The 144,179-nt window shown below is 47.8% G+C and overlaps 1 protein-coding gene, 1 long non-coding RNA gene and 2 pseudogenes across 2 annotated transcripts; 2 read left to right on the forward strand and 2 right to left on the reverse strand.

Annotated features, from left to right (window-relative positions):
* Positions 1-22,986: 22,986 nt before the first annotated feature.
* Positions 22,987-29,247, forward strand: LOC144173409 (uncharacterized). Its single transcript, XR_013323256.1, has 2 exons — positions 22,987-23,678; positions 29,052-29,247. It is a non-coding gene; the product is annotated as an uncharacterized LOC144173409 (long non-coding RNA).
* Positions 29,248-46,069: 16,822 nt separating this feature from the next.
* LOC144175408 (Na(+)/citrate cotransporter-like) lies at positions 46,070-114,273 on the reverse strand. Its single transcript, XM_077704489.1, has 13 exons — positions 114,078-114,273; positions 101,418-101,833; positions 98,298-98,447; positions 90,606-90,721; positions 87,694-87,836; positions 77,548-77,710; positions 75,323-75,445; positions 71,923-72,045; positions 58,447-58,545; positions 56,119-56,299; positions 52,152-52,313; positions 49,075-49,212; positions 46,070-46,219 (listed from the first exon to the last, which is right to left on the reverse strand). Exons 1-13 carry the CDS (start codon positions 114,271-114,273, stop codon positions 46,070-46,072), a joined length of 2,160 nt encoding a protein of 719 aa, XP_077560615.1.
* A 23,829-nt stretch (positions 114,274-138,102) lies between these two features.
* Positions 138,103-138,248, forward strand: LOC144176081 (U1 spliceosomal RNA; annotated as a pseudogene).
* Positions 138,249-142,684: 4,436 nt separating this feature from the next.
* Positions 142,685-144,179, reverse strand: part of LOC144175409 (uncharacterized) — a 4,203-nt pseudogene continuing 2,708 nt past the window's right edge.

A 144,179-nucleotide genomic window follows, 5' to 3' on the forward strand; every position in this document is an offset into this window, starting at 1 on the left:
TGAGGGAATTTATTGTAAATAATTTCAAGTACGTCGGTCAGGTGATCTACAAAGTCTGTATTACTGTCAGGAGGACGACAACACACCGCAATAATGCACGTGCTGCCTTCGAACTGGGTTCTAATGCACAGTAATTCATGGGGGGAATCAATTATTACAAGTGAAGGTTAATAAACAGCTCTTATTGCTATCAAAACACCACCCCCTCGGGAAGTTCTATCTTTACGGAAAACTGCAAAGTAATCTGGGAGGAATAATTCACTATTGTGTATATCATCTCTGAGCCAAGTTTCGGTTTCTAGAATAATATCAGCGGAACACGTGTGAGCAATTGACAGCAAAGTATCAACTTTATTTATAATGCTGCAAAAAGTTTGCGATAAGAACAGATAAGGTATGCACAGTGCTTTTAGCGGGCTCAATTCGGTCTTTTTGTCATTGTGGAGTACGTACTTTTGGCTGGTCTGCTTGGACAACACGCGCGGAAGCAACTTAGTAAATGTGCCTTTTAAGTCTGAGTTTGTTATAGGGTATGGAGTAGCGGTCATCGTTTCCTTTGTTTTGCGTAGCGAAGTCGCGCAGAATTTTGCGTGCAAACTGTATTTTGGGAGAGAAATCTTCCTCGAGCCATACTTTCGGTCCAACATCTTTAAGCTTATGCGCATTTCGAAGGATTGCGTCTTCCGTCTGAAAATTTAGGAACTTAATGATTATCGGGCGTGTGAAATCAGGACGGGGCTGCCCGATTCGGTGCGCCCGTTCAATGTCTCCAGGCTGCAAGGTTATGTTTAGGTGATGGAACAGAAATATTTAACTAAGTTTTCACTGGCCTCATAGTCGTCCTTCTCGACTTCCGCTAAGCCTTTGATTAGTAGGTTATTTTGGTGTGAACGGTTGTTCAAGTCATCCACCACGTATTCCAGGTATCCATTCGTGCGTGATAGTCATTTTACTTCTTCCAGGGAAGCATTAACAGCCTTAACACCAGTGCCGATTTCTGGTACGATTGGTAGGTTTTTTTCAACAGCGCAGACTCGGAACCTAATATCGGCAACATCTTGCTTGATTTCTTTCAGAATGCTTGCAGTGGCCTCAAATTCCCTTTTCCTGGTTTCCATGAATTCCCTGAGAAGCGCACATACTTCATCTATCTTGGGGCCAGGGTTGGCCTCGATGTCACCAGAACAGAGTAAAAGCAGCGCGAAGCAAATTGACAGTGCCAGGGAGGGTTTTGGGCAGTGAACGCAAAGTAAGGCGGCCCCTGCAGAAGAGCGCTCAGCTAGAGCAGTCTTGATCCTGCGACTTCTACTGAAGGAACCAACACGGGTCCTATACATAAGTACGTCGATCCCCATGGCTCAATAAACCATACAAATGTCAAGCGGATAATAACAAAAATGGGGATCAGCAGCCACGGCAGAGATTCAGAAAACAAACAATGGTTCAAATGCTATGACATACCTATAACAAAGCATAAAGGCGTTTAGCTCGTGTTGTGCGTGACCGCAAATCCCAGAGGGTCGAAGCCGATCAAGTCCTTTTATGCAGGGCGGTGGCGCTGAACTCGTAAATCGCGTCACATGACCGCCATGGCCGACCTCAATCCAGGGTTCTCGGCACTGTGTTGTGTATTACGTGTTTCTTCTTAGTCTATGTTTTAGCGCCGAATGATTCTTTTAGCATAATGTACCAACTCGCCCACATCAAGCTTTTGTTACTCAGCCACCGTGGCGTGTGTAAGTTAGTGTAAATGACATCTGCTACAACGCCCTCTGTGTCTTTGAGGTGTATTTTAAAAATAGCTACAGCGCGAATATAAACAGGACACAGAAAGACGACGGGACGAGCCCTGACGGGACGAGTCAGCGCTCGTCCCGCCGTCTTTCTGTGTCACTGTTTATATTCACGCGGTAGCTATTTTTAAAACGAATTACCAACTGGCCCAACAAAACACCTTGATTTTTGAGGTCAAGTTGGCTCATGCCCGGCAGGATATTATGAACGAGGAACAACTTTCAGTTTTGTCGAGGGAAGAGATCAAACGTCCAATTTCAGCACAGGAAATAATGCCGTTACCGGAAACCGCATGGTTATCCTGTTTGACGGATCGCGATTATTAGGTCATATATGTGTACGTGATGACGTGGTTGACCGGCAGAAAACGCAAGGTGCGAAATTTCTTTGCTCGACATGGGCCCACATGCGCAGAAGTCCGAAAGTGGTTAGCGCACTGTGATTTACGCAGACTTATACGCACGTCGCCACCCTCTCCTACAACGAAGCATTTACGGTGAAATTGGTAAACTCGGAAATTTCGCGAGCATGAATCTTTTTTCCGGGAAGCCACGTCTCGGTTGAGGACGCCAATAAAGGCTGAGCTATACTGCTGATAGTGCCGATAGTCCAAGGCAGAGGGTCCCGCTAATTGCGGACAGTGCGGATATTGGAAGGCATAAGGTGAAAATAGTTTAGACTAGAGGCCGCCGAATTGTTTTGAAGGCCGCCGAATATGGTTTGAAGGGGCCCATGATGGACTTGATGTTGACGTTAGAGCTTTACCATAGCCTGCTGGAGAAAATTGGTTGTTTAAGGGCATTCGATACGTAGTGACACTGTGCTCACATCATGTTGATTGCACTTCCGGCTTGGGCGGGCGTGAACCTACATTCTAAACGAACCTACATTCTAAACCAGGTAGTTTTGCTCCACGTGTAAGAACAATTTGGCATCCTGATTTATTATTTGTGTCCCATGTCCTTTACCTCCCCTCTAGCCCGCGTGTGTTGTCCGCAGAGAATATTTGTGATGCCCTAGGCAATCTTCATTACGATTCGGGTACAGTCAAACCTCCTTATAAAGAAACATTGATATAGTGAATTATTGGCTATATATATAGTGAATTATCGGTTATAGCGAAGTAAATACCAGCTTTGGTTGGTCACGCTTTATTTCAATGACGCTTATTCTTTTTATAACGAAATGAAAACCGCCAGAGCCGTGCGCGATATTGGCTATAACTAAGAAATATTTTGTTCACGCGAGGCTTTAAATTTAATAGCCAGTTTAAAAAAGGCAAAATATAAAATATAGAAGATAACAGTTTGTAAAACTACAAAAGGAGAAAAGGCCCTTTCATGCATGGACACTGTGGAAAACGTCATCCGGCAGTGCTGTGAATTGCCGCCAGGCGAAGATGACATCCGTCTTCAAATAAAGTAGAACGCTGGCCTGTTTTGTCAAACGCACTTCGTTCTGTTGTAATTTTACGTTGGCACGCTCCGGTCCATTTTGTTTGAAATACCAAAAGGCGACAGCTAAGGATTACCTCGTGTATAGCGGGATGGAAGCCTACGATTATGCGTTTATTATTCAGGAGTTTTGCCAGAGCCCGATTGTCGGTTTGCTAGAGCCGATTTTTACCTCTACTGTTGCAACGAATATCGGATATGCCGAACTCATTTACTGCCCCGATTCTGCTTCGTTATAACGAGGTTCGGCTGTAGACGGGTAGAAGGGTACGAGTAGAGCAGTACATTGTTGTCCCAATAAAAAAAAATAGATGCTTGAATATGCAAACTGATTCTAGAGTGTACAAAAACTATAGCTTTTACTCAAGCCAGGTAAAAATGTTCAAAAACCATTCCAAAAAACCCTTTAAACCCTTCAGGCAAAAATCCTGACATCTACTCTTGCGTGCAGTGAGAGGCGCTAGAACACTTCATTATGTTTTAAATGAACGTTTATCGGCAGTAACGCGTTCGTGCAAGCTGGAACAAAAAAAGAAATAACGTCCGGTCCGCGCTACGGCGGGAAGCTTCACCCGTAGTAAAACAAGCCAACATAATCCGGTAAACAGGTCTGCGCAGTTACGGAACCAAAGTCAGCTTGGAAGGAATTGGCATGTCACCGCAACGTGTCACCGTTAATGAACAATGTTAACCCCATTGTGCCATGCCCGTCATAGTAACGGTTCAACAATTTGCGTGTTACAACAGGAAACTCAGGGCGAGAGCCACAAGAGTCCCTTCCGAACCAGGCGTGGGGAAATAGCGTCGATGTCTCGCTTGGCTGCACTTGTTTCCGCTCGCGTGCACTGGACGTCGCAATCAAACGCTCTGCCGCCGGTTACGGTGCCCTGCTAAGCGATGACAAGCCATAAATATGAGTCATCTTCCCGTGAATTTTCGAGCGTATAGACAAGTCGAACAGAAATATACGTCTGCGGCTGAAAGATGAAAAAGGAAAAAAAAAAACCCCATCAGCTAGATTACGGTTGCGCCAAGATATTTTGTAGGGACCCTGCAACACTTTTTTCAACTCCTATTTGAAATCTGAGGTGTTGCAGAACGTAGTCACCCAGCACACCCAGCACTTAGATTAGGGGGTCGCAAAGTACCTCAGTCAAAAATTACTGCTGTATGCTAATCAGATAACTCGGAAATTAGCTCAAAAGATTTCTGTCTCTTTCCCGGTCTTGACGTTCTTCGACGGCTCGAATTACGTCACTAAGGCCGTGTTGCGGCTGCTGGCCGGTTTTCCTTCAGTTGCAGTAATGAACGCTATTGGGTGGCAACTTTAAAAATAAAGCCACAAAAACAAAGCAGAAACGGAAAGCGTATCTGGTGCGACAAGAAAATCACGCAGTACCGCTCCGTAATGGCAATAACTGTAGCCTTCCTAGCAGTGCTTCCAGACACGAAGGAAAGAGTGAAAGCGTTTATCGAAATTGTTGCAGGGTCCCTTTAAACTCAGTTTCCTTGTTAATCTTATTCTGTTCATTTTCTTTGTTATTTTCATACGCTCCCTATTTTTTTATCGAGAAAAAAAAAACATCCCGGGCCATCCCCACTAATATGAAACCTGGGGAGGGGCGAAGCATGCATTGTATAAGTGTATTCTTGGTGCCTTGGCGTTTTTTCAAACGGAGCTGAAACCACGGAAGGAAGATGTAGACAGCTTTGCTGCAAAACTCTTGTGTCTTTGTAGCACGAAGCGTTCTAGCGCGAGGCATAAACGAGTGTCCCGGTGTTTTAGTGCAGTGGCTACATGAGACTTGGTGACATGAGACAGCCTACTTTGTTAACGGCAAAAATTGTACCACAACATTAGAAGAGGGGAACAGAAAATAAAAATCTAAGAAATCCAAATTACATTTCAAAACAATCGATCTGAGAAAGCAGGTAAAGAGTTCGGGAGTTATGAGGGTTGGTATGATCTCGTAGTTGAACCAAATTGAGTAAAAAAGGCGAAATGCACTGGAGACTGGTAATAATTCCTATTTCTGTGAAATTCAAAGCTCTTGATTTTAGAAGTTACGCAACAAGCCGAACGAGAGAAGCCCCAGCAGTAAAGGAAAACCATAAGTTCTACATTTACACGAGAGGCCGAGAACAAACAGCGGAGGTGTGGTCTTGACGCACATGCGATGAAAAACAAACGATGCCGGAATATATGGACGCGAAGGTTTCCTCAGCATATGAAGAACCACACAGCCGCGAACTTTCTTAGCCCCTTGCCGGTTGCAAGAACGCCAATTAGAGCGGATGAAGTAGAGCACATTCAGGCTCTCATTCGATTTAAACAGCGCAACGAACACAAGTATTCCGTCATGCCTAGCGCACTGACCCCACGAGCCTCTGGCAAAGGTAGCGCCTGGCTCACTTGTACACACGTCACCCTCCTCCCCGGTGCCCCTGTTGTAGATTTCCGCCACTTGGTCTGGACATGTCCAACCTCCGATCGCCACAGCACTTACACCGTCCCGCACCCCCAACACGACCCAACCCAACCAGACACGTCCTTACTGGCGGAAAGAGCGACGCACTCGCTTAAGAGTGGCATAGCACAACTGGTATGATAGCGCCATCAGTGATTCTCGTGCTGTGGTTACTTAGAAATGGGCGCATTTAAGACCACGGCCTATGACTGCCTCTACAAATGGACGTCATCACCCGCCGCGGTGGCTCAGTGGCTAAAGCGTTGCGCTGCTGAGCACGAGGTCGCGGGTTCGATTCCCAGCCGCGGCGGCCGCTTTTCTGGTGGAGGCGAAAAGCAAAAACGCCCGTGTGCACGAGATTTCGGCGCACGTTAAAAATCCCCAGGTGGTCAAAATTAATCCGGAGCCCTCCACTACGGCGTGCCTCATCGCCTGCGGTGCGTCGGCGCGTGAAACCCTACAATCAATTGAAATCAATGAACATCACAGAGACCTCAATGTGAACAGATGCTGCAGTGTCGCTTTCATTTCCCTCCTTTATTCCCTTAACCAAGCTCGGACCTCTGGTCTTCCTCCCTTAATAAATGTTTTTCACTCAATAAATGATGGACGCAGCCATGGTGATACAAATACATACATTATCATCCGCACCGCATTCTTTCTCACGGATTCATTTATTAAGGCTGAAGCCTTGAGTGCTCCGTTCTACAAGAAAAGTGCCGTTGTAGTAGTCGTAGTCGTAGTAATTGTTGTTGTAGTTGTCCGGTCAAAGCAAATGGTCACCGCTGTCAAGAGAAAATAAATAAAAAAAACGATATGTGACAGTGCTGGATTTAAACACGGGCCTGCGCTGTAGAACCCGAGTGCCGTACCAAGGAATCAACAGTTTTTTTCTTAACCGAAGTAATGAACTCTTTTTAGTCAGCAACTATATTCATCCTTTAAACCGTTGCTCTTTAGTCGGTGCCCCGAGGAATTTTCGGATGTCACGGCCCTGTTGCCCTATAAAAAGGATACGAAGAAAAACAATTATTAATTGTGATTCTGACTGTCAAAAAGTTGAAAAGAGGAACTATACCGACTCCCAAGACATTTCCATCCCCGTATGCTTCGCCCCCGCTTCGTGTCCTCATCTTCCTCGCACCACTAGCCGTAAGCAAACGATAAGGTCAGAGGCGAATATGGCGGCGGGAATGAAGAGCACATGTTTGCAATTAAGTTGCTCAAATTTTAGGAATGTGGCCATGGCCGGCATTTTATGCATTTCTTTTGCTACAGGTAAGCGTTGAGGGCGTACCGGTTGCAGTAAGTTTTTTTTTTGGCTGGGGTGAATACACCGGCCGCAGCAGGCCATAATGTATGTTGTGTCCCATAAACAGGACGCCTGAACTCCAGGGTGTGGGGGTGGGTATCAGAATTTTATCCGATTGACGTGGCATGCGCAACCAAAACATTTTTGTCCATGACACTCGTTTTGTCTCTTATTGCGGAGACGAGTATTCTGCCGGGACTGTTGAACACAAAGTTCAACAGCGCATGAACAAAGGCTCCTGGCGGTGGCAAGCGAGCGGAATGAGCTTCGCAGGGTGCTGTCCAGGGGGCTGCTCAAGTAGTCACGGGCGCAGCCGCAAAGTTCAGCGGCGCAGGGTCCAACTCGTCTTTCGCCTTCACATCCTTAGGAAGTTCTAAGCAACCCCCGTAATTTTTTTCAGCTGCTTGTGGTTTGATGTAATTGGACTGGGTATTCTGAATCCTTCCACAATTGTCATCAAAATAATTTCATGGGGGGCGGGCTGTATCCCACCTTTGAATGCAAATGCAAACCTCGCGTAGTCTGCCATTTGTTAAGCATACATGAGCTGTAAACGAGTTATGATAGTCATAGTAGGACACAGTTAGAATGCAACCGGAAAATGTTGCGCCACAAAGATTACACCGGGCAGACGAAGTGTTATCTACAGGCTCCATGCCGACATAAAGGTGTCGGACCTCTCCATTGCCCGAGCGGGACATCCGCCTTCAGGAACATGCAGAAGGGCAACAAAAAGCGCAAGGTCTCTAAAAAGCAGACCGGTTCACGTGGGAACTCATTTTCTTAAGTAAGCTGCATAAAAGCCTGAAAACAGACATCTGGGCGAACGAACTGAACGACCTACATTCCCACCGAAACAAAGCTCTCCGACATCTAAAAGGCCGCCACCAGCTCCAGAAGACGTTGCAAGCAGAGGTCAATTTGAATTCGCTCGCCACGCTCGTCACCTCTGATGTGAAGCAATGAGGATATATTCTTTCGCAATTTGACTTAGTATAGCGAAAAACGAAAAATGCCTCCCGCATTCACTGCTCTTTTGTCGGGTAAGAGTGGCGACAGATCACATCACATGATATTGCGGTCGTCTGTTCCATCCCAGCCTCCTCCAGTCACGATCTACCGTTGTCACAAGCCAAAAAGAAAAGCCGCGAGCCAGCGTGAACTGTCAACGTCAGATGAAACGGACAGGGCTGAACGCGCAATGACTGAAGTCGGTCTAATCAGAAGGACCTCGTTTCGCTGCTGCCAGTCGGACAGGGTATCAATCGAGGGACGCCACTGGGGCGCCCCCGCGAAAAACTAGAGATACTGGTCGGCCAGTGAAAGGCATGCCCCCGTGCGCGCGTGCTGGCCCGCTGACCGAGTCCCCCACTTCCGGGCTTCGGGAGCAAGGACGCCGTGCCCCCCGAGAAAGGGCTCAACGAGCCCCTGTCGCTGCATCGCCAACAATCTTATCTCGGCCGGCATCACCTAACTCGCACGTGCAGCCTGCGCGGGCAAAATAAAGCGAACCCTATCACACCGAATGCCGCGCGGCTGGATGGGATGTAACTTCTGACGCAAGATGAGGGGGGCCGCAGGGAACGGTGGAAATTTTTTTTTTCCGTGGGCGATACGCGCAAGATAAGTTTCATATTGCTTGATTTTTTGAAGGGTTTTTCTCGTACTAACGTCCACGTAGAAACTTTCAGCGGGCTCGTTCTCCCAGATACGCGTTTGTGCGGAGGCTTGAACTACTTTCAACTTACACAACTGATTTATCTCGATCATAACGGCCGCTGCTGTTTCGGCACGTTATGATAACTGCTTGTGAATCAGGGGTCTTAGTTCAAGCTCTTCCGTTTTTGGATGCGCCGGTATGACAGATATGCTCGCTATGCATTGCTTTAAAACTCACACCTACTAGTTTAACCTGACTAAACCTAACGAAATCTCATTGGTTCCGTATACGTACGTAGCACAACTACCTTCATTCTGCGCAGTTCTAGGGTTAAAATTTATCATCTTCTATTCTAGGGGCGGCCAGCCCGGGACCAGGCATACTTAGTACGGAGTGTTGTAGTTGACCTGCTGAGTGTTGTAGTTGCCGCTGCTGAGGCCTGAATGCCGTGAGCTTTGCCGTTGTTGTATAGCATAAAGGAAAAAAAAGAAAAAAAAACGCGGCGGATTTTTGCGTCTCTCAATGACGTCCTTCATTTTATGAGACAGTTTGCTCGATTCATTCTGAGAACCTTCTCTCTAACAGCTATTTTTAATTCTGAGGTAACTGTTTTGGCTGCCGTTTAGTACGCCTACACTAGCGCCATCGCTGAATTGGTTCCGAAGTGTTAGTCAAAATTCCTGCCTCTTGGCTTTTTCTGATGGTTAGTTTGCCTGGTAGTTGTTTCTTCCCCTCTCTTTTTAAAGTCCGCCTGATTCAACTCACGACAATTTTGCACTGACCGCTTTTACCTTTCCTAGTAGAACAACGTCCATCATAACACGGATGTTGGCACTCAAGGTGCAGTCGATTTATTTTTCTGGTCACCTGTGGCTTCTTCGTTTGCGATTGAAATGTTTGTACATGAAGACATTCTTTTATATTTTTAGGTTGAATTTTTCTCTAACTCAATGACTGCGCCCACTCGGCTACTCCGGCTGCCTACTTCCGTAAAGGAGATGTACCGTCTGCTGAAACTGAATATTGGAGCAGCATGGACGTTGAAGGGGCCATGAAAAAAAAATTAAGGCCGTTCCACTCAATGTGAAAGCTGTCGGAAGTGCAGAGCAGTGATTGGTCATAATGGGTTGCAGTGCCATTATCCGCTCAGTGCTACCACCCAATGCAATTCAAATTTCCCGCCTTCGCAGTGCTCGCTCGCCCCCTGCCTGAAACTGCACCACGGGAGTTCTGTTCTTTTTGTGCTTGCTTTTCCTCCCGCACTTGCCGGCGTTGCACTGCCACTTTTTTTCGCTCACTGTCGTAAAAGCCAACCCAACGAGCGTTCCTAACTAAATGAGCGCAGGCGATGCCGGGTAATTACATATATATTGCCTCAAATGATACCTACAGTTTCTTTTTTTGCGCTAAACAACCCGGCGATGTACGACAAGCGCCAGCGGTTCACGAGTTCTGAATGCTTAAGACTATACTAGCGGTAGTGCCCGGTGGGGCCCGGGTGGGCCATTAAATTAAGGACAGCAATGGGTATAACACAAGTTCGTTTATTTGTTAGTCGCCATATTAGGCTACGTCATTGGGAAGTGGTACACACTCGGGAGCGCCTACAGTGTTTAGATACGTGAGTAAGTTGCCTATCTCAACAAAAACCAGTTCCATATCTGAAATGGCGGGTGGTAAAAAATTAATACCTGAAAAACAATTTTACTGCTTTTCACTCTCTCCATGATGGAATTTTTAAAATGTTCAGAAATATTGACCTCCAACACCAATATATCAATTTATACCAAATCTAAAACAAATAAGACAGATATTAGGAAACCAGTTCAAGCAGGGGTGAGTCACCGGCCACTTTCTCGTCCGCCCGGCCGCTGGCCAGATCCAGAGCCACAGCCACGACACATAACTACGCGATTATAGTGGTGCCTCTTGTTCCGTTTGATGGTATCACTTGAGCGCTAACGCGCGATCAACACAGTAATAACTATATTTCAGAGGTCTGCTCTACCAAATCAGCTGCTGACGTCATTTAGCGCGCAATTCGAAACCATTTCAATATTAGGGGCGAATAATAGCAGCTCGGGCTGTCGCCGTCTCATGTCGTCGTCGTCTAATATGTCGTCGTAGTATCATGTAATCACTGCACCAAAAAACCGGGCCACTCGTTTTACAACGCTTCCAGCTAGAACGTAACGCGTACTAAAAGAACACAGCGGGCCACTCGTAGTCCAACGCCTCGCGCTAGAACATTTCATCTACGTGGGAAGAACGCGTACTAAAGTAACACACCACCACACATGTTTTACAACGTTTAGTTCTTGAAGGTTTCGAGCTTCAAAGACAAGAGTTCTACAGGAAATCTGTATATCTCTACCCTACAATGATTTGACCTCCGTAGGCAAAAACGCCAAGGCGCCGAGAATACACTTATGCACTGCATGCTTCGCCCCTCCCCAGGTTTCACGTTGGTGGACATGACTCGGGATTTTTATATTTGCGTTTCTCAATTGAAAAAAAAAAAAAAAAAAACGTCCTTTGGGGCGGCAACGCAGTTGAGTGAGTTACGAAAGGCATAGTTCCTTCAAAGTACACTAGGTGGTATTGTGTTTTCATAGCTTCTTTAACAGCGTGGCTTCTGTGATTAGTTGAGCCATCTTAGATCATCATTTATGTTGTTTTTGTGTAATGCGTGAGCCCCAACTGCAAATTCCTAAGTAGGTGAGTACCCAGGAAAAATGAGAAGGTTTATATATTTATTTCACACCCTTTTCAGGCAAGGGTACTGCGAACACACCCATGGCAGCTGCAGCTACGAAAGTGGCGTGAAGAATTTACTGGGTGGGGCTTGGTTTAATATGAGCAGAATCCTTATCTATGACCCCGCCCTTCTGCGTTCTGTCATGGAAGGATGTGTCCTGCCGAATCCTCTGATATACTGGCACTTGTAGGAGCATCTGTAAATTGTTGCTGTCATTGTTGTTTTACTGTGAGCCAGCAGTTGCGAATGGACGCCTGCTATCTAAATCCTGTTGTCTTTGTTTATCTAATAATGGGGTGGGCACTTGTCTTTTTTTTCTAGTTCTTGTTGGACCGGTGAACGTGCGCAGGAAAACCTCGCCGACGGTTGAGGTCATCGTGCACTCCGGCACCGCAGCTGTACCGTAGCTTTGCTTCGCAGCGCTCAAGCGGGACTCGTGTCGCCACCTGTCGGAGGCGTGATACAACTGGTACAAGCACGGCTTTGGGAACGCGTCGCGAGGTGGCTCGCTCTATCGCTTCTCGCGACGGGTGGGGGAGTTTAGACGGTGCAAAGACAATAAAAACTAATGCAAAGAATGAAAGAAGCCGAAACCCCGAGAAGTGATTACGTTAACCAACTTCTTAATTAGCGTCCCACACGCCCGACCACACTAGACGTACGGTGGTCACCGAACGAGTTCAAAAATTTTGAGCGAACGCTCGTCCCTCCACGCTCTCCGCTACTCTTGGAGCTTCCCCGCAGAATCGGTAGGTGCGCGCTCATTGTACATATTTTAATGACCGAGTGTTCATTGCTCTTTGAGAAGCTAACCACGACACCTTGTCAGGAAACTTGACCGAGTCTCGAAGCATAACCACGCAAACAACTTCGCCGAGTCTCCAATCCTAACCACGCATACATTTAGCCGAACCAAGAATAAGCTAGGTGTGGCCGCCAGGTTCGCTGTTTTCCTAGTCTTCGTGTCACTAGTGCGAAGCTGCCCCGTTTTCCCCCTCCTTCTTCTGCCAAATTCGTTGATTTTGGTCCCTGCAAGCAATGTTTTGCAGCTTCCTAAGTCAGCTACTAACACGGCTTCGCAGTCCCGTCTGCAGGAAAACCAGGCTTCTGGACCTACAAAACGTCATTGGCCCCGATTGCCGTAAACCGGCTCGATTTGATCTCTCATAGCCGAGTGGGCATGACGTCACAGCTTCCTTCGCCCCTCCCGCTGCTTCCGTTCTTAGAACACACAACACTACCACTGGCGGACCAGTTCGCTTCCGGCCTGAGCTGTCCAGATGCTTTTTCGGGAGCGACAATGGGCGTTTCGTTATGACGCTAAGGACACAAACAAAATATGTAAAAGGACGCTCGACGGCAAAGACGACAAACGATTCCGGTCCGAATCGGGACGGTTCTAACGGAGCGGATGAAACCGAAAACGACAAAAGACGCTCGCACGTGAAACGAGGTGTTTATTTTTAGCCTTCGTGGCCAGGCGCGTATGTAGGGACGGCACCCTATTGAGATTCGCGCAGGTCACTCGCAGAGCGCTACTTCGGTGCTGGTGGCGAAGGACGAGATCTGCGGTGCAGCTAGAGCAAGGAACTTGGGTGAAGTTGTGGGAACCAACGTTGACCGACCAGTTGAGCTGCGTTGTATACACACGAGAAGTTTCCACGAGAAGCAACTGACCGCATAGAAGGGGCGTGAACAAAAGACGTCGTCTTGGGCGTGACGCGTACGAGGAAACATTCGCCCGCTGTAACACCTGTATACACATCTCGTAATGCCGACCACGGTGGGCCACGCAAAATCTCCACTTTCCCTTCGGTACAAAAGAGGAAAAAATGCATACGCTTGGGGGCTTGAAGAACGATATAACTAAAACAAGTGGCCGTTCGCCGTCGTACATATTCCGCACGTGTCCCAAAGAACACTGGCAGTTCTTTCCTTTCTCTTCATCGTCCTTTTATGTAACACACTCCAAGTATACCTAACGAAGGGGAAGTGTATTTTCCGCTTAAGACGGAAGATGTCACAGCTGTTTGAATGAAAGGGACAGCGAAACGGTATACGGGTAGCAGGCCAGGCAGCAAAGTAGGGTGGATAAATAAACATAAACCGTAGAGAGAGAGAGAGAGAGAGAGAGAGAGAGAGAGAGAGAGAGAGAGAAGCTGAGCAATGCACTGATGTTTGAAAATGATAACAGTTTTAAAATCTTAGAAAGGAAGGAGAACTACAAAATGGCGATTTTCTGGGCGCCTCGTGTGCATCGCGAAGAAAGGAAGGAGGAAACAAATGATTTTCCGACATCAGGCCATTACTCTGAAGGATACGAATGACAAAAAAAGGCAATGACAGAAACGGTTATCTAGTGGAACCACACTCAGAGTACACCTGTCGCCTTCCGATTTTTTCGCCGGACATTCAGTGTGCTTGGGCTAAGAGTGACGTCGCATATTAAACAGCCAGCGCCACTTCACGAAGTACTGCTTCCCTTAGGCTCTATCTCAGTATTTGGGTCGATGAAGCGATAAGCAATAAGGAAGAGGGGTAACATCTGCATTCGCCAGAGACACGAAGATACAATCTCTGTGAGCGTGATTACATTGCATGGTTTCGGGTTGAAAGCAGAGGCGTGCCCTTATCTGCACGCTTCCTCCACCACGCGTCTCCCGCTCTTTTGTGGACTTGACGTCGGTTCAAGCGATGCTTTCACTTATTCTTCAAAGCGGCAGCGCCTTGCCGTAAGAAGATTTCGTCATTACAATGGCGTCGCTTGTTTAGCCCAAGCGGAACAGAAGATAAATGTTAACTCCAGTGCCTATATATCTTTTCCTTTTCGCGGCGTTATTTCATGTATTTACTTTCTTTTATTTACTTCCCTTAAAATAAATACATAAAAGATAAATGTATATATATATATATATTTATATATATATTTATGTATATATATATATATATATATATATATATATATATATATATATATATATATATATATATATATATATATATATATATATATATATATATATATATATATATATATATATATATATATATATATATATATATATATATATATATATATATATATAAGAAATAAACCTGATCCAGCGGGCCACCGGAGGAAACGCGAAAGCACGCGGCTGCCTGGACTGAGGCGGCGACCCTCCTGCTGTAAATTTATAAAATAACATTTATTCCTCCCCCTCGAGTATAAATAGAGAGTTTTAAAGTAGAGTACGCTGCCGTACGCAAAGAGTTGGCGAACGCTATTTCTTTGCGTGGTTCGCACCGCACATTTGCCGTACGCTAAGCTGGTTTAGCGTTCACCGGACAGAAGACCAGGGGGTGCTACTTCTGCAAAATAGCGTGCGTACGCGAGGCGGCTTGCGTATCACCTTGTTTCGGACATGGCGGCAAGTAGCGCGACATCCTTCCACGGTTCCGCTCTACTGTGGACAGTAATTTGCATCTGATGAACCAAGTTCTTGGCTCTTGTGTTTTTTAAATACGTCGCGTGGTTTGCACGTCGCCTTTGCGCAGCTCCATAGCGTTGCGATATCGCTGACTGTCTTAGCGAAGCTTTACAGCAAGGCCGGCGACCAAAGCTGTGTGTGTGTTTACGGACGCGTTCACTTCACGATGAAATGCGACGTTGTGCTTCTGCGGGAGGAATGTGCTTACCACGCTGGGTTGAGCAGCGACGTAGTACTCACCCTCGCATCGGGTATGTACAGTGTGCCTGGCTAAAAGCATTCTCGGCTTGCGCGCCACAATTAAGTGACTTGCTGTTTGTGCCCGCAAACCACTAGAGGTGAGGGCCGAATTTATGGCGAGCAGGAGGCAACCGATCCCCTGTTAATCGCTGTCCAGATTCGCACCGCCTGTTGTGGCGTGTTCGTTTAAAAGGCATCTCTGGGTTGTTTTGAAGTTAAATAAAATGTATGCGTCAAACCGGACATTTAGTTTAGGCGCTGTGTGCGATTGCGCAAAAGAAGAGCCACGAGGTTTCAACGCTTTCTTTACGGAGCGTACTCAGGCAAGAAAATATTCCTATTATGTTCTGGACGCTTTCCATTCAATAATAAAGGGGACGCGTTTGTTTGCACTTGTTTGGATAGTCGTAAAATGTGTAGGAACTCCGGCACACCGCAGGCAGATCAGGCAGGGGAGTCGTTTCGCTATCCATTCAAGGGATGGCGCCGTAAGCGTTAGCGCGTCGCTACGCGAAACCGATTATACGCTCTACTAAAACTCCCCCCGCGGTGTTAACGTAGTGTGACGCAAAAATTTAGCGTTTCACTTGCGCGAAGCCGACAAACGCTGTACTAAACCTCACCAATAATGGGTGTATTACACAATCCAGAATTCGTTTGCGCCGCAATGCGGGATATACAATGTACCTACTAAGGGCACGGATATTGCATTCTCTACTGGTGAGTGCATTCAAGTGTGGGCACCTGTCTTCTGCACACGTATATTTCGCTTTCGATGTGGCCTCACTTGCGCCATCAGGATAAGTGCCGTCCCCGTTTCATAGTCTTTCGAAATTTGACACACAAAAGCCAAAACTGATGGCTTCCGGGAATCGCACAACTAGGTGGGTAATTCATCACCCCCACCTTCCGATAGCCTTTCACCAGTTCAACTGGACTCTACGGGAAATTCTGAGCTTGTAAGAGAATGGGAGGATGCGCTTGACGGGGAAGGTGATGTAAGCTGAGCCATTGCACCTGGCTTGAAACGCGTTATGCAAAGAAAAAAAATACTGCAGTAGCACGCATGTAAAAAATAAGTAAAATAAAATAAAGGGGAGATGACAGGGAAGATTTGATAGCCACACACTACACGTAACCTGTGATTGCTCCCAAAGGCCACACTTCTTACGTTCAGCTGTCGCGTCTATTTTGTGGAAATATAGTCGTACGCAAAATGTAAGCACATCCGTTTGCAACATTACATTGTATACGTGTCGCATTTCGGGCGAGGATTCAATCTTCCTTCCGTCGATGATCATGCTTGCACCTATACCCCCCTTATCGAATGATGTGATACTGCTTATACAATGTGATAACCTATTGCATTTTATGTGATTCATGTGCTTTGATATGATGAATTCATTACAACCTGAGTGACCTGAAATGATTGTGGTATTAGCGACGCTATAGTAAATATGCAATTGCTGTGTATTGCTAGTAAAAATTCAACGCGCTCTTGTTTATTTCATTGGCTTATAGAGCTTTATTAATTCAATCAATCTGTCCTCTCACGATTGTTAAGAGTGCCTTATAACGTTTTTTTACGTTTACTGTCAACCATGTGTACTAACATGTATTGTCTGCAATTCTTACATTTTTTTATCGGACCCCTTACTAGCCGCTGGCTACGGGTCCAAATAGTTTTTTGCGTATGTTTTGTAGTGCCACAAATAACAATAAATTGAATTGAATTGAATTGAATTCAAAAGACGGGAAAAGGAGAAAAAAAATGCGTTAGGACCTCTTGCAGATACATACTATGTGCGCGTCAGCCTCATTTTGGTTCATTAGCGTCGTTAAGCGGGTTCAAATGGATCTTTCTTGGTGTCTTCACCGTATGTGCACCAGACTCAGGATTATTCACTGTTAATAAAGCGTTGTTCAAAACACCTCTGCGGGTATGTAACAATGGGCCAACCTAGTTTCCTGGATATAGATCGTACCCGCTTGGTGTATACTAAGCCTTGGGGCTATTAAATAAACGAACAAACAACAACAACAGAGCATGCGCAAAGAATTTTTGATGTCGTCCCTCCTTGTGCTTGAGCACTAATTGATCGATTGAAGTGGTTGACTGATCGAAATGATCAAGTTGATTAGTCGTTTTATAAAGCTCTGGCGAGTACACCTTTACAGGTTCGTGCTAACGAGGGGGTATGTAACTCTGTGCTGGCGTTCAAAGTAGACGCACGGGCTTCAGTGCGCCCGCACCGAATTATGGTTGATTCACTACTCGTCGCATCGAACCTATCTGCGAAAACTTCCCCCCAAGTCAGTCAACATGAGAAGCGATAATCGCAATCACAAACATAAGTCGGGACTCATAACATGAATTACATTTACTCCATAATACCTTAATGACAGTATATCAGTCATAAGTATAAATAACAATCATAATATTCATAACCCAAGAATCACAACGCGAATGCCATATCTACTCCCCATCAGTTCGTCATATCAGTCATAAGTATAAATAATGATCATAACTCAGGATTTGTAACATTAACGTCATATCTGCTCCACGATATCCCAGACCTTTCACATCAGTCATAACTAACTGAACACAGCCATATTAAAATGTTATAGTCACAGCCATAGAAAATTACAGAGAGGATAGTCATAACTCACATCCCAGGAATAATCTTAACTCAGCGCTCCCAACATACATGCCATATATCATAAGTCATAGTCACACGTATAGTCGTAAGTCCATGCACATTCGTAACCGTAACTCAGTGCTCAAAATATAAATGTCATATGCACCTCATACGACCCAATTAGTACCTATATTGTGGAGCAAATTGGGTCACGATTTGGAGATAAATTTACAGATATCAGGGAAAGGGGCCTAGAAATGCTTTTGTATTAGAAAGCTTGTAAACCGTCTGCCAAAGAATCAAGCACGGCGGCGAGGCCTATGCCCATTGTGTTGAGCTTATGCACCGAGTTTACGGCAAAATTTTGCGCAGGCCTGAAAGCAATGTTGAAATATTGGCAAACTATAAACAAAATCCTTGTAGATCATGAAATTAACTAGGAGATATGCCAATTTTTGTCCTGTATATCGTTTTCGTCTTTTTTTCCCCCCTGCACCTAAAGTTACCTGTACAAAATCTGGTCGTCCGATCAACTAGCCGATTTTTCAGTGCACTGAACACTTGCGCTAGTATTTTACCGCACTACTAAGTTGTTATTGCAATGACGTACCTACGCTAAAATACCCAGTACTTGGTGACTCCTGTGGCGCACAATTCCGGGTGTTAGTGCTTCGCCACTGCACGTTTGTTTTCAGTTATATACGCCCTCTGGTAGAGCTTGCGTAGCGACGTCTAGTTGTCGACCATACGCATGGCTCTTCGACTAGGGTTTATTTACTGACCACATGATCACCATTTACATCGTCATCACCACCACGTTCCTCTCACGTAGCGAGCTAGGCACCTTAGCTAGTCGTAGATCGCCGAAAACCAAACACGACTCGTATGCGTGAATGCGGATATTGCCGCTCGGGAAATCGACGGAAACGTTCCCCACCCCTGTTCTGTGCTTCTGCCGCTAGCATTACGAGAATTCGTGCCAACGGCAAATAGGAGGCGGACTCCAGCTAAGATAACATCGATCGCGCAATCTTTCCGCCTAAACGCCCACAGTGCCATTTAGAAGCGGGTATAACTCAGTATCTATGATCAAAATCTTGAACTGCACCACGACCGGCTTTACAGATAGCGACCTGCTCGTGCGCGCCGGTTGCGCGTGCTGAATTTCTTATTGCTTGTTTGGTTTTTTTTAGTTCTTTCCGACGCCACTGCACCAGCTGGTGCTGCTGCGGTAAGGCATGACATCCCGGTCTATAGGGACGCCAATCATAGGGGACGATCACCTTAAGAACAGCACAGGAGATCATACCACGTACCATTTGTGGCAAATAAACGTTTATACTACTACTACTACTACTACTACTACTACTACTACTACTACTACTACTACTACTACTCTCCACTTTACACGAGTTTGCTCGGCCTTGTGTCGTTGTTATTTCATGTTTTTCTGGGTCCGTTGTGCTCAGTGTTTGCCGGGGGAAGTGCACACTGGGGAAGTGCTCAACGGTGGGCTAAAATAACAGTTTTTAACGCGAAATTGTTACATGTCTAGGCTGATGAAAGCGTGCACGCGGCCGGCGGGAACCGAACGCGCACCCACCCGGAGATCTTCCGCAAAAAACTGTCCACACATGCTAACTATTTGGTAACGTATTTCATGGTGTTCCACGCGTTTGATAGCGCACGTACATTCCCGCCCGCCGCAAAAAAAAAAAAAAAAATATTCAGCGCGTTTTGTTCTATAGCATGGAACAGAAAACAAATGAACAGGAAGAAGGACTTCGCGCGCAGTTTTATACAGTCCTTCAAAAGAAAAAGGAAAAGGAGAAAACACACAGCGCTCGGTCAATTCTCCTTGGCTTACGACGCATAGCACGGGTAAAACAACAACAACAGCAACAACAACAAAAGAACAGCGTGCGCCAGAAATTTCTCGCGCAGTCTTGGTTGGCCCTCAGCGTATGTGGAGGCAGTATTTGCAGCAGCATGAATAGTGACTATTGAAAAAGTAGCTGCAGTGAGTCTGTTACCGCGCTTGTAAGTTATAAGAGACTTAGGCAGCAGGCTCGGCAACAAACCGAGCCAAAAGAAACGCGTTGGAGAAAGAATATGCGGAAAGATCTTGCAGTATTTTTCACCGCACTTTGAGTGAACATATCCTAGGCGATTGTACTGGTTGCGTACAGCTGAGCAAGCCAGGAGGAAAGCGCGCGGTAAAGGCATTTTCTTTTCTCCAGGCACGGCCACATGGGGGGGGGGGGGGGTGAATTGAGCGGCCATACCCCGGTATGCCATACGAAGCTCCTACAAACGTGACGCCCGAAGTATGGTAAAAACGCCGCAGTCGCTGAAAAGGTTACCGTTGATTATTGCTCCCCTCGCTGTAACAATATTATGCTTTCCCGCAAGATTGACAGCGCTTCCACGCACACAATGGCTCTGTTGGGGTAAAACTTCGAGCCTTCCCTGTGAATTCAAAAATAAAGCTCCTCGACGCAGAGCGAAAGTTGACAGTTGCCGCATGTTTAAACAAACCAAAAGACTAAAAAAAAACAGTCGAGCAGGCTCTTAGTAGCAGTGTGGTTTACTTGTGCACGTTGATGTTTGCATAGCTAAGAAGTGGTTCTAGAATTAACCGTGAATTCTCTTTTCCTCCGGAATTATAGGTAGCGATTGGTGCAATCGGCAGTAAGAGGTACGACCGCTACTCTTTATGCGAGAAGTCGCTGGGCCCACTGTGAACGAAGCGGAGCTGGCGAGTTTGGGATTAAACATGGCTCCATCTGACGGAGCGCGCCGTCCCTAGACGGCAATGTTTTGGCACGCTGCCTACCATTGTCGCTGGCTGCGATGGGCAGGTCACTGTCTATAAAGCCGGTCGCGAACTGCAGTAGCTGGTGCCCAAACGGATAGGGTTATTCTGCAACCTTCGTTTTCAAATGGGAGCGTTACAGTCTCCTTCCGTCTTTCTTATGTAGTAGATGAACGTTAATCATTCACTGATTGTGGATTTCGCATAATTTGTGCAAATTACTGTATTGGAAAGGCCATGCATTGTATAAAATTTTATATCGCACTCGTGATGAGGTGTTTTGTTTGTGTGGATAAATTAGGTATTTTCGGTAAAAAGACCGTGTACACGGCCCAAACTAAACGGCTTCAATTCAAAACAGCGTTTTTATTGGGATTTACTTCTAGCCTTTGTGCTAACGCACCGCCCTTTATTTGTTGTTTCTCCGTGTACATACATACATGCATACATGCAAACATGCATACATACATACATACATACATACATACATACATACATACATACATACATACATACATACATACATACATACATACATGCATACATACATACAGCGAATCAGAATTAGAAATGAGGGGCTCGTTGAAAATAAGACAGAAATAAGAGTTGGCAGCAAGAAAACCTCGGAAAGCAAAGGGGAGGATGTGGTAGGTCAATGAAATAGATAAAGAATTTGGAAAGAAAGAAATAAAGTGGAGAAAAAATGCCCGCAAGGTGGGATCCGAACCCACCACCTCCAGAATACCGGTCTAGTAGCGTAGTGGTTATCGCACCAGACCGGTATTCTGGAGGTCGTGGGTTCGGATCCCACCTTGCGGGCATTTTTTCTCCACTTTCTTTCTTTCTTTCCAAATTCTTTATCTGTTTCATTGACCTACCACATCCTCCCCTGTGCATTCCGAGGTTTTCTTGACTGCCAACTCTTATTTCTGTCTTACATACATACATACATACATACATACATACATACATACATACATACATACATACATACATACATACATACATACATACATACATACATACATACATACATACATACATACATACATGCGTATGTACGTACGTACGTGCGTACATACATATATGTTCAAGAGTCTCTGTCTTCCCGGATGGTTTGCGCGTGTGGGCCTGTGCGTGATAGAGGTAGTATTAAAGACATATCAACTGAACTGTATACTGACTCCTAAAGAAGAAAGTAGTCCCATCACTCTTCTGTTAGTACCAAAAAAATGTGCCGTTTCCAGATCCAGCATGTGTAAGTGAGCATTGTTTTTTTCGTAAAACATGTGCGCCTTTTCCTCTTGGATTGAAGTGATAAAGCTAAAAAATAAATTAAGACAACAGGGTCCGAAATATACTGAATCAGGTAATAGGTAACGTTTATGTGTGAAATTGAAATTTCATTTGTAGAGCGCTCTTGCGTTTTTAACATGGTATTAGCTAGTCGTTCTCACCGCTCAACTGACATTTTGTTAGCAGAGATAACAAATGCAATCCTTGCAAACTTCTCATTTTCATATGTCCGACAGGAGAGTAGAGAAGTTTCCGTGAAGCCGTTTAGCAGCATACTTCTACAGCAACATTGCGTTACAGTAGTTCTCCCTTTAGCGAAAGCACAGGCTTCTATGGCGGGGAAGTATTCTGAAGCGTTGGGGATAAAAGGTATAAACGGGCTCTGGGCAGGGTCATGTTCGGCATTGCACTTCCCCCCAAATCTATTTGTAATTGTCATGAGGCGAATTTGAACCCTCTTGCTTCGTTGTCTACGAAATTTATGCACTGTGGCCACACAGACCTCTTGGAGTGGATGAGGAGACTAGTTAGGGAGACAAAACAGTCTCGCTCTCCCTTGCTTCTAATCTCTGGGAAACCCGGCCCTGGCTCTTGCTCGTATTTAGAAATTCAGACAAGCGTAACCAAAAGCCAGCTTAGTGAAGGAGAGTCTGTGCGAGAGAGAATCGCTACAGATTACGTCGCTCCTTCAAATCCGTTTACTTGCAGGTCACGTGGCTGCTTTATAACGGTACTCAAAGGGCAAACACAGCCGCCACCCTTGCATTGCATAAGCGGAAACTTCGGAGAGAACTATCCCCGAAGCCCTTCCGCCACACCGACACCTGCGTGGTGGTAGCCCGCAGCTTAGGAAAGCGACAGGAAAGATTTACGTTTCCATTTGCGGCGCGCCAAGTGGCCGCACCAACAAAACTGGACCCTCGCGTAGTATGCGCACGCAATACATGCGTGCCGGACTGCTTGACCGGAGCGCTGTTCTTTCCGGAAGGAAGTGGCGGAGAGAGGTGGGGAGTGGCGGCGAGGGCGCAGCGTGAGTGCGGCGAGGGTTGCGCGGTAGTTTCGTCGGCGGAATCGAGAACAGGGAACGATTGCGGAGGGCCTGCTCGAACTGCCAGGGTGCAGCTACCGAGCCGCAATAACGGCGAACGCCGGGACAAACAGCCGCAATGGGCCAACTCTCACCCGTGCGCCCCTCTTTCTTGTTCTTTTCTCCGATCTCCTTCATTCGCGAGTTTGCGATCTCGTTCTGGGCACGTCCCCAATGCCGCCGCCGCCGTCAAACCGGAAGGGGCTGACGATAGCGTCTGCCCCTCTCCACGACGCACCTTAGCTGCGAGGACGAGATGATGGCGCAACAAGCGAGGGCGAGGGAAGGCATAAAAGGGGTTAGTCTAATCCTCAGCCCGTCACTGTTCTGTGCCCGCAATCAGGCAAGCAAGGGCCCTCCGAAGAGCCCCCGAGGACCGTCAGCCACCCTTCGTGAAGACATCTCCCGGACTGAGCGCCGGAATTCCTGGACCGGAGTAGGGCAGCCGTCACGGCCCAGTGCGCGGATCGGATACAAACAGGGGGCGAACGCGCCTTCCCTGAGGACGGACGTTAGTACAAAAGTGAAGCGTTGCTTTCTCCGGGGCAGCAGCCATGACCTTGAACAGATACTTTGTCCTCTTCCTCATCGTGGTGCTCTTGCTGATGATGGTGCACTTTGCGGAGCCGCACTACCACCACCACTGGCTCAAGCACAAGCTCAAAAAGCTCATCATCCTCAAGCAGTGAGTACGCGCGCAGGGCGGCCATCTCTCATGGCCCGTGAAATAGATATCTATTCGTGAAGGCTATTGGGCTAGTATGCTCGCAAGGTATGCACTTTCACATATGCTTTAGCACGCGTATATTAAGAGCAGCTGTGACGTTCTTGCAGCGTGTGTGCGCTCGCTCTACAGGCGCTGGTTTCTTCTTTTACACTAACGCCAAAAATTAACCTACTGTAACGTGTAACAGATTTTTAGACCGCATTTTACAGTGGCACTGCAGTGAGCGTCAAAACGTTTAGAAGTTCGGCTTTGCTTGCCCTACACACATATGACGGATTGCACGAAGATGTTTGGCTAGCTGCACTTTGTGCTGATAAAATGGGCAATTAAATACTATCTCATTCCAATAATTGTAATTGCTGTGACCGTATGAGGGGCAAATCTTCATCTGCAGAAAATTTCCAGAGGGACAAAAACGGGTAAGCTTGAGAACATTGAATTTCTTTCGCAAAGGCCACATTTTTTCAACAGATAGTTGTGCGAAAATACTTCAAGCCTCAGAAACCTTGGTAGCGCATTAAAGATTTGATTCTTGCTGATTCGCACGGCCCAAAAGCCTTATTTGCTCCAGATTTGTCCAAAGACAAGAGGGTTGTTGTTGTACCTAATATTAAATAGGAAGGTTAGAGTCCTGCACATATCGGTTTCCCTCTGTGAGTATGGAGCTTGCGGTTCCGAAAACAAAAAAAAAAAAAAACGCCATAAATATTCTTCCAGGTGTCCACGTACGCTTATTATTTAACTAAAATTTTGTCGTCACATTTAGCTATACGTATTAGTCCTTCGTGTCAGTCAAGGACATTACATCGCCTTCACACGCAGTTTTTTTATTGGCTGTTCTAAGACGAATTGCCGAGCCAGTCATTTCCTTACCTTAGCGGCACTCATGAACTGAAACCATACGCCCCGCTAACGCTCGACATACAATATGAAAGGAGGCAAGGGATCACGTGACATTTAATTGAACTTGCTGTCTGACCGAAATGATCGAGTTGATTAGCCAACTTATCAAGCGTTGTCCAATACACCAATGTGGGCACGTGCTACGCTATGATAGGCTTCAGAGTGCACGCACAGACTTCACAGTCCGCACACAGATTTCTTGTGGCTTCACCTTGCTGCATCCTTCGCCTCACCACCTGCACTGCCCCAGTGCTCTCTGCCAACAGATACGCAGGAGGAGAGACTAAAGAATGCGACGTTTAGGCAAGAGAGCCTTCAGTTTCGCTCTCCCTCCCCAGTGTAGCTCTGGATAACTCTTACCTAACCTGAATTACAAAATAGCTTTACAAACAAAATCTCAGAGAAAACTTGGTGATATGGCGTTCCTTTGCTGTTCAAATACTCTGTAGCAAAGTAGCAAAAGCAAGAATTAATCTGCTGTTTTGATTTGAGAAAGATAAATAGATCTTAGACAATTACTTCACCATACTGTAAATGCGCAAAAAGGTCGCGAACAACGGTCAGTTTCCATATTGTAAAATCAACAAAGAATTTGGAAAAGCTGGGGGGACACCTCGAAAACCTGAAATGAATCAATATTCATGGTGGCGCTTGGAAGAACCACCTGCCGCAGGGGAAGTTTTCGTCTAGTGAAAGCATCTTATTGAAAAATATTGAAACATGTTTGAATATTACGCGTTTATTGGACACTGACGTCACGCGTCAGCGAACAAGTGAAAGGCAAGGAAGAAGAAGACGAGTGGCACTAGAGGTAAAAAGAGGAGGTAGACGACGTTCCAGCTCTGAGTCTACGAGCAGCGCATCCTTTCTGGGCACAAGTTTGCCTTGTAAATAAACCTTCTCCAGTCCTCATCCGTAACCATCGTTACAATATGTAACTAAGCTATTTTTTATGAAGGTCAAATAATGTTACGGATCTAAGTATGCTGTTGTTGATTGTATATACCGTGGATCACATTGGTAGCACAAAATACACTAGCACAAAGAGCTCATAAAAGACGCAAGGAGCGCTGGACCTCCCTGGATTTCACTTCCCCTTGTTATTTTGAGCTGCCAGTATGATCCAGTCAGAAAATAGGCCGTGTACCTGTTTGCATCGCTGCTCACGTGGAAAGATCTCCTGCTACCCCAACTGTGAAACGCCCTTTCCGTGCTGCCCGTCCCACTGCTCCCGCCCCTCTCACTGCCCCTATGACGAATGAAATGAAGGTCTGCTCAACTGCATTTTTTGCTTTATTCGGGTCGCATCTCTTCGGACTTTATTTGTGTTGTGGTCGTAGCAGCTCGGACCGACACCTAGCCTCTTAGCGGTTGCTATATTATTTCATCCAGCTTTTAACACGTTTTGTGTAATCTTTTACAGCGAAGCTGTTAGCCTATCGTTGGTCGGAAAATTTCGTGTCGTAAACAAGAAACCCAGGCAGAACCTAGCAGTTCTTGTCCAAGACGCGAGCGCATGCGTCAGGCTAAACAGGCGTACAGCATAGATAGCTCAGTATTCGTGCAAAGAAAAAACTCCAAAACGAGCATCGAAACCGCATGATGAATGATGAGGCGCCGGTGAACAATGGGACCCCCCTCCACGATGCGTTCCGGTAAAGATTGGGTTTGCAGGTGCTCTCGAAATGGGAGGGGGGTTAACGCCATTCGAGGGCAAGCGCATGCTTCCGGCTAGGCAGCACCCAGCATTTGCTGCCAGAGACGCCGAGCGCAAGCGAAAAGCCCGCCGACACCACGAGGAACATTTCATGCCCTCCTCCATCAGCATCTGTAGTGGTTTACAACAGCTGCTCTGGGTATCCAGTTTTTTATCTATTATTTCATCCAGTTTTTAACACGTTTTTTTATTATTTGCTACCATAAAGACCAATCAGACGTGTACTAAAGAACATTGGTACTGTCTGTTCTGCTTATATTTTACCTCGGTTAGCGTTAATGACCGTTGGTCATTAAGGGCAACTGAGTGGATCCCTAGGCAAGGGAAGCTTGGCAGGGGGCGGTAGAAGGTTAGATGGGCAGATAAGATGAAGAAGTTTGCGAACAAATTCATCGAAGTTAGCACAGGCGCGGGATAATTGGAGATCTATGGGAGAGGCCTTTGCCCTGAAGTGGGCGCAGACTGGCTGATGATGATGATGATTATGATGCTTGAAGCTTCCTGTGCGTGGAACGATGACATGTGTAATGCTTGCCAGCACCTTTAGTAGTTTGATAAGGTCTATATTTGAAGTTCGAGCGTTGTCACTCGTTTTTCGGCCAGACTGTTGAATCGAGTTCCCTACAGACAGACAGACAGACAGACAGACAGACAGACAGACAGACAGACAGACAGACAGACAGACAGACAGACAGACAGACAGACAGACAGACAGACACAGAGAGAGAAAGTTTCGCGTTTGGGTAGCCGAAGAAAGTCTGTCGCCCTTAACAAAATGTTTTTTTGTGGCCTCAGCACTCTCCACATCCGAGGCTCATTGACGCCGGGCAAATAAGAGGACCAGTGGGAGCCGTGGCACTGACACATGCATGACCACTCGTTCCAGCTGGGACGCGCAGAACTGCAGTCCTTGGCCGCATGGGTTTGCTCTTCGTTTTCCTGGGGCACTACTACCAGTATCACTCCGTCTACATTACATTTGCGAGTGGTATAATTGGTTTCTTCGAACATGCTTAGAGACATCGTACTCCCCTAATGCCAGCTCTGACAGTTGCGTGGGCGCAGTCCTACAGCTATCATGGCCGCTTTGCAGGGGCTCCTACGGTGATATTGTACACAAGCCGGAAGTTTTTCGGTTGTGGTTCAAGTACGATCCGCAATAGAAAGGTTGCAAAAAAGAGGCGATTTTTCCATGGTCACGCTCAATAGAATTCAAGAGCGTATGCGACCACCGTCACAGAAAATGCTATGACCATGGAAAAAATGCTCTGCTGACGAATTGGGCAACACACTCTTGGTACAATACTGGTTGTATACTATGCGACATCGACTGCGGGAATAAATTGGTCGCAGTTGGCACAGGGCCGGAATTATTGGGGATCTATAGGAGAGGCCTTTGCCATGCAGTTTCGTAGAAGGGCTGATGATGATGATAATGATCTGGTAGTAAACATGCTTTCTAGTTACACGTACAGCTTAGGAGAAATACCAGCTGGCCAGAGAAGGGGAGAAATCCTGAGAGCGAAGTATTCCATGCACTTTCATGATATAAATGCCGAATGCAAAACATTACCGTCATCTCACCAGAGGAAATTCGTAGCACCTTGCAGTATGCAGCTGTGTGCTGGGGCATCTTACAAATCACGTAACTAAACTAACCTACTATTTTTCCTGGGTACCTGTATGGATAGGTTCGTAGTGTTTGCCAAACTGCGAGCCCAGTGCTTGTCACATCACCAAGGTCCCACAAGGATGCTCTTGTATATACCTTTGTATTTAAGCAGCAATGAAACGAAGATAATTCACATTGAAATTAATTTATTAGACGTTTCCTCACCCATAGTGAAAACAGAAACAGCTATTTGAGTCGAGAGGTGACATCGAAGAAGGTTTAAAGCTCAATCCAGACGTTACCTCTGCACAATTAAGACAAGCAGGGTTGAATTGCGCAGCATTATAACGTCACCCGAATATCTATTGCCACAGCGGCTAGTATAAATATTCGCGTTAAGCTTCAAATTTCATAACGCTTGGCGAGGTTACCTGCCCAATTTTTCCGAGAAACTGCTGTCAGGCGATCTTTGAGGGCATGGTATGTTAATCTATTTTTTCTGAGAAACTAGTGCAGTCATTTTGAAACCCATCGCGTATGTCAAGCCTGTCACCAGTAGCATATTCAGAGGAGCCATCGACCTCCCAGCACCACGAGAAGTAGCGCCATTAAGCCTACAATGCGTGCCCCCTCCGCCCTATTTCCTCATTATACTTCCGGATCGGTGAAAAACAGATCGAACTTGGACGAATACAAGCCGACAAGAAATAGGTGAAAGCGGCATGTCCTGCATTTCTTTTCAGCCGGTATTCGTGTAATCGCAAGCTGTTTTCTTCCAGTTGACCACGAAGTGACACAAATCAAACCACTGTTCCGTTATATCCATCTGCCCCTACCGTAGGGGCACTCTGGATCAACGTCTGGCCATCACTTTACTTCGAATACTGTGAAAATTCGATAAGAAGATATCGTAATGTATTATAAGGTACAATGGTGACACTTAGTCTGGGTGACCAGTGCTAAGGTGCTTTTTATACAAGAGGCAATGGGCACAGCAAAATGATTTAAAAACAAATAAATAAAGTGAAAACACAATTAAGTGTGGTACAGAGCGGCCTGCTATGCACCCAACATTGTTTTCTCTTTCTTCCTGTTTCAGCCTGAAGAAGCTGCACATTCTGCACCACCACCATGGATAGCCACCGCCAACGGTGTTTATGAACGCTCGCTAAAGCCTCGCCATGACCTTCGCCATGACCTTCACCTCACTGCCTACCGATCATCACCTCCTAAATCAAATCGTCAGGACACATATAGGCATTCATCATTAAAGATATTATAATATCTGAATAAAATAGAACTCATTTCAAACGAAATGTTGTCGCCTGATTTTTTTTGAAGGCGCAATGGTTATCAGTAATGAAATTTTGCCGTGTGGCGACTTCGTTGGCGTCACTATAATCCGAAACTGTGTGCTCGCGTGGCACCGACAGTGGCATCGCCAGCCACTAAAAACTGAGAGCTACCACCTCGCTCGCGTGGCCCGCAACGCAAGCCTCGCTCATGAGACGGAGAGGAGGGCAGAGAGAGAAACGGTTTTATGAATTTTGTCGTTCTCAGGGACCTTTACACCCAGATATTAACAGTTTTAGTGCACTTTACATTCACCCCATAACAAATTTTTTTACCCAGACACTGACAGACCAAACAGAAGGACACGGCGCTCTTTGGCCACAGACGCCCTTGCGTCACTAAACATGAATCCTGTCCTTCTCACAGTCCTTGTCATCACGTCTCCGTCCCTGCCGTTTTTGCGCTGCAGTAGCAGTCTTTGAACTGCGTCCCATGGACTGCTGAGATTGTTGGTGAGGTTTCAGAGAAGTTGCGATATATAACGCTGTGCAGTGGGAATTGGTTGGAGCATGGGACTGAGCCAGGTGTGAAGGTATGTCTGTCCATGTATGTAGCGCGTGTTCATTGCTTGCGTAATGACTGCAGCAGAGAATTTTGGTGTACCTTCAGCCAGCCTCTGCGATTTGGATGTGATGCGTTAGTAGTGTGTCTGTTTGTGCACGTAGAATGAGAACACGGCGTCAGGACAGGCGAATTTTACATGGTAGGGCAGGGTGAATCGTGTATTTCTGATGTTTTGTAAGTTCTGGCTGCAAGTGTGATGCGTAGCTTGGCGGTGCATTTAGTGTCGTAGTAGTGCGGTCATGGGGTGAGATTGTCCGGATTATGAAGAACACCTTGAGCAAAAACACGGCACCTCATTCCCTTTATACCTGCGCATCCAACATCCAGAAACCCAAAGGATTGTAGCGTGAAGGTTGGGATGATTGCGCATGATTTTGGTGAATGTGTGGCGCATGCAGGGATAAATGTGGTTCTCTCAGAGGTGGCCATTTGCAGGTTCGCTGTCATTATGTCTGGTATGTCTTCATTTTAGTGAGCGTCTATTGCTCTTTTGGGAATAGTTTGAGGCTCTAAGGATGTCGGCACCGGCACCCGAGGCACATTGCTGTTGTAGAGAAGGCATCGCGGTCAAAGCTGTGGTGCCTATCTCGTGACTGTGTTAATGTCACGTCCATGAGTAACTTCCCGTTGTTCCAGTTAGTACGTATACACATTTTGTGTAGGGGCTTGAAGCTTGTATTGGCAGTACAGGACGATGTTCGAGACTGTGGTGGAGTGTGGTGAATGTGTTATGTAAAGGCATTTGGGTGTGTGCCCGTCCCCGTCTTTCTAGCGCTCTTTGTTTCTTCATAATGAACCCGTACCAACTCGCCCAACTTGCCACCTTGGTGCTTCTCTAACCACTTTATTAAGTAATTTTTCTCTCTTTCTGTCTCACTCAACTTCTAGGCCACAGATTTTTAAAGCTAAAAGCTTCAAGTGCCCTATTGTGCGAAAATCCCGCGTTGCTGTTGTTGCTGCTGCCCTGGAAAACCCATTTATGTTCGTATAGGAATAGAACCTGGGAACGGCCCTGACCTGGGTCTCCAGATAGAACAGAGTGCGCGACCAGCGCCAACCTCAGCAAGTTTCCAGCAGTGGAAGAACAGCTAACTCAGAAGAAATAGGTGCAATAACGGAAAAGAGTGCGGAAATCAATCTGAATTTTAATGAGTGCCAGGAGAAGGGAGCATAAATATCTCCGGCGGAACGCCCACGAGGTGCTTCCGTCACGTTTGGAGCTTCTAATGGATGTTTATGAACGCCTATTTCCAGTTTTTGAAGTGTTAAGCAATATTCGTCAGATTACACGTGGGAATTTGTATCTACCGTATCAACACAGAACCAGGAGCCGTCATCTTTTCCATTCCAAATGGAATGGAGGAACGTATGCTCTGTGAACTGAAATACCTGCCAAAATCTATTTGAAGATTATGCTGTCAACAAGCGAGAATTGACAGTTGCCATTGGTGGGGCCAAATAAGCATCAACACGGCAAAGTCTACTGCCATGGTCATGGCGCCATTTGATGGTGATTACGAAAATCTTCGCTCTGTTCGCCGGACAGCCGAGTGCCGTTTCAGAAAATCCCTACTGCCAGACGACGTCCGAGCTTCCAGGTGCGCGTAGAAGCGCGTTCAGAAGCACGTGACCAAGCTTGCCAGAAACCGCTGGGCTCAGTTTTGTTAAAGCGTGGATACACGCAAGCCACTGACACGCACATGGCAGGTGTTTCGCAGCCTTAGAGCCCCACCCAGACACATCCACCCATTTTCTTCTGTTGCCCTTGTTGTGACTTGCGTGGTATGATCCCACCGTTGCCACCAGTTAGAGAGTTTTAGCTGACCGTTTTTGACGCTCCGCTATGCCCCGACGTCCCGCTCAGCACAACCGGAGCGTCAGCAGACGAAAGGCTTTTAGCTAAGCGATAACCGTATGTCCCTCGACGGTGAATGATTCGCGTGACTGGTCGTTTCGCGTGCGCGTGTAAACCAAAACTTCACCCCAAAGGAAACATAAGAATTTGTATTTGGTCACCCAAACGAAGCAAAATACCGTGTTTCTTGGCCTCATTTAACTTTTTTTTGTATAATGTACTCGCTGACATGGTATAATTTTAATAAATAACAATAAAGAAGCCGATAAAACTTGGAAGAGCCAAGCGAAGGCTGCCTTTCTCGGCGCTGCATAGAAGCAACCCCGCGCTTCGGTAGACGTTTTTCGCTTCCGTTCTAACGATCTTCAAGGTGTGTAGCACCATTGCCTATTCGGAAGCGCTTTCGTGGCTTCATCGCTCGTGTTTCAACTGAAGAAACGAAGTTCGCCGTAGCGCGCTCGCATCGCGGGGGCAGCTATGTTAAAATTCCGTACGGTAGCGTGAGCTGCCGCGACGGTCCGCTAAGAGGCCCCGGTTAGGGGAGCGGGGCCACTCTCCGGTAACTCCGGTAGCGCGCTAGCGCGCCACGCATGCGCAATGGCGCTCCTGCTTGCTATCGGAGCGGAGCGGACCGTCAGAAACGGTCAGCTAAAACTCTCTGTTGTGATTCCGGGTTCCGAAAATTCATCTTCGTAGCGTGACTGGTGACCGAAGACGTTGATCAAGAGACCGATGCTTGCTGATGAAGGAGAAAAACTTTATACACGTATTTACATGATGAGTACAAGTTTGGATGCTGTGCTTCGAACGAATTGCCCAGCCAGCAACATTAACAGCAACAGCAGGAGCAACAGCAACAGCACCACTCGGCGGCCCGCAGCACGGACTGGTTTTTCAAGCCAAAGTCCCAAGAGTTCTTCTAGCGAATTCAACTCCCAAATGTCTGGTCCAATTACAGACCCACAGTCTCACGCACTAGGCTCCGCCATCTCGTGAAACCATTTGGGTTGCTTGCCCCCATGACCACGAGGGAGAGGATGCGATGGCGCCGCTGGTACGGGAAGACCTTTCCTAGTACGAGGCGCGCTTGGGTGCTTGACTCATGCTACTTGCCGATTACCGATTTCATGGCCCGCGCCTCCGAAGTAGTAATCTTTTTTGTCTCTGGTGTCTCTATTCATCAAAATCGCCCGTGCGGGAATGGCTCCTCGTTTCAGCTGAAGTTACTCAGAGTTGACGGGTGCGGCTGCCGCAGGGTTAATGAACCGCTGTATTCAATGCGGATTGACACGTGGCACGAGCCGATACGGACGAACGCGCTAATTAGCGCTGAGGTCGGCGCTGGGGTTGGCCGGGTCCGCAACCCAGTCAATGCCCTCAAGTGCATGGAGTCAGTGAAGTAGACGTTGGGGAATAATTTTGTGCAAAAGTCCGCGCTATATACAGCGCCCTTCACTGATTCCCGTGAAGTTTACAGAGTGGTTTCTTACACCTAATTATGTGATGATGGATGAGATCTTTACCACCAACAGGCTACGTGCAGCGTTGAATTTGTCCTCCTCTCGTGGGCCTCATGGAGTTAGCTACTCGGCTTTAAGACATTTCAAGGATTTCAAGGATTTATTAAACATGTTTCGGTACATACACATTGCACGTAGTTAATAGTACAGAAGGAGGTCCCAAAGTAAAACTGTCGGGGGGACCTCCTGTTATTAAATGCGAAAATGTTGTTAAAAAATATGAAGGCAGACGAGGTACGGGTCAGTTTAGCACGCTTATTGAATATGCAAACACTATATCAAGTAATTCTGCAATATTATCTCAGAAAAAAAAAGGTTTGAGTACTATAAATAGGGGGAAGCACAAAAAGTATTATTCAGAAAAAAAAAAAAAAAACGTTAGCAAGCATGGTCTGAAATTACTGTACAATGAAGAAGCAATATTTTGTACAAGTACTAAAATTTCGCAGTTAGGTACGGATCAGTGTAACACGCCAATAAAATATGGAAGCACTAGAACAAGAAATTATACAATATTGTTAAGCAAAAACTACCTTAAACTACTGCTGAATGAACGCATAGAATAAGACAATTTAATTGTTATTGGTAATGAATTCCATAGTTGAATGGCTGCGAAAATGGCTGTTTGTTTGCCGTAGTTAGTGTAGACCTTAGGCAGCAGTAGGTTAAGGCCTTGTGCAAATCTTGTGGGGTTGGTGTTTGTTAGGTGGGAATCTAAGAAGCTACTAATAATTATGCCGTGCGTGCGAGCCCGAAAGATGATAGCACCCAGTTTTAGTTGAAAAGCAAGTTTTAGCGGTGGAATCTTCAGAGTGGTGTAGATGGGAAGCGCCGATGCGTTGCAAGGGCTGAATGTAATTAGGCGAACTGCTTGGTTTTGTAAATGATGGAGACATGACAAATGAGTAGAATATGTGTTTCCCCATGACGATACGCAGTAATTAAGATGACTGTGAACAAATGCATAGTATAGAGATATCAGGATATGTTTCTGAAAATAGCTTCGAGATCTAATTAGTACGCGTATACCAAAACCAATTTTTTTTGTAAGTGATTTCACGTGGAGATTAAATTTCAGATGAGTGTCGAGTAGAACTCCGAGGAATGTTACTGTGCGTGACACAGGAATGGCGGTGCGTTCAATGGCGGTTGTCACGTGTCCAGGCGTTGAAGATCTTCCGCTACGTCAGACGTTGTTCGCCACACGTGTGGAGACGGCAGGCAGGCATCTCGGCAGGAAGGCGCTTCAGCAGTTGCTCAGTCTACATAGGACACATCGTGGCGGAAAGGCCGTGCTGAAGCTAGCTGCGAAATTTTCTCCCCGGTACCGGTTGTCAAGCCAGGAAAATTCCCCATAGATATAAACTCTTACCGACCAATTGCATAGGAAAGCTAATGCAGAAAATGCTACTACGGCGGTTTGTCTTAGACATTGAAAACGGTATGCCCAGCCGCTGTAAATGTCACGGTTCAGGCAATGAAGGAGCAGCATTGACAATTTGATTGCCCTGGCAACCGATATCAATGCACAAAAGGCTGCGAATGTCTAAATCGCCTTGACCCAGGTTAAAGGCGCAAAGATTCCGTGTTCCAATTAAAAGGAGCCGATTGCTCAAGCTTACGCCAGCTTTGTTTGAGGCGCAGTCAGAGCAGCACTGCTCGTATAGCGGTTTTGCCGCCGCGGAGGATTTTATCTTGATTTCACCGCAGCTGCGCCGTACCCTTGGCAGTGCATCACGTGACTCGTCAACTGAGCTCCACCCGCCGCCGCATTCTCTAACAGCCCGGCTACAGTGAACTAGAATAGCCCGGCGCCTGTGCCACTGCCGGCTTGGCGCATGCGCTCTCCGAAGCTGGGCCACGTGACTCGTCACGTGCATGCGAGCTTCGCCATGAATGAGAGTAGCCCCGGGCCGCCTTCTCTTCTCTAAGCGTTCGCGGAAGCTGGAGGCTTTCCCTCGGATATCGCCCTGCGAGCCGTTTCACTGGAGGAATGCAAAGCGCGCGAAGCTAGCATCAAAGACAGAGGAAGAGCGAGCCGCTCGGCTTGGAAAATGCTGGAAGCGGGACCACAACCATAGGCAAAGGCAGGCTTTGGACAAATAGTTTACTAATTACAGCTAAACCAAAAGTTAACCAAATGAAACCAACACCTAACCAGGCTAAGCCAAGCTTTTGCTTTCCATATCCTAATTTAGCGGAGCTAAGCCGCAGCCATTTTTTAACAGCAGACCTCTTTGGGCTTTTAGTTCCGCCTACAGTGAACTAGAATGTCTTGATCTAGTGGCGCGAACGGAAACGCTCTGCAGCGTTCGGCTGAAGAAAAACGCGTCTACCGCCGCCAAGGGCGCCACTGCGCCTTCTCCGAAAACGGTGGTGTGGTTGAACGGGCCTCTGCTTGAGGCGCTCGACAGGTATTGCCGCTGCCGTTTTAAGTAATGCACTTTATAAGCGACCCCAAACCATCCACCGCCGGCGTTGGCGGCGGCGTCGGCGTCCGCAGTGCTCCTCTATAAAGAAACAGCATCCGGCGCCAGGTTTCGATCCGCGGACTTCGCGGCCGCAGCGCGACGCTCTACCGACCAAGCCACAGACGCGACGTGACATCAGCGTTAGTGACGCGCCTTATATCTTTAACGCATTCAAACTACGTCGTCAGCGGCGTGCGTTGGCGACTCAGCGGCGTTATAGCGGCTTGATAACTGCGTGGTGTACACGTGATACTACAAACCCGATGGAAGAGATGGAAGAGAAGGCGGCGAGGCGGTGGGCTGCGGGGGCCGAGCGCAAGCGCCGCAAGCGGGCCGACAACCGTGCATTCGCACTTTCACATTCTCCCCCTCGGGGAAATGCGGGGGAATTTTTTTAGTGTGGTACAGTAATTAAACTTTATGGAAGAAAGATGCTCACTTTTGTTGCCCCTGTACCTTTCTAGGAACGTTTTGTTGGTTACCAGATCCGTTTGAGCCATCGAGCAACGGCTAGAAACAAAGTAGCGCTGTGTCGTCTGCTAGCGGCGCAGACGATACGAGCGGATGTGCGATGCGTTGGCGGCGCGCGGTCAGACAGACTGCCCGTCTGTTTATGTTCGAGGCCGGCCTTGCATTTTTTGCGTGCTTTACGTTTCCGTGATGTTCCCCTACAGCAGCAAGAGGAATGCAATCGTCAGGTAAATAGTTATCGCGATTGCTGTCGAATAGAGGATATAGACAGGCCGGATAGCTGCGATGCCAAAACGAAGGACGGACACCTATTGCTTTGCTCCGGGTTGTCGCAGTGGTTACCCAGGTTCTCCCAAGGCATCTTTGTTCACTGCTCCCCTGGACGATGAACTGCGCAAAAAGTGGGAACAAAATTTGGGAAGACTGGATAAACCCTTGACCATATCTTCCGCCGTCTGTGAGCGCCACTTTGAGCCCGAGTGCATATTACGGGAGTACATCCACGTCATAAACGGCTGTGAAGTGCGACTTGCACGCGGGAAGCCGTCACTGGCACCAGGTGCAGTACCTACTATTCTGCCTGACTGTGCCTCGAATTCTGTACGGAGCACGCGGAAGCCGCCATGAAAAAGGCGGGCAACAACAAGAGTTTCACTTTTGTCAGCCAGCAAGAAGCCACGACAAAGCTCAAGAGCCGAAATAGATGAGGTGCGCCAGCCACACCTCGAGGCTTCTCTCTCTCCGCAGGGTTCACCAAATGAAGTCGCAAGTTCTGTGGAATCGGATGCTTTCCCAATGAGCCTTCTTCAAGAAGTCAAGCTTCCTTCAAAGTTCCGGTGGCGGCTAAATTGCGCCGAGGATGGAAACGTTCTTTTCGCTACCACATCGATACGAAGAGAAGAAAAGCTAGAAATTTTTCAAGAGAAACCCGTGCTCTTCTGCCCACATGACGACAAAGTGTCGGCGCAAACATTTTTCTGCGGTGTGTTATGCGGGAGCGGTGAAATAGATTCCCTAGCTGTTGCGAACAGTGTGCTGGAAGAAGCTGACGGAATTCCGGCCTGCAAAGGGGTCATGACGGCTACGGAGTTTAGTGATGTACTGCACGTGCTAACACCGAAGCTGCGATCTCAAACGACCACGTTTGGAGACGCTGCCTTCAGCACTAAGTGCCTGGGGAAAGTTTCCTCTGAAGGTAATTTGTTCACTGCAAACTTTGCTGCTGAGAAAATCAGCTGTATCAGCATCTTGCGAGTTATTCTCTCGTGCCAACCGCGTTTTTTTTTGTTTTGTTTTTTTAGGTGCCGTTTCCGCAGAATGCAAGGCCACACGGAAACGTCTGCAAAGTAGGAAGTCCCGCACCTCACGACCAAGAGTTCACGTGGCGAGAGGAAACGTCGCAGCTAAACGATTGAAGTTTGAAAAACAAAAGGCTGCACGACTCCGAAACCGTACTAGAGCCCTACAAAAAAAAAAAAAAAAACTTGCAGCAACAGTGGCCAAGAACACGAACATGTCTGAAGACGCCCTCACTACGAAGATGGCGGGGCTTCCTCCCAAGCAGCGTGAGGCGGTGTGTCACATTTTCAAGTCTTCCTCGCGGAGAAGCACTAAAGGCATGAGATATTCAAATGAATGGGTGTTGGAGTGCTTGATGATGAAAGTGAAGAGTCCTGCGCTGTATGAGCACCTGAGAAAGGAGAAAATACTTGCAGTACCCAGCAAAACAACCCTGAGGAAGTATCTGAAGTCGTACAAAGCAGGGTTTGGCTTCAACATGAAAGTTTTTGACGTGCTGAGGGAGAAAACGAGCTCGATGGATGAGTTCAAGCTGCATGGAGGCCTCCTGGTTTACGAAATGAAATTGCCTGAGCATTTGTCAGTCAACAACGGTGGTTACATTGAAGGCTTCGTGGATCTTGGCCCCTTCACGTCAGAAGAAGATAAGCACACCGTCTGTGACTATGGGATGGCAATACTTTTCGTCCCATTTGTTGGTAAATGGACTCAGGTGCTTGCAGCATTTGCCACGAAAAACAACATAGAAGGTACCTTGTTGGCAAAAATAATGCTGGAAACCGTAATTTTGGCGGAGAAATCAGAGCTCACAGTCGACTTCATAACAAGCGCCGGAGCAACTTGGAACAGGAAGATGTGGTCCTTGATGGGAATTCGTGCATCTTCAACAAACACGAAGTGTAGCGCACCGCATCCTGTTCATCCAGAGCGTCGGCTCCACTTCCTATCGGACTTTCCCCATTTGATTAAGTGCCTCCGCAATGGCCTGCTGACTTCCGACTACGAACTTCCAGAGGGGGATGTAAGTGATGTTTAGACAGGTTGAACCGGCTTCATCATGATAATATTTATTTCATCTATGGAGGTGTATAAACTACAACCTTTTTTTATATTTTAGGTGTCTCTTCAGGCTCTACGCGAAGCGGTGGCTTTGTATGGAAAAAATATTGCTCTGCAAGCCCTGCATGGAATCTAGTCACACAGATCCCACCGATTTCGAGGTCCAGAGGGTGTCACTAGCTTTCCAGCTCTTCAGCGACAAAGTGATCAAGGGACTGAAGTTGTACAGGGAGGGGGTCGAGGAAACGTGCGGGGACATTTCAGCTACGCTTCATTTTTTTGAGTGAGTATACGAAGCCAATTCCTTAGCAGGTAACAATTGTTAGATGTAACCATGCGACACCAGGCTTGTACGTCCTGATGTGCGCTTTAAAACGTATGCTTTTGTTTCAGGACCATCCGTGACCTCATCCAAGTGATGACATCTCGCTTTACTGCTGAAGCTTTACGACCAAATTCTCCGTCGGTGGACAAGCTACATTACTTTTTGACCTTCCTCAGTGCGTGGGAGAAGCACACCAACGGAAAGGATGGCTTCTTAAGCCAGTCGACAGCTACAGGACTGCGCGTGACACTGTCCAGTGTGCTGTCACTGTTGGAGTACCTCGCACAACATGTAGGTTTCAAGTACGTGATGACTAGCTGTCTCAGCCAGGATCCTGCAGAGCATCTCTTCGGAATCGTGAGACAGTCGCCCGGCTGCAATTCGCACCTGACGCCTCAGCAGTTCGTGGTTACTGTGAACTGTCTCGCATTCAAAAACCCTGCCCATTCTGTTTCCAAGGGGAACTGTGAGCCTGGCGTCCTTAGTTCACTGTTAGATGCAGATGCTTGCCAAAAAAGGGCTCCCAGCGGCAAGCAGGAACTCGTGGACAAACTCCTTGATCAAGGCAACATCGATGCAGCAGACACAGCGCTCCTGCGAAAGCTTCCAGATCATTCCCAAGAAGCATTGAGTGACAGCCGGCTAATTTTCTACATAGCTGGCTATGTAGCGAGGAAGAGTATATGGCAGACTGGCTGTGAAAGCTGCCTAAATTTGCTTTTGATGACCAAAGAAGAAGCGGGAAACTTAAGCCTAGCTGAGTTCACGCGTATGAAAGTCAACGGAAGCCTTCTATACCCCTCTGCGCTTCTCTACCAGTTTGTGGCTGATTTGGAAAATGCCTTCACTACGTGTTTTAGCCTTCGCGAGTTACACTCGGACAGCATTTTTGATATTGTGGAGGTGGTAAAGGCAAAAAGGGAGCTCCAGCTTGGCTGCCCTGACCACTGCAGAAATGTGGTAGAAGAGCTCACTGCTTTTTATCTAACAACACGCCTTCATTTTTTCACTAAGAACATTAAAAGCAGCAACACTCGAACGCGCCAGGCTCCGAAGTACTTGAAACTGAGTCGCACAACCTAAACTCGCAGGCGTCTTGCTTTGTTTTGAACACCTTTATACGACATAACTTCGCTTGTCTAGGCCATTGTCCTGACTCCCGCCTAGGGAAAATGCGTTTTCATTTTTACCTTCCAAACTTTCTTGCACTTCCAATAAAACAAAGCTCGCCTTTCTTGTATTACTTATCGGCCTGTCAATGTCATGCACACGCTGCAAGTAAGACTCGAAAACATTTGGGGTGTAAAATATAGGGAACAGAATAGGACACCTAAAGTAATTTTTTTTTCACTCTCTGACTAGCTGCCTGCCAGAGACGCAGGTTAACCTCGTGTCTCGGGTAAGAGCAGCTGCCACGACTCGAGATATCCGGACTAGGAAGGCCACCCACAACAGCACTTTCCGCTCCAATAAACGTTTCTGTACTCCTGCTCCTCCTCACTCACGGGTGCTACTGGACGCGTGAATACTGGTTATAATTTGCTTCCGTAGAGGAAAATTCACAAGTAGGTTCATGCCGGCACTTTATTACAGTAAATACAAAAAAGTAAATTCATTCGTAAAGAATTAAACATGGCAGTTGTCCACCGGCAGCACATCGAACGCGTACGCTCGTATCGATCGTCTGCGCAGGTAGCAGACGACACCAAACAACTCGATTTGTAGCCGTTTCCCTACAGCTCAAACGGACAGATTTGCACCAAAACGTTCTTAACAAGGTACGCAAGGTACGGGGGTGCCAGACGCGAGCAGCCGTTTTTTTTAAATGCGGAGCATTTCTTAGGCTCGCGATGTCACTCGTCGATGTTGTCGGCGCCGTCCACACGCTCACTGCGCATGCGCGTCGCGTCGAGACGCAGGTGCGCGTCTCTCCCCCGTACCTTCCTCGCTCTCAACAACAGGTGCGGCGGTGCGGGAGGAGTGCGTGTACCCCGTGCGCTCCGTCGCTCTCAACAACAGCTGCGGCGGTGCGGGGGGAGCGCGTCTGTGCGCGCATGCGTCGTAGCTACCCGTGCGCTGCGTCGCGCTCAACAGTAACGGCGGCAGGGCGTGTACACGTGATAACGGCGTGATGGGTGCGTGGAAAGTTCGCGCGCTTGTGTACGGAAGTGTACGCATGCGCGTCTCTCCCCCGTACTCCTCTCCCTCGAACGCGGGCGGTGTGTATATAAGCGGCGTAGCGCGCGTTCGGAATTCAGTCAAGGGCGTCTTTGCTTGGCTTTCGCTTGACTTGACGCTTTGCTTGACTCGAGTAGATGCGATGGAAGCAACGTCTTCACCAGTTACGCAATCGCACGACCGCTTCTCAAAGACCCCTTGACAGTGCACTTTAGCGACCACAAAGCAGTCATCCTCTCCGTCCAATACAACGACGGCACCATGCAATAAAGACAGACTTTAACGTTACACTCCTTGCTTTCGCTTCTCCTTCATTCAATAAATAAGAATAATAAAGACGAAATAACAATTAGGCATTCCCAAACCATACCCAATTACGCAACATTCACGCGATACCCCCACCACTCTGCGACGCATTTACTCGAGTTCCCCCGTGGGTAGATGCGGGCGGTTTTTTTTTGTGAAGGTTAATTACTTCCCAACATCGGATCATTGACAGCCATAACCACTGCCGATCGCCTGAAGTACAGCGACTGCCACGGCGACGCCTCCCGAAGCGGGCGCAGTAGCGCCACCTGGCGTTTTCTACATAGAAGAGAACGCCCCTTCCTCGCCATTCGCGCCACTAGATCATTCTAGTTCACTATAGTTCCGCCATTAAGAGTTACCAGAAAAAAAATACCAAGAAATATATGGAGCGCACGTGAGCGCGCACCTTGTGAGGAGCGTCCGGCGTCGTCCATGCTTTCGCGTGGGCTTGCGCCACATGAGAGACTCACAGGAAATTCCAAGACAAAATATCGAGCGCACGTTAGCGTGCGCCTCGTGAGGAGCCCCCGGGCGTCAGCCAGCCCGACCTTCGAGAGCACTGTGCCCGGCGTTCATGGCGTGATCTCTCGCGGGCTGTTCTCGCCAGTTCACGCGCGTTCGCGCTACAGACGCCGAGTTCGCGTAGCCGGTTTCCGCTGGTTTTAGCGCGTGATAACGCAGTCCAGAAAATGCAGTGGTGGTGTAGATGTAGAGAATCCCCCTCGCGTGCAGAAGGACCGTGGTTCGAATCCTGGTGTCGGACAATTCCCACCGGATTAAAAAAAATCGCGTATTGATGGAATTTAAGAATGGGGCTTGGGGTGCGGCCTGATCCCGGCGACCATTGCCGGTAACGCGCGCCCTCACCAGAGCAGGATTGACCACCCTGGTGTAGTAACGACCACAACCTCCCATAAATACGCCAATTAACCCACGACCCTCAGTCTCCAGTGGCTGCAAAGCAACTGACCACGGCGGCGGTCAGACCTGTGATGCAGCAGAGGGTGTTAAGAATCCCTGGAGCCGGAAAGGCCGCCATTGGAATGTGAACCAACGCTTAAATGGGAACCTTATCTAGTGAAGCGAGTCTAGAGGTGTTGTTCGAGGAATTACAGGGCATTAAATGAGATGTCATAGGGCTTAGTGAGGTTAGGAGGACAGGTGAAGCCTTTACGGTGCTGAAAAATGGACACGTCCTATGTTACCGTGATCTAGTGGACAGAAGAGAACTGGGAGTGGGATTTCTAGTCAATAAAAGCATAGCTGGCAACATATAACACCGTAGCATTAACGAAAGGGTACCAGGTCTTGTAACTAGGCTCAATAAGAGGTACAAACTACAAGAGGTACAAAATAAGAGGCACAAAAAGGTACAAAATAAGAGGTACAAAAGAGGTTGTACAGGGCTACGCGCCCACATCCAGCCACGACGAACAACCAGTTGAACGCTTCTACGAAAATGTGGAATAGGCAATGGCTCAAGTGAAAACACAGTATACCCTAGTTATGTGAGACCAATGCTAATGTAGGCAAAAACATTCTGGGGACATGGCAGTTACCATGGCAGGCTACCATTGTCCCTGAAGAAAAAAGAGTATGACAGCTGCATCTTGCCGGTACTCACCTACGGGGCAGAAACCTAGAGGCTCACTAAGAGGGTTCAACTTAAACTGAGGACGACTCAGCCAGCAGTGGAACGGAAGATGATAGGTGTAACATTAAGGGACAAGAAGAGAGCGGAGTGGATCAGGGAAAAAACGTTTGTTAAGGACAATATTACTAGAAATTAAGGAGGAGAAATGGACGTGGGCGGCGCATGTAATGCGAAGGCAAGATAACCGTTGGTCATTAAGGAGGGTAATAGAGTGGGTCCCTAGAGAAGGCAAGCGTGGCCGGGGGCGGCCGAAAGTTAGATGGGCAGATGTGATCAAGATGTTTACGGGGATAAATTGGTCGCAGTTAGCACAGGACCGGGAGAAATGGAGATTAATGGGAGAGGTCTTTTCCCTGCAGTGGGCGTAGATCGGCTGGTGATGATGAACGCGGTCCATTTTGGAGAGATGTGAAAGGCTGCGGACAAAATGATCCGGGCCTGCCAGTCATGGAGAACTTCCAGCGGCAAGTTCGGAAATCCATGTCAGGTGCAACAGCCGGGTCTCCGACGAAGGGAGGGGGCCACCAGCTGTGTGGTTTCCCCTGTCTTGCACCAGTAGTGCAAGCTTCGCCAACTTTCTTGCGTTGCAGTCCTTGAACGGTGTCCCGGGAATTGCTTAGCCTGTTGCTAAGGCTATAGAGACGTCCCTATAAGCACTTTTTGTTTCGGATATGAGTCAGTAAGGAGTAGAATATTCAAATTATTTAAGGCGTCTTGGCCACGCCTCCTAGCACGTTAAAAAAACGCGCCCTGACAGTCAGAACTGTGGATAGCCGCATTTGGACACAAAAAGTTTTGGCTGCGGTTCACAGTCAATGGGAATATATTCACCGTGCTTCGAAGAGCAAATGGAAATTCTCTGGCCGCGTTTCTGGCACTATGGATGTTTGGCTTCGGTGGGAAGACGGTCACATATGAGAAAAAAACGCTTCAAACGAAATCATGAGAGAGAGAGAGAGAGAGAGAGAGAGAGAGAGAGAGAGAGAGAGAGAGAGAGAGAGAGAGAGAGAGAGAGAGAGAGAGAAAGCAAATGTTTATAAAGGAGAAGAGGTCGGAATGGACTCATTTTGAGACAAACACACGGTTTTAAGCAACTCGCGTGTGCACGTCCATGGAAAGGAAAGAAATAGCCATTACACTTTGTGAAGGGGTTGACCGTAAACGTTTTTTAGCACACTACATAAATGTGAGGCAGAAATGAGGTGAAGGTATGAGCGAATTTAATTTCTCTGGAGCGTTGCTGCCGTACATTTGTAAGAATACACTAATACACGCGCACACTGCCTATCCAAGTGATAAGGCATAAAAGCCCTAAGTCAAATCATATTTTGGTTATGGGAATGGTGTCGAATATTAACTAATCTGCTTGCTATGCACATCCAAGAGATCAGACGTAGAAGATTGACTTCCAAATTGTTTTGTAGGGTGTGCGACCTTGGTGGCGACCGCATGCTAATATCACACACCCGGACGTTGGTATTCCAGAACCTCGCCCTAGGCAACACTTCGCGCTCAATGATACGTGGCATCATGAGAGTTCTTGTTCTCTGGCATCAAAAATACACACCGTAGCATGACAATCATCGCCTAAATGGAGTTGGCTTGGCTGCAACAGTCACAAAATATTGCATGTGGAATTTAGAAATATTGAAATAAAGAAATGCCGTGACAAAACAGTATTGTTTTTTGTTTTGATGTAAGGGGTTCTCTAATGCATCTGTGTGTGTATGTGAATCTGAGTTGTTTTTACAAATATGAGCGGAGGTTTCACAATACGCACACAGTTTTTGTGTGGTCTATTCTACTAATGTTTGCACACTGACCCCCTTGGCTCACCCAAATGATTGAATTGATTAGCGAATTTATAAAGCACTTTTGGCGACTATAACAAGCCTCTGCGTATATTTTGCACGTGCGCAACGCGACCATTGTTTCGCCGACGGTGAGGCGGCGCGGCGTGGGCATCACGTCACGGAGAACATCGGCCGCATGGTAAAGCATTGGATTTGATACGGTTAGGTACGGGCCCCGGCGTAGTTTTATTTTGACTAGCTGAGAACGTGCTTCATACACATGTAATTGTAAAGACATAGGTGGAATGCAGGTTGATGCAGTGTGTTTGCACTAAAATAAGGTTAAGCTTTCTACTGCTTCGGATGAAGTACCAATGGTTTACGCACATAAAAGCAAACTATTAAAAAACTCTAAGCGGGATGCGAAAACCAGAACTCCGGCTTTAATGTGCTAAATCATCTTAAGTAAGGAAGCACAATGGGTTTTAAATGAGGATGCACTTATTTTCAGCAGTAATCCGTTAAAGTTCATTGAAATGCGTGAGTTCACGTGGCTAATAGTCAAACAGGGCTCAACATGGATTACTTGTCATCATATTTACATGATTTGGCACTGATGACTTCTCATAGACCTCTGAAAATGGTTTATTTTTTGTGTAACCCACTGCGAAGAAACGTCCAAGCATCAAACTTTCTTCGACTGAGGACAGAGCTCCCAAGATCCGCTGTGACAGAATGGTTGCTTTAAATAGAAGTCTGAAAAAGGCTGCATAATAAATTACGAGTTCAGTGTAATGCACAAGGCAAGCTTCAAACTACGAATGCGATAAAAACAAAATCATATAGTTATCCGTTTGAATCGGTAGACAGTAGTACCAGAAGGTACGACTGCACAGTACATGTTGGCCACAGAGGCGACCGTCCACCGCAACACATTTTTCAAAGTTCAGTCATACGCTTGTACTCAGAACAACTGTATGCTCGGTTACGAAGCGGTACAATGCAAAAAGCCACGTACCGCTACGACGAAACCAAAAATCTCTTTCGCGATCGCTATGTAATTGTGCCTTGCAAAATATACGTAAAAAACGCGCAAAAAAAGTGAAAGGAAATCCACATTGGTAAAGAAGGTTACGGTCAGACCCATTTCAGATATACTGATGATGGATAGGGGTAGTAAAATTGCCAGTGACCGTGAACATATAGAAAGAAGTGGACTCGGGGGGTGGGGCTATCGCAGCGGGAGGAAGACGGCTTTGAAGAGGACTATGGCGAGTCAGTGGTGTTGTCGTTGAGCGCTAAATTGGTCGCCCATCTTGGGAAGTTGCCCAGGTCGAACATGGTGTAGCCGACGGTCAGCAGAGACAGCAGCTCGAGCAGGATGGTGACAATCTTGACGGGAAAGCCGATCGTAATCTGCAGATGGAAACGGTTTGCTCGTACAAGGGTGCTGCGAAACGCCATAATTGTAGTCATCTAGAAAACCAATAATAAGTGCCTGGCACATGAACAATGCGACATTCTGTGTCCAAGTGAATGCAGTCCGGGCACTGACGATACGACGCAGAACTTAATTAAAAGTGGTGGTAGCTAGGCTCTAGGGGCGGATCAAGGTTTTTCTGAAGGGGGAGGGGGTTCTACCGGTGATGATGATGATGGTGATGATACGGGGGAGGGTAGTAACTTTTTTATTCACCGCAGTTTTGTAAAACCAAAATTACTCAGAATACAAAAAAAAAAGAATCAACTAGACTTTTCTACAACCTGAGCGATCATCTTCTTAAGGGCATAAATTCAAGAAATAATGGGGACAAGACATCCCGATCCCCCTCTGGATACGCCAATAATAGGATACTCTCCGCATTTAAACGGATCTTCAGGATACTGAAATACCCTTACTTAAAAATGCAGTGAAGTGACCTAATGCTTCTGAAACGTTCCGTACTACGGAATTATGGGAAAACAAAATTTGTACCTGCTGACACAGCCATGGAATGAAAAAGAGGAAGATGCGGCCGCAACACATGATAATAGAGTACGGTATTACGTTACAAGAAATTGACACCGGTTTTTTCTTCGTACGACCGCCAGAAATACTAAATCATGCTCCGCATGAATTTCGTATACGGAGTACACGGAAAACATACGGAAAACACAAGGTGCCGTATTTCGCGCTTTAGTCTTCGACTTTGGGACCCTTGTCTGAAAAATCTTGTACTTTTGTATTTCTTGTCTATTGCATTTCAATAAACGTTTCTTCTTCTTCTTCTTCTTCAATTAAAGAGAAACATGAAAATTTTGTAAATGTTTCTTTTCTGACAAATCATTTGATCCTTTTGTTTTTGGAAAGATTCTCTGCCTTAGTTACTCCTGTGTGCACGATACTCTGTACGGCTTCTGTATTCCCATAATTTCGATAATACGGAATGTTTCATTACGGAATAGAGCATTGCTTTAATTTTATTAAAATTGGCGCAGCTGGCACTACTGGTGCAAGGCTAGTGAACCAGCATAGCTGGGGGTCGACATAGCTTTTCTCCACACTGACAGCGGATCCCAGAAGAGACGGAGCAGATAGAGCAGATCTACGCACGTTCCTCATACGGCGAACGGCGATCCAAGGCTGTCACCCTCGACATTAACGGCCGCCCAGACACCGTCGCATCCAACCGAGTCAAGCCCGCTTACGTCGCCTGCCTCCGACCCTGCTTCAACGACCCCACCACACATTTCCCACCTCCAGCCGATCAAAAACGTCACGTGGGCAGCACAACGGCCTCCGGATCCACGGGGGAGCCCTGTAGCGACGGGTGCGCCTTGGCTCCGCCGCGCCGAAGAAGACGACGACGAAGGCGGGAGCTCCTCGCGTGCCGCAAGCCCAGGTGCAAACCTTGACGACACCGGGTGGTCCTCACAAGGCGCATGGTTGGTATTATTTTTGCGAAAGCCAGTGCGCCAAGGTGGTGCCGGGAACCTCCCGCAGAGGGAGTTTATTTTCTTGGTATTTTTTCTAAAACCAGCGGACCAAGCTCAAACTCAAACAGCACTGCTCTTAAAATCCCTGAAATAAAAACTCACCTCATGGCGCTGGAACTCAGTACGCAAGAGCTAAAAGCTGTGGCCCTACCCACTCGGCCATAGAAAGCGCAGAAGTTCGTTTGAGCAGTTTATCAAGAAAATTGCGGCACTGTCAAAAGCTAACCCCACTACGGCGCTAGATGTGACAGGAAGTGCCCGGCATCAACTGACTTGGTAACGGAATGTCGCTTCTGGACGCTCATTCTAATGAGTGCAGCTTTCGCAGACAATGTTTTGAACCTTAGTGCCCAAAAAGCAAAATTTTAATTGATTGGATTCGTGCACTAACGGTGAACGTCACAGAGTGCAGCGTCATTACGACTGTGGAGTAACCATCATCCCCGCGTGCTTAAACCGCATAAAAATGAGGAAATGCGGGCTTCGGGCTGGCCGAAACGTATAACTTCAGTACCTGAAAACGCGTGCACTTAGTGGAACGCAGCAAGGAATTTGTTGGGCAAACCAAATGTTGTTTTAACACTATAATAAGAAATATGTACAGAGAATATGAAATTGAGGGGCGCCTTTAATGTGCAAATAAATCAGGGAAGCACTCCCGAGCTATAGGCTAGAATACATTAAGAAGTAGAGCACAGTAAAGACTACGCTTTATTTCTGGCATGGCAAAATAAAACAGCGGAAACGATACGGGCGAAAGGAAGGGGACAGTATACGGCAACACAACACAATGTCGTGGTGTTGCCCCTGCTTTCCGTCCGTGCGTTTTGCGCTGTTTTATATTCTCTATCATGATTTGCCAACTAGACCAAGCTTAGACTTCTTGGCGCTTGGGCTGGGCAAAATGACAACAGGTAGACCACAAAAGCAACCGAGTGGATACCGAGAGGGCCCTAAACGAAGGGGAAGGCCAATAACTCGATGTAGAGACCAAATAAGGAAATACGGAGGCAAATCATGGAGTCGCACAGCGTAAGACAGGAGGGGTTGGAGGTCCATGGGAGAGGCCCTCATCCTGCAGTGGGCGTAGTAGGCGGTTGTTTATGATGATGATGATGCTGACGTTGGCAGATGTTCCTACTTCAGCTAACAAGCAGGCCAAGAAGTTCGAAAGGCTACAAGGCTTCTAGGCACGACCACACGAAGGACACAATATTTACAATCTACAAATTACAGAGTGCACAGAGATTGCTTCAGGTTAGTGCGAGCAAAGGCGCTACGGGAGAATGCCTCACCATCTCCCAGCAGGACATGCGCGCGTAGTCGAAGAGCAGCGCGTTCCCGTAGCTCGACACGGGAAGCAGGAACACCAGCGAGGCCACCTTGGTGATGGGCAGCAGCAGGACCAGCGGGTTCCACTGGCTCTCCTCGGCCTGCGAACGTGGCATACGGCACGCGCGTACGGAGCTGTCTTTTCGCGAGTATTGATGTCCAGCCACGATAAAAAGTTTACGGACCCGGAAAATGGCAATTTTAGGTTATTTCTCTTCCGGTAGCAGCCCGGCAAACTGCCGTGTGCATGTGAGGTGTCGTGGCACATAGTACCCCGGGTGGCCGCGCGGCAGAGAACCCAAAGTTGCCGCTTTCGGGGTCCGTAATCTTTTCCACTTGGGTGTACGTGCTATAGCTATATGACTTCTCCTGTATGCCGGCCTCATGCGGTATAATCTCACAAATGTGTCGTTAACTAGTGGGAGTCCGTTGCCCTCGAAATTAGGAGCAAGTTAACCTGCATAAGGCTTCCAACGCCTCTACTTTCTCAGTTTATCATTCTGCTCATACGTTACAGGCCTCGTTATGTGTGAGCCATTGAGTTTTCATGGCGAAATTCGCCCTCGATTTAAGGCTGGAATGCGGAAATTTCTAGAATCTGGCATCCACGGGCTGGTTCGGCTACAAGTTATCCGTCTGCATTGATTGTTGCTCGAGTAGCGAAGACCATACAAAACTCTATGGTTCTTCAATGACACAAAGAAACTGTACGAACGCAGCAATCAAACAACCCGAGAAGTGGTGGAAGCTTTCCACATTAAGGGATTTGGAGAGGACAGAATAATCCACCCACCCTAATCCCTGTCAGGTAGGGAAGTTGATTTGCTGCTGTCAGGATTGTGAGTGGGAAAGGGCGAATGAAAAATCTTGCAGCTGTTTTTATCGATGGACGCAGTCATTGCACATGACCCGATGTACAGGTGCCCCAAAAAGTAAATGGAGCGCTGATTCGTAAAATTAGCCTAATTTCTATTTTATGCGGCTGCCAGCATAAATAGAATATGTGCGGCCCGAGTTCATTTTACAGTGACTTTCTTGAAAAGTTACTTTGAAGTTGCTGGTTGGGCACATTGCGGAGAAATCGCCTCAGAGTCTCCAACTCGTGCTCCGTTTAATATTTGAGGCACCTGTACGTGTATATAAACGTTATTTTCTTCTTCATAAATTTTAGTTGATATTCAGCGCTGTGTTTGCCCTTCTTTCTTGTTCCCCGTCGTCTTAGCGCTGTTAGAAGAATGCAACCATGCCAACTAGCTCCACTTTCATTACCTCTGCAAGACCGCGTGCTAAGTTTTCTCCACGGCTCACAAGAAGAAAATATTTTCTAGCGTCACACGTGAGGTCGTGCTAAGGTTCCACGTAATAACACGTTAGATGCAGCAGGAAGTATTCTCGCCTTATAACCGTTTTAACAAAGCTTTATTTCATATTATATTGTATTGCACATGATCCAGGTGTATGAAGTTAGGATTTAGATTGCCGTAATAAGGGTTGTACAGCAAACCCTCGTTATAATGAAATCGCTTCATTTAAATTATCGCTTTATTCAAAATTCGTAGAGGGCAGGTAGTGGAATTCATCCTGTTTTTAACAGACTACCGCTTATACCGAAGTCAGTTTTCTGTCCCGAGGGCATCGTTATAATGACGGTTTGCTGGATAGACGTTTTCAAGGTCTTTGCTCTGAAAGCAGCCATTTTATAATTACACTTCGCTAGCGCCTATTTAAATAGTACAATCGACAGTATGATCAACTGCGCACGCGCATCCTAGTCCTGAACAAGCCGTGGCGTTATGAAATACGCTACAGCCGAAGCAACATTTCAGCTAAAGGAAGCTGAACAACGCCCAGGTATTATCGGGCCATTCCATGGGTTACTGGAACCTGTTTGTCTGCCGCCATACCTTTTCAGAATAAAATCTATAAAAATTGCCCTGCTATCAATCAATCTATCAGCAACAACCCACATCCCTCTCAAGGGAAATTTGTTTGAAACAGTTGAGAATGGCAAACATCGTAGGCTTGCCACGGTTCTTTATACCATCATATCATAATAAAACCTTGGGCGTAGTCCGCCTATGTGCTTCTGAGCATCCAGCATCCAATATCTGAGGATATTAGATGGAGCTATACCGCGACAACAACATAGTGGCATCAGGCAAGCTGATGCTACCATCGAGACGAGTTTTTTCGCTGTGTGCCAAGAACGTCGTTAAGGGTCCCACTGCAGCCACCCTGCCACATTTAAAGAAGGATACTCGTACTCCCTCTAGATACTGGCAGTAACCAGATCAACCACAAGTTTCCCATCGAAATTGTGCTCAATTTTTCCATTTGCTCACGACAATTTTTCGAAATGACCCGCCGCGGTGGCTCAGTGGCTAAGGCGTTGCGCTGCTGAGCACGAGGTCGCGGGTTCGATTCCCGGCCACGGCGGCCGCTTTTCTGATGGAGGCGAAAAGCAAAAACGCCCGTGTGTTCGAGATTTCGGCGCACGTTAAAGATCCCCAGGTGGTCAAAATTAATCCGGAGCCCTCCACTACGGCGCGCCTCATCGCCTGCGTTGCGTCGGCGCGTTAAACCCTACAATCAATCAATCAATCAATTTTTCGAAATTATTTTTGAAGACTTATTAGAATAAAAGAAATTAAATATCGTTTTTTATGCTGCCAAAAGATCGTGTATTTTTGTTCAGTTTCCACCAACTACCGCAAGGAGGGCTGTAGGGAAGAGAGTGGGACGTAGGGAGAGTAATATACCGAATTAAAAGTTAGAACAGAAGGGGGGAGGTAAGCAGGTGGGCAAGGGCAGGAAGCGGGAGGGGGGCGAGGAGAGTTTTAAACGGGGGGAGGGGGGATAACCCATTAGGTTAGTTAAGAGCAGGACAAATAAGTAGAATATACAAAGGCAAGTCTGTTGGTGACAACTGACGCCCCGATACAAAGGGAGGGCCTCTAATCATCGCCATTATCATCATCATGATCACCACCACCACCAATATTCAAGGAAGTAATCAGTACGGGCAGTTCTTACGACGTACGAGGGTCGTTATGGCAGCCATGAGGTGGACGACGCTGTCGTGGTTGCTCTCGACCTCGTACAGGAAGCCCTGAAGTGTGACCATGAGCGCGATGCCCAAGCTGGGGTGCACGTCCACCGCCATGCTCACTAGCCGCAACCGCAGGAAGTTCACCTCGCCCACCTGCGTGAAATATTGTTACGGAACAGGTGGACAATGTCCGATGTCCCACCATCGACGACGACGAGGGAGTGGCTGGCGTGCAGCCTGTGCGATCTCTGTGATAGCCGCAATGTAAATAATGTAAAATACACCGTCCGAATCTCATGGTTCCTGTCCTGCGTCACGTAATAATATGTGTTATGCTAACTCATGTGCCATTGCACACGCTCCCGTATAGCGTTCCGCTTACTAGCTATCTTCGCGGATGTCGCAGCAGTCAGGAACGAACAGCAAAATATTTCCCGTCTCTATCACCCGCTACACAGAGCAGAGAACTTGCTGCTAATTCCTTGCGTGCGTTGTTCGACCAACAGAAGTATTACATGCTTAGAGCAGTGGTTCTCAGCCATGACTGCCCCGAGGACACCTTTTGGGCTTGTGAAAGTGATGGGGGACCCCTCGATGAAATATATGTGGGTCGGTTTCATAACGTCAAACAATTTGCGCTTGCAGCTTACGTCTTCCATACACTCATTCAATACCCGCCTTTTAGCTTGACTTTTACGACGATGCGCGTGACAATGCCAAACAATTTGCTCTTCGATCTAAAAGTCTTCTGAGCACCTGTATGCTGCGTTCTCTAGGTCAGTTTTTTTCTCATAGTTGACAGGTTGTGCAAAAAGCAGGTTTCAAAATATGTGCTACGCGGAGGATCTAAACGTGCGTGTCATGCAGCGAATCCACATTTTTGCATTTCCAGCCCGCTCTGGCAAAATGGCGGCGGTCGCTTTTCTGATGGAGGCGAAAAGCAAAAACGCCCTTGTGTACGAGATTTCGGAGCACGTTGAAGATCCCCAGGTGGTCAAAATTAATCCGGAGCCCTCCACTACGGCGCGCCAAATCGCCTGCGTTGTCGGCGCGTTAAGCCCAACAATCAATAAATCTGGCAAAATGGAGGAAAAAATGGCTGCGGAAAAACGTTTTGTAGGAGATTTCGCGGACCCTTCAAATGCTCTCGCAGATCCGTTGCATGCGGTCCGCGGACCCCCATGTGAGAACCCCTGGCTTAGAACCTTTAAAGGCAAAACGTTTGCTTTGCAACGATCACCATAACAGCTTGAAACAGAAAATAGCTCAGTATTGCATAACTTCACAGCACAATCATTTCATGAGGCGTCTAATTTAAAAAGGATGTTACCCTTACCCGTAAAGAGACACTAAGGGATTTGTAAACATTGTGGGATTACTTGCGCAAATTGTAGTCTGGAGCCTCAGGCCATGTTTCGACCACTCTCGCTGGTTTGCAGGACTTTATTTAGTAAAAAAATCAATTCGAAGGAGCTGTCCCCCTCTATGCATCCTCCTTGCGGATTTTCTATGACCTTTCGTATGATTTCCAATCGAGATGACTTGGCTTGACTGCGCTGCTGCACGGCTCGCCGACCCCCCGACATAATCAGTCGCACAGTGTTTAGTCGGCCGGCCTCCGGCGGGTCCTTGCAATTCGTACGTTAAATTGAAACTAAGCCACGATACGATTTGTGCGTGCAAGCATGCGGCTTTAGTTTGTTATTCTGTAGCCTGTATCTAGCGCTAAGTCCAAGTAGCTCCACACAAGCGCGCATGCGACAATTCGCTGAGTTGTAAGCTGCTAAACAAACCCAGCGCCAGTTAAATGCGGGAAAAGAGTCAGAGAAGTTCATATAGGTACAAAGGCGTTTCAATCAACCAATACTTTTATCTACGGCCTAAAAGGAAGGTACGTCAAGTATTTTTTGCGCTGGGTGAACTAGCACCGCGCTCAGCAGCACGACCGCACATTTGCGATTGCTTTTGTGCCTAAGGAATGCCGTCGCTAGATATGAGATGTTTGTGGGAATTTCGGTACCCTCAATGCATGAGCGCTATTTAATAAATAGTAATCAGAGATGCTTTAAATGCTAAAACTGAAGAGAATTCTGAACAGGCTATACATTATATACTTTATATTTCCGCTTGTGGCAGCGCCGGCTTATGGCCGAATGGTCTGGCGCATTCGGTCTTTTGTTTTACAATTCACAAGTTGGAATCCCCGAAAGCGCATGTTTTTTAAGTTAATTTATTTGTTTTGAGGTAATGTTTTCTATTTTGAATTCACCCTTTAACTTTAGTATACGAGCGAGTTCGCAGAACGCGTGCAGACTGACACTGACGTGCTGGCGAGTTCTCTTTGGCGTGGTGTTGCCATAAGCACTGACTGCTTGCGGGTACAGTGCCGAATCAGCCCACCCTTGAACTCGTGGGGACACGCCTCTTACAATAAAGGCACGAGCCAGGCTAGCTCCACCAGGTGGGTGAAAAGCGCACCGCATTTGAGCGTATGCGGTGATGCGGAGGGCGTTCACCACTGCGTATGCCTTGGCTAGTGATCGTTACGATTCCAAACCGTGCTGGTAGGCCTAAATGATGCTTTTTACAGCCGAAAACATGGCAGAAGCATGTGCCGATTACTGAGATATCGAGAATGCCCAGCCAACGATAACGTCGGATGCTAAGCATGTTGTTTCACAGAATCGAAACCGACACTTGTTGGAATTTTAATCTTGGACATCGTGGAATCAACATCTCGTCTCATTTGAGCGTCCGTGCTGTTAGTTGTTGCGGCCGCCGCAAATTTTGCATGGTAATATTTCTTCTTTCAGGCGTTATCTATTAAATGTTGCTTTATCGACCCGATAAACGATGAAAAGTCTGTTTATTTAAGCCGCTCTATGCAATACAAAAAAAAAAAAAAGAACTTTGGAAAATTCACTTCAGTGTCCCCTCAAGTCATCTTTCGAAGGTAGTAGGAAGAATACCAATGTGCAGACCTTTTCGACGCTCAGAAGAGCAATAGGTGTACTCGCCAAACCTCAGTGGTTTCCTTGAAAGTAAACCCCAGTGGTTGAGGTTGACATCGAGGTACTGTGGAAAAATGTGAACTAGAGGTTCGGTCAAACCGAGTGATGTCATTTTCCCGCCTGTGGCAATGAGCTGGGACTATTGCGCTCTTCAAGTGGACGCGTGCAGTGATATATACAGCGGAGTGACGTTGGCGGGAGGTATGTGGGGCTCAGTCAATGCCAAGGTAAACCTTCCTATGGAAACGTAAGCCTAAATGGTCTCATGTTGATCTCCGCGTATGTCGGAGAAAACTAGCATCACCTTGAGGTGAGATCGAAGATGAGGATCTTCGGATAAGAAAGGATAAGACAGGCCAACATAAGGTCACGTTTTGGGTGAGGTTGAGATTGAAGTAACGTTTATGTATACTAAGCACTGTTAATCATTGGAAGGATTGAAAGGAAGGTTGCTCTCCTTGCACGTGGTATCCACCTGCCACAACGCACCGTCCTACAGCGTTGGTACAGTTTCGAAATGGTGCCTGGTCTGGTATTAACGCCGCGGGATACCATGGGAGGCTGATTTCCATGCGCTAAACCATGCTAGGTTAGGCTCCCTGGGACACAAACATCATTTCCTCACCAGACAAGAATTTAGCAACCCTGGCTGGGTAGATTTGCTGAAAACCTCACAATGATTGTACAATCACGCTCTCGGCCTTCAGGCACTCGATAGGCGTGGCTGCAGATCCTTGGGAGAGGTCTTCGTCCTGCAGTGCGCATAACCAGGCCTAAGAAAAAGATAAAGATAAAGCACTGTTCAAACAATGTTCTGGTGAGAACGGCTGAGCCAGCCTTAACCTCTATCGCAAAGGATGAGGGCGTCCAAGCTACTCGAGCCACCTCCTTTCTTCCTGCCATTACGAGTAGGCAGCTAGGGTCTTCGCAAGTGAAGCTCGGGTTACCTGGAAGCACAGAGACATGGCACAGCCGGCTCCCACGAGAAGGAGCACACCCCAGGGCATGCGGCTGTGGATGACGCCGGCGGACACAATGCTCGAAGTGAACGAGCCCTTCACGGGACGGGCGGGAACCATGAACACCAGCGACGTCAGGCCAACCATCACCGTCTCCGAACGGACCACGCTGCGGATAGGGCAAGGAAAGGGCGCTTTGCTCAAACTTAGTGGCACAATGTCTTGTTCATAAACGCTCTGCTATTTGTGCCTCTCGAAATCGGTCATTAATTTTCCCAGTGAGGCTGTGGGCCAAATCAGGAAGCGGCGACTTTAAGCTGGCGAGATAACCGTATAACCTAACCTAACCTAAGCTAACCTAACCTAACCTAACCTAACCTAACCTAAATATTTCTCGGGAGTAGTGACCTGAGGCTGACCGGTCGGAACAACCATGGAGTTCTTCGTGCACAACGCACGAGAACAAGGGACGGAAAAGGGACGTTTGCAACATTGCCAGTGAGGTAGCAGCTAGAGTACGCTAAGCTACTGTCGTCGGGTGCCGGGACACAACCGAGCAAGTGCGCATGGAGTTGAGCGAGGACGAGCAGCCCGCACCGACGAGACCGCACATTTGTTCCGGTGGTGGCCGTCCTCGCCGCGCCCGCGTGCGCGCATGCGCCGTCTGGTCCCGGTACCCGCGTACCCGAGCGTAGCGTACGCTAGCCATGCTATAGCTCTTTATTGACAGTGAAGTGCGGTGGGGGCGGTGTGCATGCATCCACAGGAACCCGCTCGTGGCTTCCTGCCGGCAATCCTAAGCGGCGGCCGCAATATGATTCGGCCACCGCTACCGTGCTACGTTCACGTCTGCGGGAATTTCGACGTGCGTTTGATATTGAGATGGTGCAAAATCAGTTGTCCTAGCGATGCGGGAGCTTAAGCGCCGTACAACCCATGGGTTGGCGAGCTGAAATTACTGCCATTTAATCTTCCTTGCGCCATTGCGGCTCCCAGAGTCAACAGCATACGGACAAAGGTATCCCCCTAAAAAAATCCACGCAATGCACCTTCATTTCATTGCACTCGCTCAACTGCTCATAGGGTAGCTAAAACTTGATGCCGACCAATAACTTTTATATTAAATGATTATTGCAATTAACAGGCAAAGAAATATATAATTATCTACCGCCCTCCGTGAAGAGGTCGTACAACATTCCCACCACTCTAAAATACTTTGTACTGAACATTGCACATAACAAAACTGCTTGTACAAAATTGTAGCCCTTCTATTGTTGTGCGGACTGGTAAAGTGATCACTCACTGCAACCATGCCATAATTTGTGCGTTCACTATAAAAAAAACATCAAAACATCCGTCCATAGATATTTCATTTCATTGTTTCGTATGCTATTCCCGAAAAAACACTGACGTGATGGCTTCCTTCTATTTCTCCACGTAATAGTTTTGCTCGTATGTAAACAATGTCGTACGGTAAAAAAAAGAAAAAACAGCTCGCCCTGCTTTTGAATACTGTACGTGCTGTATCATCGCCGCCACATTGCCTGTACAGCATTTTCCTTTCTGGACTTTGCACTAGCCCTTTGCTATGTTGCAAAATATTGTAGCCTCATCTGATAGAGGAAAGTGTGCGTACATTTTTAGAATTACGGTGCTCGTGTTCATAGTGATTTTCTTATAACCAGACTTGGGTATAAGTAGCCATATAGTGTGGGTTATGTTGCTGTTTTATGGTTTTCCTTCATTTTTTTCTTCAATGATGTACACTTCCGCTATTATAACGATTAAATGTGCACATTTCGTCTATTTCCACGGTATTTTCATTTGTGTCTCTGTCATTGTTTTCATGACTTTTTTTTTTGCCTTCGTTTTGTCTTGGAGGAGATGTAGAAGATGCGTATTTTTCATTTTGTTAGTTCATTTTGTAGAACTTTTATTTTTCTAGTTTTTTCTTTTCCAATTTTATTAACGCACGGTGAAGCGGCGCACGGCGATGTCTGATGACGGTAGCATGAACGGGCGCCAAACGCTGGGAGCGGGCCCAATCAAAGTGCTCACACGCCGAGCGATGCCTTTCCATACCAAGGTTGCACGCGAACTCCTGCAACTTGGTCTTACTGAGCATGCGCGGTCCGTCGCCTGGATGCGCAGCATGTATTGAAAGCCAGGCGCTCCGTGGTTCATATTTAAATGTACCTTGATAGTACCAAATAGCCCAAAGAAGTGCTTTGCTGGCCTGTTCTGGGTATTTTCTATCATAAAGCGTCCAACGACAAGCACACGCGCGCACTGAAGTGTGAATTGTCGCTGGTGTACCTCGTGTTGTCGTTGATGTTAATCCAGTCCTGGGCGACGAGGGAGCAGTTGACATACGCCACCGCCATCATCAGAGCCACGGTCTCATAAGAGTGAAACCTGTCGACGAAGAGCAACCAGAAAGCGCATTTCAGCGTAAGCGCACAGTATAAGGGGCGTAGAAGCTACCGACCGACAGTTTTCTTTAAGGGAATTGAAAAAAAATCGTCTACGCAAACGCTTGCATCTCAAAGGCTCCCCCCCACCCGGGCTATAGCGTAGACAAAAATGGCCAAGTTTTCTTTTATTAGAAAGGTCATGCATAATTATTAGGTTTCAAAAAATAGTGGTAAATGATACGTTATAATTTATTCAATGCCTGATAATTTGAAAGTAACACTGCGCAGTCAAACAAGTCACATTTACAAAAAGTAATCGGTCAAAGACAACTGTAAATAAAGTACAAAAAAATAGCCGCAACCCTTCTTCCCTGGCTCACGATCTTCTGATATACGGCGAAATTTTTTAAAGTGCATTTATTGAACCATAAATTGTGTGTTCAATCCGACAGCCATGCCAAACACTGCTCCCTCGCTTTCGTATTCGCGGTCATAATTGCTCGTACATCATTGCACGCCTGCTTTCTCGGTTTTGGCTTGAGGTGGCGACAAGAATAATCACAATATATTGCAGGTTTTGCGAGCCCTTGAGTAAACATTTCAGCCATCTAACTCTATTTAGGACTAAATATTTGTGTAGAACTTTGAGCCTGCCGCAGTTCCGCATATTTCTGCCAAACATGTATATGCTGATTATGAAGAATGTCTTGAAGCCCGTTCCAATAATGATATTAGCACACAATATTGCTAAAAATCTGCCACAATTTTTTCTAAGTCGCTTTATATGCAAAACAATTGTGTAGATTCTTTATATTCCAGCATTGGTCTGAAGTTTTCCGGGATTACAGCGTCAGCCTTGTGCTATTTTATACACCTCTCCCTCCATCTTGAAATAAAGAAAACGACGAATTCAAATGAAAATTATGCTATGGGGAGAATACTACGGAAGGATTAATTAACATAATTGTCGCAATAATGAAAGTGGAAAGCCATGTACGGAACTATCTCCTGAGGCGGAAACAGAAGATATGGACACACAAGACTCATTGAATAGCAACCCCTTGTGATTAACCTGCCCAACCAGAGTGGTCTCAAACACAACCACAGTTCTTGAAACCCTTTTATCTAATTGTGCCTTCCTGGCTGCTAAAAACGAATTTCTCGTGTTCCATAGCCGGATCGACGTTGCTGGACCGTTCAGGATTGCATCGGCCAAGGAACTATGGGTGACCAGTTTAAAGTATTGCAATCACCAACTGTGAAGGAGAATGCACGTGTACACGTTCTACACTAATAAACGCGTACCTCTTGTACGGACATCCGGTTATTGGGCATATTCAAATTTTTACAACCAAAACCTTCCCCCGCCGACGGCATTCGATCTAGACGGCGTTAGAAAACCAGGTACCAGCAAGGCCATAACAAGCCCCGCTCATTACTTAACCAACGTAACTCAGGCGATGTAACGCCGATAAGTGAGTAGAGCCTGTGTGTGAGGAATAAACATGAGACTTACTTCAGCCTCTTGATCGCGGCGTATCTGACGTGGTAGGCGTCCTTCTGGCTACATTCTGGCTCTGAAGTATTTAGCCTGAAATTAAAAGTTGTTCTATATTTATTTTGTCTGCTAGGGTAAAAACGTATTCCGCGGGTGGAATGGAGCTGAGTGAGTTTGCAAAGGCTAGTCCTTTCAAACAAAACGAAGCTGTGCTTTGTCCCATTCATGGCCGCTTTAAACTGGCCATGAAGACAAATAACAAGTTCGTCTTATCCAAAGGATTTGATGTTCTATAGGGACCGGGCGGCCGGTGTATGGCACCACCGTCGCTTGAGCAAACAGCGCCGCCCGTGGCGAACCGCTCGTCAGTGGAATGCTGGTGGCAGTCAGCGCAGCGTAGTAGGGCGTGCTCTTCAGACAGCTACAAGTCGGGACAGTGTTGACGCCGGCACTGGCCCGGCACATGTGCTCGGACATTCCCGGCGACGGTGTGTGCTGTGTGTGCGGGGTGGAACTGGCCACCCTGGCCCACATACTTTGGAACTGTGACGAACCTGTGCGGGGTGTGCGGGGCCCCGGCCCGCTACCACCGGACATCGAGAAGTGCAACCGCTCGACGGATGAGGGCGACCAACTATACGCGATCCAGCGGCTCGAGGAAGCCCTGGGCCGGCAGAAGCGAACGGGAGACCCTCCTGCTGGGGGAGCGCTCCCTAGTAGCCGAAGCCAAGGCCTGGGTACCCCTTGAGGCCCAGGGTAGGCGGGGGCGGTGAAGCCCTGCGTGGTGAATCCCGCCCCCTCGCAGGATTTATTAATAAAGGTCATTTTCTCTCTCTGTAGTTCTGCTGCGGTGCAGCTTGCAAAGAGTAGGTAACCACAAGGGCCTTTTTTCAGATCGATAAATTTTTAAAGTAGAGGCGACCTTTACGAGGCATGCCATGTGTGTGATTTACGCCCATACTAAGTACTTACAAATAGCAGGCGACGCTCAATGCGTCAAGCTCAAAGTCAAGCTAGAAGTGCAAGTCCTTTCCTTCGAGAAAGTTTTTCATGCCTCATTCAGGCTGGCGCATCGAGGTATATATTGCAACTAAATGCTCCTACAAAGCCGTTGCGTGCAGCCGATTCAGGAATGCTGCGGCGCTTGCCTTCGGTAGCTGATGACGAAACGCGTCGTGCACAAGCGAAAAACGAAGTTGTGGGTTGCCCCTCAAAACAAAAATAGTGATGGAAGACGCTCCGTAACTTGATTTTAATGCTGTAGAAACGTGTTTAATTTTACAGAAATGCGTTTACTACCATCATCGGTAATAGTTTACAGAATAAATACCGCATGATAGTAGAACGTTATTGCTTGTCGTGGGAAAGCATTACTTTATAAGAATGGTTGCTGGCTAGTTGGCTAATGGTTTTTCAAAAACAAATCCCTGCGTGGGTGGACGAGAGATAGGATGGTGCTAAAAATCAGTCCTCAGTTTCGCAACTGAATGCTGCAGTCGTGGTTTACAAGCTGCCACCTGCGCTTGAAAAATTATGCACTTCTCCCTGTAACGACGATGATGCTTATCGCAATGCTTTCGCGTGTAGGTTTCTTTGGTTGCCTTCTGGATCTAAACGTTGAATAGTTGAGCTTTGAATTTGGCCAGCAAGCAGTTTGGGCTTTTGATCGCCGTGTCTTTGACTTTGACCATTTCCTATTCTATTTCGCATGAACAATGCTTCACGTTCAACTATATTCGTCGTAGACGTAGGGCTGGATGATTTTGCTGTTTAATTTATTTTGCACTTCCTTGACCCCTCTCCAAATCCTAACTGCTTCAAGCGTGTCGGAAATGCGTCTGTGCTGAAGGACTCGGGCTGATGCACCCCTATTTTCGGCACCTACAGGATTTCCCGCTCAATATAATCCAAACGCCAGTGAATATAATCCCAGCGCCAGTGAATATAATCCAGGCGCCAACCAATATAATCCAGGCGCCAACCAATATAATCCAGGACCCACACAGTGCACACCACATGACAGCGCTTTGTAATTTAGTTGGAAACCAATACCACCCGGGCGCAGTGTATTTTCATCCAAGTTAGATTAACTAGGTTACGTGACCAGTTTAACCAGACGACCTAAGAACTGCGCAATAAAACAGTCACGTGACTATCCAGCACTCTCGCCTAATTACTATGTGAATGCGACGATGGTGTCATGGGTATGAATTATCGGATTTAAATTGCTTGCTTACTCGAAATTTTAGGGGAAACTGCCACAATGCTTAACTCTCGAAACCCAATACGGGCACGTTTGGTTTAATTAATTACCTAATATAGCTACTTAATTGATTATTCGTTAGTCATTGAGTTGGATAAAAGTCAAGTTGATGTAACCAGGGCTTGTGAAGTACCAAAATAATGGTCTCGATAAGGGGAATCACGTGGGGGAAATAAAAAATTGCTTCCTGCTTATGGTCATGAGATAGTCACGTTAGTCATAGATTGGGTTAAATGTCAGAATAATGCCACTAGGGCTTGTGAGGTATCAAATTAAACGTCTCGATAAGTGGTGTCACGTGAGACAAATAAAAATAGCTTCCCGGTTGTAGACATGAGAGAGTCACGTGAGCCCTAGATTGGGTTAAAATTCAAAGTGATGGCACTAGGGCTTGTAAGGTATCAAATTAAAGGGCTGGATGAGCGGAATCACGTAGCACAAATTAAAATTTGTTCCTGGTTATAGTCACGAGATAGTTACGTGACTCACAAATTGGGTTAAAAGTCAATGTGACGTCACTGGGGCTTGTGAGGTACCAAATTAAAGGTCTGGATGAGGGGAATCACGTGGAACAATTTAAAATTTTCTTTTTAGTAATAGTCATGATAATAGTCACGTGATTCACAAAATGGGTTAAAATTTAAAGTGACGCCACTAGGGCTTGTGAGGAATCAAATGAAAGGTCTCGATGAGGGGAATCACGTAGTACAAATGAAAAATGCTTCCTGGTTATAGTCATGAGACAGTCACGTGAGTCATAGATTACATTAAAAGTCAATATGAAGGCACTAGGGCTTGTGTGGTATGAAATTAAAGGTCTCGATGAGGGGAGTCACTCGGGACAAATTAAAAATTGCTTCCTGGTTATAGTCATGAGATAGCCATGTGAGTCATAGATTGGGTTAAAAGTCAACTTGATTCCGCTGGGCCTTGTGAGGTATCAAATTAAAGGTCTCGATGAGGATAGTCGCGTGGGACAATTTAACAATTGCTTCCTGGTTATAGTCATGAGATGGTCACGTGAGTCACATATTACGTTAAAAGTCAACGTGAGGCCAATTTCGCTTGTGGGGTATCAAAATAAAGGTCTCGATGAGGGGTATCACGTGTCACAAATTAGAAATTGCTTCCTGGTTGTAGTCATGAGGTTGTTACGTGAGCCAAAAATTGGTTTATATTTCAATATGACGCCGCTATGGCTTGTGAGGTATCAAATTAAAGGTCTCGATGAGGGGAGTCACGTGGGGCAAATTAAAAATTGCTTCCTGATTATAGTCATGAGATAGTCACCTGAGTCAGATTGGGTTAAAGGTCAACTTGATGTCGCTAGGGCTTGTGGGGTATCAAATTAGAGGTCTCGATGAGGAGAATCGTGTGGGACAATTTAAAAATTGCTTCCTTGTTATAGTCATCAGATGGTCACGTGAGTCATAAATTACGTTATAAGTCAATATGTGGCCACTGGACTTGTGGAGTATCAAAATAAAGGTCTCGATGAGGGGAGTCACCTGGGACAAATAAAAAATTGCTCCTGGTTATAGTCATTAGATAGTCGCGTGAGTCACAGATTAGGTTAAAAGTCAATATGATGCCACTAGAGCTGCTGAGGTATCAAAATAAAGGTATCGATGAGGGGAATCGCGCGGGACAATTTAAAAATTGCTTCGTAGTTATATTCATGAGATGGTCACGTGAGTCACAAATTGGGTTAAAACTTAAAGTGATGCCACTAGGCTTTTTAGCTATCAAATTGAAGGTCACGATGAGGGGAAAGACTTAGAACACATGAAAAATTGCTCCCTGGTTATGGTCGTGAGATAGCGCGAATCATAAATTGGGTTAAATGTCAAAATGATGCCGCTAAGGCTTGTGCGGTATAAAATTTTATGTCTCTATGAGAGAATTGCGTGAGACAAACTAAATATTGCTTCCTGTTATAGGGATCAGATAGTCTCGTGAGTTATAGATTGGGTTAAATGTCAAAGTGATGCCTCAGAGCTCGTTATCGCCCGCCCGAATGTAAAAAGAAAGTTACATAAGCGAGAAAGAGGCTGATGGTGTGTTGAAAAATTATGATAATTAGGAACCATGCCATATAATCCGTAATCACGTGCACCACAAGAAAAAAAAATTTGACATCACTTAAGCAGCAGTTCAACTGTATTTATTTCATACCTATGATGTGATTAATCGTGGTATAATAAACCTTACCACTCGCATAAATAATTCATGATAAATAGGTGTGATACGAGTTCTAAGCTAGCATGTTCACAATAAGAGGCTTTTTCTGCACATCAGTAAAGCAAGTAATTGAACAGCGTTTATTTGACACCCATTATGCCAGTACTGGTGATGTAATACACTTCATCGTAAGTCACGTGACTAATTCATGATCCATTGGAGTCATACGTCATCATAAGGAATCACATTCACCATGACAAGATTCTCGTACACATCTCAAATACAAGGAATTAAACAGCGTTTATTGACAGCCATGATGCCAATACTCGTCGTGTAATAAACCTCAGTGTGTCACCTGACCAATTCATGATTTATAGGAATCATGCGCCATCAAAAGGAGGCATGTTCACTATAACAATAGGTTTTTGCGCATCACGTAAACAAGCAATTCAACAGTGTTTTTTTCATACCCATCATGCCAATGCTCGTGATGTAATTACCCTCATGGTGAGTCACGTTACTAAATCATGAAGCATGGAAATCATGTGACATCTTTGGGAATAATGTTTGCCAAGACAAATTTTTTGCACATACTGCAAACAAGCAAATGAATGGCGATCATTTGATACCTAAGATGCTTTTACTCGTGAAAAATAAACGTCATGGTAAGTCACGTGACTGATTAACCATCCGTAGGAGTCCCGCGAAATCATTAAAATCCAATTAACAAGTTTTTCAACACACCATCAGCCTCTTTCTTGCATATGTAACTTTCTTTTTTCATTCAGGCGGGCGATAACAAGCTCTAAGGCATCACTGACTTTTAACCCTATCTATTACTCACGAGACTATCTGATGCCTATAAACAGGAAGCAATATTTAGTTTGTCTCACGTAATTCACTCATCGACTCATTTCATTTGATACCTCACAAGCCCTAGCAACATCATTTTGACATTTAACCCAATTTATGACTCGCGTAACTATCTCACGACCATAACCAGGAAGCAATTGTTAATGTGTTCTAAGTCTTTCCCCTCATCGCGACCTTCAATTTTATCCCTAAAAAGCCCTAGTGGCATCACTTTGACTTTTAACTCAATTTGTGGCTTACGTGACCATCTCATGACTATAACCAGGAAGCAATTTTTAAATTGTCCAACGCGACTCTCCTCATCGAGACCTTTAATTTGATACCTCACAAGGCCCAGCGGAATCAAGTTGACTTTAACCCAATCTATGACTCACATGACTATCTCATGACTATAACCAGGAAGCAATTTTTAATTTGTCCCAAGTGACTCCCCTCATCGAGACCTTTAATTTCATATCACACAAGCCCTAGTGCCTTCATATTGACTTTTAATGTAATCTATGACTCACGTGACTATCTCATGACTATAACCAGAAAGCATTATTCATTTGTACTACGTGATTCCCCTCATCGAGACCTTTCATTTGATTCCTCACAAGCCCTAGTGGCGCCACTTTAACTTTTAACCCATTTTGTGAATCACGTGACTATTATCATGACTATAAATAAAAAGAAATTTTTTAATTGTCCCACGTGATTCCCCTCATCCAGTCCTTTACCTAGAAACTTCGCAAGCCCTAGCGACATCAGGTTGACTTTTAGCCCAATCTGACTCACGTGACTATCTTATGACTATAACCAGGAAGCAATTTTTAATTTGTGCCATGTGATTGCCCTCATCGAGACCTTTATTTTGACACCCCAGAAGCCCTAGTTGCCTCACATTGATTTTTAACGCAATTTATGACTCACGTGACTATCTCATGACTATAACCAGGACGAGATTTTTAATTTGTACTACGTGATTCCCCTCATCGAGACCTTTAATTTGATACCTTACAAGCCCTAGTGGCTATTTAACATAATCTATGACTCACGAGACTATCTCATGACTATAACCAGGAAGCAATTTTCATTTTGTCCCAGGTGACTCCCCTCATCGCGAACTTTATTTTGATACCCCACAAGCCCTAGTCACCAGATATTGACTTTTAACGTAATTTACGACTAATGTGACCATCTTATGACTATACCCAAGAAGCAAATTTTTAAATTGTTCCACGACATTCTCCTCATCGAGACCTTTAATTTGATACCTCACAAGCCGTAGCGACATCAAGTTGACTTCTAACTCAATCTGACTCACGTGACTATCTCATGACTATAACCAGGAAGTATTTTTTAATTTGTGCCACGTGATTCCCCTCATCGAGAACTTTATTTTGACACCCCCAAAGACCTAGTTGCCTCACATTGACTTTTAACGCAATTTATTACTCACGTGACTATCTCATGACTATAACCAGGACGAGATTTTTAATTTGTACTACGAGATTCCCCTCATCGAGACCTTTAATTTGATACCTCACAAGGCCTAGTGGCGTCACATTGACATTTAATCCAATTTATGATGCACATAACTATACAAGCAGGAAGTAATTTTTAATTTGTACTACGTGATTCTGCTCATCGATGTCTTTAATTTGATACCTCATAAGCCATCGTGACATATCTTTCACTTTTGACCCAATCTATGACTCACGTGACTATTATCATGACTTTAACCAGGAAGGAATTTTTAATTTTCTCACGGGATTCCTCTCATCGAGACCTTTATTTTGATACCTCACAAGCCCTAGTGGCATTATATTGACTTTGAACATAATCTATGACTCCCGCGACTATCTCATGACTATAACCAGGAAGCAATTTTTATTTTTTACCAGGTGACTCCCCTCATTCGAGACCTTTATTTTGATACCCCACAAGCCACATATTGACTTTTAACGTAATTTACGACTAACATGACCATGTCATGACTATAACCAGGAAGCAATTTTTAAATTGTCCCACGATATTCTCCTCACTGAGACCTTTAATTTGATACCTCACAAGCCCTAGCGACATCAAGTTGACTTTTAACCCAATCTGACTCACGTGACTATCTCATGACTATAACCAGGAAGCAATTTTTAATTTGTGTCACGTGATTCCTCTCATCGAGACCTTTATTTTGACACCCCACAAGCCCTAGTTGCCTCACATTGACTTTTAACACAATTTATGACTCCCGAGACTATCTCATGACTATAACCAGGACGAGATTTTTAATTTGTACTACGGGATTCCCCTCATCGAGACCTTTAATTTGATCCCCCACAAGCCCTACTGGCATCAATTTGACTTTTAACCCATTTTGTGAATCACGTGACTATTATCATGACTATAACTAGGAAGAAATTTTTAAATTCCCCCACGTGATTCCCCTCATCGAGACCTTTAATTTGGTACCTCACATGCCCCAGTTACGTCACATTGACTTTTAACCCAATTTGTGAGTCACGTAACTATCCCATGACTATAACCAGGAAGCAAATTTTAATTTGTACTACGTGATTCCGCTCGTCGAGCCCTTTAATTTGATACCTTATAAGCCATAGTGACATATCTTTGACTTTTAACCCAATCTATGACTCACGTGACTATTATCATGACTTTAACCTGGAAGGAATTTTTAATTTTCTCACGGAATTCCTTTCATCGAGACCTTTGATTTGATACCTTACAAGCCCTAGTGCCATCACTTTGAATTTTAACCCAATCTAGGGCTCACGTGACTCTCTCATGTCTACAACCGGGAAGCTATTTTTATTTGTCTCACGTGACACCACTTATCGAGACGTTTAATTTGATACCTCACAAGCCCTAGTGGCATTATTCTGACATTTAACCCAATCTATGACTAACGTGACTATATCATGACCATAAGCAGGAAGCAATTTTTTATTTCTCCCACGTGATTCCCCTTATCGAGACCATTATTTTGGTACTTCACAAGCCCTGGTTACATCAATTTGACTTTTATCCAAATCAATGACTAACGAATAATCAATTAAGTAGCTATATTAGGTAATTAATTAAACCGAACGTGCCCGCATTGGGTTTCGAGACTTAGGCATTGTGGCAGGTTCCCCTAAAATTTCGAGTAAGCGAGCAATTTAAATGCGATAATTCATACCCATAACACCATCCTCGTATTCACTATAGTAGTTAGGGAGAGTGCTGGATAGTCACGTGACTGTTTTATTGCGCAGTTCTTAGGTCGTCTGGTTAAACTGGTCACGTAACCTAGTTCATCTAACTTGGATGAAAATACACGGCGCCCGAATGGTATTGGTTACCAACTAAATTACCAAGCGCTGTCATGTGTTGTGCACTGCCTGGGTCTTGGATTATATTGGTTGGCGCCTGGATTATATTGGTTGGCGCCTGGATTATATTCACTGGCGCTGGGATTATATTCACTGGCGTTTGGATTATATTGAGCGGGAAATCCTGTAGTTGCGCGTTTTTGCTATCTTCAGAAGGCATTGCACGTTTTTTTAGGTACTCGGCCAGGAATAGTTAAGCATTAAAAACACAGGCTGACGTTACCATTGCCACATTTTTTTAACTATCGGTGCCAGCCTTTATTCCACACAGGTGGTAAACTGGGTGGGGGGATGGTTTGGAGCTTGAGCTGTTGGGTGGTTAAATAACTTTGGCTTTCGATAAAATGACCACTACAAAAGTGAGTTTTATTTGGGATCTCAGGCTCCCATGCTGTCACTCAGGGCCATAGGCGGCTTTTTTTTTTCGGAGTGTGGGAATGGCTGACTTTTGCCAAAAGGAACAGCAAGTCTCCCGCACGCGCTGCCTATAAAACATTTTGGAAAGGGTTTGAGCCAGAACCCCCCCTGCCCTCCTTTGGCTAGGTCCCTGCTGTCACTCACGAACACCGAGGGCACAAAGCTCAGGATTACAAAAAAAAAAATTGTAAACTGCCGCGACGTTTCCACGGCCACACGATAATAGATCTCGTACGTAAGTGCCTTTCTCTTCAAAGCACAGGTATCGAGGTGTCCCACCGTTAAGCCTGGCGTGGAAACCGTAGTCATTTAAACGAGGGAAGATAATTTAAAGTGGTTGTAATGAATATGGTATTAATATTTTTGTTCTTACTCAGATCACGTGGAGTGAGGCGCAGAGCGCTGCAAAAAGCGCTCATGTCAATGTAGCCCATTACCAACTTTAGAAGCGTCCAATAAGTTTACTAGCCGTTAGAGCATTTAAGGAGAAATGAATACTACTAATAATAGTTTTATTCGTACTCAGATCGTCAAGCAGTCGCCAAGCGTAGATCGCTGCAAGAAGAGCTTATGTCATTGCAGCCCATACCAAGCTTTGGAAGCGTCCGACAAGTTTACGTAGCTGTTATTGCATCTAAGAACTTAACACATCTGTCTAGACTTCGCTCACCGCACATATCCACTCACAACCCCACCAAAACATTCCAAGCACCGAAGCAAACACGGCAAAAACAACGAAAGGCGGCGTAGTACAATACACCGGCTGATTCCACTAACGAGGGGAGCGCCAAGTGGTGGCGCCACCCATCCAGCTGCCCGGTCCCTATAGTACCCTCAGCGCTTGTCCGGAAGCAAACGATTCTTTATTCCCTGAGAAAAGCAACAATTTAGTTCAAAATTTCAATTCTCTCACTAAATTGCTGAATCGTGTGTTTCGTGACGTCAGCAATGACGTATACAGGTCATGCGACAAAAAAAAAAGTTGTATGTTCCCCGGGGCTGCCACCATCTCACACGCCCCCTTTCGTTACTCTGCAGTTCATTGTCCGGGTTCCTAGGTAGCGCAGCAATAGCACTCAGGGAGAGCTGTTGCTCTCACATTTTGACCAGACTCGTATACCTGCCGTATTTTGCTACGCTTGATAGTAATCGTTTCGTAAAACATCAGGTATGACTTGACAAACAGGGTTTGTACGGTGTCTCGTTAGAGAAGCCCAACGTGCCTGACGGCTGTGCTTAGGCACTGTCGGCCGGCAAAGTACCGCACCAACTGCTGCCTATGTTTGCCTGTTCGTGCGTAACTTTCCTTCTTTACCCCAAAACTCTTACTGCTATAAAAAGAACAGGCACTAAATTTAAGCGCAAATAGCGCGTTCTGCAGCTTATAATACCCGTAGCAGCATCGACGAAGACGAAGACGACGAAGCACCACTCAGAGGCTCACTGCGCGAGCCTCGTGCCGCCAGCGGTCAGTGCTCCCAGGAACTCCGGGCGTTCGGCCAGGCATAGCTACCGCTGGCCCGTCAGCATCTGACGGGCCAGCGGCAGAAAAGGACAAGAAGAATAGATACAAATGAACAATATATATACTATATAAGTTGCGGAGCCCAAGGACGCGGGCTCGATTCCCGCCAGCGGCCGCCGCTTTTCTGATGGCAAAAAGCGACAACACCCGTGTGTTCGAGATTTCGGCGCACGTTAAAGATCCCCAGCTGGTCAAAATTAATCCGGAGCGGAGCCCTCCACTACGGCACGCTTCATCGCCTGTGAAGCGTCGGCGCCTTAAACCTCATAATCTATCATATAAGTCACTCCTGGTTGACCTGTAATACTGTGTTGTGTTCTTTGTTTTAGGCAGCACTTCCCTCCCTATGTAATGCCCATCAGGGTCTCCTACGGTACTAAAATAAATAAATAAATAAATAAATAAATAAATAAATAAATAAATAAATAAATAAATAAATAAACTAAAGAGAAGGTGAAATAAAGTAAATCATGTGACTGTCTCTAATGCGTCGCCACTCCGTCTTTCGCTTTCAAGTCATCCTAGGGATAGCATAAGAAGCCCTGTGAAGTTTCTTCTATATCCGCCCCTAGCGCTGGAGTGAGGTAGCGCGAGGAATTGTCGTGGGGGAAAGAGCATGCGCCGCCAATGGCCTGTTTCTTTGTACCACGTCACTAACTTGTAGTTAGGTGAAAGAAGACTGCTGTGATGTGGCAGCGATAGCGCGCTGGGTCACGCATTTCCGAACGCTTGACTGCATAGCGCTCCCACACGACATGGGTGATGGCACTTCGCGCGATGAAAAGGAGTCCCCCGTTTGGCCTCTGTGACCTTGCGGTAGTGCTCTGCGCATTGGCGCTGAGGGCGTGAGTTTGAGCCCCAAAGGGTTTAGTTAATTTTTCAATTGTTTATTTCAAAAAAGCTTTCAAAAATCGTTGTTTTTGGTAATATTGGTGATTTGGTATCCCTGAGGTCCCTTTAGACTCGGGGGGCAGGCTGTATGACCCCGTGTAATCAACGTTCTGCAACGCGCGAAGCGACATCACTCATGTCACGAGGGAAGCACTGTGCAGCGAAGCGTTTGGAAATACGCGGCTGGGTCGGTCGTTACTGCGTTTTGCCGGCGTGGGCACGAAGTCTTTCCGCGCGTGTTATAATAGGGACTTACGTCGTAAAGCGTTGCCGCGTTCCCCCGGCAACCCGATAAGACACGCGGACGGATAGTCCCCTTCTTCCCACCCCTCTTCTACCTGCGATGCCAATTCGCTCACCGCGTGCTGGGCACCCATCGCCTGCACAGGTGCCACCAGAGGAACACGGCCGAGACGACGATGGACGGGGCCGAGTACGTGGTCCAGGTGAAGTAATTGAGCGACGTCACCTCCTTGTACTTCCTGCGCCACACACCCCCGCTCACGTCACCCGTCTGCAACTCTGTACAGCATTAGACTATCGTGCGCGTTGGATTATACGGTGGCAGCGTTAATCATCATCATCATCGCCAGCCTATATACGCCCACTGCAGGATAAAGGCCTCTCCCATCAATCTCCAATTACCCCGATCCTGCGCTAACTGCGACCACTTTATTCCCGCAAACTGCTTGATTTGATCTGCCCATCTAACTTTCTGCCGCCCCCTTCCACGCTTGCCTTCTCGAGGGATCCACTCTGTTACCCTTAATGACCAACGGTTGGTCATCTTGCCTTCGCATTACATGCCCTTCCCGCGTCCATTTCTTCTTCTTAAGTTCTACTATGTCCTTAACACGCGTTTGTTACCCGATCCACTTCGCTCTCTTCTGGTCCCTTAATGTTACACCTATCATCTTCCGTTCCATTGCTCACTGAGTCCTCCTCAATTTAAGTTGAACCCTTATTGCCAGCGTTACAGGGCCTTGAAACATTTCTCCGTGGCAGGAAAGAACAACGGTTTATTTTCTTCCTTTCGAAAGCAGCGGGGAAAACAGAGTAGGGCTGGGTTGTGTCAATCATTTTCAGCTCTATTCAACTTACCGCTCTTAATACGATGGAACGGGACACTCTGTCATCGTCAATGCCAAGCTCAGGTTGTAAGTGTAGCAGTGGCGATAAGAACATAAGGTGAGCTAAGAACCGAAAAAGCCTTTGGCTTTGGGACTCACGGGAGAATTCCACACTGGTTTTATTGCATCACTTTTTCAATACACACGGAGGGCAGCAGGGAATGCAGGCCTAAGGCGCCTGTATTTTTCTATTCGTTAACATTATCTTACATCTTGGCGATGACCGGTACGTTCGAAATCTCGAGCACCAGATATGATTCCCTTTCAAATAGCTAAGAAAACTGGTCTCCCGTACTACGATAAGATGTAGTATTAACTGGCGCGTTTTCACGGACTGTTTCTAAAGTGGTTTTGTTTTCTTGTTTTTGAGCTCTACGAGGCAACAATTATTTGGCACATGCATAAAGAAAATCTGTGCCTTAATACCTATGCCACCGAATCAAACCGTATTGGGGAAAAACTTCCCTTATATAGAGTGCTCTGTCACTATTTTGCTGCAATAGTAGGCGTCCGACGTCCCATGACAACGCCATACCAAAATTCTGCGCTCAGCGAGACACGGTACATGAAAGGCGCGCGACAAAGTTTAAAGGAGTACTGACACGAAATTTCAAAGCTCAGGTAACTATGCAAAAAGCTTCCTTCGTGTATGGAGATACCCCCTCGGAAGTGTGAACCGTGACCGTTCAGTAGAACATAATTTGAACCACTTTTAATCCTCGCGCGCACAGCAAAGCTTATCCGCGCCATCGAGCAGGCTTATGACGTAATCTGCGCTTCGACCCAAACGGCCGACATCAGTGCTGCCGTCACGTATCCATAGAGTTTCTTACAATATACACTAGAGAGGAATCTGGCGCTAGCGTCTATGCGACTCACGTCAAGGCCGTCTGTGTCGTCATGGGCCGCCATTATACATCGCGCTCGCCTTATTTTCACCATTGGCTTGGATTGAAACGTTTTAGTGACCGCAAATTTAAACAAAGTGCAACAAAAACGCGAAGAATAGTGTGCAATTATGTATGTGGAAAATAAAAACAGGCTGTTTTCAACTAAGGAAAGAGGAAGTAAAGCGTATTTTTGCCGGAACGGTTGTGCCTGCTATTCCGCAGGCCAAGGGTGTAGTCACGAACAATGTTAATATTTGGGCGAGGGAGGGGGGGGGGGGGGGGAGGGGGGACTCATTAGAGACTGATTGTATTATTTTACGATTATTTCAAATAATAAGTTGTTTGAAGAGTTTGGAAAGTTTTTTGAGCGTGTCTATGAAAACTTTGCCTTCGTGGTGAACCGGTGAACCGACCGTCAGCTAGTTTAACAAGAAAAAAGAAAACGTGGCGTTAAACAGTCGTGGACGATGACAAGATAGGATGCATACAGGCGCCCTTGCTTCAACCAGCGCACAGAACTTCAGCACGCCTTAATCACAGCAAACCCATTGCTCGTATCTCCGGCATCTCCGGCATCAGCATTTAACACCTCATTTTTCCCCACGCAATAGTCCTGCGGAATGCTCTACCGGAGCCCTGCACCTCTTGCACCGACCGCGAAATGTTCCGCTCCATGCTCCCCGACCACTTGTCTGAGCAATCTGCTTGTTATCGATAATTTGACTACCTCATGTATTTCTGTCAAGAATTCTAGATTTGTACGCACCTTAAAATGGTAATTCTATTTTTCAGACAACATTCCAGTTTTTGGTTGTCTTTACTGTCTACATGTATTCGATTCAAGTTTCTGTATGTTTTCTTTTCCTTTGTTTGTGTGTGTTATGTTTGAACATTGCTCTGTACATCGTCGCTTGCCCTCCCTTATGTAATGCCCTCGGGCCTTTCGGTTGAAAGAAATGTAATGAAATAAATGAAGTGCCCGTATCTGTCGTATCTTGGCTTCGTCGAAGTACGTTTTGTTTCTTCTTTTCAACGCATACAAATTTCGCGGCGGCATATTACCCGCTCAGTCATACGTCCTTCGACTGCGGCATGACCAACGTCAGGTGCGATCACGTATACTGCCTGCTGTTTCAATGAACACGGCTGCCGCAGAACAGGCAGGATTTAGGCTTCCTTGTAGCTCGTAAACGTGTTCATGCATAGTGAAGAAAGCAAATCCCGAAAACCGCTTAAGAATGCAATTGTCATGCCAAGCCCAAGCCAAAAAGGGGGTCTTCCCATGAACCCCCACGACGACATGGCTTACCAGGCGCAGGTTCCTCTCTAGTATACTTACTAAGAAACACTATGCACGTATCGACGCGGCCGCGGTGCTATTGGCGCGCGCTTTTCCGCCTTGTGCATGACGTCACAGTTTTTGGGGCTGACGTTACGTGCGACTACGACCGGTCAGGCCGTTCGAACGCTCGCGCGCGCGCGCGCCCAGACAGGCATCGGCTGAGGTGCGACGAGAACAGTGACGTCAAATTCGCCTTCTAGTCATGGCGGCTGCCTCGGTGTTCGCTTCACCGAAACCAAAACTGATACGAATAAACGGAGCTGCAATTATCTAGGCTGCGTTCGACAATCTGATGGTGCACCACTCTATGATTACTGGGCTCCTAGCACCTATAGCAGCGAAAAAAACGTAACACAAACATTGTGTACAAGAAAGCATGCAGTACAGTGACACTGACTGGCGTAGGAAGTGCATGAGGTAGTAGTGCTGCTGGGAGCCTCGCGACGTGCCACCGCTGCCGATGTTGGAGCCGTACACGACGGCCACCATCATCACCTTGAGAAGCGTGTTGCGCTCGTCCCTGCACAGCGATCGGCACACAAGAAGACATGCCCAGCCAAAACATTACTATTCCGAAACTTTCTCCGTTCATCTACAAAGACACTTGTCTGTGTAGGCGATTTGGCGGGACGGTCAGCTGGGGACGAATTTTCCCAAGACGTGTGCTTAGCCAATGTGACTTATTACAGCGGAGCTGTTATAGGCTTAACCCCCCCCCCCTCCATCCCCCCTCCTTTTGTTGCATGCGTAGACCCAGAAAAGCAACAAACCTCCTCGTTTTGATTGATTGATTGATGATTGCTAGTGGTATCCCCATTGAAACTGGTTGATGACGTGTCATCTCACCAAGGCATAACTAATTTATCTGCTTCATATACCAGCGCTGCTCTGAGGGCAGGCAGAATTTGTTTTTTCTCCGCTGCAGGTAGTAGCTGTCCGTGGCAACATTACCCTCTCGGCTTTTCGTCCACCAGCATTCTAATCATCTTTTTGTCGTCTCGACAGCCTTGAAGTCAACTCCCTCTGTTCTACCTTTAAATACTAGGGCTTCCGGAAGCAGAATATTTTCCTCATGTAGATTTGGATTGATACCCTCGCATACTAAAACTATGTGCCGCATAATTTGTTTCTTTTCTGCAGACCATGCATACCCAGTCATTTTCTGTATACTTCCCTGCGTACGTCGTCCTGTAATCGGGGCGAACATGGTAACGTGACATGCAAGTAGCCAGATCGAAAACAACAGCTACTTCTCAATCCCGCTTAATTTGTGGTAGCTTTCCTCTGTACTGTTTCGGGAATAACAAATAGCAGTCGCTGCTGAAATTCCTACGCGCTTTTCCATTACCTATTCTCCCCCACGAGCTGTTCCACTGACGTGGAGGAGATTTGAATGGATACCCTCGCATACTAAAACTATGCGCCGCATAATTTGTTTCTGTTCTGCAGGCCATGCATACCCAACATTTTTATGTATACTTCCCTGCATACTCCATCTGTATATTTCGTCTTTCCGGCATACCCTCTCTTTCGGCCACCTGTTCGCTTCTGACGGTTCACATTTTGATATGAGGTGATTTCTCCTGAAAAATTGTGTTCTCAGCCAGGCCTTTGTGTTCAGAAGTGAACCCGACTTCAAGTAGATCGGCGCAAGCTTGGTTTCTGTAGGCTGGATTTCCCGCACTGTGTGTTGCACAGTGGAGCGCAATCAAAAAAAAAAAAAAAAAAAGGCGGCAATTGGTACGACCGCAACGGAAGGAGACCACCTATGACGATCGGGCCGCCGTGGCTAGGGTAAGCGCGGCCTCGAATACCGCGAGGTGGAAAACGCATGGCAACGGCGTGGCTAGAATCTTGATGAACGCTTCCTGGGTACGACTATGCGGTTTGAGCGGGAGTTTTTGGCCTACCAGTAACCTACATACAACTCCATTGGTCATCCACTGCCACAGAGTGTAATAACAATAATTTTTTAGCAGGCCCAAGATTTCGGCGAACAGTGGACAAAAGCTCTCGGTAACCTGGGCTGCGCTTGTAGGCCTGCTTCGCAACAACCCAACCAAGGGGAAATGGCTGCGAGAAACGAAGCGAGTTCGTCGAATAAAGTGGTAACGTGTGGTCTACATGGCTACTGTTGCTGAGGTATTAACGCAAAGGGCGGTGTCATCCCGCACTACAAGACAACGCACGGCACTATGTAACCGAGCAGACCGCATCAAATCGTTCGCTGGTACTCCACGTTCATTTAATTGACTCCGTTGACCGCAAGGAGGGTTGGAGAGGTGTTTTAACCTCACATCCTCGTCCAGTACCGCACAACAAAATAAAAAAAATGAGCAGAGGTAGTCGGGATCAGTGTGCATGAACCGTGGCATTCAACTATGGTTTATGTGTAGCAAAAATGCTACCGTAATGAAATTGAAGCCGAAAATTGAAATCTAAATTTACGCACGCGAGTGATCCGACAACTTGCATGCTAAAAAATTTCAACAATGGCCCAACAAGCACGATCCACATGCGGCGCTGATTAGAGCAAACCCCTCCATGCCACCGACTGGCGCAGCACTCATACGCCGGTACACCTATGTAGGCAAGTTTTTATGCTACTTGAGCGATGCCTACAGCACGTAGGCGGCACCCTTGTTAAAGATGCTGCGTCGGTGGGCAAAGTACGACAGGCGCTCAGGCGACTCCTGCTGCTGCAAAGATTGACGACTTTGCAGGGACTGCGATGCGCTGGGACGGGCCATAGGGGCCGCCGTCACGCCTGCCGGAGAACACTGGGCTGCGAGAGGGGAGACATACGCGAGAGAGGACCGTCGGTAAATTTTACTTTTCAGTATGCCCCGCCACAAACACAAAATTCGTTTAAATGCCAGAGGAGGAGTATTATTTCAATTTCGGTTTATTTCTGACAGGAAATGCATTGAGGCATAATACATCGAAATGCAAAAGGAAAATGCACGCTTCTGAAGAGGCAAGCGAGACAACAGGCAACCATCTGACGCTTGTCTGGGCCTCGTTTCCGTGATGCTGTACATTGTAATGCAGCATTCTTACAAAAAGAAATACCTTATTTTTCAGATTGATTGATTGTAGGGTTTAACATGCCGACGCTACACGGGCGATGAGACGCTATGTAGCGGAGGGTTAAATTTCACTAACTGTGAATCTTTAACGCGCGCCGAAATCTCGAACAAACGGGCGTTTTAAGTGCAGAGCGCTTCAGGCGCTCGCTTTGTCGTCCTAGCTCGCTCGCTGGAACCAAGCAGATCGCCACGGCGTTAAGGTCTACCCTGTCACGGTCCCTTCGCTGCGGCGTAATGCAGAGGCTTCGAAAGCCAAGCGGTTTATATAGTCATAAGCGCTCGAAACTCGTGAACCGCTGGCGCTTAGCAGTGGCTTAGCTCGGCTATACCAGGATATACGTAGCGTGAGCTAAGGATCAGCTGGTAATTCTTAGCTTTGCTGGTTGTCTAGGATTAGCTGATTATTTTGCTTACTGCTGCTTACCATCCAATCCAAATCCAATCCAAATCCAATCTAGATATAATCCAAATCCAATCAAATCCAATCCAATCCTCGCGCTTGCGCAAAACAGGGAGGTAAAGCTAGCTCCGACACCGTAAGAATCGTGGGCGCTGACATGATACAATTCCCATGGTTGCTAGAGCAATTGTATTCAGCCCTCTAAAAAGTTGTTCCGTAATTATTTAACTAAAACAAAGAACTGAAGCAAAATAGTTGCGAAAAATTTTCCCAGTTATTAAAACTAGCTCTATAAAAACTTTTAATGTAATTAAGCTTTAATAGCGAACAGAGTAAGTGTGTAGTTCAGTTTTGGTTTCGATTTTCTTTAAGTGTGCCAGGAAGTGGCGAGGCCCATGCGCCTGACTTGCGCAGTGTGTCTGTGTGTGCAGTCTCCAGTTCAGACCTGCGTGCGTGCAAAACGTGTACAACTGGTAAAACTCGTATGCACGCGCTGAGCAAGTGCCTCCCCGGGCGCTTACGAGGCTGTCATTCGTTTCTTCACGTTAAGCACCTCATCTATGGTCCCTGAACTGACGCCGGAACAGCGATTCCGATCTGAACTTGACTACCGCAAGTTCACTACAGGCTACGGTGTGGCAGCCAGCGATCGTTCCCGTTGGAAGAGAAATAAAAGGAGCTTTTATAATCATTCCGTTCCTGTTGTTTTATTCATGGAACTTCATACAGCTCTCCGTGCTTCCAACTTTCGCGTAAACCTTCGTGAAGGTACAACGAAAAAATAGGTAACGAAATGCGGTTTCTTTTTTGATCAGTCGCAATAAGTCAAAGTTCTTTCCTCGCGCGCGCTCTGTGCGGCATTCAATACTGCCCCTTCAGCCCCGCAAGGTTTCCGTTTGAAGTGGTGGAAAACAGCTATAACTTGACGAATACATACACAAAGGAAAACGGGACACGCCGCTGACTGTATTTCCCATACTCCCTTGGCATGCATTCTGCCACTCCGTTGGCCTGCGATCCACCGGGCTCTTTCGTTCCTGTGCTTCAAAGGGCCGCGACTCACCAGCAATATCAGCGTGGGCCCATGCGATAACGTTTTTTTTTTTGTGTCAATAAAGGTTTCACATTCAGCTAAGGCCACAGTTCCCTTCACTTTGTTTGAAAAACATTGAGCGACTCGAAAATGTCACAGAATGGCAAATAAAGCGGCACGGCGCAAAAATGCACGGTGATCATGACGGAGGTTCATTTTTCTGTGCGCCCCAGTGCGGATCAGCTGTTTCCTTGGCGTCCTCGCGCATGCGATCAGTCGCATTCGAGCTTGCGCGCAAGTGTTATGTGAGCGTTGCCAAATCTCGCTCAACTAGTCTCAGTACATATAAGTCACACGCTAAACCGAAAACACGTTGGTTACCTACCCACAGGAGATAAACTACGCAATGCTGTCGACACCACCTACACCAAAACGACCTGGCCAGCGGGCCGCCATGTTACAATTAATCCCGGCATGCTTCGCTAGCCAGACGCGGAAACGCCACAGTAGCATGTTGCCAGATTACAACCCATCGCTTTCGCCGTTATTAGTAAGTAAAAGCTCAGCTGGCAACCTTCAAATCGTTGGATCATGGCATGGAGGAAAAAAAAGCTTAGGCCCTGACGTCACACCCAGCGCAGCCGGAAACGCCATTTTTGTAAGTCGAATGGCGGACTCTTTTTCACTCTCTCTCGGTGCACCTTCTCCGCCTCCTCCGTCCTGTATCGCCTCTCTTGTCTGCATCTGCCAGCGCCGAGCCGGCGGAAATCAGCTAGGTAGAAGGCCGTTTTGCAGCGCGTGACCGTGAACCTAAACGCCAGGTTACACGGCCTTCAGTGTGGCCGCAGCAGTTTTTCGAAGCGGCTCGCTCTAACAATCCCGCAATGCTCGGTGCCAGGCTGCAAGTCGCGATCGGTACCCAAGGAATTGGGCGTCACTTTCCACCGGTGATTGCATCATTCCGCTGACTAGTATTGCTGTACTTGGTGTGCATTCATCCTTTGTTTGCAATCGCCGCCCTTTATTGGCGGTGAGATCTTTGAATGGCGCCCCCTGGCTCTGACGTCGGCTTAGGGATTCGCGCCGCTGTCGTCTGCTACACTCCGCTTGTGAGGGGCAACAGTGCCTGGGCTAGAAATCGCCCGCTTCGTTGCTGTAGTGTGTTAAAAAGCGTATTTCTAGCGACTCAGTTATTTTGCCAGCTTCTGACGCATCTGAATAATTTGAAGCTGTATCCCCCACATGTTTGCAACACACGGAGAGATAGAGAACAACTTTCTTCAGAGTATCGGTCAGAAGATCGTGTGTAACTCGTCCTTTCTTGCTTATTCGCGAGGATCAGCCATCAGAGCTTCTCGATAAGTATTCAAAATGCGTAGGCTTCCCTGCAGTATTTTTGAGATGCTCCTATGAAGACTCAACTGTCTAATACTACGTATCAAGCAGCGGCCTCTTTACGCTCATCGCACAGCAGGAAATAAAGCGGCTTTCTTCTGTTTCTTTCGTTGTTGTCTTGTATCGAATTAATGTTTCTTGCTTTTTTTTTCTGCCCAACGCATTAATTTTTCTGCGCCGTCACCAACTTCTTATTAGGAGGTTTCGGGATGTTTGGGAGCCTCACAAAGGTCGTGTGGATATTTCCGTCATTTTGTATGGCATACATTCCCTTCTTCACAAATTGGCCTTCATTACGGCTGCGTGCAAGATGGTGCATATCCGCAGCGCTGTGCTTTGTTTATTCACATGCAAATACAATGAGAAGGTTTGTGCTACGCCACCGCGATCGCGCCCTAAACAACGTGGTCCACAGTACTCGAAGGCGGCTTTCGTACTCCGAATTTCTATCGTAATTATATCGTTATCATAACGAACTGACTCTCAACTCGAACAATGATGACATGATTAGGGTGTTGAAGGCATGATATACTCGCTAACTAACGTAATAAATGTTATTACACGACTCGAAACCGAAGAATTCCAAGTAGCTCTTTATTGCTTTTCAACCCTTCCAGGCGCGAAAAACAAATCCTATTTAACTCGGGATGGCGTTCTATGATTTGAAGAAAATTACTTTTACTCTCTTGTCCTGGACTGAGGACCCGGCCCACTAACCAGATCAATTTAATTGTTAAACAAAGTTTTCCCCTCCTCCCCTTACTCCTCCTCCTCCTCTTGAGTGCAGTTTTCCTATAACGCATATCCGAATATCGGGAAGATATGGCTGTGCAAAATGTTTCGAAATATCCCTCCAGGTCTTAACAAACATATATGTGTTACTATAAATTTAACGAAGACGTGACCAATTTCGCTCAATAAACCTCCATACTGGTTAGATGCCTGGTATAGAATCAGCACGCGCGTATATACACACTGGGTTATTTGGAACTCAACCTACAGTTCTTGCAGTCTATAGTGCATGTCGGCAAACTTTCATGCCTTGACAACGTAAAGTGATATGACAAAACGTGTTCGAGAGTTCGGCAAGGTTGCAAAAACTGTTTTACCTTACATATGATTACCGGGACTCGTGATGCCTTCTGCCAAAGCCGACAGCCCTGAAGGCCTAGAACTTGTTTTGGTCTTCCATTTTCGCTGTTGTCGGTTATTAGCAGCTGACTGTTCCCTTTGTTCGAAACAGTGCGCAACTGAGAAGCTGACGCCCAGCTCCGACTCTTCGCGCTCCGCACAGGACCGGCTTCGCAAGGAATGGGGTGGCGCCGGCAATGTTTCTCCCGTAGCGGTATCCAAAACTATACTTTAACTGACACCATGAGCTAGTGTATGCGATTTTAAGCCTATTATTATGATAAAAAGTTACCCACACGCCAATTCTGGTGCGGACAAGCATCAGACGTTGACCGAGCGCAAAGAAACAGCAGGGAGAGCGATCCCGAGTGAAGCAGACGACAAATGCGAGAATCCCTAAGCTGACGTCACGGAGGCGCGCTTCGCAGCGCCGCCTGTGTTCGCGCTCACCGCCAATAGGTTCCCAAGCGATGGAGAACGCCGCAAACAGCGGGCGAACTCCGTGCAGCTACCGGACTGGAAAGTGTCCAAGTTTGCGTTGCAGTTTCGCTGGCAATCCCAGAGATGACTAGTCAATTAAACGGCCGTTCTATAGGTAAGCAGTACTTCATGCAGATTTCAAGCTAAAAAATTGTGGAATGTTTTTAGCGTTGTTCGCGTGCCTTCGATAGAATTTTTTGCGAAGGAGGAGGAGGAGGAGGAGGAGGAGGAGGAAAAACGTTTTAGCGAGCAAAAAAAAAAAAAGAAGAGGGTGGGTGGCGTCAATAAACTTTTTTTCGCCAAGTTTCAACTTGTCTCAGTGTCAATAAATTCAGGTGATATGAGCTGATAACGTTCATACACTAACCTCGCAGTCTGAAGCGTTGAAAAGCGAAATCCAGAGCGAGACCACAAAAAAGATACAGATTCCAGATCCAGCACTCTTCCAGTCAACAGACGGACACCTACCAAGGTAATAGGACGATGGAATTATATCAACCTGGAATCTACCTTGTAACAATTGCAAAGGCACTGCCGCACATCGCCGGCCTAGCAAACTACATGCAGCGGCGATAACCAAAAAATTCAGTTGCGAATCGTTCGGTTGCAAGTCGCCCACGCACTTGTTCAGCGTAGTCGCCTACGCACTGCACTGCAGACTGCACTTTCCGAAAATCTACTTGACGGGTGTCCGCGCGTACGACGGGACGGCGCGTTCACGATATCTGCGCTTCAATAGGCGCGTCATGATCGCGACCGGAGCAAAAGCTTGACGCGGTACAAGGTGCACTTGCAAGTAGAAATTAAATGACATTCACATCGGCGCAGCTGTCGCAACTCTCAGCATCCTTTTCGAGTTCCGCAAGACCACAGCGCAGCAAAGCGAAGCAGCAATCTTCGCAATCGGACGACAAGGCAGGCGCTGCCTTTCCTCCATGACTGGCGGATGGCGGGCGGGCCGTTGCGAGGACGCCGTTGCTAACGCTACTTCCAATGGCCGCCGAAAACACGTGACTTCCTCCACACTTTTGCCAATGAGCGGGGATAGCTGGGGGCCTCTCCTAAGCTTTTTTTTCCTCCATGGATCATGGTATTATGTCTGCCATTGTGTGTCATACGGTTCCAATGCATTGGCTCAGCGGCGCGCTTTCCCTCTACAGTCAGTATATTATCTCTATAGCGCAAAATGCGGCAGTGCAATGCCGGCACGTGCGGGGGGAAAAGCACGAAGTGCACAGAACTCCTGCTGTCGCACTTTCAGGCAGGGGTCGCGCGACCTCTGTGAAGGCGGGAAATTTGATTTGTATGGAGTGGTAGCAGTAAGCGGATAACGGCGGTACAGCCCATTATGGCGAATCACTGCTCTGCACTTCCGACAGCTTTCACATTGAGTGGAACGGCTTTATTTTCTGAAATGCCTGACCATGATGGTGAAAGATGAAAGCTTTGTTTCATTTTCGCCTCCATCAAGAAAGCTGCCGCCGCGGCTGGGAATCGAACCCACGTCCTTGTGCTCAGCAGCACAACGCCGTAGCCACTGAGCCGCCGCGGCGGGTGACATTGTTCCAATCCATGCGACAAAAATGCACAGATGATATCGCTTCAAAGCACACACCAGAAACAGCCCGCGATTTCGCGCTATCCGCTACTCGCTGTTTATCCCCGCAAGTGACACCTGGGTTGTCGTATTTGCCCAGGGCTACCGCGGGTAATTTAAAAGCTGAATACGTGCACACCGTTCTTTGATTCCGCTCTGCCACAAATGCAAGCACTTTTTCCTGGATGTCCGCAGCGGTCTTTTAATCGCTAAACCGTCCAGCTGCTTGGAACTTGAGAAACGCGTCGACAGCTATGGTTATACTATTCCTGACAAGGGCCAGAATAGAACTTCAGCGAACTTGTAATGAAACCCATTAGAAACGGGGTTTTAATGAAACCGAGTCGGCCTAAATTAACGCTGCACTATTGGGTTCGGCGGATGTTTTCAAAGCACCGGTGCACCATCCGCACATTTACCCCTAAATTTTAAATTTTGACTTTTGAAAAAGAACAAAATGCGGTGCGGAAATGCACCAGGATCAGACATGTTGAGTTACGAGGCACCTGCATTTCTTTAAAGGGAACGTTAATATAAAGTAAAAATTTGATTCGTTAAAATATTGTTTTATCCCTACAACAATGGTACCAATCTTAACGCTTACAAGGATGATATTAGGAAAAACAGACGAAGGAGTGGATACTTCCAGCCACTTTCTAGCGATGCCTCTGCGACGTCACAGAACCGTGTTTGTGCACTTAGAGGCCGCTGAGCAAAGCCAGCAGGTATAAACATTGCGGGGTGATTGTACCTTGAGTTTCGTTTGATAGCGTCGCTTGAATGATAACGTGCCGTTAACACGCTCAGAACTACCGTATTTACTCGAATATAAGTACCCCCTTTGTCCTAGATCGCGATGCTCAAAGTGAGGGTGGCGCTTATATTCAAAAAACCAAAATTACTCCTCCCCACCCGGAACTTTTCTTGTCGAGACGAGAGCAAGGAATGCTATTTTATTTAGCCAACATTCAACCTGAAGATAGGTACAGACTGTGACCCCACAGCTCATGTATCATACCTAGTCACCTTCACTACCATTCGAGTCCGTTAAGCCGCTTGGGCCGCCGCTTTCAATCTCCCCCAGCAGGTCGTCTGCTGTTCCGTTGAAGTAGTTTGCAACTGAAAGCTCCAAAAATTACTTGGCCACAATGTCAACTCGATCCCGCTTCCACGCGTATGAAATCCACCTTGCGATGGTGTCTTATAGGGGGTGATTAGATTCGCAAGCAAAATGTTTTTCGAAATTTTTTTCTCGAAAGTAGGGGAGGGTGCTCGGAATCGAGTAAATACGGTATGCTTTTAGTGCTGGCCTATATTACGTCACTCCCGTCACTACCGCGTTTCATTTTGTTTAAAGAAACGTCATGGCTGGAGTGGAGTTGAGTGAACTACCGAAGGCTAGTTTTTTTCAAATCGAACAATGTTGACGTCTGCCTCCATGGCCCCTTGAGATCTGTTGCAGATGTATACGTAGCACGCGAAAGCACCCTGATCAAGACAAAGAGATTTGTGCCGGGCGAATTCCTGAGGATCTCGGCGCAGCCAAGAACGGTGCCGACGCCCGCGGACTCATCTGTGCCAAATAGGAGCCATTCGCTCTGAGGCCGCGCTATCACGCCCAAAATCAATCAGGCCTGGGGGGGCAGCGTTCCGCTAATCACCACTTCCTCGTCTCTCTGTCCACATATCCGGCGCTCCATATTATTAGTTACTACAGATATGCCTTGTGTCTATCCAGGTGAAAACCTGTCACTGGTTCTCTGTACTAACAAACTGCCAGTTTCTCTGATTCGAGGCATGATATGGGTAAAGCTGTAGACTGGGCTATATAGTTGGTAATTCATAGTGATCAAATGTAGCGCAGCAGAAACACACGGGACGGAAAGAATAATCACGGACGAGCGCTCGTCAGTGTGTTTTCTTTCAGCCTCGGGTGTTTCTGCTACGCTACATTTGATCACCATGATATGGGATTTTATTTTAAACCAAACATGAATGTCCACTGCCATATGTGCGAGTGTAGATGATCTGGACCTTGTTATAGCAAAGGTGTACATGTCTCGGTTTCCCCATACAGCGTGAGCGGACACAAGGGCTTATAATGGAGTTTGTTTATTGAGGGGGGAGGAGAGATGTGGTTACTTAAAACGGCTGTAACTATTCCAGTTTTTTCATTAAAATTTTCCCACAACAAATTGTATGGCAATTGATCGCTAAAACGAGTGCATTATTACGCCGGGTTTCATTTACTTGAAATATATACTTCATGGTAAACTTCTGCTATCAATACACGGCCATCTGCAGAGGAAGTACGGTCACAGGAAACGCCCGTAACTGTTGTTGGATAAAAACTATCCCCAAACAAAATTATGAGAGTTACCCGCTAAGATCACTCAACATTTCGCCTAGTTTAATTCACTTTTCATTATTCTTTAGTTTGCAGACAATTGTAAATATTATGGAATTCCCATCTGCTCTTAATACATAAGCATATACGGGAGGGGAAGCGACAGCACCCCGCTTGTCCACAGGAATAAAACTTTAGTCCTGTCAAGTGGTATTCAGCTAACCCGCCGCGGTGGCTCAGTGGCTAAGGCGTTGCGCTGCTGAACACGAGGTCGCGGGTTCGATTCCCGGCCGCGGCGGCCGCTTTCCTGATGGAGGCGAAAAGCAAAAACGCCCGTGTGTACGAGATTTCGGCGCACGTTAAAGATCCCCAGGTGGTCAAAATTAATCCGGAGCCCTCCACTACGGCGCGCCTCATCGCCTGCGTTGCGTCGGCGCGTTAAACCCTACAATCAATCAATGGTATTCAGCTAGATGGCCAGGAAGTACGCTCTATCTTTAATTACAAACAATCGTGGTCTCCATTCGCAAACAATCGTTGCCTCCAATTGCAAACAATCGTGGTCTTCCAATTGCAAACAATCGTGGTCTCCGATCTGCAAACAATCGTGGTCCCGCATTGCAAACAATCGTGGTCCGTTTCATGCACTCCTTAATTGGACTGGGCCCTGCTTCACTGGTCATCCTTCTTCACAGAGTGGAAGGGCACTGAACTTCGTTTTTCAAATGTAATTACTCCGGCCGCTTTTGTGTACCGTTCTTCCGGGAAGCTACCATAGATTTCTGGCTAATTTTGATAAACCCGATACCTTTCCGGTGTTCTCGAGGCTGACATCACCGATCAATATACTGCTTTTCTTCTTTCACGAACCCCTTCAAAGTTCAGCCGAAAAAAATACGTTTGATAACTCAAGTTAACCGCAATTTCCTAAGGGTACGGTTAGAATACACATGGCACTCGCCACCGCCACGTCCTTAACTCACGCTGGTGCTGACTAACCAAGTGCAGCTTGCTTGGCCAATTGATACATATTGATGGATGGGAAACCAGCGAAAACAGGACGCAAAACACAAGCAGAGACGATACAACACAGCGCTGGATCCCTGTAACCATACTCCCTCCCTAGATAGCCATGTACTGATAGCAGTTTGCAACTTCACTGTGAACCAATTATGACTAATAAACTAAGCCAGTGTTATGTTGTCTCGTCTGTGTGTGCTTGTGTGTTGCGTCCTTTTTCCGCTGGTTTTGCCATCCGTCAGGCTGACTGACCACGCGGGAAGAGTGCGAGCGTACCCGCGCACACGTCTGTCTGGACCATGTGGAAGTATATCTCGTCCACGATGCACTCCACGGTGGACATCATGAGCACGGTGACGCTGAACGCGTCCAGCAGGCAGGTCATCGCCACGGCCACCGCGATCACCAGCGCCAGGATCCTGGCCGCGCGCACAAGCAGAAGGTTACTGTCAGCGCACAGAATTCGGGATATTGTGATATCACACCGAAAATCCGCGAAGAAAACAATATAGTGCAGAGTCGGCGACAGGCTGTAAGTTGCACGAAAAAAGAACCGGGATATCTCCACTAATCTGAAACCCGAGGAGGGGAGAAGCATACAGTGTATAAGCGTATGATGCGGTTTCGATGCGTGATTCGGTTTCGAAGTTATGACGAAGTGTATAATATGTTGTCGATGCTGAGCGCTCGGCGACTTAGGCTTTGGCGCCTTGGCGTTTTTGGCCACGGAGATGAAATCGCTGGGGGATGTAGGTATCAAGCTTTGCTGTAAAAGTCTCGTGTCTTTGAAGCACGAAGCATTCCAGCGCCATGAACCCCTCGTGACTTACGCCGAAATACTACAGTGGTACCGCCTCGGCAGACAGCTTCGGCCGCCCCCACAGCAAGCTCACCAGGGCTGAAGCAGTGCTGTATAGACAATCACAGAAAAACGCTGTGATAACTCCGGTGCTGGCGCAATATGTGTGTCCAGAAGTGTACGAAAGTGTGCTGTGCAGTGTGTGCGCAAAAACGAACGCGACCTTGGTCCACCTACTGTGGGTCTGTGAACGAAATCCAGTGGAAGCAACCGCCTCAACGCGTTGGCCGGGCGATATCACAAGTGCTATGGACTCGTCCGACCACTATGTTCAACTCCGGGCAGTCCAGCGGCTCGAGGCTGCTCTTGCAGGGCGGAAGCGTAGGGAGGCGCCGACGGGAGGCCTGAGGTTTCACACCCGACGACCCTCCGCGCGTCGACCTCGTAGACGCCCGCAAGGCGTTGTCTCGGGGACGACTTAGGAAACGTCAAGGAGGGGGCAGGCCCTGAGTGGCTCCCGCCCACCTCCTCCCGCAGGACAATTCAATAAAGTCTTTCTCTCTCTCTCTCCAGCGCGAGGCGTTGGATAACGAGTGTCCCTGTGTGTACTTTTAGTACGCGTTGTTTCACGGAGATGAAACGCTCTAGCGCGAGCCGCTGGAAAACAAGTGTCTCGGTGTGTTATTTTAGTACGCGTGACGTTCCAGCGCGAGGTGTTGGAAAACGAGTGTCTGGGTGTTTTAATACCGTCACCACATGAGATACCGACAACCCGAGCCTCTAAGGTGCTTCGCCCCTAAAAAAGCAAGGACCCAAGACAGTTATAACAAAAAAGAAACTTTACCATCCCTTCGTAAAGAAAGTTGAGGGAAGCGCGTAAGCTTTCCGACATTCAAACAGCGTCAAAAGTCCGTCAAACATTTGGGTGGAAGTGCGTCCAACCTTGGCTGAAACTGCATCGAATCTATCTTCAGACCTTCAAAGTCCCAAATCACAAACAAGGAACAAACCCATGCGACGACTTTTGGCGCACTAAGTATACGCATCTACGAACGCTGTAGATGTACTATACCGATGCGTTGTTTTATGAGATAAAGCTACACATTGTACTCCTCCTTCACCATCGATGCGTGTGTTGTCTTACCTAGAACCACTCCTTTTTCACGATCTTCAAGTTTACCAATTCGACAAATGAAAGCCCGGCTTCACGCACGCGCCGTGCGTCTCAGAGATCTTATCAGAGCTTTTCGGTCGACCAACCGGTCTATGTGGAAACGCGTTAGTTTTTTGACAGGACGCCATCGGTCCAAATAAGGAAGCTTTCGTTGTAAAAAAATCCCAAAATATTTCATCATGTAAAGGTGGATGACCAGAGAACTTTTTAACACAGGACATAGCGGCCACACAAAAAATGAGCAAATTTTGTTTCTTTCCAGCCTTGGCGCAGTCCTCCGTAAGACCCATACAGACACATACAAGCTTTGGACTTTACTTAAGTAAAAAGGGGTGTCTATCGATAATTACATCCAAGATGCATAGCCAACGGATGAGACATATAAGGTTTAGGGTTAAGCTAGGTCTTGGAAGCGGAGCAAACATACAAACATACAAGATCGTGCAAACGGTACTTTATTAATAACCTACTTAAGATGCCTCCCTATTTAAGTGATGCGACGTAAAGCTTGAGATCCAAAGCACGCTTTCTACGGCGTGCCTCTTTGGTGGTGATGCCGTACCAGTTGCATAAACACCGGTGCATTCGGTTTCCAATGCCTTTCTCTTGAAAAATTTACACCATCTTCCCGCGAGGGGAACCATGGGGTAGATGCGACGCATCGGGGGTTGCCGTTGCGTTTCCGTTAAGTTATCGATGTCAGCGTGTGGATTGCTGTTGTTGGGTATCCCATTTACGCAGCATGTTCACCCGCGATGCGTCGCATCTACCCCATGGTTCCCCTTGCGGGAAGATAGTGTAAAGTTTTTAACCGAGCGCAAGCTGCGCGCTAACGCACAGCTGGCACGGCGACGGGAGCGAGCGCAGCCGAGCGCAAGCTGCGCGCTGACCGCGCTGACGCACAGATGGCGCTGCGGTGAGAGCGGCGGAGCGCGTAGCTGCCGCGGCGAGGAGAATGGGGGAGGGATGCAGACTACGCCGTGACAACGACGCGGGACAACGCGAGTTAAAGAGATGCGTTGCATCTAAAACGCCTGGAGCCTCGGGAGTTCCTGTTGCCGGATACATTAAAAATGCAGGGAACCCTAGACGTATAAGCTTCTCGTAAAAACCTTCGGCCATTGAGCCTTGTGGACCCCTAAATACAGCATACATCTGGCGAGAACATGCAGATGTGCGGTGATCCCCGTGCGCGTCAGGTGTCCGCTGTCCCACCTGGTGACCTGGTGTCCCGTGCGGCTGAGTATTAGCAGGGCCAGGCGGGTGGACAGACCGCACTCCTCCATGGTAAGCACCAGTAGCATGGCGCAGAGGAAGCTCATTTGCCTAACCTGCACGAATATAATAATCATCACATTATAATCATCATAATAATAATCATCATCAACCTGTCTACGTCCACTGCTGGGCAGAGGCCTCTCCCATAGATCTCTAATTATATCGGTCCTGATACCTGCGACCAAGTTAACCCCGCAAACGTCTTGATCTTGTCTGCCCACCTAACGTTCTGCCGCCCTGCCCCACGCTTCTAGGGATCCACTATGTTGCCCTTAAAGGAGCCATGAAGAGAAAATACAACTTCGTTTAATTTGAAAGAACTAGGATACCATATCTCACTCAGCTCCATTACAGCCACAAAAGATGTTTTTTAACGAAAAAAGCAAGATATATTTAAAAACTTTCAAATTTTGCGCCACAGTGACGTGCTATGAGCAAGAATGACGTCACACGGGCCAACAATAAAACATTATTTTCAGTGCGCTAACTGCACGTTAGCATTCAAGTGATGCGGTCAAATGGAACTAAAGGCCTCATTACAGACGTCCAGTCATGTGTCGTCGCGACAGGTTCGTTAGGCGGCCGCCAATCCCACAGACAAGTTTCCGTGACGTCATAGAAAAGTTGCGGGAAATTGGCTAGGGGGTCGCGACTGCGTCACACGTTTTCTTTAATATCTCCATTATTTGTTCGAAGATTGCGATGATATTGTAATCATTGTTATCGGGACGAAGCAGTCTCTAATAAACCCAACTTGAATTTTGTCTTCATAGCTCCTTTAATTAATAGCGGTTATCTTGCCTTGGGATTACATGCCCTGCCCACGCCCATTTCTTATTAATTTCTACTAGTATGTCCTTAACACGTGTTTGTTCCCTGACCCTCTCCGATCTCTTCTTGTCCCCTAAAGTTACACCTATCAGCTTCTGTTCCATAGCTCGCTGAGTCCTCTTCAATTTAACTTGAAACCTTTTAGTGAGCCTCCAAGTTTCTGCCCCGTAGGTGAGTACCGGCAAGATGCACCTATTATACACTTTCCTCTTCCGGGTCATTGTAGGCTGACATTAATATGTGAGAATGCCTGCCGAATGCACTTATCCTTCTAATAATCTCTCCCTCATGGTTGCGATCCGGGGTGCCTACTTGGCCTATATCTACTGGCCTAAGTAGATATATTGGCTTCCCACTTCCACTGCCTCGCCATCTAAAACCGCTGTGCCTTCCCGAGGCTATTGAGCATTACTTTACTTTTCTGCATGTTAATTTTCAGGCAAACGTTTCTGCTCTGCTTGTCCAGTGCGGTAATCATGCTTTTCATTCCGTCCCACGACTTAATTAGCAAGGCAACGTTATCAGAAAATCTGCGGTTACTAGGGTATCCTCCATTAACCCTTACGCCCACCTGTTCCCAATCCAATGTTCTGAATAGCTCTTGTAAACATGCTGTGAATAACATTGGAGAGATTTTGACTCCTTGTCTGACGCTCTTCCTTATAGGTATTTTACTCCTGTCCTTATGGAGCATGGTAGCTCTGGACCCATTGTAGATATCCTCTAGTATTTTCCCGTTATGCTTGTCTACATCCTGGTTCAGCAATGCTTCCATGACTGCCGAGGTTTCGACTGAGTCAAATGCTTTCTCCTAGATACTAAGGCTATATATATTGTTTGTATATTCTCCCCGCGTTTCTCTATCGCCTGGTCTATTAAAGGCTATTCAACAATATGGTACATTGTTGAATGGGCTTTCCGAGACCCAGCTTGTTCATTAGGTTGGCCGAAATCTAAGTTGGCAGACATTCCGTTAGGGATTACCTTAGTAACTACCTTGTAGACGACTGACACTAAGCGGATGGGCGAGAAATTTTTAGAGTCCTTCATGTTACCTTTCTTCTAGATTAGAATGATGTTCGCGTTCTTCCAAGATTCCGGGATACTCGCGGTCATTAGACATTGCGTGTACAGGTTTGCCAGTTTTTAGAGTATGATTTGCCCGCCACCCTGCAATAGGTCGGTTGTTAAGTTGTCTAATCCCCTGCCACGAGTTTTTAGTATATAATGTCCTTATACGATCCGTCGTGCGCATATGTATTTGATTGTTAAATAGGCTGGTCAATTGCTGCATAACAGCTTCCTCCCGTTCGACAATCTCGCATTTACTCAAAGGCGGTTGTCGGAGAATCTGGACCCCCAGCGACTGGAACCATTGCGCTTACTGTCCTTATTTGCTGATTAGCCCTATTCTTCACCCGCGCTGCACGAAGTTCGGAAATCTCAGCTTAGATTGTGTGCTCAGTGGCCTCACTAGGAGACTGGACAACGTTCGCGCTTATCTAGATTATTGAGAACGAGGTTTACTGCGCGGAGTTCTGCAGTATTACTGGCAGTTCATTTACTCCGGCCGCTCTCATTGCGTGACTTCGGGGACAGCAATATTATTCCCAGCGCCGACGATAGTTCAGCCCGTGACACTGCCGAGAAGGAAATAGCACCACGAAGCATCCGTGTCGTTATGCTTCGTTGAAAGTAGCATTCCAGTGAGCACGCTCGCTAAATAATCCGCAGCTCACTCCGACGATGCGCACTCATTAGATAACACTAAGGGATACATTTTCACTTACTGGGCGGGTGGCTGGGTGAAAAACTGTCCACTTGTCGGGGTATCTGGGGGCCAAATGACAAACCCATTGTAACTGGCATAGCATAGTTTTATATATGCGGAATGCCTCAGCCGGTGAGAGGCTGCTTTCAGCGGCCTGATTCTTAAAACGTTTTAAGAGGATTAACGCCCAAGGCTATGAGCGCACCGCACTGAAGAGCTACGGATTAATTTAAACTACCTATGGATATAGGGAGTGTCTTACTGCACAATGCGTTAGCCACTGAGCCACCGCAAGATGATTTTGATGCGAAGAAAGCATCGACGACTATGAAAGGGCCTATACCTGTTCAAAGGGTACTTTGAGACAAGTTTATTTCTTTCCTAGCTTGCGTAGCTAGAATATTGCTGCTGGTTGTTCTGATTGCGCGTTTCAGCAAAAGAGACCGCTATAGATATAGCAGTGATTCGTAGGAATTAGTAGGAGTTTTGAGCTTATCCATGTTTTCATCCTAAATACTCTCGTCAGGCGCTGCGCTGGGCTCCACCTTGCTTTTGCTTTGTACATCTCTTCAGTTGCTCCAGAAAATGCGTATTCCAAGCTGCGATAAGTTCAGTGTGTGGAGGCTTTTTCAACAGAGGAGCCGTTAAAGGTTGAGATCGGTCCGATAGCGTTGGGGAAAAAATACCAAGAAAAAAAATCTCCTCCCGCGCGAGGCGCCCGGTACGAATGTAGTGCAGCTGCGTAGGCGGAGCTAAGCCTCGCATAGCTATGACGTCACTGCGCTGACGCTGCGGCACTAACACAGGCGCTGCTCAGTGCAGTCGCCCGTCTAGGCTGGAACGTGCCGTGAACTTGGATGCAGTTAGTGTCTCTTTTTATCACTTTCGGAAGGCACGCACCCATACTCTTTCTCTTACACCCCTTTCCGCACACCTCCGCTTGAAAAGAACTAGCGATCAGGCACCCAGCGCCCCCTGTCTCCGCGCCGAGCCCATCGTTTACACTCTTGCATAACATGGATCGACCGGAAAAGTATGCAACTCCCGAAGAAGAAAAGTGCCGCGCGAACGCTGTCGTGTCGCTGCTCCAGAGCATATGAGACAGCTACGATGCAACCACGAGTATCGCGCCGACGCCTAGCAAAACCTGGCAAATTTAGAAATAACGAAACAAACAAGTTCGACCGACACCTCCTGCTTCTCCAGCCTTGCACCATTAGTGCAAGCTGCGATTATTTTCGTTTATCTCATGTTGCTTGAGCCCGGTAGGCACACGTGACATAGGCTGGGTACTTTATTTCTAAGCCAGAAAATACAGCGACGGGGAAAGCAAAAGCAGGCAAGAAAGATCATGCAAATTTCTCAAACTTCGCAGCACTCAGCATACATCTTCGAAACCTAAAGGCAATGATGCACAAGACGGAGAAACTTGCGGAAAACATGAGATACAAAAGCGCGCACACAGCCATGGGCCACATCCTTGCAGGGAAATCATAACCTGGGAAGAGACCTATGTTATGATTTGGCTAGTACGGTGGCTTTAACAGTAGAGCTTCTCAGGCCAACAACAATCCCCCCATCGCACACACACAGACACACAAAAAAACACCAAAGCCTCAGGAAAAAAATGTGGTTAGGGAGGTCCTAGAAATCGAACCCTGGACTTTGCGCCGTGAAACCGTCAACCTCACCACTGGGCCACCACCACGGCACTCGAGGGATATGGGGTTATCGGCGGCGGGGAACAACAACATGCGCAACCAACTGGGAACAAAAAGAAAACGCTACCCGTGGTCGGAATCGAACCTGCCTCCCTGGCGTCATGAAACTGGCGTCCATCCAATTGAGCTGTGATCCCGTTACGGGAGCACAGCATTAGAGAGTTTTAGCATAGCGGCTAGCGGAGGCTCACGCTACGGTGGCGGGTTACCGGGACCCGACCGCGCATGCGCGCGCGGGGAGGGCGGAGGGCGAGGAGGTTGCCCCGCAGTGGAGAGAAGTAGCGGGCATGGCGAAGGCCGGCCGGCGGAACTAACCCCCCCCCCCCCCACCGGAATGAATTTTCACCTTCAAAGTCGGGCCCAGCTACCCGCCGCCGTAGCGTTAGCGAACGGTACCCGGTATGCTAAACCTCTCTAATAGAGAGTTTTAGCATAGCGGCTAGCGGAGGTTCACGCTACGGTGGCGGGTTACCGGGACCCGACCGCGCATGCGCGCGCGGGGAGGGCGAGGAGGTTGCCCCTCAGTGGAGAGAAGACGCGGGGATGGTGAAGGACGGCCGGCGGAACTAATCCCCCTACCGGAACGAATTTTCACCTTCCCATTTGGGCCCCGCTACCCGCCGCCGTAGCGTTAGCGAACGGTACCCGGTATGCTAAAACTCTCTAATATTTCATTCGGGTTCGTAGCGCGGGCCTTGGCTTTGGACTTGGCCGCGGGTTTTAGCGCGTGCTAACGCGGTCCTCTGTGGGAGAGATGTGAAAGCCTGCGGACGAAACGATCCTGGCCTGCCAGTCATGGAGAACTTGCAGCGGCAAATTCGCATTAGTAAACAACTTGAAAGCAAACTTATGTCGGCTCAGCCGGCCGTTGTACGAATTATGATTGGAGTAACACTTAAAAACCGGGAACAAGCTTCCTGGATCCGACAACAAACTAGAGCAGAAGATATAGTTCAAAATAAAGAATTTGACTTGGGATGGTATCGTAATTAGGCGAAATGACAATGGGTGGACTACCAGGGTGGTAGAGTGGATACCGAGAGACGGGTTTAAAAAAAAGAGAGAGGCCAAATGATCGATTGAGGAACGAAACAAGGAAATTCGGAAGCAAAGAATGGACTCGAGCGGCGCAGGACAGGATCGGTTGGAGGTCAATGGAAAAGGCCACCTTCGTCCTGCAGTGGACCTATACTCGGTGACAACTTAAGAACGGCACCAGAAGTTGCCGCTGTGCCTTATCACCGTAGCCGGATGTTTCTCCGCGCGGCGCAAGTAGGGCGTTACTGAGAATATTTTGAACATGGCGTGAGCCGTTCCCGTGATTTTTCGGACTTAATATGCTTATAAACGACTCCAGTGACGACTAACAAACTGCGTGAGACAAGGCAGACGATATCACGCATTCATAGCAAACCCCTTTCAAAACGCGCGCGCACTGACGTCACGGGTCCGGCGCTTTGGCGGAGTGATACACTACACGAGGTGGTGCCGTTCTTGAGTTGTAACCGAGTATAGTGGGATACTGCTGCTGCTGATGATGATGCAATAGCCGCGTCTCCGACGAAGGGAGAGGGGCCGCCAGCTCTGCTGTTTCTCCAGCCTTGCACCCCTAGTGCAAGATGCGCCAATTTTAGATGCGGAGCATCTCATGCTCGGGGCTGTGTCCCTCCCTCCCTTGTTGTTGTCCGCCGTCCGCACTCTACTGCGCATGCGCGTCTCTTTAGTCCCGTCAGCGTTTGGGCTGACATCAGCGCAGTCCACTATGAAAAGAAGTAGTTAGGCGGCGCCCGGTTTCGATCCCACGACTCTCTGGCCGCAACGGGAGGTGCGTGGCGCTCTTCCCACTACGCTATAAACCGAGACGGGAGCATGTGCTACGAACGCGCCTTATGTCCTTCGCTCATTCAAACTACGTCGAGAAGCTGCTGATACAACGAGGGCACGTGGAGCTGAACGTCAACGGAAACGACGAGCTGAAAACTAATGGGAACTTCAGTCGACCCCATGGCTGCTTCGCATACTACTCAGGGTTCCCCTACGTTAAGATGGTGTAATTTTTTGTTTACTTGTCGTGAGTTCAACGGGTTCAAACTCCATTGGGAATTCCCTTCTGTATATTTCCTGCATATTTCTGTATAATTCTGTATAATTCTGTATATTTCCTTGCGCCTGCAGTCCATAAGGCGTTTTGAGTGACTAAGCAGCTTCATTGCGGCTGGTAGCTGCTACCATAGAGTTTCTTAGTAAGTATAATAGAGAGGAATTTGCGCCTTGTAATCTAAAGAAGGGCGAAGGAAGAAGGCAATCGAGGGGAAGGCGAGAGGTGCGGTTGAGGACTTCCACATCGACGTCAACGACGCGCGGACGCTCATCATCGCGTGGCCGCTCCACATCCCGCCGCCGGCAATCCGCCCGGAAAGCAACGAACACAAGCTTCAACCGGGAAGGTCACGCCTGGAGCGACAAACCATGGAGCCACCCAACGATCAGGCAAGCCAAAGTCGTTCAGATGCAGTGGCAGGGGTGCACCAGTATGGAGGAAACAGCGCAGCAGACGGCACAGCAGATAGCCCTATTGGCGTGTGCGTACTCTCGACTATTTCGCTGCTGAACACATAGGTTTTCATTTTCTGGCAGTAGAACTCACCATCGACGAACCGGCACCACAGATGGCAGTTAAGACGCGCGACTACATGCCCTGAGGTAGTTCTAACACCTAACCTACACCGCACTCACACTGGAAAAGCACGTCAGTCGGCAGTGCGGGCGAAGTTAGCTAAATTAGTGCGCTCCTTTCAGCAGATTTTTCAGAAAAAGTGCAAGAAACAATGTCTCACCAGCGTAGCGAATTCGTTGCATCATGGTAAACCATCGCAACGCCTTCGTTGCATAGAGGTCGCAAACACATTTGCTTTCAATAAAGCCGGCAAAAGAGGATTGAAAAACTTCATTAAATCCGGGAACTCGTTACATAGAAGTTAGTTACATCTAGGTTTAACTGTGGTTGGTTCGTAATCATAGCCAAAAACAACGCAACGGAATAAAACGGGAGGCAGCGCCTGTGAGTGTCTCTTATCTTTTTTACGTTCCGTTTCTGGGCGCTGTTTTTTTTTTTTTTTTCAGTGTAAAGGTATAGGATATCGGAAAACATGTCCCAGCGGAAAACCCAGCGCACCATTTGCACCTCTGAGCATTTGCCCAGCCGAATTTGGATGTGGTGCACTCTCTAAGGGGCGCACTTTGGATATTACTGTGACATTCCTCCGGCCTGTTACATTCCTACAGTAGGTATAGGTGGTGCGGTACCGTGGAGTATGCCAGGGCGGTCTCGCGGACGTCCGCCAGGTACAGCAATGGCATGAAGATTAAGGGCAGCAGCGAAGCCATGGGCGCCGCTACGAGGTCCATGGTCAACGACGCCGCCAGTAACAGACCCACGCTGCTGGCGCGCCACGTCTGGGGAGAGGGAGAGACAGAGAGAGAGAGAGAGAGAAATAAAACTTCATACAGAACACCGAAATGTGGGGTGGGGTCCTCAGTTCCCGACTCCTTTAGAGATTGCTGCTGCAACGGCCCTTTCCACCAGCCGAAGCTGGCAGACATGCGAATCTGAGGAGTGAGAAAGTGAAAAGTGGCAGTGCACGCAGTCAAGTTTCAGGCGCAAAAAAGGCTCTCAATGAGTTGTTGCCGACACCATACATATCAGCGGCTCTCACCATAAGCACATCTCGACACCGAGGGCGGATGCCATTCTGCGGAACGTCTGACAACTTCTTAACAGCGAAGTAGTTATATGCACTGCTTTGTGAAGAACTTCAGCATTTTGTGCTTTAATGTAGATAGTTAACAAGCCGGGCTGCGTAGTTTCTCGGCCTCTAATCTGTGACATGACCACAAATGCAGGTGATCGTGCCCCGGTACCACCGTAGTGTCTATGCTAAAATGTTTTCGTGGGGATGTAATGCCCGCCTGTCACGGATGGGTGCACTATGGTTTCGAAGCCGCCACAGCCGTAGATGGCATGACCGCGTGTTGACCGCTGTTTTGGGACGGTCACATCCGTGACTGAGGATGCACTCCAACCCGGTGCACACGTGAGGTCATGGCTGGAGCGGTACTTTAGCCCTCTTACCTGCAATACACACTGAGGCGCACCACTCGGTTGGTTTAGACAAGACCAAGGCCTAAATTGGTTGCCTCATCCGGTGGCGTTCTCCAGATTTGCAAGCCCTATTGGGACGCTGTCCCTTGTTTGTCCTGCCATGTGGGACATACACTCCTTTTATTAAGGCCTGCTCGGGGTTCAAGTGGGCGTGATAAGTCTGAAAGTTCCAGTAAAAAGCATCTGTAGCACACAGACGGTACAGAAATTCAGAGCCAATCCACTACGTCCAGGTGAACGAACAGCGAAGCTGTATAAAATACACATCCCCGCACATGGTTAGGGAATGTACGCGTGTTCCTCGCACCATTTTGTGACAGTAGTGAATACGCTTTGGAAGGACAAGAGTGTTCCTACAGCAGACGAACATGGGGTTGGCCGTATTTCTTGTCTGTCAGTGTAAAGTAATCGTGATAACCCCGCCGGTTGGTATCTCGGGCAGGGCGCCGACACTTGCGTAAACTTAATTCTACGAACAGAGGCTGAAATGAGAGTGGCATCTTTGAAAAGAGAAATGACGCCCCAAACCACCAGGATATAGAAAACGGCGCTGCTGCTTGCGAGGGAAACAGGCACTGGAGACCCTAGTGAGGCACATATATGTTTAGCTAAGAGTATTCGAGTATTTTCCTGTTTCCATATAAATAGTGTACTGTATGTCCTTTAAAATAGTGACAGTACGTTAAATTGTATGTTTGAAATGTAGCCAAATGTCATCGTCAGGAGATAAAAACGAGTTACCCTCCAGACGTAGACAGAGTTGCCCTCCTCAAATAGTTCGTCGCTGGATCGAACATGCCACCGTGGTGGCAAAATCATGGTCGCTACAGTATAATGACTTCCAGCTGCATAAATGTTTTGCGCTGGGCCAGTTCTCAATTTCTTTTCCCAGTTCACATAATACTCAGCGTCACTGTCCAAGACGCCCTTCTTGTCAGGACCATATAGATGATACTAGCAGATTGCTACCACTCCTCACATGCGGGGCTGAGTCTCCAATCTGTTCCCATCTACGGTCACTCACTTTTTCGACGTTAAAACACCACTTCAAGGACCTAATGCATCTACTCTCTCCTACGTAGTGTCTGTGCCCTACCATGCGTTGGTTTGAGGTTGAGGTATAGCGGCGGTGGGATAGGCCCGGGGTGAAGAAGGGTCGGGTTAGCCGCTCAGCCTCACTGTAATTTGCAGAGGTTCGGTATTGTCGCTTGCCAGACGCGTGGGTGTGGTGTTATCCCAGAGTAGCGTAGAGGTGCCATCATAAGTAACTTGAACAAGCATTTGTGAATGTCACAAAAGGTTTGTCTTACTGTCTTCATGACAGTTATTAACGGTTTAAAGGGGCCCAATTCTGGGTCGTCGTTTTGAAACGACGCGGTAGCGCTATGCAAATGCATGTGTTATCGGGTTGGGGCGCCGCTTTGAGGGTTGGAGGCAGAGTGAGAACCACTGAGGAGAGTACTGTGGCAAGGGCTCAAGGCGACCTGCGGCACTGTAAAAGCGACACGCAGTGCCGGAGGTCGATCGGCTTGCGCCCAAGTTACACGGCTCCACTCAGGGGTATACGCTCTGCCTCTTGCTTAAAAGGTGCGCCCCAACCTGAGAACACACGCATTTAGATAGCGCTACCTCATCGTTTCAAAACGACGGCCCTTTTTTAGAGAACTGGGCCACAGGACACGTTTTTTGGAGGACTCCTTTAAGCGCACACGAATGCAGCCAGGCAGTTTACGGAAAAAGAAATTCCCGTAAATTTACGAGACCATGTCCCTATTACTTTTGACAGCACTGGTACATGCTTCAAACGCTTGTAACGGGTATGACAGGAGTGAAGACCTGTCTTCGCAGCGGTGGAAGCAGAGAGTGGGCGTAACTGGTTAGGTAATCTTTCTGCTAAGGAGAAATGAGCTCATTGCATGGTCAGCTAGTGTTTTAAGGGCAGTCATCACTAGGTGTGTACCCAGTTGTTGCGTTTGGGTGTGAAAACCCAAGTAAATCACATCCCCAATCACCTTTTCCGCGAATAGAAAAGAGATAACAATTTTAGGAGGCTCAGCTACCTTCCACCCCGCCAAACAACAACGAATTCCCCCACTGGAAATGTTGTCTATTTTTTAACTTTCACGTGTAACACCACATATATTTTCGTCGCGGGTGTTCTTGCACGCATGCGTTGAGTTCAGCCAATCCGCAAGACGATTCCGATGCGGCAGTGCAACATCACTCACGTGTAACCCGACCTAAAGAGGGAAAGGGGGACGCACCTTGTCGGCCGAGTGCGCGACCAAAGAGAACCAGACCACCAGGAGGAACAGCGCTATGGCGGTAATCACGCGTAAGCTTCGAAGCACGCGCGGGAGCTCTCCCGATAGCAGGTCCGCTGCCAAATAAAAGTAGTCCAGTTGCGCCAGCAGGTGGAACACGCGTCGCAGAGCTACCACGTTCGAGATGCCCTCGGGTGGCGGCGGCAGGTCGGCGTCGTCTTCGGCGCCTTCCGTGCCCTCTGTCATGGAAAACGCGGCTACGCCAGTTGCTCCCGAGGCCGAGGTCGTTAACGAGGCGATAGTCGGCGTTTTCCTTATGCCGGAGCCCACCATAGTCACGAACTGGTACAACGCCACTGCTGACACCTCCGATGCGTACACAGGGGACGGCAGGTTCGAGCACCCGTCCTTAGGCTCTGCGAATGACGGTGTCCGCAATCACTGTAGTCCCCAGATCTGCCGGCGTACGTCCTAATGACTGCAGCGCAGCGCCGTTCCTTTTAAATGCATAGCATTTTAGTAACTCACAATGTCACGCGGCGTTGGCGTGCCTTGTCGTAGTCCGCATGTCACGATTATACTTACTTATGTATGGTTGAGTTTCCGTCATATCAGTGGTACTGATTGTGGGTGCGATAGTGCCTCAACCGTTGCGCCTGACGAGTACGCGAGCCGGGCTCTTCTCTCTGCTTCATGGCTACTTGAGAACAGGCCGCTCAAATGCAAAAAAAAAAAAAAAAAAGAAATCATAGACACCTGCTGAAAAAACAAGGATACCAGACTGCACGCAATAACAAACCGCTTAAAGGAGCCATGAAGACAAAATACAAGTTGAGTTTATTAGAAAGACTGCTTAGTCCCGATAACAATGATACCAATATCATCGCAACCTTCGAACAAATAACGAAGATATTAAAGAAAACGTGTGAAGCCGTGGCGACCCCCTAGCCAATTTCCCGCAACTTTTCTACGACGTCACGGAACCTTGTTTGTGCGATTGGCGGCCGCCTAACTGACCTGTCGTGACGACACATGACTGGACGTCTGTGATGGGGCCTCTAATTCCATTTGACCGCATCACTTGAATGCTAACGTGTAGTTAACGCACTGAAAATTATATTTTATTGTTGGCCCGTATGACGTCATTCTTGCTCATAACACGTCACTGTGGCGCAAAATTTGAAAGTTTTTAAATACTTCTTGCTTTTTTTGCCTTAAAAACATCTTTTGTGGCTCTAATGAAGCTGAGTGAGATACTGAATCCTAGTTCTTTCAAATTGAACGCAGTTGTATTTTCTCTTCATGGCTCCTTTAAGGAGTTCTATCTATTACTGCGTGGTATTGTGTCTTAAAAATAACAAATTTCCACCAAATAGCAGAGGTGCTGACGTACACCGTGTCTTGAATCAGTGTGTTGCTGTGTTTCCTCATGTGTCTAGGTGTCCAGGTGTTTTTAAGGTGTTTTTTGTTGGATATTTCGTTTCCCTCAGTGTATTTAAGAATTGATTTTCGACCTTCCTTCGGCGTGTTACCGTGGGTTTATAAAAAAAATCCAACGCCATTCCTTCCAGCTTTTTCGTAGAAATCAAGTGTTTTTCTGTTTGCTTTAAGGCGTTCATTCCAAATACTTCTACAATCCCTTCATTGCTAGTTGTACCTTACCGTTGTAATCTGCAGCACGAAAGCAATAGAAATAGCGAGATTGTATGCAGGACTAGTGCTTTGCGTTCAAAGTCCGCGCTTTTTCTTCAGTGTAGTTGCAGCTGAACACCAGCAGCAGCTGTTCCCGCTCTTGCCTGTTACCCGCCCCGGCTCGAGCATTCCACCTTAATATGAAATGCGTGCTTAATATCCGATGCCCCATGTTCGTACTGGTCTCACTTGGGTTGTTTCCGTCGTTCGGTATATAGTGAAATCTCGTTTTAACGAACACTGATATACCGAATTATGGGCTATAGCGAACAAAATACAAACTTTGGTTTATCAACTTTATTTGAATGACCCTTATTCTTTTATAACAAACCTGAAACCATGAGAGCTGCGTGCGATACCGGATATAACGAAGAAATATTTGACCAGGAGGCTAAGAGGCTCCTTGGAAATACCCCCCGTAGCCCGAAACTGCAGAGGTATAAATGCCTTTTGTTCGTGGACACTGTGGAAAACATCATCCTGCTCAGTGCTGTGAGTAGTCCCTGGACGAAGCTCACATCCTTCATCAAATTAAGGACGCACGTCTGTTTTGTAACATGAACTTTGTTCTGTTGTATTTTCACGTACTCATGTTACGGTTTATTGAGTTTCAAACATAACAAGCAGAAAGGGAACGCTTACCTTGTGTATAGAAAATTTGAAGACTTAAAAATGCATTTTTGTATCAAGTATTCTTGCACGAGCCTGAATAACGATTTGTCAGAGCCGATTTTTACCCCCTAGGTTACAACGAATATCGGTTACAACGAACTAATTTGCTGTACTGATACTAATTCGTTACAACGAGGTTCGACTGTATTGCGGGGCATTAAGTCGAGCCATTAAAAACCCTGCTGGCGTTCTCTTCATCAGCACACTTGTCTTAAACGGCTCACAAAGACTTTTTATTCAATTTGAAAGAACTGGTCGTTTGTAACTCACGCAGCTCCCTTCCATCCAGAAATACGTTTTGTTTTAATTAAAAAAAAAAAACAGGAAATATCGACAACCATCAAATTTCGCGCGACCGTGACGCAACATGGGCTAGTTCTAAAAAATACGCACCACAAGAGTCGCCCGGTGTCTCTTGGCAGTGGCTCGGGTCGGGGGTCGTTGATGGCACAGACAAGCGTCTGTGACATCACAGATCCCCGGAAAGTGTTTCCACTGTTTCATATGTTCTCTTTAATATCCATACGGTTTGCATAAAGTTTGCGATAAAATTGGTATTATTGTTATGGGGCAAAGCAGTATTTCGAAGAATGAAATTTATATGCTGTCTTCACGGCCTGTTTAAGGCGAAAGCATTAAATCTTTGTTTCGTGGGATGTGCTACAGTACCAAATTTTGTAAAGAAAATCGAAACGTAAGCCGGGGAGCGCCCGTCGGGAAAGCAAGACGGAGGCGCCGGAGGAACGTTCTGAGAAAGAACGGCGGACCGTATTCCACGGTGGACGCGCCTTGTACGCGCTGCTCTGTAGTTTCAGAGCTTCACTCAACATCGCCTTAAGTGAGGACGCACTCGGTCGTAGTTGCAGGAGGGGAAGACTGAGGAGGTAAGTTATAGCTGGGGACACTTAAGCGGAGAGGGACGCGTATGCACGCGTGCATTCGCACTCTGGAAACCGGTTCGGCGGTGGCCAGGAGCACGCATGACCGGTTTGGGAGAGCGGAAAAACTAGCGCGGTAACGCGTCGCTCGCCGCACATTTGTCTGGCCCCTGGCCTATAAGGTTTCAGACGCATGCCTGGCGAGTGAAACATTTACCCTTAAAGGGACACTGAAGTGAATTTGTCAAGCTCCCGATTTTGCTTGCACTGCGTAGACTGGCTCAAATTAGCACACTTTTCATGGTTTATCCGGTTGACAAATCGGTAATTATTTTACAAAGCGCGAAAGAAGAAAAACTACCATGCGCGGTTTGCGGCGGCCGCACCAACTAAAGCTGTGACGTTGGGAGGAGCGGGTACCGTGATTGGACGATGCCCAAGGTGAGCAACCAAACAAGTTTCGGTTTCGGTTTCGGTTCTGTAAAGCACAACCGGTGGCGTTTTTGGATGGGCATTCTCAATAACTCAGTAATAATCGTACCGCGCTTCTGCCATGTTGTCAGCTGTAAAAATGCATAAAGATAAGCCTCCCAGGACGGCTTGGAATCGTAACATTCACTAGCCGAGGCCTACGCAGTGCATGGAGGCCCTCCGCGCACCCGCAGACGCCCAAATGTCATGCGCTTTTCCCCCATATTTGGAGCTTGCCTCACTCATGCCTGTATCGTAAAAAGCGTGTTCGTACCAGGCCAAGGGTCTGTTCATTCTGGCCTGTGCCCACTGCCCGCAAGCAGTCGGTGCTTATGGCAACAGCACCCCAACGAGAACTCGCTAGCGCGCCAGTGCCGGCCTGCGCGCGTTCTGTGAACTAGTTCGTGGAGCCATGAACGTTGCGGCCCAAAAAAGGTGAACTCAATGTAGAAAACATCGGCAGAAAACGAAAAAGCTAACTTACAAAAAAAAAAGAAAAAAAAAAGCACGTACCCGTGGGGACTCGAACTCGTGACTTGCAAAACACTAGCGGCAATATAACTAGCGCTCCAGACCACTCGGCCACGGAACGGGCTTCGCCGACCTCGGTAATGTAAAGTATATATTGTACAACGAGTTTACACTTTTATTTAGTTTTGGCATTTCAAGCAGCTTAGGTGACTATTTGTTGTATTGCGCTCGTGCAGTAAGCGTCCCCCGAGTTTCCACAATAGCTCACGTCTAGCAATTGCATTTCGTAGACGGAAAAGCGTTCGCAGATGCGTAGTCGTGCTGCTGACTGCTGTGCTTGTTCGCCCAGCGCAAAAAAGTGCTTCCCGCACCCGATTTTTACACTGTACGGTAAAAATATCAGTTGATTTTATTTCCTTAGTACCTATATTGCCGCGAACCATACATTGGGTTTGTTTATTTGTGTTTTTGCTTTTACCGCCCGGCTGCGCCGGTCTGTGTTATCTCTGCGCCAAGGAAAGCGCGTGTTCCATTCTGTCTTTCTGTGCCGCATGTGTTATCTGTTGTGATAGGGAGAGCATTCCGATCTAACATGAACAGCCCAGAATAATCTTCTTGGATCTACTATGTTCTCGATGCGAATCGACGTTTCGAGAACCAAGCGCGCCAAAAGATAAAAAGCCTGCAGTGCGGACGCCGGGGCATTCGATTCGACGACACTCGCCTGTGCAAGTCACTTTGTTGACAGCTGCTTCGCTGCCTCTGTATTCTTTTGAGTTGTTAGGGGAGCACAAGTTCGCTCTATAAACGTGTTTCTCATTAAAGACAACTGCATCGTCCTTGTCTTCGTGACATCTGGTGAAGGTGCGGGGTAGGTGAACAGCCGCGGAGTACGTCATAGCTTGGGGCTCGCAGTGTACTTCGGATGCCACAGAAGTTCCCAAAGCGTTTTGAACTTCTTCCCGGATCACGTCAGTTAGGCAAGCGACATGGGGTTGCGGCGTCGTCGGGAAAAGTTTCCGCAGCTCCTCTCTCACTACTGCGCGGATGGTCTCGCGTAGGCTATCAGCCGGAATCCGCACGTTGTCGACGTAGTTCGCACTGGCCGCGCCAACAAAGTTCCGGTCATACTGCTTAGCACGCATTTCGAGAGCCTTCTCAATCGTGCTGGCTTCGGTCACGAATTAAGCGATGGTTTTTGGCGGGTTGCGGCAAGTCCAGCAAACAGCTCCTCCTTCACACCGCGCGTCAAGAAGCGTAACTTCTTTTCTTCCGTCATTTCGGGGTCCGCGCGGCGAAATAGTTGCTTCATCTCCTCTACGAAGATCACGACCCCTTCGTTGGGGTGTTGTGTCCGAATTTCAAGCATAAGCGCAGCTCGCTCTTTTCTCACAAAGGAACTCCCTTTTGAAGTGAGTCCAGTCGGTCAAAGAACTCTCATGGTTCTCGAACCAAGTTCGAGCAGCATCTTCTAAGTAAAAGAAGACATGCCGGAAAGTTTCTTCGTCGTCCCACCTGTTGAAGATGCGAACGCGCTCCAGCTTCTCCAACCATTCTTCGGGGTCTTTAGCGGGGGCTCCCCGGAACGATGGCGGTTCCCGGGGCTGCTGCAGGACGATTGGCGACGTTGTTTCTTGCACCATGGGGTTGGTTGCAGTGTTCCTTTTCTTGGGCCCTTCTGGCATCAAACCGAACTCGGGTGGTAAATCTTGCAGGCGGAGGCTGGCTCTTGTTGGACTGGCTTGGCGGCTTCCCGAGGTTGTAGTGGGCATGAAGGGTGCGTACCCCGCACCTCCACCAGATGTCATGAAGACAAGGACGATGCAGTTGTCTTGAATGAGAAACACGTTTATTGGAGGGAACTTGTGCTCCCCTAACAACTCAAAAGAATACAGAGGCGGCGAAGCAGCTGTCAACAAAGTGACTTGCACAGGCGAGTGTCGTCGAATCGAATGCACCAGTGTCCGCACTGAAGGCTTTTTATCATTGACATTTTATCATTTTATCAACGTACATTGACAGCATATCTGCGATTGTCTTGTTGAGACGTTCTGTTAGTCCGTTCGTATGGGGGTGGTACGCCGTCGTTCTTCGGTGATCCGTGTTGCTGTAGCGTAATACTCCTTGCATCAGCTCCGCAGTAAATGCCGTTCCGCGGTCTGTGATTAGGACTTCCGGGGCTCCATGTCGCAGCACAACTTGGCTTATAAAGAACTTCGGCACTTCTTGTGCAGTCCCCCTCGGAAGAGCGGCGGTCTCTGCGTAGCGCGTCATGTAGTCTGTCGCTACGACAATCCACTTGTTCTGTGATCGTGACGTAGGGAACGGGCCTAAAAGGTCCATTCCAATCTGTTGAAATGGTCTCGATGGGACGGCGATCGGTTGCAGAAGTCCGGCGGGTCTTGTCGGCGGCGTTTTTCGTCGCTGGCAGTCATGGCAGCTCCGGACGTAGTGGGTGACGTCAGAGGTAAGGCCGGGCCAGTAGTACCTCGCCTTGATTTTTCCAATAGTGCGGGCTGTGCCCAGATGTCCGGAAGACGGGTCGTCGTGGCACGCTTCCAAAATTTCGTCACGAAGGTCCGCGGGGATGACGAGAAGGTAATTCGCTCTTGTTCCGGGGCTGAAATTCTTCTTCACAAGGACGGAGTTTCTCAGGCTGAATGCTGGTAAGCTGCGTTTGAAGGTCCTAGGAACGGCAACGTTGCATCCCTCGAGGTACTCGATTATGACGCGTAAGTCGGGGTCGGCACGCTGCTGAGCGGCTAGGTCGCTCTCCGTCACGATCCCGAAGAACGCGCTGTCTTCATCAGAGTCTTGTGCTGGTGGGTCGACGGGGGCGCGGGACAGGCAGTCGGCGTCGGAGTGTTTCCTGCCGGATTTATAAACGGCTGTAACGTCGAACTCCTGCAGGCGCAAGCTCCACCGCCCGAGACGGCCAGAGGGGTCCTTCAAATTGGCGAGCCAACACAGCCCATGGTGGTCTGTTACAACCTTGAATGGCCTTCCATACACGTATGGGCGAAATTTTGAAATCGCCCATATAATAGCCAGGCACTCTTTCTCAGAGGCAGAATATTTTTTCTCCTCCTTCGACAGACCACGGCTGGCATAGGCGATTACCCTCTCGCAGCCGCTTTGCTTTTGGACAAGGACGGCACCCAAGCCTATATCACTGGCGTCCGTGTGCATTTCCGTTTCGGCATTTTCGTCGAAATGAGCGAGCACGGGCGGGCTTTTCAGGCGTTTTTGCAGCTCGCAGAATGCTTTTTCTTGGTCGTTTTCCCAGCTGAAAGGGGTGCTATCTTTCGTCAAGCGCGTGAGTGGCTCTGCAATGCGTGCGAAGTTTGCGACCAAGCGCCGGTAGTATGCGCACAGCCCGAGAAATCTTCGCACGCCCTTCTTGTCTTTCGGCCTTGGGAAGTTCGCAATGGCTGAAGTTTTTGCCGGGTGAGGTAGGACACCCGCGGCGTTGACGACGTGGCCCAAGAACTTGAGTTCCCCGTATGCGAAACGGCACTTTTCAGGCTTCAGCGTCAACCCCGACGTACCAATGGCCTCGAGTACAGACGCCAACCTTTCAAGGTGTTCGTCGAAAGTCCGGGCGAATACCACTACGTCATCGAGGTATACGAGGCAGGTGTGCCACTTTAGGCCAGCTAGCGCAGTGTCCATGATTCTTTGAAACGTCGCTGGTGCTGTGCACAGCGCAAACGGCATCACCTTGAACTCGTATAGGCCGTCTGGGGTTATAAATGCAGTCTTCTCTCGGTCTCTCTCGTGCACTTCAATTTGCCAGTAGCCGGTCTTCAGGTCCATCGATGAGAAGTACTTCGCGTGGCAGAGGTGGTCGAGGGCGTCGTCGATTCGGGGGAGGGGGTACACGTCCTTTTTCGTGATTTTGTTCAGTCGCCGGTAGTCAACGCAAAACCTTAATGTGCCGTCTTTTTTCTTTACGAGTACGACGGGCGCAGCCCAGGGGCTTTTCGATGGCTGTATAATGTCGTCGCTGAGCACGTCGTCGACTTGAGTCCGGATGGCTTCCCGTTCGTGTGAAGAGACGCGGTACGGTGACTGTCGGGTAGGGCGGGCTCCATCTTCGGTTATTATTCGGTGCTTCGTTAGAGGGGTCTGACGTAGTTTTGCGCTCGACGAAAAACATTCGCTATAGCGACGCAGCAAAGCCAATAATTTGTTCCGTTGTTCTTGCGGTAGAGCCGGATTCACGTCGAATGCCTGCGGGAGCTTGAAGGTTTCTACGGGGGTGCGTTCAAAGTCCGCGACCGCGATCACGTCACTTGCTTCTTGCGTTTCTTCGAGGAATGCAATTGCCGCGCCCTTGTTTAAATGCTGGTACTCCTCGGTGAAATTAGTAACCAAAATGTGGGATTGGTGTTCCTTGAAGCGCGCAATGCCTCTTGCGACAGACACACCACGGTCGAGAAGCACTCTTTGATCAGTGTATACGATAGCGTCGACGTCAGGAGCAGCATCTTCACAGTAGACTGCGACCATCAAGCTTGCGCGGGGTGGCAGGGTGACATGATCGTCGGCAATCCTTACAGCAGCACGTCGTTCGGGGTTCGGTTCCGGCGTCATGGAGAGATGGGGGGAAAAAGTTATTGACGTAGTCTGCAGATCGATTATTGCACCGTTGTCCATCAAAAAGTCCATTCCAAGAATTACGTCGCGGGAGCAGTTAGGCAGAACGACGAACGCCGCAGGGTACGTTGTGCCGTCTGTGGTGACGCGCGATGTGCACGTTCCACTTGGCGTCACGAGGTGGCCTCCTGCTGTGCGTATGTGCGGACCGTCCCATCTGGTCATAACTTTCTCCAGTTTAGACGCAAATGGTTCGCTCATTACTGAATAGTCAGCTCCCGTGTCTACGAGGGCGACTACGTCAAAGCCATCGATGGACACCTTGACGTCAGATGCAGTCTTCCTCGAGTTCCGGGTTCGTCGGGGCGTCGTATCTCTGCTTGTACGTGTTGATCGTCGGGCACTGTGCATCGTCGTTGTCGTCGTCTTCTCAACGGACGTCTCGGTCAGGTCGGGTACGCGTCGCGTTGTGTAGCTGTCGTCGTGTTCGGGACTCTCGTCAGGGTTAGGTCGGGTCGTCGGGATGAGGGCATGTCGTTAATCACTGTCTTTAGCGCGTACTTGCGTCATTGGAGGGTTTCCAGTTTTTCGCCGTAGAGCAACTTCACCTCCAGAAGTTGCCGCCTTTAGTTTCCCCCGCGTGGGCTGGGAGACCTGCCACGTGCGAAGTCAGCACTGCTACGGCGGGCCGGCGACTGGTACGGGTAGGGCGATGGCGAACGGTTGAAACGGGCTGGTCCACGGCTGGTGTTCGACAGGTATTCTTCAATCTCAGATGGGTGCTGGCCGGGTCAGGGGCGTGGTGCGTCGACGGAGAAACCACGTAGTCCGAGTCTCTTGTATGGGCAGCGACGGTAGATGTGGTCGGCCTCTCCGCAGTGGTAGCACAGAGGACGATTATCCGGTGTTCGCCATACGTCAGTCTTCCTCGGCGTCTGGGTTCGTGCTACCGGGGGGCGGGCGGGCGGTGGTAGGGCGGGGCCTCTTGACGACGTGCCTCTTGACGACGTGTTGGCCAACTCACCTACGAAGTGATCCCCGATGGTGACTCCGGCACATCACGACAACGCACGCGGCCTGAAGTCGTCCACGTGGTTCGCTTAAAACCTTTCTACGGACGATGACGAACTTTTATTTTCATTTGTTCGGACTGTCGCTTATGTTAGCATCGGGTCGATGCACTCTTAGAGGGGGGGTAATGGCGCGAACCATACATTGGGTTTGTTTATTTGTGTTTTGCTTTTACCGCCCGGCTGCGCCGGTCTGTGTTATCTCTGCGCCAAGGAAAGCGCGTGTTCCATTCTGTCTTTCTGTGCCGCATGTGTTATCTGTTGTGATAGGGAGAGCATTCCGATCTAACATGAACAGCCCAGAATAATCTTCTTGGATCTACTATGTTCTCGATGCGAATCGACGTTTCGAGAACCACGCGCGCCAAAAGATAAAAAGCCTGCAGTGCGGACGCCGGGGCATTCGATTCGACGACACTCGCCTGTGCAAGTCACTTTGTTGACAGCTGCTTCACCGCCTCTGTATTCTTTTGAGTTGTTAGGGGAGCACAAGTTCGCTCCAATAAACGTGTTTCTCGTTCAAGACAACTGCATCGTCCTTGTCTTCGTGACAATATTGACTTCGCTGACTCTTCTCCCGCTTTCAAGAGGCCTTATATTTTCCTACTGGCGTACCAGTCAGCGAAGCGTCGCATGTGCGCTTGTGCAGCGCTTGTGTGAAGCGACCTTGACTTGGAGCTAGATACAGTGTACAAACTAACCAAGTAAAGAAAGGCCCATTCTTCCATCCACAAACGTGTCCTGGCTTCGTTTCAACTGAGCGAACGAATTGCGACGACCCGTCGGTGGCCGGCGGACGAAACGCTGGGCCGACTGACTGTCTGAAGGCCGGGGAGCCGTGCAGTAGCGCAGCCAATTGCGAGCTCGGCTCCTCGCGACGTCACACGAAAACGCCGCAGAGAATGGGCGAGCGTAAAGAGAGGAGGACAGCATTTTCGAATTATTTTTCTACTAAATAAAATCGCGTAAACCCGCCCAGAGTGGTCGTAACATGGCCTGGGGACTCCGTACTACAATTTGCGCAAGTAATCCCGCAATGTTTACATATCACTTCAGTGTCCCTTTAAGGGGCGTTCCGCTGCAGGGCAGATGTAGCTGCCTTTCTTTTGGGCGGAAAATACGAATGCAGCCGCGTTCGTAATTTAGGCGCGTCCTAATGCCCACTTGGCAGGATTCTGAAGGCCCTCTGCTAAGGCGGCACTCCGAACCAGCTGTGCATGGTTTATCTTCCCGCGCGCGTTTTTTCCCCTCTCCCAAACCGGTCCTACAGTCTTTATGCGTGCTCCTGGCCACCGCCGAACCGGTTTCCAGAGTGCGAATGCACGTGCGGATGCACGTCGCTCGTCGGATATGTGTCTCCCGCTTTACAGTGGAAATTGGTAAACAGCAAGACACATGTGCGGGGAGCGAAGCGTTTCCGTACACGTTTTTTGCCCCGCCAAAACCGGTCCTGTTCCCTTTATGCGAGCTGCTTACCGCCGCAGGACCGGTTTCCACAGAGCAAAAACGCGCGCGGATACGCGTCCCTCTCTGCAGATGTGTCTGGCCCAAGCGGCCGTGGATGAAGCTGCGTTAACCCCCGACGAGAGCAACGTGAACGTTCAACAGAGTGTTCAGCAGCAGATGAACAGGAGGTCCGACTAAGCTTTAGCCTTCGCATTTTTAGGCAGTTTAAGAATTTACCGTAGTTTGTTGTATTCGACACGAAGAGAGGCGTATATACACTGCATTTGTACTAGTCCCTGAGTTGGTGCGGGGTTAAACGCAAACCTTTACGGTAAAACTTTACACGGCGCATCTAGGTAAAGGCATACACTGGCTAAAAATTGCCGCTGACGAAATTTGTCATCTGGGAGCTCTCGTGGGCATAATTATTACGATATCTAGGCTCCCGCGTCTAGTCAACAGCACAGAATAGAGGAAGATTGCGAAGGGAAAAAAGCTAAAAGAACTTTCGGAACCATCGGTGTCACGGGAAGGGGGGGAATGCCATGAGGAGAAAACTGTTTTGCTTCCCTGGATCAGAGCTAGAAATAGTTGAAGGCTCTAGTTTCCCAGTTAAGCTAGGTGGACATACTGATTAATTGTTCCAGTTGTTTCTTCAAAATTACGCGGATACTTTTTCTTCATTTCAATCAATATAGTTTTTCCGTCCTTATTATCCCGCGTTAACCTCCGTGTGGTTTAACCCCTTTTAGAAACTTTCTTCTGATGGCATGTTCACAAACAGTACTGGAGCTTGTTATAATTGGAGAATGAAGCCTTTATTCCTTTATTAATTCCGTGTTCCCCATAATAAAAAAAACAAAAAAAAATTCGGGGAACGAAACCCGCTCCAGCCAAGAAGCCTGGAAGAATGTACCGAAAGCATTTCTGACGTTGTGCAGATGCGTCCGTGTGAATTACACAGCTCCTAGCGCAAAGTACCATGGGCGCCAGTGCCCGCAAATAATGTTGCCATTGTAATCCGGCAAAGAATGCGTTTAGCGGCCCAACGTTCCTGCCTAACTAGTGTACGGGATGCCGGACTAAGTGGCAATTTGGGCGTGTTGGTTACATGATCAAGAAAAAAAGGCAGCGGAGCTGGGACGCGAACGCAGGGAACCGCTCGTGTATATGAAGCCTTAGATTTGTCGATATCCCAGCTGCGCTGTCTTTTTTTCTGGGTCATGTGACACCGGACATGCTCTTTCGGAAAGCGACCATGCACGCTTCTGTTTGCTGCGTACAGTCCATACCACTTATTGCAGCGTTTGTAGCCGAAGGTTGGGTGGGGCTCCGCGACACGGTCTCTGCTGCTCTGTCACCTCGCTGCGGAGCCTCTGGACAGCTCGACAGCAGCAACGACGGCGGCGGTAAAGTTGAACGGTCTCGGGAATCCTTGCCGCTGACAGAGCGGTTCTCCGACTCCGTGCCTGGCTGCGCATCACGTGATTCCGGAACCGGCGGAGTGGCGAACAGGTCACTGCTCGTGTTGCCCTTAACGCTGGAGGCGCCGACCATGTCATCACGTGATGGTTGTAAGGCGACCTCCAGACATGGCTTGACGTCTGCTCGAGGCTCCGACTCCTGCGGTAACATACGGGCTCTCCTGCAGCGCGACCAAGAGACACAGAAAAGTTTTTGAGAGAAAGTCCATTCGCACGGCGGTGTCAGTCTATATACAGCCACCCATCTTTTTTCATAGAGAGTTTCAGCTTAGCGTGCCGTCGTACCGCTTCTATCATACTGGGACCCCACTGCGCTTGCACGCACGGTCACTTTTAGGCGGGCTACCCCTTCCCGGAACGAATGACAGCGATTTTGCGAGCACGTTGTTCACGGGAATGAAGACAGCCCGATGATTACCAGCGGAAGGGGTTGTTTTGCGTTTGCGGGAGCAGCTTAGCCGACGACAGATTGTTCTGTGCATGCTAACTACCCTCGCTCGTTTCGCACCTTTCTACCGTAATGAGGCGCCGGCCCAACCACCGGTTGACTCGGGAGCCTCAACCAGCGGGTTCTAATTAACACCAATATCCAATTCAAAAATTGGGTGGCCGCACATGCCTCTGACAATGTTTTTCAAGTGTAACTTAAAACATTCGCGCGAAATCCTGCGTGTTGCTTTTTCGTTTTCTGCTCCTTCGTGCATTCTTGACTGCGTACAAAGACGTTGGAGAACATGGGAGCTCCGTCATAAGCGGCTTGGTTTCTGTTCGGATAAATCGGGCGTAAAACCTACAAAGGTCTCAATCTCATCTCCGATGCATTCTAACCACTTCGCGGGAGCGCAGTGGATAAGGGCTTTCGCAGTGAATGCAAGCAGCGACACGACGGACCGTAAGGCGAAGGCGGGACATAGCGCTCGTCCAGTCTTCGCCTTCCCTTCGTCTTGTGTACGCTTGTATTCACTCTGGGAACCACGCCACGCCCAAACATTTACCCTTCTGCATAAAGGGCGTTCCGTCTTACGAATGCAGCGGCGTTCGTAATTTTGGCTTGTCCTAAAGCCCACTTGGTAGGATTCTCAAGGTCCTCTGCTAAGGCGGCTTGGTTGCTCCTAAACCTGTACTTTTAGCCTTTTGTCCGTGGCGGTGTAGATTCTTCCAGCCACTTTCATCACTGAACTACTAAGAAAGGTGCATGATAGGGGGAAGTGGGGGCTAATCTTTGACATGACTAGAGAGGGCAGACGAGGTTGATCTCCGAACGTTTTCTTGCCACATATCTGGAATGATATAATATTCAAGGTGGCACTGCGTTTTATAGCAGAATAAAGAGGGTGTGGACGCGGTACTAATGCTCGCGCGAAAGGTATGAGAAAGGTCCAGAACGGGAACCACAGCGGCAATTGGCTTAAACTCTTCACATTGATTACGTTCCCAGCTACATTGTGCCGTCCGCCCTATAAATTCGCTGAAACTCTGAGACTGCACCGGACGAACAAAGGCCCTTACGTCGCCTCAACAATAGTGCCTCCTACCATGCATAAAACCACCCGTCATTGAGGTCATGATGACAAAGCTCCAGACTGCATGACCCCCAAAAGCGGTGCCTGTCCACAAGGTACTTGGGGAAAGATCACACCACCCATACCAAAACAACCGGGCGAAGTGGATCATGTATCCATGAGACACAGAGAATACGAAGAAAGAAGCACGCAATCCTGTAACACGGCACGTCACCTTATGATAGCTAGTGGAGCGCAACCTATACATCTCCTGGCAAGCCCTTAGTAAGGAATGTCATCTCAATTCTGGAAGCGCAAGTTCATTCCCCTCAGCCACTTACAACGAACGTATTCAAAATGCGGTACTGTTCTCACAGCAGGGGCACATTGGGCGATTTTTAAGTCAAGAGCACTTTTACAGCAAAGCTGTCTATGGCTAGGATCCAGCAGATCATCTCCGGTAACAGAGCGATGTAGACAAGAATCGCTAGCGAGCGTAGCGCCACGTTGCGGAGCCCACTCAAATCCCCGGGATCGTAAAACTGTGCGCCATACCCCCGGCGGATGGAAAAAAATCACATCAAATTAAAAATGTCCTAGGGGCTTCATATTTTAATACAAGACATCCTATATTTCCTTTGAAAAATTGGCTGCCGATTACGATACTCCCTAATGCGATATTTGGGCGCAGCTGTTCGGGCGCCAAAATGCTCCGTCCTAAAATGCCTTCCACGCAAATAACTTGTGTTAGGAAGTAAAGCATACTTTAAGGGCATTGTTGTAACCTTGATCTTTGTTAGATGGCTTTCCCACATCGAGGGTTGCAGAGTGAATAACCTCAATCCTCGGAGGGAATACCATTACAGAAATTAGCTGTAACGCGTGTTTTATTGAAACTATACCGAAACAAATGATATGACGATTAGCGGCTAAGACAACGCTATCACAACGCCGGGTTTTATATAGTTTTCTAAATTACATGGTTCACAATGAAGTTGTAAATATTGTGAAATTCTCGACCGCTGTCAATACATATGGGATTCTACGGGAGGGATACGGACAGCCCCATGTTTGTCCACCTGAACAAAACTCTTGTTTGGCAAAAGTTCATTCAGTTAATTACCAAGAAACTATGCTCAATCGCAAATTACAAACAAACGTGTTTTTCTTCGTGCACCCCTTGCAGTACGACCCAGTGAAAGCTCAGGTTGAGGCTCGGCACCGCAGCTTTGCTGGTCATCCTTCTTCACAGAGTGGCAGGGCACTAAATTTTTGGGGCTCGCTTTGTCATCGTAGCTCGCTCGCTGTTCCGCTGCTTGATGTCAAGTGACTCCAGGAATAAGGCGGCGCAGCAAGATGACGGACGGATTTGTCCATCGAAGAAAATACATAACATGCCTCGATGGAACTATGCATCGGGTAAAAATACACATTACAAAAGGGAAACACACATAAAAACAACAATCCAGAAGTGGCTGCCGCTGGCCTATATAGAAGTTGTAATATTTTGTACCACGCAGGGTACAACATAGATCGAGTGGAAAGTTGAGTTGTCGGCAAACGCGAACGGTAGGTTCAGCGTCTACCCACGAATGTGGGTAGACCCTGTGGCTACTCACACGAATGTGGCTACCCACGAATGTGGCTACCCACGAATGTGGGTAGGAGTGCAACATTCTGAGATAGTTACAGATACACACATGCTAAACTGAACTCTGCAGATATATATGTATCGTATGTAGTCTGGTTACAAGGTTAATATTCTAACTTGTTTTAATATGGTTACAAGGCTAATATTGAACTATTGGTATTTCCAAACGTGCGTTGTTCACCTTGATGAAGCGGCACGACCAACGCAGGAGGAACGCCTTTTCCCCCAGCGTGGCGAGCTCCGCTTCCAGGTGTTCGAACAGACGCGTGCGCATGCGCAGCAGTATTGGGAACATAGCCGTGTGAGGCCGGGACCAGAGTGCCGCGACACCATGACGCCTCCACACAACCAGGGCCCCCACACATAACAGAAAAGTCACTAGGGCATCGCGAGATTTTGTGCGCTCCCCTAGGCGTACTTGAAACATCCTAGACATCAGCGTCCAAAACGTCCTTGCTACAGAACACTGAAAGAGTGCGTGTCGCAAAGTATCTTTTTGTCCGCATTGAGGACACCGCGCTGACGGTGTTACGCCCCACGTTGTCAAACGCTCCCACCCGAAATCTTTGACGTCCGCTGGGAGGACCGAAGAAGTCATCTGCCTCCAGCGCGCCTTTTTAGAGCGCGCTTTCTGCTCCGCAGTGAGTTCCGCCATAGCAAGTTGTTCGCAAAGTTTGTTTGGGGCAATGTCCGAAATTTCCAAGTCGGGGATCTGTGCTAACAGTTCTCGAAAGGTTTTCGTGACATAGGTGTAGAACGACGGCGGTTCCTCTGCCAAAGGGCCGGTGTAAGGGTCACTATAAAACACACCTCGCGATGTGCCCAGGAAGTAGTTTAGAAAGCCGCTTCCTATGTAGTCCGGGTTTCGCGTCAAATCTACAAACCTACGCAACGCCAGGACGCTGCACATTGTCGACATGCATGGAAGGCTGTATCCCCCCATGATGGTTGGGAGCCGCATGAAAGCCCGAGCTACCCTCTCCGTCTTTCCTCCCCAAAAGAAAGAGAACAACTTGCTCTCCAGCCTCCGCACTACATTTCGGGGTGGGCGAGCTATGTGCGCAACGTAATAAAGAGCGGAAGAAACGCATGATTTAATTACGAAGCTGTGCTCCAAAAAGGACAATTTAAATTGCGCGGCTACCGACAGGCGCTTTTTGTCCTTCTTCACAATTCCCCTCCATGTCTCACGCACCCCCTCACCCGAGGCGTGGTACGTTACACCAAGGATTTTGACGGCAGCGATCCACTCCACTTCTCCCCAAAGGTCTGACGTGAATTCTCCGAATCGCAGTGTCTGACTCTTAACCCTGTTTATTTGCGCGCCAGACAGCTCGCTGTAGATGGAATAGAGGCGTGAGAACGCGGTAAAGCTGCTGTCGTCCCGCAAAAACAGGGACACGTCGTCTGCGTACGTTGACACTATTAGCTGGCCCTGTCCGGGAAGGGGAAAGCCGCGTATGCCAGGAGAGTTCGCCACGCGTCTAAGTAGAGGGTCGATTGCCAGGACAAAAAGTAGAGGGTAAAGTGGGCACCCCTGCCTGATCCCTCGCTCAACTGGGAAAGGGGCGCTAAGTTGTCCGTTTACGAGGAGTCCGGAAGTGAGGCCACGGTACAAGAGGTTTAACCTCGTAATGAGTTACATTGGAAAGCCAAAGCGGCGAAGAACGGCCATCAAATAACGATGTTCCACTCGATCAAAGGCTTTGGCTTGATCCAGCGATACAAAGCAGCCTGGAATGCCTGTTCAAGTGGCGAATGCGAACAAGTCCCTGGTGAGAGACAGGGCCGAAAAAATCGAGCGCCCCGGCACGCTACATGTCTGGGCAGGGCTCAATACGTGCGGCAACACTTTGGAGAGGCGCCTTGAAATTATGGTGGCTACGATCCTATAGTCAGTATTCAGAAAAGTAATAGGCCTATATGCTCACGGGTCTGACGGCTCCCCTCCCGGTTTCGTTATAAAGACTATGTTGCCCTCTTTAAAAGAAACAGGCCGCACACCATGGGTGAAAAAGGCGTTCACCATCTCTAACAACCGGTTATTCAGGCACGAAAAGAAGGCTTTGTAAAAAAAATCTCAATGGAATGCCGTCTGGCCCCGGGGCTGAGGACTGGTTCATGCTTCCGCCTGCATCCCACAGCTCCTCGTAAAAGACAGAAGCGGTGAAAGTGTCAGCTAAGGAACTGGGAACTTGTGGAAGTTCACCGCAAGAGTTGCGAACATTCTCCTCAAATTCCGGGGAAGTTTCGGGCTCTCATGACACCTTAAAAATTCCCTAAAGTGGTGAGTGAACACTTAACTTATGTTGGCTGGACGCGAACTAGCGGCGCCGTTCGGCAACACGTGGGGCACGTGCGCTAGACCGACGTCATCTACCGAACCTGCCCTAATATACCTTAGTGCCGACGGGTCTGACAAAGGCCTGCCTTGCACGAATGCGCGACCCGCTGCGCTAGACGACTGACGCAAAAGCCTCTCGTAGCGCGCCCTCAACAGACCCTCATAGTCGCGCATGGCAAATGTCATTTGCCCCCTCTTTATGATGCGCAACCTCCTCGAAGCCTCATCCATTTCCCGTGAGATGCGCGTTTTACGTTTGCGTCCCGCCTCCACATGTATCTTGCGCCAACTCCACTTTAAGTCTTCCCACTAGTTCCTCTGCCGCCCGGGTTTCAGCTGGTCCTTAAGAGAAGCAACGCTATCAGCATCCGCTAGCAGGCAGATGTCCATACGCCACATGTCATGGCTGGAGATGGTTCCGCGTTGCACCAGCTTTACAGAGACGGGAGAATGGTCGGGAATACGAGGTGTGCCAGACGGAAACGCCAGCACCTCGCAGCTTTCGAGGCATCGACTGAGTTCTGGGGGCAGATAGAATTTGTCCAGCCGGCTGGCGGACGCTCCTCTCGCCCAAGTTGCAGCGAAGGTGCCGCCGTGGGTCTTCACCCAAGCGTCACTCAGTCGAAATTGATCTACCAAGTCACCAAGCGGGCACGCTCCGCGCCGCCGTCTTCCCTGACCCGGCCCACGAAGGTCTCGAACAAGGTCTAAAACGCAGTTAAAATCACCCACTAAAAAAGTGGGGTAACTGTCGAGTAAGTAAACATCCAGCGATGCAAAGAAATTCGTAGAAAGGTGACGCTGTGCCGGCGCGTACACGTTTACAGCACGTACTCGACGAGAAAAAAGGTAAAAATCGACCGCGATCGTTCGGCCGTCAAACCCAAAGGTGACGCGCTTTTTGGCGCAAACTGGGGCGCAAAAATATTACGCCAACTCCTGAGGCAGGCCTGGCCCGAGACCTACTTCCCGGCAGAGGACAGGAAAGAGCGCCATCAGGAACGAAGAGCGTATAGGAAAACACTCCGAATAGACCACAGAGAACTCCCCAGACCACCTGATTCTCTTCCGAGGAAGTACACGACACTCCTAAGGCAAGCACACACTCCCTACCAAACGACTACACTCTGCATCAAATACAGAACAATCCAAGCAGACCACATTGCCAAGTGTGCGGCTCCATACCCACACACACTTACTGGACCTGTCCCAGAGCCCACACACCGCAATGTCGCTCACTACCTCATCACATTTCCTCCTGCGAGGCCTGGGTTGCCCACCTCGGCAAGACGACCTCTTCGTGGACAACTCTCCTTCAGCACCTGCTCACCATCAGGGGGGAGGTTGTTTGATCTCAACCTCCTAGAGCGCGGACCCAGACATGGGTAGTATTAATAAATGTTTACTCTCTCTCTCTCTCTCTCTCTCTCTCTCTCTCTCTCTCTCTCTCTCGCACGCCGAACATACCACGAGCCCCTTGGGCCTGGCGTAGCGAACGCACCTCGTGAGGCGCAAAATAGAACAAAATATATGACACGTCACATGAGAGGTTCGCAACTGACGTCATCACAAGGGAGCGGCTGTCCCATCGTAGCAAATGCCTGCACCAACATTGTATCACCCAACTAAAAAGTGGGCCAGAAGGTTATTGCCGTTGTCTCAAAACTTAAGTCTGGATTATGAGAAGAAACGAACTAAGATGTCTTTTAGTAAGAAATGAAACCCAGTATTTAGCGTTTATTACACTAATTTTTAATTCTCTTTTCAAGTTTTCCGCTACTCTGTCACCGCTGCAAGGTTGTGTGTAAAGCGAGTGATGGCACCACGGGGCCATTATCAAAAAAGAAAACCACCCAAAAACGTTTAAGGATGTCATCTTAGAGAACACTCACGCAAAAATCTTTGGCACAGACCTACTGAGAAGCGCAGGGCCGTTGTCACAAGCTCCAAAATGCAGAAAATATTTAACGAATTATGCCACATTGTAAATCTCCTAACCGGGGGAACACCAAGACTGAATGAGAAAACGGTAAGACCGACGCAGGCACTGATAACGAGCCCGACAGTGTACAGCCTGCCATGTACAGCCTGCCACAAACTTACTGTTGCCGGAGATAACCAAATAAATGCAGTCATAAGGACTGCACGTGGCAGCCCTCAACCTTCCAATGTTCATGGTTGCCAGAAAGGTCGTTGAATGAAGGGTTTGAAGGCGCGAGGGAAGCCACTGCCTTTGCGCAAAGGAAGCGGATGTGAAAAAAATTGTCCGGGCGGGCTATCGTATGCGAGATAGGCGAGATACTCCTCTCCCCCGGGAAACTAAACTGGACGCCATTATGAACACGCCACCGACACAGCTACTCCTCATGAAAATGTTTCCCGACCCAAACCATTTGATTCAAACCTACACAAATGCAGGCGAGAAGCCAGGAAAAAATTAATAAAATTACAGAAACAAAACCAGTATAGACTGAAGTTGGAATGTACGAAACTATAGAGACAACAATCGTCGCAGTGGAAAACCCTGGCAATGCTTGTGACTGCATGACCCTACCCCACAAACACGAACGGAACAGAACAAACACGAACAGAAACAAAACCAGTATAGACTGAAGTTGGAATGTACGAAACTATAGAGGCAACAATCGTCGCAGTGGAAAACCCTGGCAATGCTTGTGACTGCATGACCCTACCCCACAAACACGAACGGAACAGAACAAACACGAACAGAAACAAAACCAGTATAGACTGAAGTTGGAATGTACGAAACTATAGAGGCAACAATCGTCGCAGTGGAAAACCCTGGCAATGCTTGTGACTGCATGACCCTACCCCACAAACACGAACGGAACAGAACAAACACGAACAGAAACAAAACCAGTATAGACTGAAGTTGGAATGTACGAAACTATAGAGGCAACAATCGTCGCAGTGGAAAACCCTGGCAATGCTTGTGACTGCATGACCCTACCCCACAAACACGAACGGATGAAGCAGAAATTGGAGCAAACCTCTGGGAAACCCAACTAGCCCCACTACCAAATAGAAGCCCAAACATCATTAGAGACTCTTTACTGACGGAATAACTGCACGCCATGGAAAGATTCTAAATTCCACAATGGCGAAAGTTGAAAGTTGAAGTTGGAAGGATTCTCGAATCCACGCCACGGAACCCGACGCGGTGGCTCAGTGGCCAAGGCGTTGCGCTGCTGAGTACGAGGTCGCGGGTTCCATTCCCGGCCGCGGCGGCCGCTTTTCTGATGGACGCGAAAAGCAAAAACGCCCGTGTGTACAATATTTCGGCGCACGTTAAAGACCCCAGGGGGTCAAAGTTCATGCGGAGCCCTCCACTACGGCGCGCCCCATCGCCTGCGTTGCGTCGGCGCGTTAAACCCTACAATCAATCAATCAATCAATCAATCAATCAAACAATCAATCAATCAATCAATCAATCAATCAATCAATCAATCAATCAATCAATCAATCAATCAATCAATCAATCAATCAATCAATCAATCAATCAATGAAATTACACGAAAACCCTGACGCGAGGGTTTGGAAGCGACCGAAGCTGCTGACGAAGAACCAAGCGAACTAAAATACCGTGTGCGACCACGGAGCAAAAATAGGTGACGACTGCCACACTCCCTTCCCCGAAAAATATGGAGAACGTCTCCTCTTGTCTGCCTAGAAACGCGATCGTTCGCGTGCCACAAGGAGCTGTCAAGGCTGAAGAATTACAAAATCTGCGCAGGATACAAACAAATCTACATATTCTATATATTCACACATCAATGTGTGCGGAGATGTTTGTTAGGAAACATTTGACGTTAACAGAAAACTGTGCTAAATGCGAAAAACATGCCACTTCCCAAAACCTAGCCGCTGCCGAAAGGTATATACTCGAGAAAGGACCACTCAAGCATTACATATTCCACTTCACTAGATACATGGGAGGCAGCTTTAACCAGGTCATCCCCTCAAGATCAATGTGAGCTGATTAAGAGGGCAGGGAACGAGCTGTTGCATTCGGGGCTGTGGACAGCGCGCCCCCCTGTGCCCAATCTTCCTTTATTTGTAGTGACCAAAGGCATTCTCCTGCTATCGCTCTCTAAGCAATATGAAAAACGCTCAGACCCGTCATGGCCTGAGAGAATAAGCACTTTGAACTACTGAGAGTGTCGCCTTTTCACTGAAACTGGCCAACAGCAACCAGCCGCAACTTTCACGCCCACATATTAAGCACACAAGCTTAGATGACATCTGAATTTCCTGTGCCACGGAGATTTAAAGCCTTTGAGGCTATCCTCGCACTTTTAGCGGACCTTTAGTGCTCGAAAGCAGAAATCTTACAAGCAGCAACTCCGTTCCGAAATGCACTGCGTCCACGTGACGCTATCGCGTCGCTAATCTTAAGACCTAAACGTCGATGTCACTGCAACTTTTAACAAGAAAGTGTCGGGGTCCACCCAGATCTAACTGACGTCATATCCGTCACGGAAGTGACATCGCCAGAAAAACTTCAATTGACGCGGAGGCACCCAGATTCGAGCCACAAACTCTTTCGCCGCAACGGGAGGTACGAAACGCGATCCGGACTACGCTATAAACAAACGCATGAGTAGGAAGAAAAACGCGTCTTATAGCCTTCCTTTCACATGGTGCTGCCATGTAGGAGAGGTGAAACAAGTAGTGCATCATGACGCTTATGAGCGCCGACAGTTGGCGCCTCGATGCCAGCACCTACGTGTACGGGGGACGCGCAGCGTAAGCTGCGGAGCAGCAGACTCGCGGATGGTGCACTCGTGGCACGGTCCGCTGCTTCTTTCGCTGCAGCGGACCGTGTTTTCACCGAACGATTCGATGGCAACCCGTGTGGTTTCGATCGCACGGACGGTTTGCGAGCACCTATGGTTTCAGTCGGATTCACGCGATGCTCCTGCGCGTGCAATCCCGTGTCTAACACATTGATGCGTCTAACAGTGTCATAGCGACGAAATATGAATGGCGACGTGCAAGTTCATATCGACACACAATAAGCATCCAACTGCTCCTGTGAAGGCACATTTCACTTTCGGTTTTTGCCGATTCCTATGGAAGAGGGATCAACCGCATTATTATTGTTTGTAGTTTGCATCTGTGTCGGAATTCAGTATCATCGGTCACAGCCCGCTCTCACTCCCCTAATACCTCCCCCACAGAGGGCGTATCTTGGGCGGCTTGCGGCAGAATTAGGGTCAAGAATTGTGGCTGCGGATGGGGATGGGGGATAAAGAGCGTTGAGACAGTGTTGCAGCAGTGGGGACGGTATGGGGGAGAAGGGGAAAGGAAGTGAGGCCGGCGTCCGTGCACGCGGTCCGCGCTTCTGTAGTTATGACGTCACGTGCGTGCGAAACACTGGCACGGCTGCAGCAGTGGTTACGGCTCATTTGTAAGAGGGGCGGTGTCCGCAGGGGCACTTGGGTCGGTGTACTCTGATGACGTTGCTGTGTACTATGACGTCATTCATGGTATTTTTAAAAACGGTGTGCGAAGCCGCAGTGCGCTCACACGGGAGGAACAAGCAAAGAAACAAACCACTTTAAAAAACAGCTTTGCAGCTTTGCTAGCATTTCATTTTACCAGAGGAGGACGGTCTTTTCATTTTCATTTCTTTCATCTCCTTCTTCTCGCGTATTTACACTTTATTCTTAGATCCGGTTAGAAATGCTTGCCGTAAGAAAAATATTGCGGAACAGTCAACAGAAACAATTCCCCGAAGTATCCGAAGTTATGTGCAGCAACGTTTTGGGCATATAACTTTAGGTCTCTGACAAGTTTTTCGGGCAGCTCTTGATGTAGCGGAAATACGCCAATGATGGTGAAATGGTTTTTTTAAATAATGGTTTTCACAATGCTATCCGAACAGACTCATTATACCACTTAACGAGGTCAAGGCAGATTTTAAGACCAGATGATGATGATAATGATTATTGCAAGTGGTATACGCCTCGAGCGCGGCCTGTAGGGGCGCCACTGAGATCCCCCTACCGGCCCGTTTCGAAAGCAGCCGCGGGAGTATCCGGCCCGCTCCCCCCTGTCGCCGTTGCTTTTGCGGCTCGTTGAAGACTGCGATTTACCGTTTTTACGCGTTCGAAATACGGAAGAGCAGGCACTCTGTTTGCAAGTGTGGTGTGTTTACGAGAGTATAAACGTTTATGACGCGATCTTAGTGTGGTAAATTCGGTCTGTATGAGCGCCAGTTGTGTGTCACAGGCCGGCGTCCCGAAGCCGGCATATGCATGCAGCTGATTGCAATTCCGCTGCCCTGAAATTTAGTGGCAGTGTCTCCGTAAGCCGTGTTTCCTCCGATGGCCATGTTGCGGCCATACACACTGTGATGTAAATCGACTTTGTGCGCTTGTATAGTCTAGCGGAGCACTCTTACCTGACAGCACGCATGTTACGCTTATATTGATCACTACCCTGAACAAGCCAATGCGGCATAAATTTCACAAACATTTACGAAAGAAGTACGATGGATAATGCAAAATTATACTCAGGAGTCAGCACACGACGACAAATTTGAATGCTGGGTCCTCTTGTCCCGAGGTGAGCGCTCGCAAAGATAAATCTGTTACACTTATCCTCCACGAGAAGCGCGGAGACGGGCTTATAGAGTAATCCGCTTCCGCGACTAAACTGTTCTTCGAAACATCGTTATATGACACGGGGAGACTGCAGAATCTAGCATAAACCGAAATCAGAGAGCCTTATCAGATACCACACTCTTCAACGAGCCCATGTGCACAAGATTTCGGCGCACGTTAAGGATCTCCAGGTGGTCAAAATTAATCCGGAGCCCTGCACTACGGCGCGCCTCATCGCCTCGGTTGCGTCGGCGCGTTAAAACCTACAATCAATCAATTAACTCTTCCAAATACACCTCGTATCGCTTGTGAACTGCCTACCCTGTATTCAAAAAATGTGTCCGCCGAGTGATCAGCCGTTCGTTGAAGGCGAAAAACAAACGAAAAGTGAACACGCAGCTTGTGTGTGTCATTACTAAAACGTTCGTTCGTTGATTTCGCTCCGCATTTGTAAACAACGATAGTTAAGCGTCCCCCCTCCTCTCTACCCATACCCAGCTTTCTCGCTCAAAATTCCAACCTCTCAGGAACCTAGCAAAACCACTTTAGGAAACTGATATTTGGCAAAAAGCCAGAAGTCAACGTGAAGATGAAAACACTACAAGAACTTTCCAGGTTTCTGAATATTTTTTGTGTAATTCGCTGTCAAATCTTACTCCCCATGCATTTCTATGGGATAGTTTCCCCGGCTCAGGAACCTAGTCGCGGAATGTGCGCGACTTGAAACTGTGCACAAAGCAAGCATTCACCCCAAATATTAGCTGTGCCAAAGAACTTTTCATTTCGCTAGAAAATTGCAGAGTAATCACTGTTGAAAGGACTGCCATGAGCGGGAAAGCTGCACATGCACTCCCCCCCTCCTCCCCCCCCCCCCCCCCCAAACCCCAATGTCTTGCGAAATGTCAGTGCATTTCGCATCTTGTTGGTCTGAATACTACCTTGCTTAAACGAACGTATTTAGCATTTCAGAAGCTGCACAGGGTTTTTTTTCATTCCCGTACGACTGTTCTATTTATTCCTGACTTGCAGACCATTCATTTTCCCGTGGTTTCATTAACGTATACCTTGGTGCTTGCTATAAAGCTTGATTGGGCCCATATTTGACAACGTACAGCCTTTGAGTGTAGTTAACATTTTCGCATGGCTTATATTCCCATAAAAGGCACAAGTTATTGTAAGCTATTGGGTTATCACATGCCCGAAACATATTTTTCTACGACGTACATATTCGAAGCAAAGCCGCATTTGTTGTCCGCTCTGCACAACGCACCAACCTCTTACAGTGCCAATATTAGGTCTAAACGAGGCGACAATAAATAGAATTCCCTTGTGCTGACGTGTTCGAAGGTGACAGTGGTGATATGCTGCTGCCGTCGCCGACACCCGCAAGAGCGGCCAAGAAGCGCGCAGAACCGCCTCCCCGGGTAGCTCTCGTTGGCGTTCGAGCGCTCTACCAAGACGCAGCTGTTTTTTTAAGCGCCCTAAACGTGCAGTTTGCTTACAGACGTCACCATAACAAGTTGTTTAGTGCGCGGAAAGGCAAAGAGAAGCGAAAAAGAACCAAAATACTGCATGACCACCTATCAGTTAGGCAGCGCTAATCCCGCAAACGCCACGGAGAAGCGGCGGCAGGCGGCGCAGCGATCGCGAATCGCGAGGCGTATACCTGTTGTAGTGGGGTGATGAGTTGTCATCTTACAAAAAAAAAAACATATTCCTATGCTTTATACTCTTCGTTTTAATATTAGCGCTGCTCTTAAGGCAGGCGCAAATTACTTAATAGGCACAAATTACTTTTTTCTATTACAGGTCGTAGCTGTCCTGGGAAATATTCCCCTCTCTGCTTTTCGTCCATCACCATTCTAATCTTCTTTTCCTCTCCTCGACAGCCCCAAAGGTAACTCCCTCTGTGCTATCCTTAAATCCTGGGGATTCTGCAAGCCGAATATTTTCCTGATGTAGATTCGGATAGGTACCCTCGCATTCTAACGCATGTGCCGCATGGTTTGTGTTTTTTTCCCCCGCAGACCACGCATACCCCATCATTTTGTATATACTTCCCCATAAAGCTCATAGTTCGCACTTCGCAAGCAACCTGCTCTAGCCTCAAAAAGCAAAGCGCTGCCTTGTGAATTATCGTAGAAATTTTCCTTTCTGATGTTCAGTTTCTCGGCCCTGTACATCTCTAACGACGTTTTAGCTTCCATTTTTTCCCTCAATTTATTTGTTCAAATCTGCCTTGCCTCTTTTTTCGTTACCTTGGCTGTTTTGGATTCTCCACTGTTCTTTCCGTATTTCATCGTTAGCCTTCTAGTCTTCCTTAACCACTCCGTGTCCACGCTTTTCAAGTATAGGTACCTAAAAACCTTAGCTGCCCACCGTCGTTGATCCATTGCTCTAAACCTCATTTTAAAGCATATTTTACTCTGTGCTTCTCTAACTTCAAATGACGCCCAGCCCATATCTCCCTGCACTGCTTCGTGAGTTGTTTTTCCATGCGTTCATAAGGGCAAACTGGCTACCGTTCTCTGGTTCACTTTAAGGCCTGATAGAACGTCTGATTTTAAGCAGAGTACAGCATTCGTAGGCCTTTCCAGATTCCTCTGACTAGTTCATATTTGGTATGCCCCTACAGAGCTCTATGCTTCATTATAGCTGCGTTTCGCTTCCCTTTACCCTTAAAGGGACACTGAAGTGATTTGTAAACATTGCGGGATTACTAGCGCGAATTGTAGTTCGGAGTCCATAGGCAATGTTTCGACCATTCTGGGCGCGTTTACGCGAATTTATTTAGTAGAAAAATCAATTGAAAAATGCTGTCCCCCTCTTTGCATCCTCGTCCGTTTTCTGTGGCATTTTTGTGTGACGTCAAGGGGAGATGGCTTGGCTTGACCATTGACTGAGCTACTGCACGGCTCGCCGACCTTACGGCAGAGTCAGTTGGCCCACCGTTCAGGCCGCCGGCCGCCGACGGGTCGTCGCAATTCGTTCGCTCAGTTGAAACGAAGCAACGACACGTTTGTGAATGGAAGAATGTGCCTTTCTTTACTTTGTTAGTTTGTACACTGTATCTAGCTTCAGTCAAGGTCGCTCACACAAGCGCTGCACAAGTGCACATGCGACGCTTCCGTGACTGGTACGCTAGTAGGAAAATCTAAAGCCACTCGAAGGCGGGAAAAGAGTCAGCGAAGTTAATATAGGCACAAAGGAAATAAAATAAACTGACACTTTTACCGTACAGCGTAAAACTAAGGAGCACGAAGCACCTTTTTTTGCGCTGGGAGAACAAGCACAGCGGTCAGCAGCACGACCCCACATCTGCGAACGCTTTTCCGTCTAAGAAATGCAATTGCTAGACGTGAGATATTGTAGAAATTTGGGGGACGCTTACTGCACAAGCTCTATACAACAAATAGTCACTTAAACTGCTTGAAATGCTAAAACTTAATAAAAGTGTAAACTCGTTATACATTATATGCCTTATATCTCCAGAGCTGGCAGCGCTGGCCTGTGGCCCTAACATCTAACGACATCTTTAAGAGAATATGAAAACTCCCTGTGGACTTCTTCTTCCGCCTTCACATGGGAGTGCTGCCCGCGAAGGCACGTTTGGAGGAGAAGGGATTCTTCCTCCACGCCGGCGCTGGGTGCCTCATTTGCGAGAGGCGGGAAACGGCGGAACATGTCCTCATTGAGTGCAACACCGCAGCAGTCTTCTGGGACGAGCTGCAGACTGCTTTCGCTAAGAGATAGGACCTGTCATGGTCAGATCTCCGCCGCCTCAGCACACCCACAGTACACAAGGTAGTTCAAGACTGCGTGCCCGTCATTGGGCTCCACTCTCTGTGGAGGGCTAGAGTGGACGCAGTGGAGTGCGCTAGGAACCCGAAGCCTGCCTGGCGGCAATTCGCGGTAAAGGTTGAACGGACTGTGAGCGCGCTGGGGGATCCAGACGCCGACTCCGAGGTGCGCGACTCACTGCAAAGGGGGTGCCAAGCCGTGCAGCGCTTCAAAGAAAAAGAAATTCATCGCTGGCAGCGACTCTGACTCGTGGGTGGTCCTAACTGCGTTTTCCACAACGCTGTTTTTCACTGATCATGCGTCCTTTACATCAACTCACAGTACACATGTACATGTTAACACAGTACTTTCCCAACATTTCCTGTTCAGCACTTTTGGTTTTAGTGGTTTGCGCCGTCACGGCTTCCTGTTAGAACCTTTCGTTGTACGTACTATCTTATATGCGTTGTGTACTGTCTGACTAAGTGAAGACTCGCTGGAGACGTGACTGAACGTTCCGTCGTGACAGCATTTGCGTGTGTCGTCGTCAACGCCTCGTGCTTGTCAATGTATTATGTATATATGTACATATGTGTAAATAAACGGTGTGTTACAAAAAAAAAAAAAAAAAAAAAAAAGGTTGCCCGTGGCCGAGTCGTCTGGAGCGCTAGGATTGTTATTTTGCCAGTCACAAGTTCGAATCCCCGAGGGTACGTTGTTTTTTTTTTTTTGTAAAGTGACTTTTTCTTTTTCGGCCGATGTTTTCTATACTGAGTTCACCATTTTTGGGCCGTAACGTAACGTAAATGCTCCACGTACTTGTTCACAGAACACGCGCAGGCTGACACTGACGCGCTAGCGAGTTCTCGTTGGCGTGTTGTTGCCATAAGCACCGACTGCTTGCGCGCAGTGCGCACAGGCCGGAATCAACAGACCCCTGGCCTGGTGCGAACACGCTTTTTACGATACAGGCATGAGTGACGCAAGCTCTAAATATGGGGGAAAAGCGCATGGCAATTGAGCGTCTGTGGTGACGCGGAGGGCGTTCATCTACTGCTGCGATTCCAAGCCGTCCTGGGTGGCTTATCTTAGGCATTTTACAGCCGACAACATGGCAGAAGCGCGGTACGACGATTACTGAGATATCGGGAATGCCCTTCCAACGATGCCGTCGGACGTCAAGCATGTTGTTTTACAGAACCGAAACCGAAACTTGCTTGAATGCTAACCTTGGGCATCGTCCAATCAAGATGCATCTCCTCCTGTCGTCACGGCCTTTAGTTGGTGCGGCTGCCACAGACCGCGCATGGTAGCCTTTCTTCTTTCGCGCTTTATAAAATAATCACCGCCTTATCAACCGGATAAACGATGAAAAGTGTGTTAATTTGAGCCAGTCTACGCAGTGTAAGCAAAACCGAGAGCTTGACAAATTCACTTCAGTGTCCCTTTAAGTTGCTCCTCGCGAGTTCTTAAGTAGTTGCCTCTATTGTTTATCCACACTCCCAAATATATATATTCCTCGACTCTGGGCAATTGGCCATGCGGGATTGACACTTCTTTAGTGCTAGTGTCATCGAATACCATAATTCCAAATTTTTCAGCGCTAAAATTTAACCCGAGGTATACTGCTTCCTGACCACTAATATTTATGAACCGTTGGATATCGGTCTGGTTATCAGCTAAAAGAACAATGTCGCTTGCGTATAATATTCCCGGAATACGCTGTTGTACCAGTTCACCTTGCAACATATGCGTTAGGTGGAACCCTGATTGACGTTTTTCAAGTTTATTTTCAAACCCTTCCATGTAAAGTATAAACAGTATTGGGCTCAAAGGGCATCCCTGTTTCGGTGCCCGATGTGTGTTGACCTGTTGGGCGCATTTCTGCCCTTTTCCATGACAAGTGCACTCCATTATGTTTATAGATGCTATACGGAACTGTATTAACTCCTCATCTAATCCATGGCGTTTCAGCATTCTCCACAGCAGTTCTCTGTTTACGTTGTCATATGTCACTTTAATGTCCAAGAACGTAATCCATAATGGTCTATACCGAGCTTTCGCAATATCAATGCATTGTGTTATCACGAACAAATTATCAACAAAGCGCCGGTCTTGTCTACATCCATTCTGCAGTTGCCCAAGGATTTAAGTTTCTTCCATCCATGCTTGAATTTGATTTTATCGCCTGCAATACTAATACACCACTGACGTTACTGTGAGCGGTTTGTATATCAATCAGTACAGTAGCCGCCAGATTTTTCGCACCTGAAGGGGAATGAAAAATAGTGCGAATAAAAGAGCAGTACGAAAAATGCGCGGGTCGAAAAAACGAACTTTATTTCAATAATTAGGACTGAAGAATCTGGGAACGGTTCAGGGCAAACCTGCTGATATCGCTTATAAGTAAGCGTCACCTGGTGCCTAGAAAAAGTGGTGTCTAATACAAATGTGCGCAAGTATGACCCGTTTTCGGCTTTCGAGATTGCTTCCGTCACAGACTACCTGCAAAAAATGGCCTCCAAGTTTAGATGGATGGGGACTGGCTTGGCAAAGTTTGCCAACCCAATCCCCATTCACTCAGAAGCTAGCCAGGTGGCTTAGAACTCAAAATTTCGTCATACTGGAGACGCACTGTGGCTCTCACGCGGAAAATTTTGTCCGGAAAATCGAACTTGTGGCTCTGTCTTGTCCGAAATATCCGTTGTTCATATACGTTACTCCTGTGGAACAACTGGCGGTTCCTCAGGAAAGTCCGGAATATACAGCAAGTCCGAATTTTTGAAGTCCGAAAAACCGGACGGCTATTGTATTGACTTTGTTGCTTGTGCCTTTATATATTAAGCCATCCTACTTTCTAGCCAATCCTGTCATATTTGTTTGGTTTGTAGCCCCTTATCTGTTGCCCTCATAAACAATGCCTTACTTTTACGTCCAAACAGGTTCATCAACCGCACTGGTATTCCGTCCGGGCCCACTGCTGTTTGAGAGGAAAACTTTTGCTCTGCTTTTTTTCAATCAAGGCTGCACAAAATTATTTCCCTTTCCTCCGTCTTCTGTGGCGCTGTTGTTATCGGTGTAGGCCTCACTTTTTTTATTTCTCTAAAATTCTCACTAATCAATAGGTGAACATGCGCAAACGTCTGCTCTCCTTCGAAATGTTTCTCCTCGTAATCAATCCTGAACTGTTGATGGATATAATTTTTTGAGCTTCGTGATTTTACACGGTTCTAAAACGTCTTGGATGCGCTTTCGTCCTTCTTCCTTATCTTTTCCATCCATTGTTCGGTTTTTTTCTTGATGTTCGCTTGCCCAATTTTCTGAACTTCAAGTTTTTTCTCATGGTGGCTATCCCATTTTCCCTTCACTAGTTCGGGTACCACACCAGGTCTTTAAGCCTCTCTATGTTCTCTCGACGCCTTCTTTCGCTGGTGAATAGCGTCTTTTATTTCCTCATTCTACCAGCTTCTCGACCTTCTTTTTCCGTTCCATGAGTTTCGTTGCTTGGTCTTATCTATCTTCTGCTTTATGAACGCGATCATTTCATCGCAATCTCAATTTTTTGTCTGGGTGCTTTTTGATTACCTGGGTACCTGTCTGTGATATAAAGTAGACATACCGTCGTTCCTGCCTCTTGTATTTTTTCGTTTGTGCTTTCTCCTACCCCGTCTCGTATCCATTTTTTCATACCACCGACTGGCCTGACCGAAAGACAAGTCCAATAGGAAGCAGCTAGAACGGTGCGCGGCATTCTATGGGGGCTTACAAAGAAGAGTACGGCTGTCAACCATTGGTAATTCCCCCTGTGGGTGAGAAAAGCCGGCTAGGAATAAAAAGGGAAAATCTTGAGCGATGAAGATCAAGCCAGTAACAGAATACTGAAAACCAGCGTAAATAAATCAGGGATCAGATACCAGAAGCTCGGGGCCAGAAGCTAGAGACCAGAAGCTCCCGCTCAGAGTCACGCATTCACACGCCACCCTAACACAAGGAAATTATTTTTCCCAACATCGGTCTCTCAAGATTCTAACAGAAGCCTAAGGAAATTACGATACGCACCGCATGAAACCCATCAATGAAGCAAGAGATCCCCTTTTGTTGGTGCTCCGTGGCACAACCTCGGGAAGTGGCGACCAGCCGGCTTCACCGCCAAGTACATACAGTTGCGGGCTTCGCGGGGATGCTTTACTGTCGCCTTCGGTCGGCACCGATGGAACGCTGCCTTCCAAGCTTCGGGAGCCCCGTCTCTTGTTCGACTGCTGTAAGCGAAAAACGCCCGTGAGATCGACTCTTCAGGCTCTGAGGCAACGAAATGGCGGAACAACTGCGTTCAGATCATCGCAGCACCCGCCGCCGTGGCTCAGTGGCTATGGCGTTGTGCTGCTGAGCCCAAGGAGGCGGGTCCAGTTCGGGCCGCCGTGGCTGCTTTTTGATGAAGGCGAAAAGCGAACACGCTCTTGCGTCGAGAGTCGAGATTTCGCCGCACGTCAAAGATCCTCAGGTGGTCGAAATCTATCCGGAGCCCTCCACTGCGGCTCACCTCATTGTTAACCCCACAACCAATGAGATAAGCATTGCGGGCCAATATTCGAACGCTCCCCCTGATTTGTTCCCATGCCTTTACGCTCCTTACTGTGCTGTCGTTGCTACTATCGCTTACGGAAACTGAAGATAAGATGTTCGAGGAATGGTCACAACGTACCGCTTGTGGCTGTCCTTCCATGGAGAACGGATATTCGGTTTGTACGTTACAAGCCCAGGACGTAGAACACGCGCGCTCTTGACCCTTCGTCTTTCTTCTTGTTCGCGGGCGCTGCAGACGTATGTGAGTACATTGGTAGAGAATGCCTGTTGCAGGAACAAATGAAAACAACAACGACAACAACAAAACACCAAAACAAACACGGAGCTGAATACTGCGAGCTCCAAAAAATTCCACGTTACATCCTCGACTTCTCAATGGTGAGGTGGTGGTGGTGGTGGTGGTGATGATGGTGATGATGATGATGATAGTAACTTCATTTTGCCGAAAACTGGGTCTCCTGCAAGATCATCTTACATCCTTTCAGTGTAGTGCGGTAACTATAACAGACCCTTCTGACCTTTATGAAAAATGTAGGATAGGTACAATTTCTACCTACGTCAACCTGTTCTTTACTGCGAAGCTGTTATCCCTTAGTTCGTGGAGCTTCTTTTGGGAAAGTATGTGAGCAAAACTCCCGCCTTGTCTCCAAGAAACGCTCTCTCTCTCTCTCTCTCTCTCTCTCTCTCTCTCTCTCTCTCTCTCTCTCTCTCTCTCTCTCTCTCTCTCTCTCTCTCTCTCTCTCTCTCTCTCTCTCTTTTTTTTATCTCTGTCTCTCTCTCACATGGATAGAGGCCACAGAGCAGCACATTACGGCCAGAGTTTATTGACCAGCGCTTTCCAGGGATTTTCCTGACATTAGCCCTTATATTAGGCTTCAAGGTGTAATGAAGTTAAGAGTCACCAGCGGCATTAATCAAGATCTGCCTTCCCAGTACCAGCCATCAGCTTCTCCTCACCCTCAGTGGCTCTTTCCTGAAATGAAAATTGCCACCACGATACCTGCACTTAAGCGGAAGGCGGATATACGAGCCTCATCTCTTAAGTTCTTTGCCTTGGAGCACATAAACAACAAATACAGAGTCAACACTAACGTGTACACTGATGGCTTAGCACGGATACATCGTCGGCGATAAAGGTTTCTATTCCTTCGCCGCTCACTACCATCTCCGCCCTACTTAGCCACAACTCCTCTACGACAGCTACTGAGCTGGATGGACTGCGCGCTGCTTTTCAGTATAATCTAAAGCAGCCGGTCAATCAATGGGCTGTTTTTACAGACTTCAGGTGAGCACTCGAGAGCTTAAAATTGCTTCCCAGAGAACAGCTGGCTTGGAAAATTAATATTTTGCACTTACAAGCTATAGTAAGGGGACACAGCGTAGATCTGCAGCGGCTTCCTGCCCACTGCGGAGTTGCCGGCAACGACGCAGCTGACAAAGCCTCCTCATCTGTCCACAGTCTCTTCACTCAAGCTCTGCCGATCCCATTCACGAGAAAGGATGCGGCAATACTCGCCTCATCAACCGCATGGAAACCGCAGATGTCTATCTGGACTGATGCAAGGCAGAAATACGCACGTCTTCACGCGATCGATCCTAAGTGCATCTTCAGGATGCCACCTGGGCTCAGCAAGCGCGAGGAAGCCATTCTGCATAGGCTGCGCTTGAATGTGGCCTACACGGGACATTACCTCTACAAAATCCACCAGGCATCTTCACCTTTTTGTTCCACATGCGGCTCACGAGATGACATTTGTTACGTTATATGCGTGTGCCCAAAGTAAACCGTGCACAGACAGAAACAAATACTGTTATCAAAATGCAGGCAGCTTCGTCTGGGACTCAGCTGAGGGCTGTTTTGGGACCTTGGTCGGGTCCCTCTCCTCCTCTCCCCGCAGAGTAGCATGCCGGCGAACTAATGTCGGCAAACCTCTCTGCATTTTCCTCTTTAATAAAGAGTTTCTCTCTCTCTCTTGGTCGGGTCGCAGTGAGGCTGCACGTGCAATTAAGGCTGGGCTGTCTTGGAGTTTCTCCGGAGCACAGAACTGGACATAGTTTTGTGATTGAAAATTTTGGGCGCATTGAATGACATCTTTTTATTTTTATGGTTTTTTATTTTTTGTCTTCCTTCTTTTTTGGTCTTTGCTTCCTTTCCCCTTTTCTTCTATCATCTAGTGTATCAAGCCAGCCCGACGGCTCGGCTAACCTCGCTGGCCTTCATTAAAGTTTTTCTCTCTCCCCCTCTCGTTCCTAAAGGTTACTCCCCCCCCCCCTCCCCCCTCCGCCACTTCCTGTACGCACCGAGTTCCATCTACTGGGTCGCTGCGAACACTCCTTCTATTATAGCACTGAACAAAGGCTAAAATCATAGTTTCATACTAATATATACTACAGGGAAATCTGTCGCTGCAGTCGCGGGCCGCCGTGTGCGACGCCGCCGCTAGCAACGTTCTTCGCCTACATGGCTTAGCTAGCGATATGGCTTCTTTTTTGTCTCGAAGCCAAAAGCAACAAAAAAGGATAACATTTTTTTCTTGTTCATCGTGCATGAAGCTTCTACATACTCAGTGACAAATTAATCGTTTTGGAGGTTCAATTTTATAATGACAAAAAAAAATGTTGATGAGCCTTATACAATAAAATTGTTGCTTTATTGCAGCCATAGCCTGTTTATGAGCCATGCCAAGGACAATTACAACGTGCCTGCCCGGTACATTACGGAACGCTCGCCGAAGCGCGGCTGCCCTAGACAGTGGCGCCAGATTTCCCTCTGTTATATATTAGTATGAAGCTCTATGGCTATAAGTACTCCGCAGTATCTTAGGACTAGAATAGCAAGTTTTGGCGTGAGCTATTATACGTATATAATTTACGAGTAACGCCTCCAGCCTCAAATTACTTTCAGCTGTGTGCGTTACCGATGATAACGATGATGATGATTATGACGTTTCTTGAAAAATCGGCACATGCCCAGTAAAGAGATAAGTGAATATCCAGTCTGAGAAGTGTTGTTTGGTAAACAAGACATGATGAACAATGTTTTTTTCTTGCTACCAAGCATATTCTCCTACGGGATTCCCAAAACGTTCCATTTGGGTGTCGCTTTCCATGATGACGCTGCTGTAACAAAGAAGAAGAAGTAGTAGTCAGGAGACCAATGAGGGCTCTCTCTCTCTCTCTCTGGAATCTATACAAATTCCGCATGTTTATGCCGTATTTACGGAAATGAAGCCAGGGAAGAACGCTGTCAAGTAAGCAGTTACGACCCAACGTGGTGCCGCTGTATATTGCAGTTCATTTCCATCTCTGAGACTGTCACTGTCGTCAACATTTTTGACCTCTACACCCGTTGTCACGCACTCCCTGTGCATTGCCGCTTCAAAGGGCGTCCTTAGCCGTGACTGGTGCCTCTTTACGTACCTGGTGTCGGGTGAACGCTGATCACTGAGGGCGTACCCCGAGACGAGGCCTCGTGCTGACTCTCGCCACTCTCTCAAATTGGGAGATTGGGGCACTAAATTTTTGGTAGTGGGGGGAGAGAACACGGGCGCACCCCGAGCTCTCCCCCTGCCCCTATACAATCCAAAATCAGATCGATGCTTAGCGGGCTAACGTCAGAACCACCCTCGCGCCTACGCCAGGGTGGTTCTGACCTCGCTTGCACCAGCCGCTTACACCGGTCCTACAAGAGGTTCCGGTCGGGGCTGTTTAAGTAATTCGGATTTGGCAAGACACTCTCGAAGGGAATTTAAGGGGATGAGTGGTCAGTTTATATTGGTTTGGTTATACCCGTTCAAAGCCCCACACACTTTCTATACCATCGTGCGACTTCCCTCAGCAAAGGACGTTTACTTCCTTATTAGCAAACATTTGCGGATTGGTGTCCTCATTCCAGGGCCTCATTCGTGGTGCCACCTGCAACGGCCCTCTCCACAGACCGAAGCTCGTCGTCCTGACTGAAACTGGACAGCACGCTCGCCCACTGCTCATAAGATGGACGAGGATTTCTGTCTATATTGGAGTTTTAGGCGCGAAGCCCTAAGTCTCCTGTCGTCGTCGTAAGCGGCGTCTCATGTAGTCGCGGTACTCAAACACCGGAAAACTCGTTTGCGCTGGAGCGCTTCGTGACGCGTACTAAAAAACACCAAGGCAATCGTTTACGCCTTGTGCTAGACAGCTTCGTGCTTCAAAGACAAGAGAATTTTACAGCAAAGCTGTATACCTCTTGCCCCCAATGGTTTCATCTCCGTTGGCAAAAACGCCAAGAAGGCACGAATACACTTATAAGCAGCATGCTTCGCCTTTTCCCAGGTTTTACGTTAGTGGAGATGGCCCTAACTTTTTGCCGCCCTCACAACATATGGTAGACGAGGAGAACTTCTTGCTGGGCTAGTTGGTGAATAGATGTCATGATTTGAAGCGCAACAAAAACACACGGACGAAGAACAGATAGTGCCTGTCTCGTCTATTCTATTCTTCGTCCGTGTGTTTTTGTTGAGCTTCAAATCATAACATATAGTAGAGAGTGCCAGGTTCGCTACAAAACTGACACATAACGGTGTACTGGGTCGGATACATTAGGTGCAATTTCGTCGACTGAGGAAGCGTATTTGTTTGCAGCCGCCTAAGCAACCTCTTCTGGGCTTTCGTTAAAGGTACACTGAAGTGATTTGTAAACATTGCGGGATTGCGAGCGCAAATTGTAGTCTGGAGTCTCTAAGCCATGTTTCGACCACTCTCGCTGTGTTTACGCTACTTTATTCGGTAGAAAAAGTAATTCGAAAATGCTGTCCTCCTCCCTGCACCTTCGCCCATTTTCTGTGGCGCTTTTCATGACGTCAGAAAAAGGTGGCCTTGCTTGACTGCGCTACTGCTAAGCTAGCGACCTTGCCACAGAGTCAGCCGGCCTAGCGTTTAGTCCGCCGGCTGCCGACGGGTCATCGCAATTCAGTCGCTCAGTTGAAACTAAGCCACAACACCTGTGTGAATAAGCCTTTAGTTTCTTAGTTTGTATAGGGCATCAAGCTCTAACTCCAGGTCGCTCCATACAAGCGCTGCACAAGCACACATGCGTCGCTTCTCTGACTGGTACCCTAGTAGGAATCTAAGGCCATTTTGAAGGCGGGAGATGAGTCAGCGAAGTTAATACAGGTGCTAAAGAATTAAAATCAGCCGCAAATGTTACCACACAGTGGAAAACCAAGTCTAGGAAAGCACTTTTTTTGGGGGGGGGGAAGGGGGGGGGGGCTTGGTGAACTATTACAGCGGTAAGCAGCACGACCACACATCTGCGAACGCTTTTCCGTCTAAGGGATGCAGTCGGAAGACATGAGCTATTGTGGGAATTCGGGGGATGCTAACTGCACGTGCGGTATACAAGAAATAGTCATCTAAGCTTCTTGAAATGCCAAACCTAAATAAAAATGTAAACTGGCTATACGAAACTGGCTATACGTTGTATACGTTATATTTTTGCCTCTAGCAACGCTGTCTTTTGGCCGAGTGGTCTCGAGCTCCATGAATATTGCTTTGCACGTCGCAAGTTTGACTCCCAGATAGTGCGTGTTTTTTTATTGAAGTTGGTTTATTCGTTTTGGGGCACTGAATTCATTATTCTTGCACTGCAACGTTCATTGCTCTCCGACCCAGTTCGCAGAATGGACACTGACGCGCTGCCGAGTTCTCCTTGGCGTGGTGTTGCCATAAGCACGGACAGGTTGCGGGCACAGTCCCGAAAGGGCCGACCCTTGGCCTTGTGCAAACACGCCTCTTAGGATACAGGCGCGAGCCAGGCAAGCACCAATGTGAGTGCTGGGAGTGAAGGCTGGGTCGTTGAAGTGGCATGGTGAGGCGAAGCTGACTAATTGAAAAGAAAGAGTTTATCTGCCCATTGCAGAGCACGGCACACTACGCTGGCGGCCGGCGCAAAAGAGCAACAGAACCAGCAAGCGCGTCCCATACCTTCCCTTAGGCCTGGAGCTGCGTCGGCGTAATCGCATTGTAGATGGCGCTAGTGATATATTAGTAACGATGGCTGGCGCTCGCAACAAAGGGCGGGAAAGGGGGGGAGGGGGGGGGGGGGGCACACTGCATTTGAGTGTCTCCGGTGACGCGGAGAGCGTTTATGCACTCCGTTTGCCTCGGCAAGTGCTTGTTTTTATTCGAAGTCGTGTTGGTTGGCTTATCTGACGCATTTTGCAGTCAATAAATGGCAAAAGCGCGGCATGCCGATTACTGATATATCGAGAGTGCCCATCCAGCGATAACTTCGAATGTCAAGCATGTTGTATCACAGAACCGAAACCGAAACTAGTTTGAATTCTAATCTTGGATATCGTCCAATCACGTAGCCTCTTTGTTAGTTGCTGCGGCCGCCGCAAACCGCGCATAATAGTTTTTTTTTCTTTCAGCTTTATAAAAAAAAATACCGCCTTATTTTCCGGATATACTATGAAAATTGTGTCTATTTGAGCAAGACTACGCAGTGTAACCAAGAAATGCAGCTTGACAAATTCCCTTCAGTGTCCCTTTAAGGATTCGTGTACCAGGTGGTAAACCCTGCGCTCGAGCCTGGGATGCTTAGTGATCTTGTTATAGGTGAGCAGCGGGCTCTCTGTCTCTGTACCTCGTTGTGTCCAGTTGGTCAACTCTCGGGCAGTATTACGGGCGGTGTTACCCTGGAGAATCGAATGGTCTGAGTCCAAGGTATTTTAACTCTTCGATGAAGCGGGCGTTGAAGGAGAATGTCTAGAGAAGCAGACTTGGATACTATACCCGGGGAGGTAGTTTCGGCATATCTGTTAAGAATCTGCTATAATTGTGTCTGCGCTCGTCTGAGAGATAGCTAGGGAAGCTTTTTCTGCTTGGGCAGTGGTCGCGCAGGGAAGCGTTATTCTGGTAATGCGCGAGGTTGCGCTTGTCACAGCGGTAGTCAATCATCCCCGTTTGACGTAGTCTGCTACATAAGTACAGTCCGATTGCACGGGCGCTTGCCTCTTCTGGCTGCATGGTAGACTGCATGCAAGTTGCTCAGCACGGGAGCTACTGTAATCTTCTCTGAAAGTTCGAGAAGTTCGATCGGAACATCGCGATACTGTATCTCTTCAGGGGACGTCATTTCTAGTCTGTCTTGGAGTATTCTCCGATTTGCGAGTTGACCCCTATCTCTGTCGCTGGTTTGATAGATGTGCCTCGATGGTCTCGGCCGCTGTGTTGTGAATACCCAGCTTTAAAAGTTTTTCATTAGATGTGCATACTGCAAGCCACACACCCTGCTTATATGCCTTTCTGATTAATGCGTCCAATTTAGCAGTTTCCGTCTTGTTGGGTATGACATATGGAATGGTATAGTCCAGTCGATATATCAGAAATGCCTCGAAGAGCCGAAGTGTGTGGGCCTGTTTCATGCCCGTAGACTTTGTTGTTATTCTTCGGATCATATGCTAGACTTGTACAGTAGTCCCCTTGAGCCGGCTGATATATAAGAGTTTGTTTATGCGCAGTCCGCCTGGAAGAACGTTCTTACGATATTAATGTGAGGGGATGTACTGGTGGTATGGCCGTCCATGATGATCTCGACCGATTCCTGAATCTCTCCCACCGGAGCCCTTGCCGGTCAACACCGTTGTATTGTTGGTGTGCTTGTCATTCTGCCGATCTGGTATGACCCCTCGTTTAGCAGGAAGGCCAATGAGGGTCTCCTGAAAAAACTCCTCTATTTCTATGAAATTTATGTAAACCTCCGCCTCCCCTTTTTCCCTTAGCCAATAATATATCTTTACTGAGTGATGGGAGATCTTGCAGTCCAGCCCCGCCTTGGAAGACCAGCTAACACTGATCACCAGGGGCCAGGAGGCACGGGAAGCGTATGGTACCAGAGGAGAGGGAACACCACCTAGCGCTTAAGCGCAACATTTACGTGGCACAGTAAAGTTGTTTCCCTCTCTCCTCGCCGTCACTGGCAGATGCCCCGCACAGCGAATAGCAGCAGTCCATCAAAAGAAGAAGCAGTCTGTGTCTTTATTAAACGACGATTCGACCACTTCGATCTCGTGCACCTCTGCGTGGTGGTGTGAGCCGATGATGGCCGGCGCCATTCACAGGAAGGTTATGATGGTCGCCACCTCGGTGTGCGTAACGGAGCCCAGCTCGACGAAGTGCTCGTAGATGAAGATGATGTCCTCAAAGGTGCTCTTCTTAGAGACCACGTCGCGGGAGTAGCAAACGGGCATCACAGAACAGAGGAGAAATGTTCACAAGACCACGAGAGGCAGGTGGCACTTGACCCACTGGTAGATGGTGATGCGGCGGTGGTTGTATATCTGCTCCGTGAAGGCCATGACGAACAGGTCGCCGCCGCAGCCAGTCACCGAGCCAACACTGCCGAGAACGGCCGAATCTACGATGCTCATGAGCAGACCCTTCTTGACGCTGAAGAACTCAGGGTGCATATCACGTCGGGAATCAAAATCCGCCCTCGATGAGGTAGCAAACTTCCATGATTGGCATTCCGATGCCCGTGGATCGGCGCAGGTAGCCCGTGCGGAGCTCGAGCACGTGGAAGAGCCGGTTGTTTTGGATGTTCTTGATGGCTTCCATGGCAGTGACCAGCACGACGTCACGTGGTGCACTCAGCGTTCGTCCACATGGACACAGGTCTGGTGGGGAGGACGAGGCCGCTCATTACGAATCCTGACTTGGCATCTATCAACAGGAAAGTCAGGATGATCTGCTTGTGCAGGTGTGTCACCTCGACGCCGTTCACCACGAGAGCGTACCTGCAGCATCCCCGGTGTTGAACAGTTTTAGAACTGCACGTACGATATACGAACCACAAAAAGGTTTGTGATGTCCTCCATTTACAATAAGCTAGTACAGTAAGAGGAACTATTACTGCTATTTCTAGCGTTGTTCATGCCGATCAATGGACATAATACACTAGTCGGCCTAGCCTTCAAATACAAGGGACAAATGGTGGTGAGGTCCCATTGTTCATAGGCGCCTTATCATGCTTAATGCGGTTTCGATGCTTGTTTTGTGGTTTCATTAAACGAATTCAAAGCTCTACACTCCATGCGTGATTAGCCTCACGCATGCGCTCGGCGTCTTAGGCCTTGGCGGCTTGGCGTTTTTCCCCACAGAGGTCGTTATTGCCCACGGCGATAAAAACATTGGGGGGTAGAGGCACACAGCTTTGCTGTAAAAACAAAAAGAACAAAAAAGGTAATAATAAAACATCTAACAACTCTTTCTAAATAAATTCGAGAAAAACGCGAAGGCGAAGATTTTTCGCGCACCAAAGAGCGCATTTACGGACAACCTAAATGTATACGGAAACATGTTTTGTGACATATAGAGTATTGTACTCATTCTTCATGATCGATGTATGGGTTGTCTTATGCAGAATTTTTACTCGTTCGGAATTTTCGACTGGCCGTTTTACTACAAAATAAGTCCGGTTTCACGCATGTAGAGTCGTGTTAGCGGGTA

This window comes from Haemaphysalis longicornis, unplaced genomic scaffold (genome assembly GCF_048455015.1).
Source record: "Haemaphysalis longicornis isolate Haplotype H1 unplaced genomic scaffold, Haemaphysalis longicornis Haplotype H1 scaffold_3, whole genome shotgun sequence".
NCBI classification, from domain to species: Eukaryota; Metazoa; Arthropoda; class Arachnida; order Ixodida; family Ixodidae; genus Haemaphysalis; species Haemaphysalis longicornis.

Bases quoted from the DNA above. Each gene is read 5' to 3' on its own strand.
- LOC144175408 (XM_077704489.1), bottom strand. From the start codon at position 114,273: ATGGTCGGCGCCTCCAGCGTTAAGGGCAACACGAGCAGTGACCTGTTC. The intron at 58,546-71,922 runs GTGAGCGAATTG...CTTCGTCGACAG, and splicing joins CGATGGGTGCCCAGCACGCG to GTTTCACTCTTATGAGACCG. The intron at 56,300-58,446 runs GTACACCAGCGA...CCCTATCCGCAG, and splicing joins AACATCAACGACAACACGAG to CGTGGTCCGTTCGGAGACGG.